Source organism: Protopterus annectens, chromosome 15.part0 (assembly GCF_019279795.1).
Source record: "Protopterus annectens isolate FY-2018-M chromosome 15.part0, PAN1.0, whole genome shotgun sequence".
Classification (NCBI taxonomy): domain Eukaryota; kingdom Metazoa; phylum Chordata; order Ceratodontiformes; family Protopteridae; genus Protopterus; species Protopterus annectens.
In genome coordinates, this window is record NC_056749.1 from 81,743,088 (window position 1) to 81,887,266 (window position 144,179).

Below are 144,179 nucleotides of genomic sequence, written 5' to 3' on the forward strand. Positions count from 1 at the left end.
GTTTTCTATCTTTTGCTGACATGAAGTTTATGACTGGTTACTAGTGAATACAGTTACTACAATTACAAGAAACAAATATGGAATAGTCAGTCTCAATATGAAAACAAACACTAGAAAGCTTAAAAATGCATATATTGTGATATGAGTAAACTTCTGAGCACTAGACTTGTGAGAATTTGTTACCAATTCAACAGAATTGAGAGACATTATCACCACAGATGTACATAGCAGCAAAATAATTGTAGAGAAGAGAAAGATAAGGTATGCATACTAAGTGATGGAGGCAGAGGTGGATAAAAATGTCATTCACCTGGCTGAAATGACAAAGTAGTAACACAGGCAGTCTGACTTATAAATATACTCCAGGGGTATGACACTTTCAGACTCACATTCAAAACAGGGAGCAAGCAGAAAAGCTATAAAATGGTTCAACTGAATTGAGGAGGAGGGTTTTGGGGAAGTTTATTATAGAAAACTGAACACACTATGTGGGTTTTGCTTTTTCCTCCTGTAGGTTTTCTTAAGACATTGTAAGAAACTTCTCTGTGTGGAAGATTTTCAGTCCATATATTTCTAGTTAATCACTGTATATTAATCAGATCAGACAATAGTAGTAGAAGTAGTGAATGTATACTTGTCAAGTCAAAAAGTAATAATAGAAAATATATAATTCTACAGCATTACTAAGTATTCGAAAGTAATCCAAGCAACTCAGGCAGTCTGTTTCCAGTCGAAAATCCTTTATTAAGTATTTTTATTAAGTACACAGACAAGCGATCCAAGTAAAGCAAAAATAGAGTAATAATTTCCTCACAAGCTTTCTAAATATATATATACTTTTTATCAGGCATGGGAGTGGTTTATTGTGCTGTAAAACAAAGTGTTATTGGTACACATGTTAAATTCACATCCCTTCCCCCATCAGTGTGACATTCAAGCTGGTCCTGCCCTACCTAGTAGCTGTCATAATAATATATAGCCCTAATGTACTTTAATGGTACATCTTATTTAACCAAATTATTAAGTCTGTGATTTTATACAAGGCAATATACTACATGGCTGGATATATATCAACCTTAGTTCATTTTGCGATCAAACATTATATATAAATATACACATATACATTTTGCATGTAAAAATCAGTTTCTATTTTCATAACCTATTGTTAACAAAGATCGCTTTCGTCCTTCTAGACTTCTTCAGGTCTGTGTACAAGAACCCTAAAAACCTATATAATTGTATAATTAGTTAGTATTGTTATTACCATCATTCTGATTTCCTCTCACCTGCCAAAACATGATGCTTTGTGACTACCCTAAATTTTCCCAGCATATAATCCTTACTGTTGCCCTTGTGATGTGGAACATGGCTGGAAAAATGCATGTATTAGTCCAGCTACCTAGCTTAATAAATAATTGAATAAATAAAAATAAACTTTCAGAAAAGGTTATAATTGGGGTAGTGTATAAGCAACACCACTTGTAAGGAGAGGCCTGAGATTATTCCTCTTATTATTGCTAAGAATTCTGAGGCAGTTCAAAGGTTTTGTGTGTTTTTTGGAAACACATTGACTGTAACAAAGTATGAGAATTACTGGGTGAGGAATTTTAACCATTCATGGCAAGTACAGGAGATGATTGAACCCCTGTGAAAGAGGAAACGGGTAATATGAAAAAGTCATCGATTTTTTGTGAAGTTGTTTACTCCCCAGTCTTCCCACAACCAGTAGGCATGGCACCCCTGACTTACATGTCTAGTATTTAGTGTCATCAATGGACATAGTGCATAGGAGGCAATAACTGAAGACCGCGATGTATCAGATGATTTTCCAGTGGTCGGGTTTGCTTGATATTATCTGCAGGACTTCCCAAATGCACTGGAGTATGAATTTATTTTGTGTACTTGAAGACAGATACCTAAGAAAGTGCCCTGATCCACCTAGACCATTTCCAGGCGCTACATGAAAGAACTACAACCAAGAAAACAATAAAGTTTAGTGAATATCATTGCAATGGTGGTAACGTAAGATCAGGCATGCAGAGAGGTATAGATCAGAATAAGTTGTAGCATATCTGAATATTATCATAAGAGAGGTATAGATCAGAATAAGTTGTAGCATATCTGAATATTATCATAAGAGAGGTATAGATCAGAATAAGTTGTAGCATATCTGAATATTATCATAAGAGAGGTATAGATCAGAATAAGTTGTAGCATATCTGAATATTATCATAAGAGAGGTATAGATCAGAATAAGTTGTAGCGTATCTGAATATTATCATAAGAGAGGTATAGATCAGAATAAGTTGTAGCATATCTGAATATTATCATAAGAGAGGTATAGATCAGAATAAGTTGTAGCGTATCTGAATATTATCATAAGAGAGGTATAGATCAGAATAAGTTGTAGCATATCTGAATATTATCATAAGAGAGGTATAGATCAGAATAAGTTGTAGCGTATCTGAATATTATCATAAGAGAGGTATAGATCAGAATAAGTTGTAGCATATCTGAATATTATCATAAGAGAGGTATAGATCAGAATAAGTTGTAGCGTATCTGAATATTATCATAAGAGAGGTATAGATCAGAATAAGTTGTAGCGTATCTGAATATTATCATAAGTAAGCATGATGCAAGAATTCGCTCAGTAAAACTGGCAAATAGTACAGTCATAACATCATATCGTATAAATGTTCTAATATTTACTTTGTAATTGTTGGGCGTGGGATGGGAAGGAAAGTACTGCATAGGTCAAATGAGGGGAAGAAAGGAAAGGGAAGAAAAAAAACTCACTACACAGCAATAAAAGAGACAAAAGAAAGTTAAATTGAAAACAAAATGGGGGAAAACAAAGGGGAAGTATTCAGCTCTCTCCTACTCAGGTTCAGGAGATCTGGGTACTGCTACAGGAGTCACAGAAAATGTTTTGCTGATAAGCCAGGATACACCCACCTAATGAAGCACCATGTCAACACAGTGCCTTCGTGGTCCATCAGACTGGAGCTACACAAGATGTTAGATCTGGGAAAAATCCAGGAGTCCAGTGATTTCTTCTGTTTTGGCATGTCTTATGACAAAATATAAGTTAATAAATAATCCTATTGTTTTATTTTTAATATGTTAGAATAGCATATGCATACATACATACAAATATTTCAATCATGGGCAGCAATGCTCTTCTAGCCTGACAATATACAAAAAACAGTTGTTCCCATATAATAAGTTTTCATGCTATTCTTAAAATATATAAATATGTTCCTGGTATCTAATTTGAAGTAGTCTTAAATCCAGGAAACCTGCAATTGGAGGGATGCTTGGAGTGGCAGGCGGTGGTCAGCTAAGGGGCCCTCCAAAATGGTCCAAATTGGGCCCTGTATTTTCAAAAGCTGTTCGAAACTGATGTAAAAGACTTGTTTTAGTTATTCTCCATCAGACTGGATGAGAACGGCTCAACAAGGCATTAGTTGTGGGTTTCTAGTTGAACCATAATAAAATTAATATTATTACCAAATTTATGGAAATAGTTTAAAGCATAATTTTATTTTCTTTGAGAGGGAGTAGTTTCATCAGGTGAGGGGTAAACCAACAAGGGCAGTATCAGCCCTTATTTTGTACACATAGTGGTATTTTGAGAGACCAGGCTCATTTGTACTTCGTTAAGTACATTAAAATGTATCAGAGATTTTTGGATGGCATCTTGATTTTATGGCAGGGTGGTATGACCTGTCTGAGGAATTTTTGTAGTATATTAATGCAATAGGTGATTTTTTCAGTTCACAGATTAATATTAATAATAACAGTATTGATTACTTAGACATAACTGTTTTTAAGGATGTTACCCTTGGGTCATTCCAATATACAGTTTATAGGAATCCCTGTTTTTCTAATGGGTATTTGCATTTTACTAGTGTTCATCCATACAGCTGGCAGAAGGCAAACCTCATTAAGGGCAGATGATTAGGGTTTCTTGAATGGTTCTGGCTTCAAAAGTTGAATGATATGTTTATAGAAAGATCCTGTCTTCAGGAATTGTTGGAAAAATAAGTGTGGAAGATAATGGAGAGAGGGAGCAAAGGGGAAATATAGTCCAGTTCTGAAAATGAAAGATGGTATGATATCTGTGGGTAAACAGAAGACTGAGGATTTTGGAAAAGCTGGGATTATCCCTTATCCCAGTCACAAGTAATTAAGGATGCTATATGTAAAAACTGGAAAGTAGTTTTTGGAGCTAGCATATATCTGAACCTCTTAATGCAAGAAATATGAACAAAGCCAAAAATAATGGGGGGCAATTATGTCATGTTTATCTTTCTTTGTAGAGAAAAACTATGCAGAGCTTGAGTTCCAGGATTTATCAATTTATTATGCCATTTGGAAAAAGGATTTTTCAAATGCATTATTTAAGCATTCTTGTGAGTGTTTACAGAAAAAAAATATTTTATATACTAGTAAGAGTGCCAATGGATATTAGAGTAGTAAAATATTACTTTAAGTCACTGCTTAAAAAACATGGAAAAAAGCTTTAATCCTTGTATCCCTACCGCATGTAACATGTTGTAAAGCACACGTTATCCCTCTGTGATATACAGATGCCATTACTTTTTAAGGTATTTCTAAATTATAAAAAATATCAAACTCTAATGTCTGATATGAATGACTGAGTGTAATGGCAATGAGTTACAAGGGATAAGGAGTTAGAAGGTAAAATTCTAGATGTTCTATAAAATCAAGGACAGTTGAAAGGAATGGGGGTGTTTCCATGTTTGGAGAGGAGTTCCATATCTCTCAAAGACCTTGCTCAAAACTTCCAGAAAAAAAACAGGAGGAACACTAGATACATTTTTTTAGATATTACTCTAAGTCACTTAAAAAAGTTAATTGAGCAAAAGGTCTGCCTTCATTATACACTTTGTGGACTATGAGAAATATAAAACGCTAATGTCTGGCCCTGTTGACTGTAATCATCCTTGATTTATGGGGGACAGGGAATAAGTATAAGGAATATATAGGGACATTCGACCAACTCAGGGACAGGCAAGATGTATGTCCATGTGTCATAATACAGGGACATTCAACCAACTCAGGGACAGGCAAGAGGTATGTCCATGTGTCATAATATAGGGACATTCGACCAACTCAGGGACAGGCAAGAGGTATGTCCGTGTGTCATAATATAGGGACATTCGACCAACTCAGGGACAGGCAAGAGGTATGTCCATGTATCATAATATAGGGACATTGTACCAACTTAAGGACAGGCAAAGGGTATGTCCATGAGTCTCATAAAAAAAAACTTGCTTGTTAATCTCTGTACTTAACTCCCAATTGTAGTAACTTTGATATTTTAATATCATGCAACATTCTTTAAATCTTTATATAGCAACTGTTGTTTTAAATCCACTGTAACAGGTTGGATGTTATTAATTATATCACACATTTTAAATCTTCCATTCCATGTCCTTATTTTGTAAAATGTCTTGCAATAAAAATTGTCATTCATTTGTTCCTGATATCACCTAACATTTGCTCCAGTACTCTTTTTCAACTGCACATTTAGTTCCACCTATATTGAGCTTTAAAAATAATCACACAAATGACATAAGTTCCTACTTCTGAGGCATATATTAGTTGCAACATTGTATATTTATTACCATTCTGCATGTAAATTTCATCCTCTTGTATGCAATTACTTGCCTCACTGTGACTCCTTAGGAAAACCACACCCACAGACTCAAAAAAATGCTTATTTTATCATGGTTTGGTGTTTCCTACATTTTAACACCACTCTGGGAATATTTTTATAAGTAATTTCTGAGTCTGACCCCATGGGGTCTAGCATCATGAAGTGATCCTGATTGTTTAGTCAGCCTCTAAGTATTCCACAATGCAATGCCTGTCTGTAAAAAATTACATCACACAGGACTCTTTCTTCCTAAAGCTCCTGTCACTGCATTGATTTTACATGCATACACTGCTGTCTTTCAGCCAGTTAAGAGTTTTAAGTAACATTTCATGCTGTTCAATGACTACTTAAAACACAAATAGTGCAAATGCCACAGAACAGACTTTCAAAGTGCTTTTTACTGCTGCTTTTTAGAATGGCTAAATTGCAGTCTTTTGTGAAGCCTGAATTGTACTACTTCGACTCATCTCCCGTCCCCCTTCACACCTAACTTCCCTAGCTGTCAAAGTGCTAAGGGTAGTTTGAGCTGTTACCTGCTCTGATTGACAGCTCACAGCAGGAGACTTGACTTATGTACTGTTTCCTTGTTTTAGCCTTTACCTTCTGTATGGGTAGGGGAAGGACCAAGGAACTGTGACATCACAGCATGGGTGAGTATTTAGGATGGTTGTGGTGGTCAATTTGGGGAGGGAATTGGCCAGAAACCTGCCTGTATTCATTCGCCTTGATGACATCAACAAATTGGAGACTGCAATAAGCTTTCCAGGGTGAGATAAAAGTTTTTTTGAAAGTAAAACCACCACAGTTCAGTAAGGTACTGTTCTAGTGCAGAGAAAATCAATTTAAAATATTTTAAATGCTGTATTGTTGTTTATTCATAACAGGTACAATAAGTAGGGAGAAAAAGGACAGCGAACTTGAACGTTTAATAATAGAATTCCTGTTGTTGACCATAAGGTATGTTACCTATAGTACTAAATCCTTTCCTATAAGCAGGTGTTGGATTTAATGGCAAAACATGTCTAACAATTATTCTGTTGGTATACGCCATCTTTTCCTATTTACTATCGTATATGAGAAAAAACTATGTCTAAGTAGACACACACACACACACACACACACACACACACACACACACACACACACACACACACACACACACACACACACACACACACTAAAAATATTATCAGAACTGACTGAATTAGTAGTTGAGAATGTAATGATTATAATAATATCTATTGTGTATTTTCTTAATTTTATACATAATTTCTTCCTCAGATGATAACATTTTTGATACAAACAATATTTAACTTTTAAATCCAAAATGTGAACCGGTAGATGAAAAACCGAACTACCAGAATACACTGGAACTGCTGTTCAGAAAGTGTCTTTAAACGCAAATTTCACCAGTAAACCACCACTGAGGGTAAAATAGAAAACACAGGTTTATTTGAAGCGCTTTTCGTTTGCCTCTTAGGCAAACTTCTTCAGAACTACTATCCAACAATACAATGTGCTTAAATAGTATCTACCGGTTCACATTTTGGATTTACTGGTTAATATTTAACTTTTGACCATTGTGGAGTGAGTCCAAAAGGGTTTGTTTTTTTTAGATGGTAAATCTGGACATGTGGAAAACTGGATAATGCTGTTTCTTTTCTGGTAATATATGCTAAAGACATTAAATATATTGTTAACATTAATGGACTACATAATGGCCAGGAACCTATAAACCTATAAACAAATAAAGTTGATTTTGCATTTATACAAGAAACATATATAACTGAAGAAGACAGAGATAGATTCACTAAAGGCCGATATGAAATCTGGATCTTAGCATAAATCCAAATGATGAGGTGCATTAATGTTTAGTTAAAAATAATAATGTAAGAGACAAATTCAGTTGCTATGATACATATGGAATGCTTTCCATGACAGTACTTATATAGCAAAATAGAATATATGCACTGGCAAATGCTTATTAGATACTGGAGCTTGGAGTTAAATATGCAAGAAAATATCTGAAATGTTATTGGTTCACAATTTTAGAGATTTTAATTGTGTACAAAGCAAGGATGACACCGTGCAATTAAACCCTCTTGAACCTCCACTACAGCTACAGTAAAAAAAAAATCAGTCGAATCAGTTAAATCAATAGACATGAACAAGTAAACTCTTTAAAATCTATTCATTATTCATGCATTATTCTCCTGTTCGGCAATACCAAAGAGCTCTCTCTGATTAAGTTTGAGATGACTGCAAGCTAGGAGCAGTCACCAAATCCCCAAGTGAAGTAAACATCCTGCAGGGAGGTTTGTCCAAAATACATAACTGGTGTCAAAATCATACATAACTGGTGCCAAAATCATACATAACTGGTGCCAAAATCATACATAACTGGTGCCAAAATCATGGACTGAAACTAAATGCCAAAAATGCATTATTGTATCCTTTGGGAAGTCAATAGCACAGGGAACTACCACATTAACAAAAGTGTTGATTCAGTGTTTGGGTTTTGGAAACTTATGCTGACAGTGACCTAACACTTGACCAACATGTGTCCATTATAGTAAGACAGTCCTTCTATATTTCACAGCTTATAAACAAAGTGGTTGTATCTACAACTAGGTATGTTATTGTCCCCTTTACTCACCCCTCACTAGACCAATCATTTGATGCAATGCCCCCTTTGGAATGTATCTGTCCAGAAACATGCATAATTTGGAATGCCCACTGAGACGGGTCTAGGTATAAGGATGATTCTAGGCTTCCAGTAGTTCTGTTTTTAATAATGATATCAGCAAAATGCAGTAGGGCAATAGTGGTGCTATGGTTGGGATGAAGAGTTCTGTGCGGGAGAGAAGACTGTTTATGGTAAGGTATTTCAGTAATTTGGAAAAGATGCATATTTCCAATATTTTACATAATGTTGACAGGGTGACAACTGGTCTGAAGTTGGAGTAGTCAGCAGAGGGCCCTCCTTTATGAAAAGGAAGTATGCATGCATTCTTCAGAACAGTTGAGACATGAGATTCTAGGGGATCTGTTTTTTTGTGCAGATACTTGGTATGACAGAGCCTCAGCTGCAATTTTTAAGAAGTTCAGGAGGAAGGTTGCCTGCAGCATGGCTTGTAGTTTTTCGTTTTAAGAGATATTTTCTATGGTGGTGGTAGAGACAGGTTTGACTGAGGTGAGCTTCTGCAGGGCTTTGGTGGTGGAGGGTTTGTTTGATGGTGGAGTTTTCTTTGATAAGTGAGGCTACAGCTTGATGGAACTATTTGTTAAAGCTATTAGTGATGTCTTCTGGGGAGGGAGTGGGTTGTTGACTTTGGTCTGGATTTAGTAGATTTTGGACTGATGACCAGAACTTTTTAGGATTATTTTGGTGTGCCTGTTGTATGTTAAAGTAGTAGAGTTTTTTATGCCTTATACTGCATTTGTTTTTATTTCTTATCTGTCTGTAGTGTAGAAGTTTTTTCTGGGATTTGTTGGTATGCCATACTTTTCAGGCCTTGTGTCTAAGCACCATTAGTTGCCTACTGTTTTTAGATAACCATGTTGCTGGATTAAGTTTAACTCTTATTCTCCTGATGAGAGCATGTTTGTCCACTATATTGGTAAAGGTTTCGTTAAATTCAAGGGTGGCGCTGTCTAAAGGAATTTTTTAAAAATATATTCCAATTGTATTGCTTGAGAGTGGAGATGAAATTGTCCACATTCAAATCAGATAGGTTACGCGCATTATTGTATGCATGATATTTTACTGGATTGTATACAAGACTGTTAGGAAAACTGGGCAGGCAGTCACTTTGGTGGTCAGATGGTGTGCCATAGTTGCAGATATTTATGGGTTTTGTTGAGAGAATCCAGTCTAGAGAAGAGGCTTTAGTTGTATCTTGGTGTATTGATGGGCTGAGAGAAACCAAATAGGTTAATACTGGTATTAACTGGTAGGGGTATCAGATACAGTTTGGACCCAGTTTGTGTAGGGGTATCAGATACGTTTGGGCCCAGTCTGTGTAGGGATATCAGATATGGTTTGAGCCCAGTCTATGTTAAGTTCCCTTGGGATGATGGTTTCTTGGGGTACATTGGTAGATGTCCATGATAGTATGTCCTGTGTTGTGCTGATGTTATTGACAGGGAAAATATATAATGCTATGGTACATATGGTCTTATAAGATTGCATCTTGAGAAAGGCAATAAGAATCTCTGCATCATTTAGTGAGGGATGCTTTTTTTGTTAAAGGGATATGGTCAAGTGTTTTCAGTATATCATAGCTACCTCACCTGCTTTATTTGGATATGTGGTCTGCTCAAAGAATTCTTCTGGTGGGAGGATTTCAGTGCCTTTGACTTTGGTTTTTAGCCATATTTCTGTGACACTGAGATATGAAAGTATGCAGTTCAGTTGCTTTGTTACAGATTAATACATCCCCTTCTGCCCTCAAGATGTTGCTACCTGAAAATTCTGTTTTGTCATCCTTAATGTATCTCTGAAGCTTCGTTTTCTAATAATTAATAAAGACTTTTTCCTTTTCTTGGCATTCATCAGATACTCAGTGGTCCATGTCCATGCATGCTGCATTACTCAGAAAAGCATGTAGGTCATTGTAGTTATATTTTATTTGGCAGTATCTTTACCAATAAGCATCTGAGGCCAAATGGGACTGAACAGAGATGCAGCCTCTGTCCAGTGCTCTTAATATATATACTGTCATCCAATAACTTATCCATCCTTAAACTTTCAGGTGTAATACCCATACTTAAATATTTCTTTAGTATTAGTACACTCCGAAATGTCATGTTCTTTTATTAATATAGTCTCCATATGGAAAGTGTTGCTGAGAAATAAAAAAGAAACCTTAATGGGACCTGATAAAATTACATCAATATTGATATATTGTTATATAATATTAAGGACCATATAGAATCCCATTTAAAATTTATTTTTGATAAACTTCTGTTTTCAGGTAAAGTACCAGATTTTTTTGAAATATTTTAAAATTTCTCATATTATACCAATCTATAAGAAACAAAGCTGTGATGAAATTAAAAACTATCACCTCTATTAGTTTAACATCACTTCTTGGCAAATGCTTTCAGCACTTTGTATTATACATACTGGCAATGAGTATTTATCCTTTTGGATATCTTTCAACATGGATTTATAAAAAGGAGATCACCCTAAGGCATTTAGTTGAGTTTTATGATCAGACCACATTGGCTTTAGATATGGACTTCTCATGAGGAATAATATATTTAGACGTGGACAAGACATCGATTCACTTCCTTATTCAGCCATTCATAGTGCATTGATAAGAGCTAGTATTACTCCATATGGTTTACATTTATATGGTCGAGCACACATTGCTCGACCATACATTTGAACAACTTTTCTCCACGAATCCTGTAACGCTGAACGGTCAGAATGTTGTAAAACCTCCAAATTCGACATTTCTGACTGCTCTACACCCTAAAACGAGTGCTAACATGGGTCAAAAAGGGGACAGGATTTTGCAATCGCAGTTTTGTGATGTTGCTGCACTCCTTTCGGCCATACCCAGTCGACCATTCACCGGTCGACCATATGCATGTACACCCTCTATGTAGCATGAAGCAAATTATGTCATGTTCAAAATGACACATACAGTCAATAGTGTTACGTAAAGTGAATTATGTCATAGTTAAAAAGATACATACAGTCGATAATGTTACCAGCTATCAGTCAGACTATTTCATAGCTAAAATTGGGACACCACTGAGTTTGTTTCTAGATCCAGTATTATTTAACATTTTTTTTTTACCTTTCTGATAAATAAACACTACAGGACAAGAAAATATGCCTATGACTTAAAGACTGGATTTTGATTACTTGTAAGAAAGATGCATATGCAGGTCTATATTACCTTGTCGAAAGACATTAACATCAAATGCCTTTTCATGGACACATAAACATCAAACTCCCAAAACTCCAAATGGCCACTTCAGCGAATTTTTTCCCAGGGGAAAAAATCACTTGGCCAACCAAAAATAAAAAAAAAACTGTCAGACCTTATGAAGTGGGGGGCTTTGCCCTCCACACCCCCCCCCCAACTAAATATACCAACTCTGAGACTGCACTACAGTGGAGAAAAGGGAAAATACCCAAGCGTTTTTTCCCCTGGAAAAAATTTGCAGGAGTAGCTGTTCAGAGTTTTGGCAGTTCGCTGTTTATGTGTCGATGAAAAGGCATTCGATGAAAACACTTTTTGATAACATAATATAGACCCACCATTAATGATAATGTGAATGGGAGATACATTTGGGCAGAGTGCATAGGTCTTAAATTCAGCAGAGACAAATGCTGTGTAATGTATTTTGGTAAACATAGCATGATTCTGCCTATAAATTTGTCATCCACAATATTACAAAAAAGTTAAGGTATTCAGGGAACTGGGCGTACTGTTATCTAACAGCTTTTCCTTTGTGAATGACTTTGATTCATTATGTTACTGTGTGATGATATAGTTGGACCTTACAATGAAACATGTTGTAACTAGGGATAGCAAACTGTGTGATTGCCTTGTACACAATCTATATGTAGGGCCTCTTCTTAGTATTTCAATGTATTCAGTGTTAATAATAAATCAGTTCAATGGTGATTCATGAAAAAATGACATCAAATCATGGCAAGTTATGCAAATAACTGCAAATTTCTTAATCTGTCCTCATTACAATATTTACTTAAGAAACCAATACTGACATATAAGTATTTCATGATACTATTTTACAAGCAATGTTTAGTATTGAATTATGTGAAGGAACTAATAGAAATAAAGTTATTTGTGAAGCGTTGCAGAACTGTACTGAGACAGTCTTTTACAGTGTCTAGAATTTCAGCTTTGTGGAGTAGACTTCCTATTTTTATTAGAAATTCTACCACATTAAGTATATTTAAATCCTATATTGACAATTAGTTGGGAAACTTAATTTATGACCATGAATTAATGGAATCAGTGCCCTTTAATAGTCTTTGATCTAAGCAGTCTGTACAAACTTATGAGCATATATGAATATACACCCACTTCTTGCCACAGCAGTTTAATGTGCTGTTTTACCTGTTGTTTCATCTTTGGGGAAAGATGTACATGTTGATAATGTAAAGTCCCAAATATATCCAGGTTTTATATATTTTTTTCATTCAGTTGTCCACCGCATGCTGTGCATCCAAGTTCACATTTTCTTCCATATCTATATCTAAGCCTCCACCCAAATCATCTTCATTATATATCAGTGTTGTAAAAGCATCTGCATCCTCTAAATATATTTTAACAGAAATTAATAATACTATCTTATCTTTCATTATCAGTAAGCATAAAGCAGCTACTATACTGCTTTAAAATACCAAGGGTTAGGAGGCTGGTGACGGAAAGGGAAGAAGTCTGCTTGCCCTCTTTATTGCCCAGTGATTTAAGTGTTAGTAGGCTAAATGTACAAGGAAGCTAAGAGATTGCTGGGGGTATATTATCAGAATAGTGTAAGTGGTGCAAACAGAGCGACATGCGGTGCAGCAACTGAGGCTTGGGGATACTATCAGAATAGTGTAAGTGGTGCAAACAGAGCGACATGCAGTGCAGCGACTGAGGTTTGGGGATGCTATCAGAATAGTGTAAGTGGTGCAAACAGAGTGACATGCAATGCAGCAACTGAGGCTTGGGGATGCTATCAGAATAGTGTAAGTGGTGCAAACAGAGCGACATGCAGTGCAGCGACTGAGGCTTGGTGATACTATCAGAATAGTGTAAGTGGTGCAAACAGAGCGACATGCAGTGCAGTGACTGAGGCTTGGGGATACTATCAGAATAGTGTATGTGGTGCCAACAGAGTGACATGCAGTGGAGCTACTGAGGCTTGGGGATACTATCAGAATAGTGTAAGTGGTGCAAACAGAGCAACATGCATGCAGTGACTGAGGCTTGGGGATACTATCAGAATAGTGTATGTGGTGCCAACAGAGTGACATGCACTGGAGCTACTGAGGCTTGGGGATACTATCAGAATAGTGTAAGTGGTGCAAACAGAGCGACATGCAGTGCAGCGACTGAGGTTTGGGGATGCTATCAGAATAGTGTAAGTGGTGCAAACAGAGTGACATGCAATGCAGCAACTGAGGCTTGGGGATGCTATCAGAATAGTGTAAGTGGTGCAAACAGAGCGACATGCAGTGCAGCGACTGAGGCTTGGTGATACTATCAGAATAGTGTAAGTGGTGCAAACAGAGCGACATGCAGTGCAGTGACTGAGGCTTGGGGATACTATCAGAATAGTGTATGTGGTGCCAACAGAGTGACATGCAGTGGAGCTACTGAGGCTTGGGGATACTATCAGAATAGAGTAAGTGGTGCAAACAGAGCAACATGCATGCAGTGACTGAGGCTTGGGGATACTATCAGAATAGTGTATGTGGTGCAAACAGAGTGACATGCAGTTCAGTGACTGAGGCTTGGGGATGCTATCAGAATAGTGTAAGTGGTGCAAACAGAGCGACATGCATGCAGTGACTGAGGCTTGGGGATACTATCAGAAGAGTGTATGTGGTGCCAACAGAGTGACATGCAGTGGAGCTACTGAGGCTTGGTGATACTATCAGAATAGTGTAAGTGGTGCAAACAGAGCGACATGCATGCAATGACTGAGGCTTGGGGATACTATCAGAATAGTGTATGTGGTGCCAACAGAGTGACATACAGTGGAGCTACTGAGGCTTGGGGATACTATTAGAATGGTTTATGTGGTGCAAACAGAGTGACATGCAGTGCAGTGACTGAGGCTTGGGGATGCTATCAGAATAGTGTAAGTGGTGCAAACAGAGTGACATGCAGTGGAGCGACTGGGGATTCTATCAAAATAGTGTAAGTGGTACAAACAGTGCGATATGCAGTGTAGCGACTGGGGTTTGGGGATACTATCAGGATAGTGTATGTGGTGCAAACAGAGCGATATGCAGTGCAGTGACTGAGACTTGGGGATACTATCAGAATAGTGTATGTGGTGCAAACAGAGTGACATGCAGTTCAGTGACTGAGGCTTGGGGATGCTATCAGAATAGTGTAAGTGGTGCAAACAGAGTGACATGCATGCAGTGACTGAGGCTTGGGGATACTATCAGAAGAGTGTATGTGGTGCCAACAGAGTGACATGCAGTGGAGCTACTGAGGCTTGGTGATACTATCAGAATAGTGTAAGTGGTGCAAACAGAGCGACATGCATGCAGTGACTGAGGCTTGGGGATACTATCAGAATAGTGTATGTGGTGCCAACAGAGCGACATACAGTGGAGCTACTGAGGCTTGGGGATACTATTAGAATGGTGTATGTGGTGCAAACAGAGTGACATGCAGTGCAGTGACTGAGGCTTGGGGATGCTATCAGAATAGTGTAAGTGGTGCAAACAGAGTGACATGCAGTGGAGTGACTGGGGATTCTATCAAAATAGTGTAAGTGGTACAAACAGTGCGATATGCAGTGTAGCGACTGGGGTTTGGGGATAATATCAGGATAGTGTATGTGGTGCAAACAGAGCAATATGCAGTGCAGTGACTGAGACCTGGGGATACTATCAGAATAGTGTAAGTGGTGCAAACAGAGCGACAGTGACTGAGGCTTGGGGATACTATCAGAATAGTAGTGATATAAAGAGCATTTATTAAGGCTGGGAGGATACTGTCTGAACAATATTGACATACAGAGTGAAGATTAAGGCTGGGAGAATACTGTCTGCATAGTAACAACATACAGAGCAGGAATTAAGGCTGTGAGGATACTATCTGAATAATAGTGACATACAGAGCAGGGATTAAAGCTGGGAGCAAACTGTCTGAATAGTAATGACACACAGAGCAGGGATTAAGGCTGGAAGGACACTGTCTTAATAGAAATGACATACAGAGCAGGGATTAAGGCTGGGAGGATGCTGTCTGAATATTAATGACACACAGAGCAGGGATTAAGGCTGGGAAGACACTGTCTGAATAGTTATAATGTACAGAGCAGGGATTAAGGCTGGGAGGACACTATCTGAATAGTAGCAACATGCAGATCACGGATTAAAGTTGGGAAGATACTGTCTGAATAGTAGCAGTGGTACGGCAGAGTGATAAGTACTGTGCTAATGCTCCCTGGGCAGCTAGAAACAAATTATAGTGGCTGTGGAAGCTGAGTGCAAGATAATACTGCCTTGGTCTGAACTTGATCAAGTGTAAACCAGGGAAACAAATGATGGTTTGGGAATACTGATTCAGAGGAAAAAATGGAAATGCATTCAGTACTCACTATTCTTCTACAACTGCAGTAGTAGTGCTGCACTGACCACAGCTCATCAAATGATCAGGTTCTAAATAGCAATTAGAGAAAACAAAAGAAACAAGAGAACCAATCAGCTCTGGGAAAGAGAATGGTGCTCAGGAACTTACAAAATGGTGGTTATTAACCTTCTCTCACAAGAATGACTGCTATTGTTTCTGCATACTCGCATGCGTGTGCGTGCACGAATGCACACACACACGCACATTCGTGTAAACACACACACACACACACACACACACACACACACACACACACACACACACACAAACAAACGCACAACCACACGCACAAGCATACACACACATGCACACGCGCGCGCGCACACACACACACACACACACACACACACACACACACACACACACACACACACACACACACACACACACACACACACACGCGCACACACACACACACACACACACACACACACACACACACACACACACACACAGCGCAATTTACCAACAGTTCACCTTCCCACATGGCACTGACTCAAGACACCTGGCTAAACAAGTTGCCTTTAGCAATAGAAACAATACTGCAGTTTCCTTTTAAATATTGTAGTTCAGTTTCAGCAGCTAAAATTAGTGAATACAATCAAGTGCAATAACATTTTTATTTACCTTATTTAGCGGGACTCAAAAATGATCAATTTGGTTGGAGGAATTCTCAATCCAGTGCACAGACTGAAGCTTTCTGAGAAGTCCAACAAAAAGGCATATGCTTGATAGGTGTTTTTTTATTAATATACTATAAAAATGCCACCATTGACAAAATAAAAAGGTACACTGTGCACATTGGCCTTATACCAGGTTACTAATCAGAGTCCACTCAATTACTGTTCATAGAAGAAATGCTGAAGACTCTTCTCTGAGATTAAATACTGACCAACTCAACAGGAAGCTTCTAGTGTTCCAATGGTTCAAAAATGAATCTGCTGTTGGCCAAATGAAATATTTTTTTTTTTCATTACTATAGGACGTGCTTTTATGCTCAACTCCTGGGAGACTTGCTTTGCTATAAACATCTGCATTAGAAGCTGAAGTTAAGTAAAACTTGCAGTAGTGTATTTTAGTCTTCTAAGTACAAACTTGCAGTTTTAAAAGTACTGTATTTTCATTTTTTCTGTTTCCTAATTGTGTGTTTCTGAACAGTGTGCTGTGTGTCTGTCTGCTATAAGAGGGGGTGGTGTTATCACTTCTTTATCTGATATTTAATAGCCTAGAGGGATTCCTCTGTACCTTAAGTGCTAGCCACAAAGTTTGAGAAATCATTTTATGCTCAACTCCTGAGAGACTTGCTTGGCTACAAACATCTGCATTAGAAGCTGAAATTAAGTAAAACTTGCAGTAGTGTATTTAGTCTTCTGTTAAGTACAAACTTGCAGTTTTAAAAGTACTGTATTTTCATTTTTTCGGTTTCTAAATTGTGTGTTTCTGAACAGTGTGCTGTGTGTCTCCCTGCAGTTAGGTCCCCACCCACCCTCCGTGTTCTTGTTTTGGTGTTAGTGTTGGTGGCTCTGGAATTGCCCACCCCTCCTGTAAGTCTGTATTAGAACACTCTTCCTGGGTCCATCTCATTTGCTCACTTAACCGAGTACAGTGAGATCATATTCTGAGTCTAGTGGTCACTCTAATTAATACAGAGAGAAGATTTGCGAAGGTCATCCCACTTAGGTTCTTCCCTCCTCTCTCCTTGCACTTAAAAAAATGCACTTTATTCATCGGCATTTACTGTATTTGTGTTTCCTCCTACTTTATTTTGCTTTTCTTAAAAATACTCAATTTTATTTATTCTGCTGCATTTATTGCTGCTTGGTAGTAGCCTGATTAAATTGTAACTGTTATTCTAAGTGTTTTGGTTTAAGCACTTGGGCTTCATACAGGCTGTTTTACATTAAGAAGGTTTGTGGTCTGCACTGTTGTGGCAGGACAGGCAGCTTACATCCTTCTAAGATGGGAATTGCTGACTGAAGGATCAGTGTCTGCTATTCTAAAAGCGTATTAGTTCTGGCTTAAGCACTTGGGCTTCAGGCCAGTTATTTTACATTAAGAAGGTTTGTGGCCTGCACTCTTGTGGGAGGAGAGGCTGGATTCTGCCCTTCTGAGCTGGGAATTTCTGGTCACAGGCTTATTGTGTCTGCTTATTTGAACTGTTTCCTTCTGAAATTGGTGCACCTTTGTTCCTGTAGCATAGACCAGATTCAGGCCTGCTGAATCTAGCTTTGTTTGTATAACTTGAGCACTGATCCAGGCCATCTTATTTTGGAGAAGGTTCCCCTGACCCTAGTAGCAGGAGTGTGCAGTTAGAACTTGTCTGATTGAAGACTGCTGGAACAGGGCTCGGTTTTGAGCTTTTTTCTGGTTAATTGGGTAACTTGTTTAAATCAGTTTGTTCATTTTCTATTGTGTTATATATATATATATATATATATATATATATATATATATATATATATATATAAATTGCACTTTATTCATCTGCTTTTACTGTGTTTTGCTTGTGTTTCTTCCTACTTTATTACTAGGGACATTGACTACAACTCTGATCTGCGATATATAACAATAAGTGTCCTTTTCTTTGCATTTAAAGTGTTTTTTGAGTATATCTGCTTTATTTTCTGAAAATAAAAACAAAACAAAAATATATATATATATATATATACTTGTTTCCCACCTTTCTAAGCTAGTATAGTCCAGTTTTCAAGTTAGTGCTGAATTCAGGGCTGTGTTACAAATTTCTGTGTTTGCCCATACCTTATTTGGATAGAAGGAAGTTTCTCTGTTCACCTGTGAGACAGGAGAGCTTTGAGCAGCCTATCTGTCCTTGGAGGAGTGGTTTCAGCCCAGAAATTAGTAGTTTATTGGCCATTTTGGGCTAATTTCTCTCTCTTTCATTTCCCTGCTATAAATACCGTATTTGCCCAGTTTTGTGTGCCGGGCAGCGCCGGTTAACTAGGGTAAAACTATTCCTGGCTCCACAAAGTCTCCTCTTTAATTTTTCCCTTGGAACTAGATAAACTTTCAACTTAAGCACTCAAGCCATTCATTTCTCAGCCCGGCACTTACTCAAAACTTATAGCAAGCACTTATAAACTCTATCACTAGACCCTCCTGTACTGTACAGGAGGACAAGTCTCTTTATTCGACCTTACCAGCCATCCAGTAAAGCAGTTCACTCTACCTATCCAGGCATGTCCAAAGGGCAGTTTCAGGTGTACTCTCCAGTCCAACTGGTGAATCTGAGCATTTTGAGGCAATGTTACAACTGCCTCATGTACACAGACAACCCTCTCCTCCTACCACCAAACACTAATACGTGCGAGAGATGCAATTATACAGCCAGACTGGAGGCTAAGCTCTCTCAACCCAAGGCTGGATCAGACAGTCAAGAGGAGAAGGGAAATACTTGCATCACACCACCAGTCTCACATAGACCCATTAAACCAGCACTGGCAAAAAACACACAAATACATGAAAATATCCTCGGAGGCTCTAAATAAAAATCTGCAAAACCAACAGAGACCTCCAAAGCAAACATCCAAGCAACCTCCACCCCAACACAAACCATAAAACACATAATTCACAAAATCAGTGTGCCATGCAATCATAGCCCTTATGGCAAAATAACATGCCAAACATAATAGGTGACTCTATAGTCAGGCACACTGACGTCCCACTCACTAGGCTAAATAAGGAAAAGGTTACTGTTAGCTGCTTGTTGGGTGCCAGGATCTGCCACATAACACAAACACTCAGGTCACTCCAGAACAAGTACAAATATGACTCTGTTATTGTCCATGTTGGTGTGAATGACCTGAGCCATACCTCCCTGGACTACATGAAAAGAGACATGGAAGAGCTCTCTGATCACGTAGCTCAGGCCGGTATGACCTTGACCCTGAGTAGCATCCTGCCCTCACCAAGAATGATACCACGGTATAAAGAAAAAATTCTCGATTTCAACAATTGGCTAAGTTTCTGGTGTCATTCAAATGTGATCCAGTGTCTGTCCACCTGGGATGACATGCTCGACAAGCCACGCTGCTTCACTAGAGATGGCTTGCACCTGTCACCCTTAGGCTTTCGAATACTGGCCAAGGCTCTTGCCACCCCCATAGTGCCTTTTTTAGGCAAGTCTCAAAAGACAAACCCACTGCCGTAAATAGCACAAGTAACAAAAAATTGAGGGTAATGCTACTCAATGCCAGAAGTCTAAACCTCAAAATGCATGCACTCAAGGCACTCCTCAGTATGGAGGAAATCGATATATGTGCAGTAACAGAAACCTGGTTTAAGGCTGCAGAGAGTACCCCAGCACTACCAGGCTACAACTCATACCATACATTTTGGCCACAGAAACTGAACCGAAATACAAAAGGCGGGGGCGTATCCATATTCATCAAGGATACCCACACCTCCAGGTTAGTGGCACAGCACGATGCTTTAGAGATCATCCACGTGCAACTAACAACGGGCAAATCTGCAATTCAAATTGTAGCTTGCTACAGATCACCCACCATGTCCCAGGACTTCCATTCCGTATTTCTAGAAACACCGGGAAACATAAAGGTCCTATCAAACACCCTAATATTGGGTGATTTCAATTACCCAAACATTAACTGGGAGAACTACTCAAGTACTAACTCCCTTGCTCAACATTTCCTAGAATTTATAAACTCAAATGCCCTGGTTCAACTGTTCAACACTCCCACCAGAGGTGACAACATATTGGACCTGGCCATCACCAACATGGGCGACTGGTGTTCCATACTGGAGGTCAACCCCTCGCTGGTTAGATCTGACCATAAACAAATCACTTTGGATATCCACATTCCGCCTCCACCCCGGACAAGAAAAGCACCATGAAAAACTTTTCAAAAGCAAACTTCACGTTACTTAAGACTGAGGTATAAAGTTTCAATGCCCCCATGCTGAAGGATAATGCTGTCCAAGCTGCAAAATCCTTTACTAATGCATTCTACAGGCACCTACAAGAATGCATGGATCATGCCATCTCAAGCAAAACCAAGAATCACTCCTCCAAGAAAAGGAAACCAGTCTGGTGGACTCCTGCCATAAACAAGCTATACAATAGGAGGAGGAAATTAGTATAGAAAAGAGTAAAATCCCAAGAAGGGAAGACATCCCTGATCAGTATCAGCAAGAAACTATGATCCCTCATATAATCATCCAAGGCGAGCTTTGAAAGAAAAATTGCCAAGGACTCCAAAGATAACCACAAGGCATTCTTTAGCTATGTCAAAAATCTAAGTGGCAATGCTCAGATCTGCTCGGAGTTAATGCAGAATGGCACAAAATACACTGAACGCGATATTGCCATCATCCTGGCAGACAGGTTCAGTGCAAACTTCACCCCCTTCTCACCCTCAAAAGGGCCCATAATCATACCAGAAGAATGTAGAGTCCCTGAAATCACAGAAACTCAGGTTAAAACAGCCCTCTCCAAAGTCAAAAACACAGCATCAATGGTGTCCCAGGCTGCATCCTACATGATCTCAAAGACGAACTAACCCCTCACCTAACCACACTGTTCAAACTCAGCCTCTCCACAGGCTACATACCCATAGAGTGGCGCACAGCAACGGTTATTCCGTTCTACAAAGGTGGAGCTACAACAGACCTCGGGAACTATCGCCATATAAGCCTGGCTAGCTTGGTCTTCAAGGCTACGGAGCGCATCATCATGGAACTCATTAACGAGACATTGGGAACCTCCAAACACTGGATCCTACCCAGTTCAGCTTTGTTAAGGGCAGATCATGCCTCCTAAATCTGGTGGATTTCTTTGAGACAGTTACCAAGGCTATAGATGAGGGAAGGCCTTCGACATCATTCCGCATTCTGGTATTATAGACAAGCTCACCAGCCTGAACATAAACCCCTACATCACAAGATGGGTTGCCAAGTGGCTCATGGACAGAACCCACATGGTGAGCATTGCAGGAGCTAGGTCCTACCCTAAACCGGTTACAAGTGGCATTCCCTGGAGCTCAATCCGAGGACCCCTCCTGTTCGGCATATACTTCTCAGAGGTACAGGCAAGTACAGGAGGACTATGGCTGACCAAGTTCACAGATGACTGCAAACTAGTGGCTATAACTGACTCTCCAGCTGACACAGACATCCTCTAAAAGGGTTTCACTGAGACGGATACCTGGTATCAAAATCATGGCCTCAAGCTAAATGCCAAAACGTGCATAGTCATCCCCTTTGGAAAAAACAAAGTACCCACAAACTACCACATAGGTGGTAGTCCCCTAAATATGGAAGATGTAATAAGGGATCTGGGGACTCAAGTAGATAGTAATCTCACCTTTGATAATCACATTGCCAAAGTGGTTAGAAAATCCTTCTTATGTGGCCCACCTAATCACAAAAGGGTTCGCATCTAGATCAAAAGTGGTCATTGTGCCCCTCTACTCATTACTTATCAGACCCATCATAGGGTACAATGCCCTATTTGGGACGTACCTTACAAGACACCTGCAACAGCTGGAAAGACCACATAAGTACCTTACCAAGAGGATCACTGGCCTCAAACAGATGCCCTATGCAGCTCGACTGAAGAAACTCCAGCGGTACTCGGTTGCATACTGCCTACTCAGAGGTGATCTCTGCCTGACATACAAGGCCATGTCCAACCCAGAATTGATGGAGATGCTCCTCCTAAAGAAAACCTTATCCCCTCGAGCCACACACTCTAGGGATCTAAACCTCACCACAACAATAAATAGGACGTGCTGGAGGGATAGATTCCTGTCCCAAAGATTCCCATGCTTTGGAACAAGATCCCAATCTACATTGGTCAGAGCTCCTCGCTAAGATTATTCAAAAGAAACCTTGACGAGTGGACATGAAACAGAAAGTTTACCCCAGGAATCACTTCAGTGGGTCTGCTGGACAGAGGCACAAAGGAACTAATCTAAGGGGGTGGCGAAAGCCAACACATTCTGGCTAGGCTTATAAATGCCTTCGGGCAGACAGCCTAGTACCTACCTATAAACCTATAATCTAGAGCTTTATTTCTACAGAAACTCAGGATAGATAGTTTTCAGAATGTAACTAGTTGGAGACTCATTGCCAAAACATAATATCCCCAGAAACAAATCTGTTCTGTTCAAAATTAAGAACTAGTGAAATTGACCGACCTATTAATCTGTTTGTAAAATAAGGTATTGTCATGCTTTAAAGCAATGCTATCTGCCTGACATAGTTTGGGAATAAACATTATTTTGCCTATTTAATATGTAGTAAAGAAGCACAACTAAGTTACTATAGCTTGAATTGTCCGTAATCGAGTTGGAATCTGTCTTAGCCTGGTAACTCAACCATGAACGGTTACCTTAATGCTGTTCCAAGCTCCCCAAACTTTAACTGACATGCATTCTTCTTTCCTTCCTTTCTTGTCTAAAGATGCACACAAATATTTTGCCATCTTTTTCTATCTTGAGCCCTTGTATTATTTTACAAAACCATTTTATATATTTTTTGAAGAGCTCATTTGCCATGTACACTAACATATGAAACAAGATTCATAGCTTCGCACTTTTAACCTGTGCCACCAAAAACATACCTGTCTTGTACACATTAAAATATTCTTTACAAAGGAAATTGCACTTTTCCTGTTTTCAATGTTCTTTGAAATACTTATCAACCTTGACCTGCATAAGAATTTTAAACATTTGAACTGTTTTCTTATTTTATTTTTCCTTGTTTCCTTTTAAGTTTATTGCAGATGAACATATTTCATCCAAAGTGTACAATTTAAATCCATCTAACTTCTTATTACATGTCAGTTACTCATATAGCCTCTCTTGTGAACTCCACAGCTCTTTCTTCTGTATGTTAAGCTCATTTGTTATATTTAGTAATGAAGCAGCTGGAAGCCATCTATACAACTTTATGATGATAAGTGTTTTCCTGGTGGAAAATAAAGTGTTGTCTTACCAAATTAATGACAGTTCACTACATCTGACACACTCCTTAATGAATCAAGTTAAAACAAAAATGAAGGCAGCTAAGAAAGGGCCTTTTTCAGATTTAAACAAGTGTATTCTTCAATTCTGCTGTAATTTCATCCTTTCATATATCTTTCAGGTTTTCATTACAAAGAACTAGCTAAAACAGCTTGGAGGAAGTTCTGTAATATTTTATAATATCATTGTTAGACATTTCGTGATTTGTATCCACGATAATGTTGACCTTTCCCATTAAGACTGTTTGGGATGAGACAAGGTCAATGGGCCTTTATTAACTGCTCTTAGAAACTCAGAATCATCTCCGAAACAATGTGTAAATACAAAATAGTTGTTATAATTTGAGTAAAATGTTTAATTTATAGTAGTAACATTTTGCTGGGAGTTCTTGTAAAATGTTCTGTGATTCTTATTTATCAACTAGTTGCAGTCTAAGGTATTAAGTGATTTATATTTCCTAATGTATACTGCCTTAGCAGGTACTGACTACATTTCTTGAAATGAAACACTTCCAGCATATTTTGTATCTGCTTCCTTTCATATTGTTCTATGCAAACTAAATAAACTTTTATCTGTAGTTTAGCTCACAGATGTTGAAGTCTCTTGTTGCTTTTCATAGGATACCATTTTAAGTGTGGAGGGTCACCAGCAGTAATTAATTTATTTTCATAGAATTCTGTTTTCTGTTCATATTGGTATGACCATGAAGCTGGTATATATATATATATATATATATATATATATATATATATATATATATATATAAATATATATATATATATATATATATATATAACTTTGGGAATATGAAGGAAGTGCCCCACATGTGGGTGTAGGCAAACAGTTCCTGTATTTATTTATTTATTGACAGCTGAATTCCCAGCTGTGCTTGGTGAGTTGCTTCCTCAGTGAGTTGTAATTTGATGACTCACTCATTGTGGATGCTTTAACTCAAACCATCTACATGGTTATTAGTTTCGATGAAAGTGCAGATACATTTAAGATTTAGCAAGAATATATGCAGTACAGTTATTTCCTAAAATTATCTCCAACCACAACTGATTTATTTACTTAGGTTCATAGGTTTATACTAGGCTATCTGCCCTAAGGCATTTATAAGCCTAGCCCAAATTTTTGTGGCTTACGCCACCCCTTATATGAAAAAATACTGTGCCCATTAGTTTGTTGGGCCTCTGTCCAGCAGTGACACCGAGATGATTCCCGGGATAAACCTACGATCTCCCATCCCCAGGTCAAGATTTCTCTTGAACAGAGCCAGCGAGGTGCTCTGCCTCACATGGATCGGGATTTTATTCCACAGCATAGGGAGTCTCTGAGTGATAAATCTATCCCTCAAGCACGTCCTATTTATATCCGTGCTAAGGTTTAAGTTGCTTGCTCTAGTGGTTTTGGTGGATTTGGATTTTTTGAGGTGGAGCATGTCCATTAATTCCGGGTTGGACATGGCCTTGTATGTCAGGCACATGTCACCTCTGAGCAGACGGTATGCAACTGAATAGAGCTGGAGTTTCTTCAATCTGGCAGCATATGACAGATTTTGGAGTCCCTTTATCCTTTTGGTGAGGAACTTTTGGGGTCTCTCCAATTGCTGCAGATGTCGGGTGAGATACATCCCGAATGGGGCATTGTACTCAATCATTGGTCTGATAAGTGAAGAGTACAGGGGGAACAATGACCTCACTAGATCTGGATGTGAATCCCTTCATGATCAGGTGGGCAATGTAGAAGGTCTTTCTTATTAATGTTTGATCACAGGGAAAGTCTGACTGGGTAGAAGCCCATTTTCAGAGGAGGCCCATGGAGAAAAGCTCCAAATTATTACAAAATATTTAAGAACAATGATTTTAAAATCTTCAAAAATAAAACAAAAACATCTGCAGTTTAAATAAATATAACAAATTAGACATAATATAAACACACTGGTTGAGAGTGTATATAAGTGATATGACAATCATTTAAAATTTAGACATTTTTGACAGTTTGTAGTGAAATTAAAGGTAAGTTAGTCAAACAAACAGGAATTGCAATATAGTGTGTGGGAAACAGGCTTATGGTATAGTTAAAAAGTCAGAGAAGAAAATATGATAGAAGTAAGTAAAGAAGGGAGATCAAGGCGGTATAAGGAATGAAACGGTACATATCCACATTTAGGGGGGTAGTTTATCCTGGTTTAAATGAAACGGTACATATCCACATTTAGGGGGATAGTTTATACTGGTTTAAATGAAACGGTACATATCCACATTTAGGGGGATAGTTTATACTGGTTTAAATGAAACGGTACATATCCACATTTAGGGGGATAGTTTATACTGGTTTAAATGAAACGGTACATATCCACATTTAGGGGGGTAGTTTATCCTGGTTTAAATGAAACGGTACATATCCACATTTAGGGGTGTAGTTTATCCTGGTTTAAATGAAACGGTACATATCCACATTTAGGGGGATAGTTTATCCTGGTTTAAATGAAACGGTACATATCCACATTTAGGGGGATAGTTTATCCTGGTTTAAATGAAACGGTACATATCCACATTTAGGGGGATAGTTTATTCTGGTTTAAATGAAACGGTGCATATCCACATTTAGGGGGATAGTTTATACTGGTTTAAATGAAACGGTACATATCCACATTTAGGGGGATAGTTTATCCTGGTTTAAATGAAACGGTACATATCCACATTTAGGGGGATAGTTTATCCTGGTTTAAATGAAACGGTACATATCCACATTTAGGGGGATAGTTTATACTGGTTTAAATGAAACGGTACATATCCACATTTAGGGGGATAGTTTATCCTGGTTTAAATGAAACGGTACATATCCACATTTAGGGGATAGTTTATCCTGGTTTAAATGAAATGGTACATATCCACATTTAGGGGATAGTTTATCCTGGTTTAAATGAAACGGTACATATCCACATTTAGGGGTAGTTTATCCTGGTTTACATGAAACGGTACATATCCACATTTAGGGGGATAGTTTATCCTGGTTTAAATGAAACGGTACATATCCACATTTAGGGGGATAGTTTATACTGGTTTAAATGAAACGGTACATATCCACATTTAGGGGGATAGTTTATCCTGGTTTATCTTGGCAAGAACAGAGCCACATTTTAGCCAGGACATCTTTCAGAGTTATTTTGAAAGATGAGAGGGAGGGTATAGACCTGATGGATACAGGTAAGGAGATCCAGGCCTTAGCAACCTTGTACAAATATAGACAATGCCCAGCACATGTGATAGGTTTGTAGACAGACAGGTGTTTTTGGTCACTGGATTGAAATGACCAACTGGGAACATAGTTGTGTAGAATGTTTTTAGTGCTGGATAGGCAGAAGGATACTGGATCATTTTATAGGTGGTAAGAAGTTGAGCATGTGTTAGTTGATGAGGCAGTTCTAACCAATTAAGGCTTTTTGGTGATATACAGTGGTAGGTTCTAAAAGGGTATTTGCTTCAAATTTAGCAACTTTGTTATAGCATTGTTTGAGTTTTAATTTTTGTGAAGTCTGGTGGTTATTAAGGATGGGAGCTCCATAAATAACTGTGAGGAGGAGATAAAAAGTGGCAAGTATTGTTTTAATTACATTGGTGAGAAAATTTTGGACTCTGTAAAGCATCCCTACTTTTTGATGAGTTTTTCTTATGCAATTTTGTATATGCAGGTTGAATATTACTCCTAATAATTTGATATGAGAAGCGACTTCAGTAGTCTTATTATCAAGAGAGAGGCCTTTAAATTTTGTTTTTTCATGAGAGAGGGATTTGGGGAAAAAAGCAGTAGTTTGGTCTTTTTTGGGTTGAGCATGAGATGTAAATTAGGAAGCCATGTTTTAGTAGCTATTAATGCTTCCTGAGTATTTTTATTTTGAGGTATACCATGTTGTCAGATTTGCAAATGAGAGTGGAATCAAATGTGTATTGTATTAGGGTATTGACTAATATACAGTAATAAATCTGGTTGAACACACTTTGTTCATTGATTAATTTTACAGCATTAAAATGCTTGCCCCAGAAACGGTTCCATCATTTTGTTGTGGTGTGACTTTCGGGATGACTATTTTATTGAAAAAAATATCACTTAGATGCCTGTGAATGACTCATACCTCTCAACTTCTTGTTGCAAGAAATCTGGGCAAAGGAAACAAAATGAGGGGACAAAGGCCCAAAATAGGCACAGGTTTTAAATTTTGCTCTTATAAACTACTAAACTTGCTAGAATAATAGGATTTGTGTTAGCATGAATTTCCTGAAAGATATGAAGTCTGAAACGCAAATGTTTGCCATTTTTAGTAACTTTAATATTCAGTAATTTCTCAGAAGACCACAAATGTTATGAATAATGGACCAAAACATGAAGCAAAAATCTGGACACTCTGTGAAAGTCTGGACAGTTGAGAGGTATAGAATTACTTGTTGCTAATAAATGAAAAAAAGAGAAACTTTTCGGTATTGGGCAAATTGAAGGCTTGCTTTTGTTTTGGGGATAAAACACATTTGGTTCAGGAATAGAACATTTTGTTGGAAATGCAACGTGTCTCACTATTTTTGGTTTCAATGTCTTGTGCTAGAAAAAGAACAGAAACATGAAAAAGAAACTGAATGGAAGGAAATACAATATACAAAAAATACTCAGGAAGAAAGTGAAATGGCTGATGTAAGTGACAAAGAACGTGAAAGAAATATAATGCAAGGAGTAGAAAAACTGCAAGGGAAAGACTAATGATAGCAGAAATTTAGATACAAATAGAAAAAAATGATGATGAGTTATTGAGTAAAGAAGAGGAAGATGCTGGCTTGGAAATAGGTGAACAAGTTAATGTATTAGGGGGTGGGGGAGAAGGAGAAAGTGGAAATAAAAAAAATAAGAACAAGAGGAAAAAGATGCTAAAAGGGGAAAACAGTGAATGTAGGTATTTTGGGAGTGAATGTGAACAGTATATTAAATTAATTAAAAGGTTTAATGGCTGTTGAAAGGAACAAAAATAGATAAGAATGGCTGTGTGATGAAAGGAAGTAGTGCCAGCATAGCTAGTTGGAATTTTGGAAATAATTATATCTCATTAATGAATATCAAAATGATTTATACAAGATGCTTGTGTTACAAATGTATTAGAACTGTATGTCATGTGTATATCAAACTGCTTTTTACAGATGTGTGTGTTGAAAAGGTATTTGTAAAGTGCTATGTTTGAAATGTAACCAGAGTGTGCCTACTACAGTATACAGAAATGTACATGCACTATTGCAACTGTTTAAATGAATATGTTTTAACTGGTCTACTTCTGTTTATCAAAAAAAAAACCCACTTTTTCGAAAAACCAAAAGTCGAACCCGCTTTAATGAAAGAGCACTTTCGCGAACACTGATTCACCAAAGCACGGTACAGTGGGGATAAGGAAATATATCCTTTTCCCCACTGTAGTGTGATCTTGGAGTTAGTATATAAAAGTACCAGGGTGTGGGGGGAGCAGGGGGTTTGCCCCCCTGCATAAATGTGTTTTTAGTATGTTTTTCCCCGATTCGGTCAATCGGTGTTCGCGAAAGTGCACTTTCGTTTAAGTGCACTTTTGGTAAATTGGGCTCGGCTTTCTGTTTTTAGAAAAAGTGTTTTTTCGATAAACAGAAGTAGACCTGTTTTAACAGAGGAAACTGGAGGGTTAACCTCAGTCCAGCAAACTTTAGAAAAGTATCTGAAATTTAATCAGTTTATAGGCTAGGCCATAAAGATGCTATCTCAAAGGTTTCAATGCAGCCAGTGACACACAAAGTCTGTACTAGGAAGCTTCCTGTATTGTCTTTGGGTTGCACTAACTACTCTCTGGAAGTGTGGAGGAATTCAATTTATTTATGACTTCCAACACTTGCTAAAGATCTGAGCAAAAGCCCTTGCATGTGTTCTTTTGCAGGTAGGTGCCAAGTCCTGCCAGCTGCCAACAATAGGGGTTTGCATGAAAACTAGAAGTCATATGACCAGAAATGATGTCATTCTGCAAGCTATCCCAGCAGTAATATTTTAGATATTATTTTGAGAATGCTCTTAGAGAGACAGAGCATTCTCTATTCTGTCTTGGACGTGAGAACAAGAATCACTCACCACATCATCTGCCGTGCTTTATTAAGTAAGTTACTAGGGAATAGTATAATTATCTTAGATTGAGTCAGAATTATAGTGAAGCTTAGTTTAGATATTTTTCTCGATTTGCCTGAGCCTGTCCTATAATGTTGTTTTAAATATTTCCTGTGATTTTAAACTCTGATGTCACTGTGAATATATATTTAGTATTGTGTTGTTCTTTTATTATATATTATTAAAGTTGTTTAAACCTCTCATTGTGGTTGATCTTTGTAGAGATTTGAGAGTACTCACATATTTACTTGGTGACACTGTGTGGGCCACTCCTAACAGCCTTGCTGTTGGTCAACTTACATTTGTATTCATATTAATATTACACATTAAGATTGGACACCCTTTGTTAAGGGCCTTAAAGTAGCTGTTAAGGGGTTCTAATGCCAATGGTAACTATGTTATATTATGTGCAAAAGGCAACATAGCTAGTAACCTGTGCCAGCCTTTCTCAAGTGTGTGTGTGTGTGTGTGTGTGTGTGTGTGTGTGTGTGTGTGTGTGTGTGTGTGTGTGTGTGTGTATGTGTGTGTGTGTGCAAATCAAATCTCCAAGAGTGTTTGTATAAGTTACTTGGGCAGGGACACAAAGTGCTTGTTGGACTGAAAATGCTGGAGGACTTGTTGTGGAACCCTGGCTAAGGACTCAACTCTGTAGCTGTGCCAGTGGAGAGTCTTATTGTGGATTTGGAGAAAGAGGAACCAGCCCTGGGCTCACTGCGGTCTTTATGTGTTTTAAGGAAAATTGCACTTGATGCAGCGAGCTGCATCTGGACATACTTTGTGTGTACTTGTATTCTTTCTTGGACCTGACAACAAGAACCACTCACTACATCATCTGCTTTGCTTTATTAAGTAAATTACTAGGGAATAGAATAATTCTCTTAGGTACCAATGGTGAGGATTAAGGTTCCTTAATTATTGGCCCAGAGGTGGGATAGCCATGTCACATATTGTAAACAAGAAAAAATATGGAGATAGTTGAAGCATTTGTAGAAACAATGTATAAGAAAAAAGAAATCAAAAGGGAATGGCGGAAAGTAAAGAAAACTTTGGGTAGACAATTGGAAGACATTGTAAAAGAAGAAAAGGAAGAATTATCACCAGACTTAGATGTGTTAAATGACTGATATTATAAGGAGATGAATGTACGGGAAAAGGTATTTGTGGAAATGAATAGTCAGAGAAGGGATAGAGATAGACTATACAAATATATGCGTTGAGGTGATTACATTCTTATGGAAGAAAGACTACAAAAAAGAATTGTAGGATGATAACATTTGGGAATACTGATTATAAAATCTTTATAAAAGTAATGCAAAAAAGAATGGAGGACATGTTCAATGAAATAATAAGGGGCGATGTATTTGGAGCAAAGGGATAACAAGTGAAGGAATTATTAGTAATAATAAAAGAAGAAATTTATGCTATTTTTTATGTGATATAGCAAAAATATTTTATTCATTAAATCATGAGGCAATGTAGGATTTTTTAGGGGATTACAGGTTTGGGAAAAAATAAGATCATGAAGGAAGTGTTATGAGATGTCATGGGTGAGGGTTATAATAAATGGTTGGTTAGTAAAGAAAATAAAAAATTGGAAAAGCAGTGAAATTGATGACCAGTGAGTATTTGTTTATTTCTGTTAGTAATGAATACAATAATAGAAACACACATTGATCAAATAAGAGAAAAGGATGAGAAATAGAAAAAGTTGTAGTAATATCTCTATATCTTTCAAACACAGACGGTTTAGTTATTGTGATAAAAATATTGTATGGATGAAGGAAACTGTGACAAGGATGAAAATAAAGCTGGATTAAAGTAACCCGTTCAAAAAGTAAAGACAAATGGAAGGTATTTTACTAGAAATTAAATAAATATGTTAGTAATCAGGTTTGGCAAAAGCAGAAAAACAATAGAACAATGGAGAAAAATGAAGTTAGTTGCTGGAAAAATTTATATCTATCCTTTAGAAAGATGATATATATATATATATATATATATATATATATATATATATATATATATATATGTGTGTGTGTGTGTGTGTGTGTGTGTGTGTGTGTGTGTGTGTGTGTGTGTGTGTGTGTGTGTGTGTGTGCGCGCGTGTGTGTGTGTGTATATGGTTACCTATTACAAAATCGAAGTTACAGAGCTTTGAGTACCATATGGTTGACACCATATGATTGAAGTTCTGTAACTTCAAAATTATAAAAAAAATACAACATAGAAAACATACCCTGATGGGTTAAAGCACAGGGGCAAGCACCCCTACACCCGCACACCCCCTGTTACTGAAATATACCTACTTCAAGATCGCACTTTCCCTTTCCTATACTGTAGCGCAATATTGGAGTTGGTATATTTAAGTAGCGAGGGTGTGTGGGGGGTGCAGGGTGGCTTGCCCCCCTGCCTACACCCTTTACTTTTTCTTTTATATTTTACTGTTAATTTTGACAAATTCGAATTTCCAACTGTTCGATCATTAAAAGTCGACCTTTAGTGATTTGAACAATTGGAAATTCGATGTTCCAATAGGAAGCCATATATATATATATATATATATATATATAGAGAGAGAGAGAGAGAGAGAGGTCTACTTCTAAATTTTGAACTTTCAAACATTAACTTTCTTATGGTTGAGATCATAACATCAAAGTTTTGAAACTTCGAAATTTAAATAAAAAAATATATTTTTTTGTTTTTGCATAGGGGCAATCGTCCCTGCACCCCCACCCCCCACTAATTAAATAGACCAACTCTGAGATCACACTACAGAGAAGAACATTGTAAATATACTGTACCACATTGTACAGCAATCTCCATTTAAATGGCATATAGGTATCTATATATAGAGAGAGATGGGATATTTGGGAGGAATATAATTTATTTGAGTATCAAGACTAAAGTCAGTTAGAGAAGGAATTGCATATAACAAGAAAGAAGAAAAAAATGGTTTGGATTAAAAAATCCAGTTGTTTTTTTGGCATCTATACACCTTTTCTGGGTATTAAAATATGAAAGAGGAAGAATGTATCTTGACAAGGAAAAAAAGGAAAGAAAAGAAACAAAAAGAAGGAGATGATTAAAAAAGAATATAATTACAAGATGATGTTATGGAAATGAATATAATGATGTTAGCAAAAGTTAGAAAGCAATGGTTTAACATGATATACAAAATATCCATGAAAATGTCATCAGGATTAGATTAAAAGCAATACAAATAGAAGGGAAAGATTTGAAGATTTTATGAGGCTGGAGATTTTTTTGTGGAAATCATTATTTGATAAGCTGTCTGTAAAAACTGTATGAATTTTAAAGCAATGGGGAGAGAAAATGCAAACATGAAGAGGAAATGACAAACAATGTTTTACTGTAAAATGAATGAGGACTTTTGGGGAAAAAATCAAAATCAGTCTATATTGTAAGTTTTTCAAAAAATCAACATGAATATAATATTGTATGAGGAATATGAAAAACAAAACATTATGTGATGTTGACAGACAGCTAGAATCGCATGGATGCTTTAGAAAACAAGATATAATTAGTTGCTGTATAGTAAAAATAGGAATGATGGAGACAGTTGAAATAAAAGAATGGTTGTTAGAAAAAGGAAGGGGATAAAATGAGAGGTGTTAACGTTTATGAAAATGAAGATGTAAAATATTGAAATTATTGTAAATATTGTTCTTAAGAATATATAACTCAATATGTCTTCATATAATTGTCATCCTTCGTTTTCTGTTTAGAAGAAATATTTACTAGGATTGTGCATTACCCTTAAATCCAAATTTATGTGTATATTTCTCTAGTAGATGTTTGAAAGTATTACATCTGACTTATTAATTGTAAAATATTTAAGCAGTCATCCTGTTTTATAAATGTTATTCAAATAATTAGCATTTAATATTAAAACTAATAATGTGGACATTCTTGATTTGAAATTAAATTTCTCTACTTCTTTGAGATACTCTGTAATGAATATTATAATCTATACATAAAGGAGCTGCTGAAGCTTTAATTTCTTTGTGAGATAAGTGAGTATATTAATTAACATTTTAATAGACACACATAAAGCTAAGCAAAATAATGATCATACACATGCACACACTCATGCATATATATGTGTGTGTGTGTGCGCGCGCGCGTGTGTGTGTGTGTGTGTGTGTGTGTGTGTGTGTGTGTGTGTGTGTGTGTGTGTGTGTGTGTAGGTTACTGGCACGTGGTCAACAGTTCATTTTGTTGAACAGAAAAATGCAGGTAAATCTGATTAAGCATCACCTTATTGCACATACCAGCTTTTTTCTGTGTGAGATCATGGTACAGCAGGGATTGAGGAAGTTGTTCTTTTCCCACTATATTGACATATATAAATAGCAAGGGGTGTGGGGGACTTGTTTCCAATGAAAAAAGTTTCACCTTTTTGTGACTTTCAATCAGGTGGTGATTGAACAATTATGTGCAATCACTTACCATTTCATATGCTGGTTATTTGACATTTTGACACAAAAACATACACGCATAGTGTAGAGTTCTAAAATAAATATAAAATGATTGAATAAAATAAAAAATACAAAATCATTTTTTTGTATGGGGCAAACCCCTACACCCCCACACCTCCTCCTAATTATATGTGCCAATATGCCCATCCTCCCTGCCAGATCTGTCAAATGTCTGTGCTGCTAACTGAACAATGGATGCTGGGAAGTCGTCAGGTCTTTAGCCTGGTATGGTATTGAGGTTGCTTAGAAGTTGCCTTTTTTGATCACATTTATCTCAAATAGTATATTCCTATTATAAAACTGAACAATGAACACTAAAGAAACTATAGACCAATATACAGACAGAATCAATTTATAAAGTTTTGTGCTTTTTATATTTGCATTATCACATTGTTATAATTTTGATTGTGAAATAAGGGCAAGAATACATTTACTAAATTACTATTTTTTTCTAAGTCTTTTATATTTCCATTTCTAAATTATATCAGTTCTTGTAAAGGTTCATATCAGAAAGTACACATTTTTTGCTTATAAGAATATTCATAGATGTATTTCTGTGTATTTAATTTAGTAACACTGCTAAAGTCTTTGGCATCAATAATAATATATTTAAAATATGAGGGTTAATTTAGGAATAAAGAGAGAAAGAAACTGTGCCCCTGTGTTGGGGGGTTTTGCCATCATACAGCCTGCTAATTATATATACCAACTATTAGATTGCACTACACTGGGGAAAGGGGCAAAACTCCAATCCCCACTGTACCACAGTCCAGGACAATGGTGGCCATACTATTTGAAATTTCATAATTTTGCATATCTGGGCTCGATGTTCTAAAATTCAGTGTTTTCAGCATTTCATCTTTCGTCAGGAACCCATATAATAAATATATCTATCTCTATAGCTTTCTCTCTCTCTCTATGTATATGTATTAATTAAATAGACCAACTCTGAGATAACACTACATAGAAGAATATATATATGGTTTCACTTCAGAATCTCGAGCTACTGAAATATCGAATTTCAGTAGCTCCAGATCGTGAAAGTGCAGAATACTGAGTGTGGAAATGAGGACTGCGGAAATGTCAAATCCGTGGTGTGCATGTAGCTGGAAATTCAGGTAAGTGATGTTTTACTAGGGGTTTTGGGTAGGGATTTTAGTGTGTGTGAGTGTGTTTGGAGTTTTGAGGTGTGGGTTGGGGTAAGTAGGTATGATTGTGAGTGAGTAAGTGTTGCGAGTGGTGGTATTTGTACGTATGTGATGTGTGATTGTGCAAGGGGAGTGTAGATTATGTAGTGCTGGTTTTTGTGTGTTTTTGTTTTTAGTGCAACCTCAGAGTTAGTATAAATAAGTGGGGGGGGTGTGGGGGTGCAGGTGGGCTTGCCACCCTTCTTTTATGTAGGGTTAGCGGTTGTGTTTGTTTTGTTGTGTTTGTGTGTGGGGTTGGTTTATAGTGTAGGGAGGAAGATGTATGTGTGCTTGTTTGTGTGCAGAGTGTGTATGTGGGTAGTCGCAAATCTGAAGTTTGCACTTTTGGGGTTTTGGGTTTTTCAGTTTACAGACCCAGCATACTGAATTTCGATATTTCAGTATTTTGGGATTGTAAAGTGAAACTATATGTGTATATATATATATATATATATATATATATATATATATATATATATATATATATATATATGTGTGTGTGTGTGTGTGTGTGTGTGTGTGTGTGTATTGATATCCACCCATCTACAACCCTTTTTGACATTTTTGCACATGGGGGTCAAGGTGTCACTTCAACAATGACAATCATGTAGAGCCAAGGTTCACAACACTGGGTGACTAGCTCTGCCACAGCTGTTCTTCCATTCAACACAGTCACATGCACATGCACACCTATGGCCAATTTAGTGTGTCAGATCCACCTAGATCATGTTTTATCAATATATCCATACCATTTACTGTAAAGATATAGGAGAAATGTATACTATGGAATGGGGAAAGGATAAAAAGATAATAAAAATTGTTTAATAATCGAAATATAGCTCTTCTTTGTTTCCCCAGTTGGCTTATATTACTCATAACATCTGCATTTCCTTCTGTAGTGTTCCTCTTCCTCCTTTTCCATTTCTTCCTTTTGATGTCTACTGTGTTCTAAAAATTATTTCATTTTTTCCTACCTTCTTCCCCATCTCCTTTTCTCTCCACTTCTTTTATTTATAAAGCATACAGTTAAATATTTAAATTTATAAGCAGCTTTGTTCTCACAAATATATTACTTCAGAGGTTTATGATAGGGTGTCTGATCATAACCAAATTATTATGTGTTCGAGACATGGATGCCAAGAAAAGTACCGCGAGAGTGAAGCTCAAGAGGTGACGCTTTGCGAAAATGTCTAGAACACGTAACAAAAGCATTTTGTTAAGTAAATATAGTGCAATCACACAATGTTTCAGGAAGAGAGTCACATAACCTATGCTAACACATTTCCTTCCATTACACTAAGAAAAGCATACTACCTTGGGTTTGTTTGCTGTAGTCATTTATACTGATGCTACTAAAGACTTTATTGTAAAGTAAAAACCAAAGAAAAAAATCAAGCTATCCTTATAGGTAAAGGTCATCACAGAACATCAAACCATAAAATCAAAACAAAAATGCTCGATCACCATGGTTATAGCAATATAAAAACTTTAATGAAACTGTAATAAAACTGTAATAAAATAAAAGGTAAGTGATTTTGTAGCCCAGAACAATGCAGCTTTTTCAGACCTAAAACACAAAAGAAAATACTTCCAATATAAGACAACTGCAACCAATCAAAATCAACGGGGGAGATCTAATAGCTTCAATACCGACTTTAAAGAGACCTGCTAATTTAAGCTAGGTGGCTTATTCCACCAGAGCCTCAAGATCCATCTCAGTTCAATATAATCCATTGCATTACATAAATCATCACTTCTGGTGCTCATATCCACAACCTGATGTACTAAAAACTTAAACCAATGTTCTTTCCCACAACTATTAATGTGTTTTGCCAAAGCATTGTTCAATCTCAAATTCCTAGTGTCTCTATGGTGTTCCAGCAGCCTCTCTTTTAGAGTTCTGTTAGTCTTCCCTGCATAAAAAGACTCACATACTACACATCATGCATAATACACAATATTCTTACTTTTGCAATCAGCATAACAGTGTATATGTACTATATGCCCGGTGGGGACATGTGCTACATCCCCTACACAGGTGAATGCCAATCTGACCAGTCACTCTGCACACAGGTGTAGAAGAATGTTTACAACAAAGTTGGTGTTTGAACAACTTATTATTCTTAAAGGTAAATATAGGTCTAGGACCCAATACATCTCTGAATCCATCATCAGCCATAAATATTGGCCAATTTTTGTGGATGATGTCACATACAATACCCACATTGCTGGAATAAGTCAGAATCACCCTCTGGTTATTCGTGATAAACTGTGTCACAAGGATGTTGCTACCAACAGCATCTGAAAAAAATGGTCTGGCCGAGGTACTTTTGTAGGATTGTACCTCTCTAATCACACCTTTGACCTCACTCAGGGAAGTCTGAATGGACAGATGATAAGTCAGCAAGGAAAAGAGAGTATTATTGCTTAAAATTCATCCTCAAGTCTTGGTGAGTACCTTCAAGAGGTGGACCCTGTTTTTCACAAAATCTCACAAATACATCACTGATATATAGACTGTATTTATTTAGCATATATCATGGACAGAAGTAGGTTAAAATGAAAAAATATAGCTGGGTGCACAAGACCCAGGATAAAAAAATGCCCAATCCTGTTAGGAACACTGGTGCCAGTACTGGAAAAGATAACAGTGTAGAATCTTCAAAATATGAAAACATTCCTATAATGGGTCCTGGACCAGGGAGAGGATGCCCCCCCGATGTAAAAGGAAGTAGTAGTCCACAAAAAATCACAAAAACTGATAGGTCAAAGAACAGCTATAAAGACAATAAAGTGGACCACTGAGGATAAGAAAGAAATGATGTATTGTTACTATTATCCAAAAAGCCCAGAATTTCCAGACACAACATATACAAAATGATTGAGAGAGAAATTAGATGAAAGAAAAATACTTCCACAGGAAAAACTGTCAGAAGCTTCAAATGAAAATGTGTGTTCATTAATACAACAGATTTGTGAAAAAAACAGTATATAGATCAAGAAATGTTGATCTGTTTGGAAAAAGAAGCATCTGAGGAAGTGTGAAAATATAAACAACAAAACCCAGAGATATTTGAAAAGTCTATAAAAAAATATGGACATGGAAAAGAAAGATACATTTGATATGGTGCAATATTTATGCAAAGAAGAAAGTCAAATTAATCAATGTAAAGAAGGCAGCTCTAAAGATATTTGAAGAGAAATACAGGCAAAGGCATCCAGATACGGAAAATTTCACAATAAAAACCGTCCTTTCATAATATTACTTGGAATGTGTCTGGGTGCATACTAGATTTATGAAATATGCTGTTCTTTTTGCAAGATTTCTTATAAAGAGAAGTGTTTACTACCCCAGACATGTTTGTATATATTTTTGAAATAAACAGTCTATATATTTTCACATCAAGAAAATCTATACTATCCTTTGAATAGTTACAAGTAAATTTAAAAAATGTAATAGTGCTATGTAAAAAATCCATAAAAGCTGCCAGATCCTCAAGTGTTGCTGACCAAGCAATAAAAATACTGTTAATGAAACATCTATAAAAAACAATCTTATTAACATAGGCATCACTGCTCAGGATCTTCTCTTGTTCCTAATCAGCCAGTATGATGGGAATTGTCGGATGCTCAATGGTAATAGTTATATGAGTGTCAAAGATCAAAAAATGAACCAATCTATAAGTCCTGTAATCTGGTATTTATGGAGGTGTATGTAAGTTGCATCATGACTGAGAATTTCTAGCATCTTATTAAATAAAAGCTCCTAGCCATAACGACCGGGTCCCATTCAGATTGTCAAACTTTTTCAAGTTCGAATGTCATATGGTCGAAACCATATGTTCGAACTTGTAAAACTTCGAATGTTTCATCAGAGATCTCCGTAAGGGAAGCTTTCCCTTTCCTGCAATGTAGTGCGATCTTGGAGTTGGTATATTTAAGTAGTGGGGGGTATTGGAGGCGCAGTCCCCCATGTGGAGGGTGCAGGGGGGCTTGCCCCCCTGCTTGCAACCTTCAGGTAAGTTTTTGGTGGGTTTTTCTTTTATTATGTTTTTGAACTTTTAAAGTTTGAACATATGGTGTCGACCATATGGTGTTCGAACTTTTAAAAGTTCGACAATGTGATATGGAGCCATAATGACTATACCATCCCCTTTATCAGTGGGGCATATCTATAGGAAAGACATCTCATTAAGTTCCTTAAGAGCTCTCTATTCCCTAGGAGTCAAGTTAAAATAAAACAACTTATGTCTATTGGATAGAGAGCGTCTAACCTCATCTTAACATAAATTGACAAAAGCTTCAGTTGATGGATTCAAAGCAGGTACAAAGGCGGTAGGTTTCTTATATATATTAACCAAGGTTACAGCATGTGGAAAAAGACACTAAAAACAAACATTCCTGGCAAAGAGCTTTAAATCATTCAGTGCATCCATAATACCAGCACACTGCACTGGAATAAAGGATAAACCATTATTCAGAAGTGATAGCTGATCATCTGTTAAAACAAACAAGGAAAAATTAAACATTAAACATTTTGATTCCTGTTCCTGGTTATCATACCTATCTCATTGCCTCTAATAATTTGTTCTTATTGTCGTTGTCGCCTCTTTCTGCTTCATGACCTCGCTCTCTCTCTATTGGCAGTGGCTCTGATAAAAAGGAGACATAATAAGAACGATGTCCAAAGTTGTTGGTTGTTCTTGCGTACTCATACTGTTCTCTTCTCTCTCCATCTTTGGTCTAACTAGCAGTCAGCATCAGCTCCCAGATCATCAGAAGCATTAGGGGCTCACTCAATGGATGGTTGTCAGTGACACAGTTTACACTGGAGATGTCTAGACCTAAGCTAGATGAGAACTATGGCAACATTATTGACTATGAGTTGAGATTGAGAGCAAGTAAATGGAAAAAACTGAATCATGACATCAATGATTTAAGAAAAGGGAATTTTTTTTCTTGGCTGTGTGAAGGCAGGACCCATAATGATGCTATTACGCCTCGACAGCTGTACAATGAGTGAGTCCCTAATGATTCTGATGATATGGGAGCTGCCGGGGTAAGGGGTGATCCCATGCAATGTAGACTTCTTCATTTTCTATGAAGCTTTGTGGATCATGTTTCCAGTGTTTTTCAACTACTTCAGTATTATATTTCCACAATCCCCAGTGCAACAGTCTTGGCACATTATTATGCCTTTCAGTATATAGTCCTTCTGCCATTAGTATATCACAACCAGCAACAAGGTGTGTGACTGTTTCCAGTCCTGTTTTACAAAACCTGCATGTGTCTGTTTCTCCCACATGTTTATTGGACTTTGTAAACCAACATGTATGTAGCCCGCTGTCTTGGGCCACCAATATTAACCTTTCATCTTTTGGTTTGAATTTGTCTCTCTTTAACCATTCCTGCATTTCTTCCTAATCAACATGAGGTTCTTCCAGAAGTTTTCTATACTTGCAACTATATTTATGCTTTTTCCACATTTCTTGCCTTCTCATCTGATCCTTCACCTTATATTCTTTCTTTTGTTTTTGGTATATTCAGTTGCTGCCTGATTTTTATCTACTTCTGGTTTGATTTCCATTCCTGCTTGATGCCGATATGCTTCTACTAGATTAAGCAGAGAAGTCATCTTAGATTTATTCTTCTCATGTTTCAAAACTTTCAGTATGTTTAGATCTTGTGAGATCAGCAGATATGTGTGGAGTCCCATGATTGCATATAATCAATTTCAAGGAGGCCCATCCCTCCTTCGGAACGGGGAATATATAATCTTGGTATGCACCGAGTTTTATAAATCATATGGTGAGCATAGAGCATCCTTCTTGTTTTTCTATCTAAACTATCCTACATATTTTGGGGCCAGTCAATCACTCCAAAACTGTAAGTTAGGAAAGGAAGAGCAAATTGGTTTATACCTTGGATTTTATTCCTAGATGTCAGTGCTGTTTTTAGTATTAATTAAAGCTTTATGAAGTATTCCTTATTAAGTTTTATTCACATTTGTTCGTGTTTTATTGCTCTTCCTTCATCAGTTCCCAAATATTTATATACTCCTTTTTGCTCAAGTTCTTTTATATCACATTTTTGTCTCAAACTGATGTTTTTCTGGTGTTGTAGTTTTCCTGCTTTTGCACATTTATCGTGGCCAAATGACATTCTTATATCATCTGAAAATGTTTTGACAACTTGCAGTTGTGCTTTCAGTTCCTTATCCGATGAGCTATACAGTTTTAAATCATCAACAAAGAGAAGATGAGTTGTCTTTATGCTTTGTTGTTTTCTAGGATCCAGATTATAGCCATGGCCTAAGCTGTTAAGTAAACAGAGTAATGGGTTAAGGGCAAAACAGAACAGCAGCGGTGACAAAGAGTCACCCTGGAATATTCCCCTTTGAATTTTTATCCAATAATTTGTCCTTTATCATACCTTAATTACAAAGTGGTCTGCCACTGTTTCCTGGTCACTGTAATGTAATTGATTAGTGTAGGGTGTATACATTTTTAAGCACTTTTTTATCCATGAATGTGGGATACTATCAAATGCTTTTTTGTAGTCAGTCCATGCCATACTTAGATTCTTCCCCTTTTTACAGTTCTCCACAATTTAACAACAAATGATCATTTGTTCCATATGACTTTCTCTTATTGCCCTTTTGTTCTAATGCCATAATTGAGTTTTCTTCTAAATGACTGTAAACTCTGTCGGCATCAATTCCCATGTATAGTTTATAAGTCATCAGAAGGCAAGTTATTGGTCTATAATTTTTAGGGAAGCTTGCAGTTTTACTCTTACGTAGGAGAATTGTTTTTCCTGTTATTAACCAGGTTGGTGTCTGCTTGGACAGTGCATATAAATTGTTCTTACTCATGGCTAAATCTTCGTGCAAAGATGTTAATACTTTAAGCCAAAAGTTAGGTACTGCATCTGGGCCTGGGGATTTCCAGTTAGATGCTTTACTTACCTTTGTTGTGTGTTAGACCTTTTACACCAAATCCTTCACTTCGCAGGCACTCCATAACTTCATCGTCTATTTTTTAACTTCTGCTTTACTAATTTTCTTTTCATCTTTGTAATATTATTTTTTATTGTGAAATTTTCCATATCTGGATGCCTTTGCCTGTATTTCTCTTCGAATATCTTTGGAGCTGACTTCTTTACATTGATTAATTTGACTTTCTCCTTTGCATAAATATTGCACCATATCAAATCTCTCTTTCTTTCCCATGTCCATATTTCTTTTTTATACTTTTCAAATATCTCTTGGTTTTGTTTATATTTTTGCACTTCCTCAGATGCTTCTTTTTCGAAACAGATCAAGGTTTCTTGATCTACATTCTGTTTTTCACAAAACTGTTGTATTAATGAGAACAAATTTTCATTTGAAGCTTGTGACAGTTTTTCTTGTGGAAGTATTTTTCTTTCCTCTAATTTCTCTCAATCATTTTGCATATCTTGTGTCTGGAAATTCTGGGCTTTTTGGATAATAGTAACAATACATAATTTCTTTTTAAGCTCAATAGTCTACTTTATCGCCTTTATAGCTCTTCTTTGGCCTATCAGTTTTTGTGGAGTACTACTTTGTTCTACAACAGGGGGGCTATCCTCCCCCTGGGCCTAGCCTAGCCCCATTGTAGTAATGTTTATGTATTTTAAGGATTCTACACTGTCATCTTTCCCAGTCCTGGCACCAATGAGCCTTCCAGGATTGGGCACTTTTTTGTCCTGGGTCTTGTGCACCCAGCTATCTTTTTAGTTTTTGACCTACTTCTGCCCAAGCTATATGCCATATAAATACAGTCTATATATCAGTGTTGCCATGGTGAGATTTTGTGAAAACAGGGTCCCTGAGTGAGGTCAATGATGTGATTAGAGATGTACGATCCTACAGAAGTACCTCGGCCAGACCATTTTCTTCAGATGCTGTTGGTAGCAACATCCCTGTGACTCAGGTTACCAGGAATAACCAGATGGTGATTTTGATTTATTCCAGTGATGTGGGTATTGTATGTGACATCATCCACAAAAATTGACCAATACTTAATGGCAGATGATGGACTCAGAGATGTATTGGGTCCTAGACCAATGTTTACATTTAAGAATAATAGGTCACTCAAGGGCCACTTTTGTTATAAACATTCTTCAACATCTGTGAGCAGAGTGACTGGTCGGATTGGGACCCACCCTTGTAGGGGATGTGGCACTTTTAAATACATTTGGAGTATATCACAGTTTCTACACCTTCCCACTGGGCAGATCGTACATATACACTGATATGCTGATTGCAAGATTAAGAATCTTGTGTATTATGCACGATGTGTAGTATACAAGTCTTTTTATGTAGGGAAGACTAATAGAACTTTGAAAGAGAGGGTGCTGGAACACCATAGAGACACTAGGAATTTGAGAATGAACAATGCTTTGGCAAAACACATTAATAGTTGTGGGAAAGATCATTGGTTTAAGTTTTTAGTACTTCAGGTTGTGGATATGAGCACCAGAAGTGATGATTTATGTAATGCAATGGAGTATATTGAACTGAGATTGATCTTGAGGCTGTGGGGGAATCAGCCACCTAGCTTAAATTAGCAGGTCTCTTTAAAGCTATGAGACCTCCCTCATTAATTTTGATTGGTTACAGTTGTCTTATATTGGAAGTATTTTCTTTTGTGTTTTAGGTCTGAAGAAGTGGCATTGCTCTCGGCTGAGGAAGTGCTTACCTTTTATTTTATTACAGTTTTATTACAGGTTCATTAAAGTTTTTATATTGTTACAACTGTGGTGTTTGACGAGCATTTTTGTTTAGAAAGTAAAAAGTAACCATTGCTTTTTTACTTACCTTTTGTAAAAACAACATGCCAGTTCTTGCATTGTAAAGCATCAGATTTCCACTAAGTAATAGTCCAGCCTAAGTAAAGTACATCTATAAACACTGGCTAGAACAGTAAGTTGTATGTGATGGTCAGCAAAAAAGAATGGGGTCACTTTGGAAGAAGTGATACGGGATTATACTCAACTAATATGCATGATAAAACCCCAGCTGTCCAAACTGTTCCACAGAAACTGACATGGCAAACTAGTTGGAACCTGACACTTATTTAAACATCTAGCACATTTCAAAACATATGTCGAAGCAGGAAAGTGATCAATATTTCAACTTATCAGTGCTACTGCTATGTATGTCTGCACACAAGTATTATTCCGGTTTATCAATACTCTCGTCTGTACAGATAGAGATTCCATTCTTTCGGTCATTTTCCACACAAAAAGATCACACTTTGTTTAAATTCATTAATTTAACTTTATATTAATACACCTAAAGATTATATTTTAAATGTGAAGAGATGGTTACCCATATTTACCATTATCTTCAGCATTCCACAAGGAAATTATACTGCTTGTTTTACAGCATATTCCACTATTTCCCATGATCCCATACTACTTCCTAGAGACAAAGAATAACCCAATGCACAGAGCAAGCTCCTTTTATTGAAAGAAGAAATGTATATACCATGCCTCACAGAAGTTCATATATAATTAAAAAATTCAGCAGCACTTAAAGCAATAGAGGTACTTGTGTTTTCATGAAACAATTTTTGCTCAGTCATATATTACTTCTAATACCTGTTCTAATACAACAACATTAATAAGTTATTTCCAGAAGCATAAACAAATCATTGCATTCTCTTTTTAACTTCGAAGCAGGTCTGCTCTCTTTTCCTTCTGCCTTTTACACACACACACACACACACACACACATATATATATATATATATATATATATATATATATATATATATATATATATATATGGATCACCTTTAAAACCTCGAAATCGCGTTTGCCCGACACACTAATGACCGACACCAAAAGACCGACAACAAAAAACGCCGACAACGCAAAACACGAAAACCATTACACCAACACACTACACGTAAACAACACAGTACACTACATAACATATGCACTATCCCTAACCCAAACCCTAACCCTAAGGTCCGACACTACCGCACTTACCCTACCTGCACCCTAACCCTAACTCACTTACCCACCCCTAAACCCACAGTCCCTCACTATCGCACACACACCCTACCTGCACTAACCCTAACTCACTTACCCACCCCTAAACCCACAGTCCCTCACTATCGCACACACACCCTACCTGCACCCTAAGCCTAACTCACTTACCCACCCCTAAACCCACAGTCCCTCACTATCGCCCACACCCTACCTGCACCCTAACCCAAACTCACTTAACCCACCCCTACCCCAGAGTTCCTCACTATCGCACACTTACCTGTCCGCTCCCTAACACTAAATCCCTCACTCGATCGCACACTTACCGAGTCCGTCAGGTTCTCACCTTGTCGGTCATCTGCGTTGTCGGTATTTTCGTCCCGTCAGATTCCGTGTCGGCCAAACGCGTTGTCGGGCATCTAAAGGTGACCCATATATATATATATATATATATATATATATATATATATATATACAGCCTCCCACATGCGATGTTTTGACTTTTTTTTTTTTTTTTGGGTTTCATTTTAGAAGTTCGAGTTTCCAAAACTCGATCTTTTGGTCTCGACCATATGAGGTTCGAGATTTTCGGAATTCGATCTTCTAAAGTGAATCCATATATATATATATATATATATATATATATATATATATATATATATATATATATAGCTTACAAAATGACTACATAGTCAAATAACAATAATAAAATAAAAATAAAAAATTTTCACATTTCAAACTTATAATGTTAATTTTCCACTCTAAACCCATTGCCATCCCAAAACCAAAATTAAATAAGCCAGTCATACATATGAGATTAGCAAGAGAATACCCAAGATGCAAACTGTTTTACAAGTTATGGAGAGAGCCAAAACTGTGAAATCAAAGTCGCATATACAACAGGCACGGTCAGTGAGTGGTACTCATTGTCCCAATGTTTGCACTTTTATAGTGGTTATTTGTGAAGAGCACTGCTATGCCTATACGCAAATACATTAATCATAAGTGACTCAAGCTGAACATTGCTGAAGTAATTCCTAAAGTACTATGTGAAAATGTAAATGCTCATTTAATTGTAGAGGTTTTTGGGGATTATGAACGAATGCAGCTATGCACAATTACGTTTGAAGCATTTAAGGAAAGCTCCTTTATAAGTATATATTATTTAAAATGATAAGTATGCAATGGGTATATTGAACTAAATTTTCTTGAGGCTGTGGGGATCAGCTGCTAGTATACAAGTCTTTTTATGTAGTGGGAAGACTAATAGAAGCTTTATGAAGAGAGAGGGGTGCTGGAACACCATAGAGGCACTAGGAATTTGAGAATGAACAGTGCTTTGGCATGTTGGCTACATTAATAGTTGTGGGAAAGATCATTGGTTTAAGTTTTTAGTACTTCAGGTTGTGGATATGAGCACCAGAAGTGATGATTTATGTAATGCAATGGAGTATATTGAACTGAGATTGATCTTGAGGCTGTGGGGGAATAAGCCACCTAGCATAAATTAGCAGGTCTCTTTAAAGCCGGTATTGACGCTATGAGACCTCCCTCATTAATTTTGATTGGTTACAGTTGTCTTATATTGGAAGTATTTTCTTTTGTGTTTTAGGTCTGAAGAAGTGGCATTGCTTATACCGGCTGAGGAGAGTAGCTGCTTACCTTTTATTTTATTACAGTTTTATTACAGGTTCATTAAAGTTTTTATATTGTTACAACTGTGGTGTTTGACGAGCATTTTTGTTTAGAAAGTAAAAAGTAACCATTGCTTTTTTACTTACCTTTGCTTAAAAAACAACATGCCAGTTCCTTTGCATTGTAAAGCATCAGATTTCCACTAAGTAATAGTCCAGCCTAAAGTAAAGTTACACATCTATAAACACTGGCTAGAACAGTAAGTTGTATGTGATGGTCAGCAAAAAGAATGGGGTCACTTTCGGGAAAAGAAGTGATTACGGGATTATACTCAACTAATATGCATGATAAAACCCCCAGCTGTCCAAACTGTTCCACAGAAACGCTGACATGGCAAACTAGTTGGAACCTGACACTTATTTAAACATCTAGCACATTTCAAAACATATGTCGAAGCTATAGGAAAGTGATCAATATTTCCAACTTATCCAGTGCTACTGCTATGTATGTCTGCACACAAGAGTATTATTCCGTTTTATCAATACTCTCGTCCTGTACAAGATAGAGATTCCATTCTTTTCGGGTCATTTTCCCGCGACACAAAAAGATCACACTTTGTTTAAATTCATTAATTTAACTTTATATTAATACACCTAAAGATTATATTTTTAAATGTGAAGAGATGGTTACCCATATTTACCATTATCTTCCAGCATTCCACAAGGAAATTATACTGCTTGTTTTACAGTTATTATTCCACTATTTCCCATGATTCCACATCATACTACTTCCTAGAGACAAGAAGAATAACCCAATGCACAGAGCAAAGCTCCTTTTTATTGAGCAGAAGAAATGTATATACCATGCCTCACAGAAGTTCATATATAATTAAAAAATTCAGCAGCACTTAAAGCAATAAGAGGTACTTGTGTGGCTTTCATGAAACAATTTTTGGCTCAGCTCATATATTACTTCTAATACCTGTTCTAATACAACAACATTAATAAGTTATTTCCCAGAAGCATAAACAAATCATTTGCATTCTCTCTTTTTTAACTTCGAGAAGCTAGGTCTGCTTCTCTTTTTCCTTCTGCCTTTTACACACACACACACACACACACACACATATATATATATATATATATATATATATAGCCTCCCACATGCAATGTTTGACTTTTTTTTTTGGGTTTCATTTTAGAAGTTCGAGTTTCCAAAACTTCGATCTTTTTGGTCTCGATTACATATGAGGGTTCGAGATTTTGGGAATTCGATCTTCTAAAGTGAATCCATATATATATATATATATATATATATATATATATATATATATATGTATACATATATCTTACAAAATGACTACATAGTCAAATAACAATAATAAAATAAAAATAAAAAATTTTCACATTTCAAATTTATAATGTTAATTTTCCACTCTAAACCCATTGCCATCCCAAAACCAAAATTAAACAAGCCAGTCATACATATGAGATTAGCAAGAGAATACCCAAGATGCAAACTGTTTTACAAGTTATGGAGAGAGCCAAAACTGTGAAATCAGGCATGGCTTAGTGGTAGGTCATACAGACTAGTGTTACCAAGGTCCTGGGTTCGAGACTGATAGTGGGAATTTATTTTATCAAGGGTGGATGGCCTAATGGTTAAGGTGTTTGCCTTACAAACACAAGGTGCAGGGTTTGAGCCTCACGGCGGGATAATTGGTAGCTTGTGGTACCAAGGGCTTGCAAGGGCAGTTAGCTTAGTAATTAATCTGTATCTATCAAAGTCGATATACAGCAGGCAACGGTCAGGTGAGTGGTACTCATTGTCCCAATGTTTGCACTTTTATGAGTGTGTGGTTATTTGTGAAGAGCACTGCTATGCCTATACGCAAATACATTAATCATAAGTGACTCAAGCTGAACATTGCTGAAGTAATTCCTAAAGTACTATGTGAAAATGTAAATGCTCATTTAATTGTAGAGGTTTTTGGGGATTATGAACGAATGCAGCTATGCACAATTACGTTTGAAGCATTTAAGGAAAGCAGCCCTCAGCACAGTTATTATTATTAACTTTAAAAAAGATAAAGGGGTTTATATGTTTTATATAATCCTTACATGGATACCCTGTTGGTTTCTTAAAAGAGTAGAAAGGAGAATATAGGAAAAATTGAAAAGAAGAGACATAACAATGATGGAAACATAGAAGGAATTCATCAAGAGGGTTGTGCTGGAGGAGGTGGCAAAGGAGGGTAGGGGGTGCTATGTTGTTGGTGAGGGATGGACTCCCTATCATGAGGGACGGACTCTCTATTTTTCAATCTCTTATGTAAGAGGATATTTTGTGTAAGAAGTAGGTTAGAGGGTATAGGACAGAGAGGATATTTTTGGGTAAGAAGTAGGTTAGAGGCATAGGACAGAGGAGTTGATATTTTGGGTAAGAAGTAGGTTAGGAGGGCAGGATGATATTTTGTGTAAGAAGTAGGTTAGAGGGTATAGGACAGAGGAGTTGGCAAGGAGAGGAATGAAGAGGAATTGGGCCCAGGAGGAGCCCCAGTCCACGGATCTCAAACATTTCCACGGTTTGATGGTGTTGCACTGGAGGACTGCAAATTTGGGGTTAATGGAGGCATGTGATGGTGCAGTTGTTGGCACAATCCAGGGCAGTGAGTCTTGAACCTGCCAAGGAGCACCCTGGAGTGTCTGAAGCTGTCTCTATACTACTTACTCCACCACATCTTAAACCAAATCCCTGAGCCCACGTCCAATGAGACCTGTTAGGCTGCCAGATGCCATGGTGCCTACTGGATCTGTGCCACTGTCCTGATCCCATAAACACATCTTTAGATGGTCAGAGGGTGAATGTTTCCTAACCTACGATGCCTGCAGTTTTGCTGCTCCTAAAGATTTTCTGGACTTGTACAAAATGAACAGAAATGAGAGAGAAATAAAATAAAGAATATGTAATGCATAATTAAAACAAGAAAATGAGAGAAGGAGGTAGAGAGAAAGAGACAAACAAGAAGAAAATAAAGAATATGTAATGCATAATTAAAACAAGAAAATGAGAGAAGGAGGTAGAGAGAAAGAGACAAACAAGAAATGGAGACAGCAGATGGTCTCATAATGTAATACAACAATGCCATGTTTACTAATCATTATTTTTTATTTTTATTAAATCTTTATTCAGATTAAAGTAAATTTTTGGAAATGTTTCTGGAAACCAGGGAAAAATCAGTATACTGCTTGAAGTGGTGATTTTTACATTTGCAATCTGACTGATATTGATTGTGTTGCACCTGTGCTCTGAAAGCACTTCACTTCCTTCATTATCTGTCTCTATAAATTATTTCTGTACTTATGTTTACAAAATAAGTAAAACATATAAAAAGCTGCATGTATTACTAAACAGTTTTTAAATGGAGATATTGTGTTTTATGTATTACTTAACAGTTTGTAAATGGAAATATTGTGTTTATTTTTTTGTTTTTTTGCATACTTTCAAAGACGCTCAGTTAGCTTCCTCATGCTCCTGTTCTCCTGCCCTGTGCTATATGAAGTCTCCTGTTCTCCTGCCCTATGCTATATGAAGTCTCCTGTTCTCCTGCCCTATGCTATATGACGTCTTCTGTTCTCCTGCCCTATGCTATATGACGTCTTCTGTTCTCCTGCCCTGTGCTATATGAAGTCTCCTGTTCTCCTGCCCTATGCTATATGAAGTCTCCTGTTCTCATGCCCTATGCTATATGAAGTCTCCTGTTCTCCTGCCCTGTGCTATATGAAGTATCCTGTTCTCCTGCCCTATTCTATATGAAGTCTCCTGTTCTCCTGCCCTATGCTATATGAAGTCTCCTGTTCTCCTGCCCTATGTTATATGAAGTCTCCTGTTCTCCTGCCCTATGCTATATGAAGTATCCTGCTCTCCTATCCTATGTGATATGAAGTCTCCTGTTCTGCTGTCCTATGCTATATGAAGTCTCCTGTTCTCCTGCCCTATGTTATATGAAGTCTCCTGTTCTCCTGCCCTATGCTATATGAAGTCTCCTGTTCTCCTGCCCTATGCTATATGAAGTCTTCTGTTCTCCTGCCCTATGCTATATGAAGTCTCCTGTTCTCCTGCCCTATGCTATATGAAGTCTCCTGTTCTTCTGCCCTATGCTATATGAAGTCCCCTGTTCTCCTGCCCTATGCTATATGAAGTCTCCTGTTCTTCTGCCCTATGCTATATGACGTCTCCTGTTCTCCTGCCCTATGCTATATGAAGTATCCTGTTCTATTCTATATGAAGTCTCCTGTTCTCCTGCCCTATGCTATATGAAGTCTCCTGTTCTCCTGCCCTATGCTATATGAAGTCTCCTGTTCTCCTGCCCTATGCTATATGAAGTTCTCCTGTTCTGCTGCATAGGAAACACAGAGAGGATGGTTGCGTAACTATCTCCGATGTGTGTTTTACTATATTTCTGACATGATTACAATTACTATTCAGTATATGCATATGTATTCTATACATATGTCTATTGAGTTTTGCTATTGGCTTTCATTTATTAAACAAGAAAACAGCAAAACACAGATTTCATACATTCATTGTACCTAATTCATATGTGCTAATAATTATTTCTTATTCACTGGAAATTGAACTAGGATTGCAAGACTTCCTTCCAATTGTTACACCTTGTCTCTTTGGAGGATGGATACTTCCTGCAAACCGTGTATACATTTCCAATATATTTTATGCTTCCCACACTGCTTTACATACTATACTATACTTGAAGTTTTACATTATATCATGTGGATTTGCTCAAAGCAAAGTAGTTTTACCTTCCCCTCAAAAAAAAAAAGAGAAAAAAGAACAAGCTGTACACATACACGTAAACTAAAAGGAAGTTTTGACATCCTTCCAGATTAGCTTGCATTAAACAAAACAGTTTTCCTGTTACAGATGCATACACTGCAAATATTTAATGACATGTATGCTTTGAAATCTAAGTATTTAAGAAGATTAAGTTGGAATGTGCCGGAAGTAAATATAAAGGGCATTGCTCAGTATCCTCTGTGCTGGTCACTCATTTGTTACTTTAATCCCTCTCCTCACCTCCACTCTGCCTGGGGTGTAGTGGCTAACTGACACCCTCCATCTTGCATGTGCAGTTAATATTTTGAAAAACAATGTATGTTTTATATGATTATATTAATAAATATTTTGTCTTGCACAAGCCAAACCATTTATAGAAATTGTCTGACTATAGTACAACTAATTGCTAAGCTAATACCTACAGTATATGAAATTAAGTGGCAATACAAATATGATATTTTCTATTTGTTATAAATGTGTGTGTGTGTGTGTGTGTACACACACACACACACACACACACACACACACACACACACACACACACACACACACACACACGCACACACACACACACTCACACACACTCACACACACACACACACACACACAATAAATATGTGTAAGTATACTTCTGCAAATGTACTTCTTATATCTGTCTTTTACAGTTTTATATATGCATTGTTATTAAGTTTGATAACTGGGGAAGTCCACTGGGCCATGAAGAGCCCATTTTCAGTGGAGGCCTGGGGAGAAAATCTCCAAAGAACAGTTACATAGAGATAGAATATACAATCATTTTTTGAGAAAATGCAGTATACCATAAAATAATGTCATGACATACAATACATTCACATAGAAAATACAGCTTACAATACAATAACATGACATTCCTGAATACAGGCATATGATAAGTATATGCAAATTCATTTTTTTAAGTAAGTAAGGGTAACAGTTTGAGTAAGAGAGAGGATTGGGTGCAATAGGTGAATGTCACAGTGGAGTGAATTATAGAAGTAGTTGTTGCAGAGAGAGTGGAGAGATTGATAGGTAGAGGGGGAATTATATTTATTTACTTATATTTCTTTACTCATGCATATATATTTGTATTTATATAAAAAGGCATTTTAGCAAATAAGTATGCCTCTGACATTTTTCTGTTAAAATATGCTTCTGACTGCTCCTAACTTTGGACTACATATAGATACATATTTGTATTTACACATACATGTCTTCTTGTATTTATGCAATATTTATATAGTATGCTTTTGATAAGGGTCTATGTGCCTGTGGTGGCACTGGGGACCAGAGTGGGTGATCCAAAGGATGGCAGGTGCTCACCCAACTCTTGCCAGATATCAATTACTTTCCACTCCATGTCATGTACGGATGACTCAGTTTTCTGCAGGTGTAACTCCTTAAGATTTGGTCTCCTTGTCAGACCAGCTTGGAGTGAAGGCTCATGCCTTGATAGGTACTGCCATGTTTCGAAAGGGCCGGTACCAGGATAAAGAATGTAAGTGAAAGTCTGAGGTTCACAGACCTGGAACCACACCGCCAGAGGAGTTACCAAATGCTATGTTACATAGATCTTTTTTTTTCTTTAAAGATACATTTCCTTGCCATTGTAATATAATTTTGTTATGAAATCATTATTTTTTAAGTCGCTTATATGTTTACATGTTTCTGCTTCTGTGCTTTAATGTTATCTTTATTTGACCAATAAATCTAAAGGCCATATATTAATCATTTTTTTCAGTTTTGCAGCAGTAAAATCCTTTTTTCATATATTTAACTTTACTGCATAAATAAATCTTCCTGTAGATGTCATTGTGTTCTTATATAAAATATTGAGTGATAGGAGGTGATGAGGCATCTCAGGTTATGCAGGATGGTCTTGGTTATGCATCATGATCATGCAGACTCAGCTGTATGTGACTCCATTTCCTACTGCTAAGCATAGGGACCTTTGAGATTTATTAGGTTTGTTCATGCATTCTAGAGGACATCTTGGCTCAGTGCCACTGTGTGCAGGTCATTCACAGATACCTGAGGCCTACTTATGCGGATTTGTTGAGTTACAAATTCACGATTTATTGCACTTCATAAGTGTAACTAAGCCTAATTTGCATGCAACACGCAGGGCCAGATCTAGCACTAGGCAACCTAGACTACTGTTTATAGGCCCATGCAGGCAGGGTAGGGGAGGGGACATCCACAAAATTAGTTTTCTGACTTTGCTGGGTGACAGCATACTGTTACTTTAAAAATTAAAGTTTTCCTGCAACCACATACTGTCACTTTAAAAACTAAAAAACGTTTCCTGCTTTGCTCATGTCCTACTGCTTTCTGCTTTCAGCCAATGAAGCAGAAGCAATTGTTGACATGAGATTTCAAGGTAGAGTGAGAGTGCAGCAAAAAGCTACGGCCGCTATTTAACTTTGGCAGGAGTCCATGTAGATACTTTGACAGGGGTTATGGGAGTCCTTCCTTGCAGCTATGACAAATAGTATGTATGTAATACCCCATTTACTTATGGGGCTTGGGGCTAACAGCCTTAATTCAAATGACAGTCCTAATTTTATCTGGTGTATTAAATATATGTTAATGCATAACCTGTTGTTCTGTTGACTTTTTAAGTCTCTTAGAGTAGTCTGCTAGTCTGACAGATGCGACATAGGAAGGTCAAAAATGAGATGAGATGTAGGTGCCCTACAAACATGCCCCCCCCCAAAAAAAAAAAAGCATGATAAATGCAGTAATATTTATGATTTGTGTATGACCTGTGGGCTGTTGATCAAAAGCTACTGCTACAGCATTTATATTGTCAGTAATTGTTTTAGTTTATTCATTACACTAAATAATAATTAGTTCATTAATAGGCTTGCATTATGTAAGAGAGTATAAACATGTTGCATTTTAGTAATATATTTTTGCAGTACGTTCTTTAGAACCTCCATATAGTCTGCATTATTTAGCGTGATGACCTTCAGCATACATTATGCATCTTTAGCATGCATTACGCATTAATTGTTGGATACTACTGTGGTACTTTTCTTTAAAGACTGGATTGTAAAGGATTTCAACATTTAGTTAAAAGCTTTTAGTCCTGCAGTTAGCAGAGAGGACTAAAGCTCCCACTTGTTAACAAACTGCTTCCTAGCTCAAGGGTGCAGGGTCTAAATCTTTCCACCCTCATTTACCTTCTGTGTGACAAGTCAAAGAACCAGACAGTGCTTTGGAGCAATTGGGAATTTGAGCTAAGCCCTTTAATGATCTCCAGGACTACATGCCTAGTAACTATGAACCTGCTGTCGTTGTTTGCCAGACAGGTTCTGATCTGTAGTTCATCTAAAGCTACCAATAAAGCACATGTAATTTATTTCTTCATTAGAGTAATGCGTGTACATGATCAACAAAGGTGTTACAAATACTGGTGGGGTGGGCGGCTCACTGTGAATGAAAGTACCTTATGATCTTATCATCTGATCATTTATAAATAGTCACTGTGGCTTTGCAGGACTAGTGTGTGTGTGTGTGTTTGTGTGTGTGTGTGTGTGTGTGTGTGTGTCAGACAGAGAGAGAATTAAGCTGGAATACTTTGGCTACTGTATGTAAACAAAATGTGAAACAAATTTGAAATATGTGATTTGGTCATTATTAGTAGTAATTTTTTGACACTGACATCTAAGAAGGATGTAGTTAACAATGCAACTGTAATCACTGGGTTTAGAATGTGTCTGGCTATAATGTGCACATAATCCATCACTGGCCAGAAGCATTTTCAATGAATGTGTGTTTCAAGGGAAGAGAACTTTCCTAAAACTGCTGGATAGTTTTGCCCCCATAAAAACCAAAAGAATAAGTAACAAAACCACCCCCTGGTTAACAAAAAACACAAAAACCGCTATGCGACTCAGAGACAAAACATGGTCGCGTTACCAAAGAAACAAAACTCCCACCACCCTTAATGAATTCAAAACACTTCACAATAGAGTTAAAAAGCTTATCACAATTGATAAACAGAATTATTTCTCCTTACTCCAAAACAACCACAAAACCAATCCACAAAAATTCTGGAAAGGCATCACTACCCTCTTAAAACCTGGCTCAACAGAAAACCCAAGCCCAGACCCAAATGCTCAAGATATAGATCTGGCTACCCAATTCAATTCATTTTTTATAGACTCTATTTCCAAACTAACCTCATCCTTCTCTAATAACACCTCACCCCTACTTCTGCATCTTCCCTATCGTCACCCCCTTCATCTCCAGCATCCCAACTCCCATCATTCTCCCTAAAACCTATTCCTACTTCTACCATAAGAAAACTCCTTCAAAAGCTAAAACCATGCTCCAATGCCCCCGATAACATTCCATCATCCTTCCTCAGCATAGCTGCCAAAGCCATTGCCTTCCCCATCAGCATCCTAATCAATCGCTCTATCCAAGAAGGTCTTGTACCCAAACTCTGGAAAAGGGCTTTCATCATTCCCCTGCACAAAGGAGGCAATGATAACAATATTACTAACTTTCGTCCCATCGCCATCCTCTCTCCTATATCAAAACTCCTAGAGAAATGTATCCATCTTCAACTCCTTCCCGATCTCTTAGATAATAACTTACTAACTTCCACGCAACACAGATTCAGACCCAGCCACAGCACCATGACCGCCCTCCTTTCCTTCCTGGAAACTGTAAATAAAGCCAGAGATTCTGGCTCCACTGTATCTACCCTCTTTCTTGACCTGTCTAAGGCCTTTGATACTATCTCTCACAACCTTCTCCTTACTAAGCTATCTCACCTAAACCTATCCCCTTCCTCTCTCAATTGGTTCACCAGCTATCTCTCTAACAGACAACAAGCTGTCAAGTGGAAAAAAGCCATCTCCTCTTTCCTTAACACACCCACTGGTGTCCCCCAAGGTTCCATTTTGGGTCCTCTCCTTTTCAATATATTCATAAACGATTTTTTCCATTCAATTCCCCATGCTAAACTTATTCAATATGCAGATGATTCTACAATTATCTGTGCAGCCAGATCCATCCCCACTCTTTTACATCTAACTCAAGACGCCTTCTCTACCACAGATCAGTGGATGAAGGACAATCATCTAGCACTCAATGCATCAAAAACCAAACTTATGGTATTTACCCCCTCAAAAACCACAACCTTTGATAGTACACTATTCTCCATCACTAGCCAGAATAATACACCTCTCGAACTAGTATCTGAAACCAAACTACTAGGAGTCCAGATTGATGACCAGCTTAAATTCAAAAGCCACCTACTACTAAACATAAAAAAACACTAAAAACTCGGCATGCTGTACCGTAGCAATCAATTCCTCACTACATCTACAAAGATCACTCTTGCTACTACATTTCTCATCCCCTCTCTCCTGTATGGTGCCCCTCTCCTAACAAACCTACAATCATCTCTCAAAACTAAACTGTCCTCCTGTTATAATAAGATTGCCAAATTTGCCACCAGCCACAAATCATCTACCCATCACTGTACATCTCTGCACAAACTCAATTGGCTAGAGCTTCCTCACTATCTCTCATATACTCAGCTCACTTTTGCTCACAAACTAATTTTTCAACCCTCCCTCTGTCCCTCTCTCAACTCTACCTTTAAAATGCACATGCCACAAAGACTCCTAAGATCTAATAACCAAAACCTAATAGAGCTGTACAAACCTCTTCACTCTCCAGGACAAAACCTCCTATCCTATGCCCTGGCACGCATATGGAACTCACTTCCTCCCTCTATCCGTATCACCACCAACCTCCCTGCCTTTAAAAAATCACTGCACTCACATTTAACATCCTCATGGGAATGCTCCTGCACCCACCCCTCATAGCCTATTCCCCACCTTCTACAAACAACTATATCATATATTACTAGACACCAATTTAGCCAACTGTAACAACATCTTATCATTTGACAATCCCTACAATTCCACTCAAGGAACTATATATTTACACAACAGCAATGCTTGCTCCTATACATAACTTAACCTAAGAATCTTTATTTCATCTGCTGATATCTTAGTTTTCTTACAAAATAAAACCCATAACTTATCACTGTAACTGCTTAACCTTTGTTTTGTTTTTTCTGTAACCCACAAATGACTGAAATTTTAAACTGCTGTAATCTTTTTGTTACCATTGTTTAAAGATTTGTCTCTAATCTACAAATGATTGAAATTGTAAACTAATGTAATCTTTTTGTAATCTTTGTTTTGGAGCTTTTCTCCCCAGAACTCCATTGAAAATGGGTTCTTTTTGGCCCAATGGACTATCCTGGTAAACCAACTGCAAATAAATAAATAAATAAATAAACAAATAAATAAATAAATAAGAAGTTTATTATTGCTCATGCTAAGTCTGTTTTCAATGTGAGTGTTTCTGCTATAAAATTTGAAATAAAGGTTTTAAATCAAATCTCTGTTAAGCATTGTAAAAGTAAAGAAGAAAACAGTATGCACACTGATAGGTTTGAGCAATGTTCATGGTAGTTAGGGAGAGACAACCAAGTAATGGAACACTGGAATGGTTGTCGGGGGTAGGTTCCTGGTCCAGTACACTGCCTTGGGCCCCATTTGACTGTGATCTGAAAACACACATAAATTAACTTGGATTTATGCAAATTATCTTAAGACCTCAATTTTAAGTTGTGATCACTTGAGATAGATGGCAAATGGTTTAGGAAACCACAAACTTATCAAGTAAAAACAATAGAAAAAAATGTACAAAATTATTGGGAAAGCAGCTCATATTGATGGCAGATGACAATGATTACTAGGATAATAATGCCTTTCACTGATCCGATGGTCAAATATTACAAGGATAATGGTGTCTTACACTGATCTGATGGTCAGATATTACAAGGATAATGGTGCCTTTCACTGATCTGATGGTCAGTTATTACAAGGATAATAGTGCCTTTCACTGATCTGATGGTTAGATACTACAAGGATAATAGTGCCTTTCACTGATCTGAGGGTCAGATATTACAAGGATAATGGTGCCTTTCACTGATCTGATGGTCAGTTATTACAAGGATAATAGTGCATTTCACTGATCTGATGGTTAGATACTACAAGGATAATGGTGCCTTTCACTGATCTGAGGGTCAGATATTACAAGGATAATAGTGCCTTTCATCTGATGGTCAGATATTACAAGGATAATAGTGCCTTTCATCTGATGGTCAGATATTACAAGGATAATAGTGCCTTTCATCTGATGGTCAGATATTACAAGGATAATAGTGCCTTTCATCTGATGGTCAGATATTACAAGGATAATAGTGCCTTTCACTGACCTGACAGTCAGTTATTACAAGGATAATGGTGCCTTTCACTGATCTGATGGTCAGATATTATAAGGATAATGGTGCCTTTCACTGATCTGACGGTCAGTTATTACTAGGATAATAGTGCCTTTCACTGATCAGATGGTCAGATATTACAAGGATAATAGTGCCTTTCACTGATCTGATGGTCAGATATTACAAGAATAACAGTGCCTTTCACTGATCTGATGGTCAGTTATTACTAGGATAACAGTGTCTTTCACTGATCTGATGGTCAGTTATTACAAGGATAATAGTGCCTTTTACTGAACTGATGGTCAAATATTACAAGGATAATAGTGCCTTTCACTGATCTGATGTTCAGATATTACAAGGATAATAGTGCCTTGCACTGATCTGATGGTCAGTTATTACAAGGATAATGGTGCCTTTCACTGATCTGATGGTCAGATATTGCAAGGATAATAGTGCCTTTCACTGATCTGATGGTCAGATATTACTAGGATAATAGTGCCTTTCACTGATCTGATGGTCAGTTATTACTAGGATAATAGTGCCTTTCACTGATCTGATGGTCAGATATTACAAGAATAACAGTGCCTTTCACTGATGGTCAGTTATTACTAGGATAACAGTGCCTTTCACTGATCTGAGGGTTAGTTATTACATGGATAATAGTGCCTTTTACTGATCTGAGGGTCAGATATTACAAAGATAATAGTGCCTTTCACTGATCTGATGGTCAGATATTACAAGGATAATAGTGCCTTTCACTGATCTGATGGTCAGATATTACAAGGATAACAGTGCCTTTCACTGATCTGATGGTCAGATATTACAAGGATAATAGTGCCTTTCACTGATCTGATGGTCAGATATTACAAGGATAGCAGTGCCTTTCACTGATCTGATGGTCAGATATTACAAGGATAGCAGTGCCTTTCACTGATCTGACAGTCAGTTATTACAAGGATAATGGTGCCTTTCACTGATCTGATGGTAAGTTATTACAAGGATAATAGTGCCTTTCACTGATCTGATGGTCAGTTATTACAAGGATAATGGTGCCTTTCACTGATCTGATGGCCAGTTATTACAAGGATAATGGTGCCTTTCACTGATCTGATGGTCAGATATTACAAGGATAACAGTGCCTTTCACTGATCTGATGGTCAGTTATTACTAGGATAACAGTGCCTTTCACTGATCTGATGGTCAGTTATTACTAGGATAATAGTGCCTTTCACTGATCTGATGGTCAGATATTACAAGGATAACAGTGCCTGTCACTGATCTGATGGTCAGATATTACAAGGATAATAGTGCATTTCTCTGATCTGATGGTCAGATATTACAAGGATAGCAGTGCCTTTCACTGATCTGATGGTCAGATATTACAAGGATAACAGTGCCTTTCACTGATCTGATGGTCAGTTATTACAAGGATAATGGTGTATTTCACTGATCTGATGGTCAGTTATTACTAGGATAATAGTGCCTTTCACTGATTTGATGGTCGGATATTACAAGGATAATAGTGCCTTTCACTGATCTGATGGTCAGTTATTACAGGGATAATGGTGCCTTTCACTGATCTGATGGTCAGATATTACAAGGATAATGGTGTATTTCACTGATCTGACGGTCAGTTATTACTAGGATAATAGTGCCTTTCACTGATCTGATGGTCACTTATTACAAGGATAATGGTGCCTTTCACTGATCTGATGGTCAGATATTACAAGGATAACAGTGCCTTTCACTGATCTGATGGTCACTTATTACTAGGATAATAGTGCCTTTCATTGATCTGATGGTCAGTTATTACTAGGATAATAGTGCCTTTCACTGATCTGATGGTCAGATATTACAAGGATAATAGTGCCTTTCACTGATCTGATGGTTAGATATTACAAGGATAATAGTGCCTTTCACTGATCTGACGTTCAGTTATTACAAGGATAATAGTGCCTTTCACTGATCTGATGGTCAGATATTACTAGGATAATAGTGCCTTTCACTGATCTGATGGTCAGATATTACAAGGATAACAGTGCCTTTCACTGATCTGATGGTCAGATATTACAAGGATAACAGTGCCTTTCACTGATCTGATGGTCAGTTATTACAAGGATAATAGTGCCTTTCACTGATCTGATGATCAGTTATTACTAGGATAATAGTGCCTTTCACTGAGCTGATGGTCAGATATTACAAGGATAATGGTGTCTTACACTGATCTGATGGTCAGTTATTGCAAGGATAATAGTGCTTTTCACTTATCTAATGGTCAGTTATTACTAGGATAATAGTGCCTTTCACTGATCCCATGGTCAGATGCAGATGATTTATGTATGTACTGATGAGAAAGTGTAATTTATAAATAGGACTTTATGACATCAGCACTGGAAATGTATGGGGAATTATTTATTTGATATTTGTTTAGCGGGAAAGTCCGACTGGGCACAAGCCCCTTTTCAGCAGAGGCCCAGAGAGAAAAGCTCGAAGGACAAAGTAATGATACATTATATACAACAGTAAACGTCGTTACAAGTTTCAAAGCAAACCATATATGCATAAAAGGTCAATTATACATAAACATAGATAGGTAACTGCACACAGTGGATAATACAAACTTGTTAAATGTTGCATGCGTTTAATTAGTATGAACTTGGTAAAGATAATAGTTATAGCATATAAAATGGTGTAAAACAGTTGATTGGGTAAGCTCAGTTGACAGAGTTATGCATGGAACATACAGAGAGGAGGAAGCAAAGAGACAACAGAAAGTTGTTGGGTAAGGCTAAGAAGGACGTAGTAAGAAAGAACGGTTAGGAGACTATATGATACAATGGAGTCGTTATGGTATGGTGAGTTATGGGTTATGGAGCATACAGATGAGAACATTTTATTTACTGTGGGTTAAAGGGAGAGAAAAGAGGTGAAGTAAATAGGTATGGCTGAGAAGAATAAGAAAATGAGATTATGTGGAGAAACTAGACTCTACAGTGAAGAAGTTGATGTGAAGGCTGCACTGCAGAAGAAATGGCATTTAGCCTGAAGATGAGCATGAACAAAGTGATGTCAGCTAAGTGAGACTTAAAAAGTTTTTGAACTGAGAGGTGTTAGTGACAGTTAAGATATGTTGAGTGATAAAGCTCCAGGTTTTGGAGACATGGTTGGAGTAGATAAAGTCTCCTAAACTGTTATTTTATTTTGTAACTTGTAGTAGAAATTTGTTGGAAAATATAGGGAGTCTTTTATTTGAGTAGGGTTGTAGTAGATTTTGAAGTGAGGGACATTTATCAGGTTGATAAATCATGGTGTGGGCAGTTGTAAGTTGGGTGTAAACTAAGAGATTAGGTAATTCTAACCAGTTAAGTTGTTGTAATTCATCACAATGGTGGGATCTGTATGGGAAGTATATGGCAAATCTGGCAAGCTTGTTGTAGCAGGCTTCTAGTTTTGTTAGTTTTTTTCAGGTTTGTGAGACAGGCATAAAGCAGGGTGGAGAGTAGGTGGGTTCTGGCAATGGATTGTTTGGTGGAATTAGTTAGGTATGATTTGATTCTGTATAGAGAACCTAATTTTATGTGTACCTTTTTAATGGTTAGAGATAGGTGTTTATCGAATTTCATGCTATTATCAATTGTAACGCCAAGCAGTTTTGCTTGAGCTACAGTATTTATCTTGGTGTTATTGCATGAGTAATGAGTAGAAAAGAAAGGAAGATAGGCAGTCTGAGGATTTACTACTTGAGAAGAGCATTGGTTTAGGATTAATTAGGATTAAGGATTAATGGTGAGTTAGGGAGCTAAGATTCTACTCAGAATGATTGTTGGGTTATTTCTTGAAGTTGAGGAAGGGTGGGTGCAGCACAGATGAGGGTAGAGTCATCTGCATACTTTATGATGGAGATAAGTAGGGTAGCACTGTGGAGTTTATTAGTAAAGATAATTAAGAGTAGAGGGCCCAGGATCAAGCCCTGTGGAACTCCATGGTGACAGGTAAAAGGGAGGAAAGGCCATGGTGCCGTTTAACTGCTTGTTGTTGGTCATTGGTTGGTAGTTATGAAATCATGCAAGGACAGAGTGGCTGCAGTTTAAGGTTGACAGCTAAGTGAGGAGTTTTTGATGGGAGATGTTACTGAATGTTTTGGAGATGTCTAGGAAGATAGAAGAAACCAGGTGACCTTTATTTTTGAATCGGTTGATTGTGTTGGTGAAACACAGAAGGGCAGTAGTGGTACTATGACTGGGTCGGAAGCTATGTTGGGTATTAGTTAGTAGATTAATGGATAGTAGTTAATTCATGGGCTGGGTGTGAATGCACCTTTCTAGAATTTTGGATAGTGGAGATAGAATTGTTATTGGCTTGTAGTCAGAGAGCTCTGTAGAGGTTCCGCCTTTAAGTAATGATATTTTCCAGAGTTTAGTAATATATTGTTCTGTGATAAAGTGATTAATAAATATAGAATGGGGAATTAGTCATAATGCCAGTGTGAAAGATATTTTTGAAATGTTATGGCATGTGTTGATTAAGCTATACAGGTTATAAGTTCATGATTTGAAGTGACTGAAGTGTGATGCACTGCATTTTCACTAATGTTTTGTTAGGATACACAGTGCTTTAATGTGGATTTCTGAGTGTCACTCATGAAAGAAAAATGGCAGTATAAATACAAAAAAGTAGTAGTAGGGGAAGGATACAAGTTTGTTAGCGCTGGCATAATGTGACAGCATAACGTTAAGTGCTTGCAGTACTACTATGCGTTGCTGATGATGCTTTGTGGGGTAATATAACACAACTGTAACTGCATGAAGTTGGACTTGCACTATGTGCATATGAATATGGATGCTGTGTCACCATGCATGATTTGATACTCAGACATTTAATTTATTGGTGATGAATGCAGGCATGCATGATTTGATACTCAGACATTTGATTTATTGGTGATGAATGCAGGCATGCTTTCATCACTGTGTTCTTTGCCTGATGAATGGATCAAAGGTTTCAGTCTATGACTTTGGCATCTTGTTAGGTAAACGAATGATGCAGCAGCACATGTCCAGACAGAGAAATGACAGTTTTAGCTGTGAGGAGAACTCCATCCTCACGGTAGCCTTTAGGACATATACCAAACACATTTTTGGAAAAACGGTACCCAACAGGCTGAGATGGCAAAGGCCTGGAGCCAAGTGGTTATGGATATAAATGCTGTTGCAGGAAGGAACCTGGCACAAACATAGTGTAAGAAGAGGGTAGTGATACAGTAGTGCAAGAAGAGGGTAGTGATACAGTAGGATGTGCAAGACTAAAACGAAAGCAGAATGCAAATGTCATGGAACACTACTGGGTGGGGGGGGGCACAAACACCTATTGTGTTAACACCTGAAGAAGAATACCTCCTGTCTATTTGGGGATTTGTGGAGATGATTATAAAACAAATGACAAGGCCAGTGGAAAAATCAGGGGTGGCATAGACACTGGTTATTACCCACATCTGCTATATCAACGGACATCTGCTCAGGAAGGTTGGCTTTACCACTGTACCACATTTCCATATTTACGTAGAGAAACGACTGCTTAAATGGAATGATTACATGTAAGACATGACAGTCATTATTAACATGAGAGCCATCCACTTCTGCACATAATGACATTGAACAGAGAGTGCCTGATAAGTCTCCTCCACACCTCATTACACAGCTTGCTGTATTACACTCCAGTATTTGAGTAGTAATATATTCAATTAATTCTTTACAGGGCAGCAACAAACAGTTCCACTATACCTATAAATTTAGAGGATATAATCAGCAGAACAGTGGCTGCTACTGAGGATGATAATGTAGTTATATCAATGAGGCAGCCTATCCTTGCAACATATAGGTCCCACTCCATGTCCCAGGAAACCCCTACAATCTATCTCAGTTTACTAGAATCCCTCACCGTTCAACTCAATATGATATTTGTAGGGGATCTCAACTACCCATCTATAGATTGGGAATTCTACACCAGTTCTAATGCACAAGCCCAGCAATTCCTAAACTTTGTTAATACCAACATTCTAGAACAGTTGGTCCATTCTCCTACCATGGGTACAAACACCCTTGGTATTGCACTCATGTACATGGGGGGAGGTCAATGTTCTTCACCTAATGTAATATCTTCACTCGTCAGATCTGACGATAAGGCAGTATCACTTGAAATAAAAATTAAATCCAGCAAAACCAAAAGCCTTTAAGAGCTATTTCAAGGCTAACCTCTCTCTACTAAGCAACATATTGGCTAAATTCCAAGCACCCCACCCCAGAAAACACCATAGGAAACACTTGACCTATTTACAAAAATCCCTAAACAGCCATATTGATAGCTCTATAGAGTGACCTGTGTCCACTCATATTAAGAATGGGGAAAACTCAAAAGACACTATCAATTGGTTATACAACAAAAGAAAAAAATCTTGGCCAAGGGTAAGAGGAAGAAAGCCATACATATTAAAAGTCCCCTGACCAATCCAAAAAGGCAGCTAAGAGGGTTAATTAATACTTCAAAGACTAAATCTGAAGGAATAAAATTGCTTCTCAGGCAAAGGACAACCACAGAGCTTTCTACAGCTATGTCCGTAACCTCAGAGGAAATACACAACAATATGCACAAATTATTGTAAATGGCATCATCCACACTGAACCAGAGGCCATTGCCAAGCATTTGTTTGACAGATTCATCTTAAATTTCTCCCCTAACTTCCCCTGGTAGTCCAAAGGAAATACCACATACCACAATTTCCGCCCACCATTACTAGAGAACAGATCATTAGTGGACTTTCCAAGGTCAAAAACACTGCATCGATGGGCCCTGATTACATCATGGTATGTTTAATAAACAGCATTAAATATATCTTCTCTGGTCCACTTGAATCACTTTTCAGCTGGAGCCTTCAGTCAAGTTTTGTGCCCAAGGAATGGAAGATGGCTACAGTCATTCCCCTGCACAAAGGAGTTCCAGCCACTGATCCAGGTAACTACAGTCCCATAAATAATACCAGCCTCATGTGTATGGCCATAAAAAGAATGATCATGCACATGATAAATGAAGACATATGGAACCTGCAAATGCTGGACCCATCACAGTTTGGCTTTGTTAAAGGAAGGTCATGCCTGTTAAATCCAGCGAACTTTTTTGAGAGGGTTACCAAAGCACTGGATGAAGGTAAGACTGTGCACACAGCTTACCTCGACCTGGCCAAGGCTTTTGATACAATACCTCACTCAGACATTATAGACAAGCTCACTAATTTAGATACTCACCTGATAGCCAGCTCTCTCACTGATAGGACCCAGGAGGTCAAAATAGCTGAGGCCACCTCCACCAAGAGGCCAGTCATTAGTGGAGTCCCCCAAGGCTCGGTACTAGGCCTGCTCCTTTTTGGCATCCAGCTCTCTGAAATGGAAGCAAATGTTGAAGGTTTATGGCTGACTATGTCTCCAGATGATTGCAAGCTGGGGATTATCATCAACTCCCCTGCAGACACTAACATTCTTCAAGTAGGTTTATCTCTGACTAATAAATGATGTCAAAGCTGTGGTCTTAAACTCAGTGCTAAGAAATGCATAATTGTACCTTTTGAGAAATGTACCATCCCAGTTAATTACCATGTTAAGAGTTGACCCAGTGGTCAGGGATCTGAATATGCACTTAGACAGTAGCTTTACCTTCGACCACCATGTGGCCACAGTGTTGAGGAAATCCTTTTATGTTGCACAACTTATAAGTAAGGGCATGGCATCTAGGTCCAAAGGGGTCATTATCCCACTGTACTCTGCTGTTATCAGACCAGTCATAGAGTATAATGCTCCTTTTGGTGTGTACCTGACCAGGCATGTATGGCAACTAGACTGATCTCAAATGTTCCTTACAAAAAGAATTTGAGATGTAACAAACCTGTCTTATGCAGAGCACCTTAAAGTCCTTTCCCTCTACTCAGTCTTCTATAGATTGCTGAGGGGTGATCTATGCCTGGTTTACAAGGCGTACACAAACACCACACGTATGAATCTCCTACATATTTGTAAATCAAAGAGTATGAGAAATACGTCTAAGGACCTGAATTTTGTCTGTGACATAAACAGAACATACTGGAGAGACAGATATGTGTCCCAGAGACTGCCCTTCATATGGAACAGGTTTCCCATCATTGGGAAGCTGAGTTCATCAATTACCCTAGTTTAAGCACAACCTAGACAAGTGGAACAGGACATTTACACTAGGCCCGGCACCCATGTCTCTTATGGACAGAGGTAGCTTATAAATGCCTGGCCCTCAATGTCCTATTTTGATGCAGGAAATCTGCATTCTTTTTGGGAAAATTTGGCTAAGCTTAGAAAGGCCCCTTGGGTCATTACCCTAGTAACAGTCTATGAATCTATAAAGAAAGTGGCACATAGTTGTCAATTTTAACAGCAGGATCTCACCCTTCACAGCATGCTAGTAACTCTGCTGGAAATGACAGTGAATCACAAAGTCGGGTACATGATGGCATTACACTAGAGGTTGTAGGGGGGAGCCCTGCACCTTTACACCAGTACCTCTATACCCATAGGTACACCTTCAGGACAATGGCATAAATTCAGAGGTAAGAGTATCCACAGTGATACCAATACAAAGGGGTGCAAGGTGCAGGCATATGTTACAGCTACCCCAGGAAACACATAACGCATTGGCTGCCCAGAGGCAAATGTGCCATGACATTGTTAGGGCTCAGAGCACTGCCATAGAGAGTCATATAGAAATGGTCAGAGTCATCCAGATTATAGTTGAGATTTTTGCAGCACTATATGGAAATGACAGAGGGTAGAGATAATGCCATGATCCACAGTATGTTGGTAGAGATAATGCCATGATCACAATGATCCACAATATGGTGGTAGAGAGAATGCCATGATCACAATGATCCACAGTATGGTGGTAGAGATAATGCCATGATCACAATGATCCACAGTAGGGTGGTAGAGATAATGCCATGATCACAATGATCCACAGTATGGTGGTAGAGATAATGCCATAATCACAATGATCTACAGTATGGTGGTAGAGATAATGTCATGATCACAATGATCCACAGTATGGTGATACACCAAACATTCATGGTTTTGCTCTTTAAACACAAGTGAGGACTAACCAGACTCAAATAGAAGTCAGGGTTGGAAGGGGAAGATGGCAGGGTACTGTCTAGTCACATGGGGCATATCACATCAGACTAAAAGTGCTTGTTAAGACGTTAGTGAGAATAATATAGGGGAACATTCACAAGGGCATTAATGCAGGCCACATCAGTGTTCATCTGCATGTAGCAGAACCTGTCATTCAAGGTCTCACTTCCACAGAGCAATGACATCAATGTCTGCAGGATTACCTGCATCAACTAGGTCATGAAATCACAGCAAATCACCATTCAGCTCACATGACAAGCCCTCCTCAAGATCACATACACCCTTCACCTACCCTATCTTTAGGAGATGTTGAACACGGTACATTCAACCTTAACCTTCTGTTATTCAGGCTAGACATTTCAGATACTTAAAATTTAATGTCTACACAAAGATGCCAATGTTTAACTTGAAATGCAATGAGTTATTTAAAACAAAATACTGCAGAATATGTGGGTGCACCAGTGTGGGACCATATATGCTAAGACCATTACACTATCCCTGTCCACTCTAAATCTATCAGATATTTCCTGTTTATTTGATGAGTTATTCTCTGCCTATATCTTCACCAGCTTCGTTGATTAGCACCACTGGATACAAGCGGTTTTGGATTGGCCAAGGCAAGCAGCTCACAGCAGAAAATAGCAATGCTAGCAGCAAGAGAAACCATCACCACTGACTGCAAAGCAGATAAAAAAAGACCGATTCTGCCTTTGATAATGAGTCAGTGCATGATGAGGAAACACAACACAATATGACTATTAGCATACAATGATTGACATAAATTCTCATTAACATCTCATTACTTTCTATTTGTTTAAGTGTTTTCCTAAACCTGATAGACTTCTTTGAAGTGGTCACCAAAGCTGTAGATGACGATAAGGTGGTACACACAGCCTATCTAGATCTCGCCAAGGCTTTCAACACCATCCCCCACTCTGGAATTATAGACAAACTCACTAAACTAGGTATAAATCCCTATGTCACAAGATGGGTTGCCAACTGGCTCACTGACTGAACCCACACTGTGAAAGTAGCAGACTATAAATCCAACTTCAGACCAGTGACAAGTGGAGTACCACAGGGCTCAGTCCTAGGTCCTGTTTGGTATCTACTTCTCTGAAGTACAGGCTAACACAGAAGGTCTTTGGCTAACAAAGTTCACAGATGACTGCAAACTAGGAGCCATAATCAAATCTCCTAATGATGTGGACATCCTACAAAAGGGCCGCACTGAGACAGATGCCTGGTGTCAAAGATATGGCCTCAAGCTCGATGCCAAAAAGTGCATTTTCATCCCTTTTGGTAAAAATTCTGTACCCATGAACTACCACATAGGCGGTAGTCTACTTAACACTGAAAGTGTGATAAGAGACCTTGGGACACAGGTGGATAGTAGTCTCTCCTTTGATAATCACATTGCCACAGTAGTCAGGAAATCCTTCTACTTGGCACACCTCATCACAAAATGTTTCTCATTCAAGAAACAAGAAGTCATTGTTCCCCTCTACTCATCACTCATTAGACCCATTATAGAGTACAACATCCCTTTTGGTATGCACCTCACAAGACATCTAAAATAACTGGAAAGGCCACAGAAATACCTCACAAAGAGGATTACCGACCTCAAACAGATGCCCTTTACAGACAGTATCAAAAAACTCCAGCTTTACTCTGTCGCATATCGCCTACTCAAAGGCAATCTCTGCCTAACATACAAAGCTATGTCACATCCAGAGCTGTTGGAAATGCTCCACGTAAATTAATCCCAATCCCTCCGAGCTACACGCTCTAGGGACCTAAACCTTGTCAGCACAATAAACAGAACATGCTGGAGGGATATATTCCTATCTCAGAGACTTCCCATACTCTGGAATAAACTACCTATCTATATCAAACAAAGCTCTTCATTAGCACTCTTCAAGAAAAATCTTGATGATTGGATGGGAGATAGTTAATTCACCCCGGGGATCACTTCTGTGGCTCTGCTTGACAGGGGCACAGGAAAATAATTTTCTTGCGTGGCAAAAGCCAGGGTACCATCTGTCTAGTCTTATATAGGCCCTAAGGCCAGTAGCCTAGTACCTACCTATGAATCTTGCTGTCAGAGTAAATGGCCTAAGTAATTGATTTTTATACAGTCACTTAACAACTTTGAATACCACCCAATAATTTTGAAAATTGCAGTTTAACATGGATATAAAGTGCTCCTGTGGCCAATATATTTTCCAAATGTTTGATCAAACAGAGTTATTGAAAACAGCAATAAAACAGATGCTTACACATTAAATTAAGCAAATAAGCACCTTAAAGACATCGCTGCCATTTAGTAGTATTACTGAAGCATATTGTTTACCATCTAGGATATAATTTCTTTTCTAACCATCAGATTTTACAGTAACAATTATGAGACACGCTACCTTTGTTTTTATACTGTGAGAACTTAAAAAGTGCATAAATATATATTGTTTAGATGTCATATCTTCCTTTCATCTTTAATATCACCCTGTGGTACATGGTGTTCGACTGTATTACTTATATGAAGTCTTTCATTACGGCTGAAACCCTACCTATCCTTTATTTTCTTTGGCCCAAAAACATTTTTCCATAGATCTTTTTTAACACGTTTCTTTAGAAATTAATACTTCCATTCAATATCTTTACAGTTAGTGAGTATTTTATGTTTTTCACATATTAAAGAGCTTCCTCAAGGGTATTAAAATTCTTGTATCATTAGGAAGAAATAACATAATTTATGCCTGATACAAAAACAGAATAGAGTTCTTCTTGAGAGCTCAAGCTAGCTTCAGCAGGCTTTCATTTTTCCATACTTTTACTAGAAAAGTCACAGTTAAATCTGACATTGCTATTGTTGCCAACTCTGCTGGGTGTAGACCAGGCTGTTTTATAATTAATTTTAAATTAGGTATCTTGAAGGAGCTCCTGGCTCTGTAGAGGATTTCAAAATTGACCTGTACACTCTGTCTCACGCCAAAAGAAATGTCCCTCTTAGAAGTTAAGAGTTTTTGGAGGCAATCTGGTTATGAAATTTACCATTCTGTTGCCCTCCAGTGTGTCCGGCATTACATATATTCCAAATTGTCCCTCATTTCCCCGTTTTCTAAGTCCTCTAGTTTATCCAAAAGCCATGTATTTTGTTTCAAGAGGCTCTTACTTAGTATCTACTCATCTTTTATTTGCCAGCTATGTCAGATGAAGAAATATGTATGCCCTTCATTTAACTCCTTGTTGGTTTATCATGGCTTTAAACGTTCACTTTACTTATTAAAGTTATTTATTTATTTATTTTCCATTTGTTTACCAGGTCAGTCCGACTGGACACAAGGTGACCATTTTCAGCAGAGGCCTGGGGAGAAAAGTTCCAGATAGATAGGAAAAAATTATAAAAAATACTAAAAATAATAAAAAATTATATAAACATAGCTATTTTGTACAAAGAGCATAGAACATATAAAAGGAGTAAAATCAGTTTTACAAATGATGCAGTATACAGTGGTTAGAATATTGAGAAACAAATTAAACAAAGATATTATGCAACAAATATACAATTGCTTGACCATAAATTCAAAAAAAAGTTTCCATAGACAAACAGGGTCATAAACTAGAAATCATAACTATAAAGGTGGCCTAAACACATGGTTCACAGTACTATGCACTAAGTGAAACTACACAGTACACCTGTGATCTAGGGATGTTGAAAGTCAGGAACAGGTGAAATTAGTCTGGTTCTGTACAGGAAATTATCCAAATTTTAAATAGATCATCTTTTAGTAGGGATTTGAAAGTATGTTTCCTATTTAGACATCTAATGTCAGTGGGTAGAGAGTTCCAGGCCTTAGCAACTGCACAGGAATAAAGAGATTGGCCTGAGCTATGTAAGCAATTGATAACAGTCAGTAGGGCAGTATTGGAAGATCTTAGTTGACGCACAGTATTATGGAAGGTGAGCAGACCAGAGAGGACAGGTATTTTATTTGGTTGGTATAGCAGTTGATGGGTCAGGAGAAGTTGATTGTATTTTAGTAGGTTAGGGAGTTCTAACCATCCTAGTTGCCTTACAGAGAGGCAATGCTGAGAATGAAACTTGGCATTGGTTGCAAATTTTGAGATTTTATTGTAGCAGGTAGATAGTTTCAGATGGTCAGGTTTGTTTAGGTTAGTTAGAACTGGGGAAGCATATGGTAAGGTGGAGAGTAGATGGGTACGTGAAATAGTGATTTGGGAGTCCTGTGTAAAGAAACTCTTGCAGCGGTAGAGTGAACCTAGTTTTTTATGAACTTTGACAATTGTTAGTGCTATATGTTTGTTGAAATTTAGGTTTTGGTCAATCGTTATACCTAGTAGTGTGGCTTGAGTTACTGGTGTGATAAGGGTATTGTTGGAGGATGTTATGAGAATGGTGAGGTAGGGGTGAAAGTTTTGGATGGATGGAATATCATGTGTTTGGTCTTAGATGAGTTTAGTATGAGATGGAAATAATTTAGCCATTTTTCTATAGTAGTGAAGGCTTTCTGGGTTCTATCTTGGAGTAAAACAAGTAAAAACACTCAGAGTTTGTGTAAATATGTATAAAACAAAATAAAAGTAACACAAAACGTCACTGCTAGCCGATATAACAGTCCAAGCTTTAATTAAACACTAAGCACTTTCACCCATTAACATCCTGGGCTTCCTTAGAGTGTATTACTTCCATCACTCAGCACATTTAAATACTAACAAATTATATGATTTCTCAATTTAACATGAAAATTAAAAATCACATGCAAAACTCCTTTCCCAGTCTTAAGATATTAAAATATGCAAATAAAACACAAAAAATAAACAATGGGGAGCTGCTTGTAGTATATATTAAACAATATATGTTACAATATATACAGTAGAAAACCTTTATGAAATTCATAGTTGGAGTGACTTTAATTTCCATACACTAGTCACAGTGTAACTGTCATTAATGCCTGGCTTGGTAGTAGCATTTAGTCTAAGCTGCCATTCCAACTTTAGTCTCTCAACATTAATTTGTACATCACCTCCTCTCTGGGAAGGAATGACACAGCCAATAATAAAAACTGTAAATTTCCTAAAGTTTTCACAACCTAAACTGTGCATGTATAAGGCAATTTCGGTCTTCTTGTTTTTTTTATGTCCCTTATATGTTCGGCTACTCTTTCTTTTAACTTTCTTGTAGTCTTACCTACATAGAAAGCCGAACATGAGGTGCACTAGAGGAAAATGAAACAAAGTTAATACTTCCATATAACCATGAAACAGAACATTTTAGAGAAATGCTGAACAGATACTGGGACTTGTTTTTTGATGAGAGCTTGAAACAAGTTTAGGGTGGATCCCCGAAAATTACTTACAGTAGGGGCCTTAACCTAAAAGGGTTTCTTGAAAAGGCAATAGTTACAAAGAGTCAAAACTATCATTCTAAGATGACAAAATGTAATGTGCAGATTATGTAAGTACATAAATGAAGGACCATATGTGGTGGCAGAAGGATACGGCCGAAGTATTTCATGCCCAGGGCATTGTAATTGTAACACCAACTTAGTTGTTATTGCAACATGCATCTCATGTTTGGCTTTCTATGTAGGTAAGACTACAATAAAGTTAAAAGAAACAGTAGCCAGACATACAAGGGACATAAAAACAAGAAGATGGAAAATGCCTTATACTTGCACAGTTTAGGTTGTGAAAACTTTAGGAAATTTACAGTTTTCAATGCTGAGAGACAAGAGTTGGAATGGCAGCTTAGACTAAATGCTATTACTAAGCCAGGCATTAATGACAGTTGCACTGTGACTAGTGTTTTGAAATTAAAGTCACTGCAACTATGAATTGCATAAAGGTTTTCTATTGTATATATTTTAATTTTAATATATACTACAAGCAGCTCTCCATTGTTTATTCTTTGTGTTTTATTTGCATATTTTAATATTTTAAAACTGGTAAAGGATTTTTGCATGTGATTTTTCATGTTGAATTGAGAAATCATGTGATTTGTTAGTATTTAAATGAGCTGAGTGATGGAAGTAATACACTCTGAGGAAGCCTAGGATGTCATTGGGTGAAAGTGCTTAGTGTTTAATTAAAGCTTGGACTGTTATATCGGCTGGCGGCGACGAGTTTTGTTATTTATATCTTGGAGTAATTGTAGAAAGGGGCTGAGCAAATAAGGCCTTTTTATCTTTTGTACAAATTTGTTGTACAGAATCCATTTGAATATGGCACTGAGCTATTTTCAAAGAGAATTCCTATTGAAAAGGCACTACCTGTTGTATATCTTTTCTCAAAGACAGTTGATGACAAAATCTATGAATGCTCAATTTTTTATGTTCATCCAGTTTGGCTAGTTTATGGAAAATCAATAAATCAATAACAGTGCTACAAATACATCTCATTTAAATATTGTGAAAATGATACAGAAGCTTCTGGACACAAGCGAGGCCGTGCAAGTATATGACATAAATCAAATGAAGATGTTTTGGTATAAACTGAAGTGCCATATCACTAGCTTATCACTCAGGTACAGATGTCATACTGCAGTAAAGGCAAGATTTGAAAACGAGGATATTTTCCTGACAATTGATTTTATTGACTTTACACTTTTGAAATAGTAATATAAAAGTGCTTGTAACAGATATACAATGATGTCTATACTCAGGTATATGATACAGAGCATTATGATCAGGGCACAGATCATAATCAGCATACTATGTGTTCGAGAGATGGATGCCATGAAATTCACCTGGAGAGTGAGGTTAGAGATGTGAATCTTGGCGATCATGTTGAGAATACAACTGGTTATAACAGATGACATCACCATATCCTTTGTGGTGCAGTCCTTCTATGTAGAACAAATTACAGAGAAAGACAGGTAGGAAAAGACAGTGTTTTACTGGCTTTTAAAACCTTTCAAAGCCAGTAAAACACATTGGCACTGTTAAGGAGATAGCGAGCAGAAACAAAGTGTCCCTCTGAAAAAAAATAAAGAACTTTGAAAGCTTTATGACACTTGTCTTTGCCACACGTTTTGGTTGTATGAGTGGTAGAGTTTTTAAAGGCTGTTTTATCTTCTGTTGCTGATTAATGGCTGACAATGTCCATAACAGGAGGCCCAGTTACAATGATGCTCAGCAGGACTTTATGGACTGACTGGTCTCCAGCTAAACAGTCATCATCGAAATATATGATGTTTCAGATATTTAGACTCAGCTACCTATAGAGGTGAGGCAGCAAAACATACTTCAATTATTTAGAAACAAACTAAAAGCACAAATGTTTAAGGAAACCAAATGGTCTTGTTTCTGTGACAATAACAAGTACTTACAGAACAAGCTATAGTCACAACAGTCTTGTAAAGACATGATTTTAACAAATGAGCCCTCATTAAATGCCTACCTTAATAGTGTATACTGTATATAATAATATAGCTTGCATTTATAATTGTAAATATACAAATCTATTTCTCCTACTTTGTTACTGCACTAAGTACAACTCCATGTATTCTTTAGTCTACTTAATAATGTTTTTCCAAACAAAATTGAATTATCACTTGTGACATAGGCACATTTACATTCTTATAAAAGTAATCACACTATAATTAACATGAACATTTTACTTCACACATATATTGCTACATATCATATAACCTAAGCAACATTACATAAATTATTTAATTCCTGACTTTTTTAAACAAAGAACATCTTCATTAAACCATCACTTACTACATAGGCAATCATACATTTATATAAATGAAAACAAACCGCACTGACACAATCCTAGTTGCAAGTATTTTACATCACTTATAAATCTACCCAATCTTTTTCAGTCAGACATTACGTAGCTTGTTTAATCCTGCTGCCTTTTAAACCTCATTCCTCCCCTTGTATGTATTGTTCCCACAATTTCCATTTTTCATATGTAGTTTGCTCCTACCCTTTTCTAAAGAGCTTAATTCCAGTTGTTTTATCTCTTTTAGTATATTCATTATTTCCAGTATAGGTGGTTTAGATTCTGATTTCCATTTTCTAGTAATTGCTTTTTTGGCAGCCCCCATTATTAGACACAACAAGGCCTTACCATAACCAGACAATTCTGATTCGGTATGTATGCTCAGAAAAATCACCTCCCTCATCAGACCAATCTGCCCACCCAGCATCTCCAACAGTGCATCCCTCCGGGAATCCTTAAAGTCTGACAATTCACTGCACTCCCAGAAAATATGCTCCCAATTACCTCTTTCTTCCCTGTCGCACATCCAACATTTGCTGTCTGCCTGAGGAAAAATTATTTGGAGTCTACTTGGGGTATAGAAATATCGATGCAAACATTTTCAGGCAAAAATCCTAAATCTTTTAGATTTTGTTGCATATTTGGGAGACATACATGTATCCTCCCATGATTTTTCTGTCTGTTACTAAGGTCTAAAAACCATATCATCATAGCAATGGTCAATTAGTGTTTTTAATGTATTGAGACTAGAGTCCTTCCTGACCTCTATAGGGAGATCATTCGACGATTTTCCAGCCATGTGATCAAAAGAGCTTTTCTCCAAAGAGTGCCACACTGACATTTTTACAAAAAACAATTATTTCTAATACCCTTAGTGAGATGAATGAATTTGAGACCCAAAGCATTATTTAAACATTTATATTCAAAAATCAGGTCTCTTCTAACCAATATATAATGCAAGGAATACAGAGACAGTTATTCAAGTCTATTTTTATAATTATAGTTCTTACAACCATCTCATCACAACCAACCTGTCTCATAAAATATGTGGGCACAGTTGTAAACAGAGTCAGCACCACAATATTCTATATGGGGTTTTACTACAGCCTTGTAAAGGGGTATAACAATTATTTTAGCATGACTAGCAATACGACAAAGAACATTTTATTATAAATATTAAATTGTTAGCATATTTCAGTCTGCAGTCCACCAGCAGACTTAAATCCCTGTTTTTTTTTCTGATATAATAATGCCAAGGCCCTTATAGTCTAAAATAACTAGAAGAAATGCATCAGCCATCTTAGGCTTAGGGTGATGTCTTCCATAATACCTTATCCCAAATTTATCAGGGTTAACTTTAAGCCATTTATCCTTCATCTATATCTGTTGAAGTTTTGAAGGTCTTCTTAATTCCTTTTTGTAGGTCTTCTTAATTCCTGATTGGGACAACTATCTTAGGAGCATATTTAGTAAACTAGAATGCATTAAACAAAGGAATACGAAATAAATACCATGTTAAATAATAGTGGACTCAGAATGGACCCTTAAGGTGCCCTAGAGCTATGGTTTATGACAGCAGTACACAACCCACCAAGCATAGCTGAAATATATTGCAACACAGCACTATCAGAGCTTCACAATGTCATAAAGCATGTGCTCCAACTAATGAAGGTCTGCTTCTGCTACCAAGGTTCTGGGACTGGCATGCTGCTGCCAAGGTTATGGGACTGGCATGCTACTGACAAGGTTCTGGTACTGGCATGCTGCAGTATACTCCAGAGACATGCAACAAAGGATTTCATGACAGAGCAATTCTGCAGAACATATACACATGTAAAGCATGGGATCGCCATCAGGGAACAAGATGGATCAGAGCCAGTGGCAGAAAGGTGCTGGTTGAGGAGTCAGTGGAGGAACCAGTTGCAGAAGGAGACCATATGAAGCAGTGGCAGTCTCAATAAGTTGAGAAAGTGGTAAAGAAGTGGTGTTTGGCCCGCAACTATAGGCCAAATTAACCACAAATACACCCAGGCTATACTGTACAGTGCATTGAACGGCCACATTGTGCATCAGACATCACCTATGTCATGGTGATGCCATCATATGCAGAGGAGGGGAGAAAAACAGTGACAGGAATCAGTAATGGGCTTAGTGTTGTGGGCTAATAAAGGCTATGAAAGGAAATGTGTGATATAGCCAGTACTGGGGGATCTGGGTATACTGTGTAAACTGTGGGAAGTGCTTCCTGAGATAGGCAGGTATCCATAAATACTGGTTACTTGGCTAGAGTGGACAACGGGGGGCACAATTCCTGAAGATGTGCTTTTACTGTGTATAACTGTGTGGGAGAGGTTTGTGTACCTTTATTTGGGAAGGATATGCACAGTGAATGTCTTTTACTCCCTGGTGTACCCCTCAAGGAATGGCAGTAGTACCAACATATTTCAACAAAGGCAAAGGTAAATCATGTAACCACAGCTGCCCAGCCATCCTATGTGCCTGACTGTCATGTATGTAATCCATGTCTGCTTGGGTAGCCACAGCTGGGTTATATGGAGAAGGTAACTGTGCATGAATGCGACCTACCTGTCTTGTTACAATGTGGGGTGTACACACAGAGGAGGCAAATGAGCAGTGGCCAGACAAATGGTATTTGTCTCTGCTGTGTGGAGGGAGATAGACCCATGAAGTCAGTTATGACACTGAGGTTCCTGTCCAATGATCAAATCAAGTGATTCAGACATGCACATTATAACACAGGATGTGTGTTATACATATCATTTCTGCTATGACAGTGGTGGCATCCATATCTGCCTGGATGACTGTCCTTATGTTGTGACACCTATGTCAGGCAATGACGAAAAAGCATGCTAATGATGACCATTGTCAGTGGCTGCTGCCCCTCATCTCTTTCCCCATGTTCTGTGGAAGTAAAAGTTCCCACTGCAGGTGCATAATCAGGAGATGATGGTGCTTCCTGAATAGGGATGCTGAGCATGGTCTGTCCTTCCATAGGCATTGAGCTGTGCCACTGGACAGGAGTGGTATTGGATGCTGAGCATGGTCTGTCCTTCCATAGGCATTGAGCTGTGCCACTGGACAGGAGTGGTATTGGATGCTGAGCATGGTCTGTCCTTCCATAGGCATTGAGCTGTGCCACTGGACAGGAGTGGTATTGGATGCTGAGCATGGTCTGTCCTTCCATAGGCATTGAGCTGTGCCACTGGACAGGAGTGGTATTGGATGCTGAGCATGGTCTGTCCTTCCATAGGCATTGAGCTGTGCCACTGGACAGGAGTGGTATTGGATGCTGAGCATGGTCTGTCCTTCCATAGGCATTGAGCTGTGCCACTGGACAGGAGTGGTATTGGATGCTGAGCATGGTCTGTCCTTCCATAGGCATTGAGCTGTGCCACTGGACAGGAGTGGTATTGGATGCTGAGCATGGTCTGTCCTTCCATAGGCATTGAGCTGTGCCACTGGACAGGAGTGGTATTGGATGCTGAGCATGGTCTGTCCTTCCATAGGCATTGAGCTGTGCCACTGGACAGGAGTGGTATTGGATGCTGAGCATGGTCTGTCCTTCCATAGGCATTGAGCTGTGCCACTGGACAGGAGTGGTATTGGATGCTGAGCATGGTCTGTCCTTCCAAAGGCATTGAGCTGTGCCACTGGACAGGAGTGGTATTGGATGCTGAGCATGGTCTGTCCTTCCATAGGCATTGAGCTGTGCCACTGGACAGGAGTGGTATTGGATGCTGAGCATGGTCTGTCCTTCCATAGGCATTGAGCTGTGCCACTGGACAGGAGTGGTATTGGATGCTGAGCATGGTCTGTCCTTCCATAGGCATTGAGCTGTGCCACTGGACAGGAGTGGTATTGGATGCTGAGCATGGTCTGTCCTTCCATAGGCATTGAGCTGTGCCACTGGACAGGAGTGGTATTGGATGCTGAGCATGGTCTGTCCTTCCATAGGCATTGAGCTGTGCCACTGGACAGGAGTGGTATTGGATGCTGAGCATGGTCTGTCCTTCCATAGGCATTGAGCTGTGCCACTGGACAGGAGTGGTATTGGATGCTGAGCATGGTCTGTCCTTCCATAGGCATTGAGCTGTGCCACTGGACAGGAGTGGTATTGGATGCTGAGCATGGTCTCCTTCCATAGGCATTGAGCTGTGCCACTGGACAGGAGTGGTATTGTGCTTTCCCCAGTCACAGCTGTTGATAATGGCATTGCACCCTTAGACTGTGCTACCATAAGGCCACCATCACTGTCAGTGTTCAGTGCCCAGTTCAGCAATAACACCAGGCATGCCATATTCATGATGGGGGACCCCAAAACTGTAGCACCCATGAAAACAAACACCCATATGAGCAGCACTAATAACCCCACAACCCTGTAATTCACCAACAGTACAGAAAGCAAGTATGCAAAGAATGTAAGCAAAGGTATGCTGCATGTCATGCCTTTGTATTTAAGTACGCTGCATGTCATGCCTTTGTACTTAAGTACGCTGCCTGTCATGCCTTTGTACTTAAGTATGCTGCATGTCAAGCCTTTGTACTTAAGTACTCTGCCTGTCATGCCTTTGTACTTAGGAACGCTGCATGTCATGCCTTTGTATTTAAGTATGCTGCATGTCATGCCTTTGTACTTAAGTACGCTGCCTGTCATGCCTTTGTACTTAAGTATGCTGCATGTCAAGCCTTTGTACTAGTACCTGCCTGTCATGCCTTTGTACTTAGGAACGCTGCATGTCATGCCTTTGTATTTAAGTATGCTGCATGTCATGCCTTTGTACTTAAGTACGCTGCCTGTCATGCCTTTGTACTTAAGTATGCTGCATGTCAAGCCTTTGTAATTAAGTACTCTGCCTGTCATGCCTTTGTACTTAGGAACGCTGCATGTCATGCCTTTGTATTTAAGTACGCTGCATGTCATGCCTTTGTACTTAAGTATGCTGCCTGTCATGCCTTTGTACTTAAGTATGCTGCATGTCAAGCCTTTGTACTTAAGTACTCTGCCTGTCATGCCTTTGTACTTAGGAACGCTGCATGTCATGCCTTTATATTTAAGTATACTGCATGTCATGCCTTTGTACTTAAGTACGCTGCCTGTCATGCCTTTGTACTTAAGTATGCTGCATGTCAAGCCTTTGTACTTAAGTACTCTGCCTGTCATGCCTTTGTACTTAGGAACGCTGCATGTCATGCCTTTGTATTTAAGTATGCTGCATGTCATGCCTTTGTACTTAGGAATGCTGCATGTCATGCCTTTGTACTTAAGTACGCTGCCTGTCATGCCTTTGTACTTAAGTACGCTGCATGTCATGCCTTTGTACTTAAGTACGCTGCCTGTCATGCCTTTGTACTACACTGCATGTCATGCCTTTGTACTTAAGTACGCTGCATGTCATGCCTTTTAACTTAAGTACGCTGCCTGTCATGCCTTTGTACTTAAGTACGCTGCCTGTCATGCCTTTGCACTTAAGTACGCTGCATGTCAAGCCTTTGTACTTAAGTACACTGCATGTCATGCCTATGTACTTAAGTACGCTGCATGTCATGCCTTTGTACTTACGTACGCTGCCCGTCATGCCTTTGTACTTAAGTACGCTGCATGTCATGCCTTTGTACTTAAGTACGCTGCATGACAAACCTTTGTACTTAAGTACGCTGCATGTCATGCCTTTGTACTCAAGTACGTTGCCTGTCATGCCTTTGTACTCACGTACGCTGCCTGTCATGCCTTTGTATTTAAGTACGCTGCATGTCATGCCTTTGTATTTAAGTACGCTGCCTGTCATGCCTTTGTACTTAAGTACGCTGCATGTCATGCCTTTGGACTTAAGTACGCTGCCTGTCATGCCTTTGTACTTAAGTATGCTGCATGTCATGCCTTTGTACTTAAGTACACTGCCTGTCATGCCTTTGTACTTAAGTACGCTGCATGTCATGCCTTTGTACTTAAGTACACTGCCTGTCATGCCTTTGTACTTAAGTACGCTGCATGTAATGCCTTTGTACTTAAGTACACTGCCTGTCATGCCTTTGTACTTAAGTACGCTGCCTGTCATGCCTTTGTATTTAAGTACACTGCATGTCATGCCTTTGTATTTAAGTACGCTGCATGTCATGCCTTTGTACTTAAGTACGCTGCATGTCATGATTTTGTACTTAAGTATGCTGCATGTCATGCCTTTGTACTTAAGTACGCTGCCTGTCATGCCTTTGTATTTAAGTACGCTGCATGTCATGCCTTTGTACTTAAGTACGCTGCATGTCAACCCTTTGTACTTAAGAACGCTGCATGTCATGCCTTTGTACTTAAGTACACTGCATGTCAAGCCTTTGTACTTAAGTACCCTACCTGTCATGCCTTTGTACTTCAGTACGCTGCATGTTAAGCCTTTGTACTTAAGTACGCTGCATGTCATGCCTTTGTACTTAAGTATGCTGCATGTCAAGCCTTTGTACTTAAGTACGGTGCATGTCAAGCCTTTGTACTTAAGTACGCTGCATGTCATAGCTTTGTACTTAAGTATGCTGCATGTCATGCCTTTGTATTTAAGTATGCTGCCTGTCATGCCTTTGTATTTAAGTATGCTACGTCATGCCTTTGTACTTAAGTACGCTGCCTGTCATACCTTTGTACTTAAGTACGCTGCATGTCATGCCTTTGTACTTAAGTACACTGCATGTCAAGCCTTTGTACTTAAGTACGCTGCCTGTCATGCCTTTGTACTTAGGTACGTTGCATGTCATGTCTTTGTACTGGTATCCCAGATGCAGTTGTAGAGGAGATATGTTGGTGGTGGGTATCCCTGAGCTCAGGACACAGACATAACCCTAACCCATGTTACTGACATAGTATTAATATGGTGCATCACAGGCACAAACATGAGATAGTGCACTCAAGTAAGATCTAACATCCAGGCTTCTGCCAGGTATCATGGCCTTTTCAGTCTGCCCAGACAGAGACAACAGGAAATCCTCCTTGATGGCCAGGCAGGTTTCTGACAGACCCCGACCTATGCCCATCCTCTTCTGTGTAATGGCATGGGCTTCTGGTGGGCATACATGTCAGTGACTCTCTGACAGACCTGAGGTGAAATAGAAATGCTGTTCCCATATCTCTTTGTCCATTACATTCCTATCTGGTCCCCAGATGTAGATGCTGTGCATCACAACACAGTCCTCTCTGTCTGAGCTGCATAGCAGTGGCTATATGTGTCTATGGAGTGCCCAGCACTACCCCATGGCAATGTTTTGATGGGCTGTTACTGCCTGCACCTGACCCTGTCCTCTCCCAGCTATCATTGCAATCCTCTCTGTGGTCCTTACACCCTTATTAGCAGGTGGCTATGCAGCACCCCCCTCAAAAACTACAGTACTTACAGTTATGCAGTGAGGCTTCCCATTTGCCTAGTGTATACTGTTATTCATCAAATGAGCCACACTCCTGTAATCTGTAGGTGACTGGGTTCCTTACAGCATAGCTTCATCATAATCTTCCCTGTGGCCCTTCCCCCAATCAGAAGGTCGCTGTGGAGCACCTTTCTCTCACAACAAGATAATAATACAACAATTACCCGGTCATTCTCCTCACTTGCTACTGGTTGCAGTAGAATGGTCCTTTCCTCTGTAAACCAACATTAATGTCCAAAAGTTTGTTTCACTCACTATTCCTGTAAAATGTTGTAGCACATTGAGCCCACAGTATGGCAGTTCTGCATAATGAGGCAGTTTAAAGTAAATGTGTAACTGAAGCACACATTTAAATGTGTTCCAGTCCAAGAGTCAAATCCAAAAGTAATGAACACTTCCCAAAGATAAGAATACATTTTTTAATAGCCTTCACACATCCTTCACAAATGATGCTTTAGCAGGTGTTAATATACAAATGAAATGATCCTCGTTTTTATCTAAAATATTGTGCTCAGTTGCATTTCCTTATGCTCTTCAACTTCAGAACTGGTTTTCTGCTGACCATCCCATTTGAACATTTTTTACAAGACCTAAGTTCATTTATATTCCAGTTCTTCCATCTTTGTTATAACAGCACCTCTTCTAACATTAGATGAAACTATATCAAACACAGCAAATTCAAAACAGTGATTTTCATCTGTCTCCATATATATTTAAAAAGAGCATTAGGACCCAGGTTTCTATTCATTTCCAAAATATGATCACTGATTCTATCTTTAAATTTTTTGTTTGGTTTACCTCTATGAAAAGCCTTGCATATTTTACATAGGACAATATGCATTATATTTTGCAAGTCACAGGTGGCAGAACTTTTCAAATAAAATTCTTACTTCACTAATGGATTAACTACATAATTCTTTTAGAAAATATGTTTACATTGCTGACAATTCCAACATAGACAAGTGGCATGCTTTACAATAGATAAAATATAATCAGATCCTGCAGATAGACTAGTGGTGGACCGTAGCTGGGATAGCTACTAAAGTTCAAAAAAATGACACGGATATATGAAACTTGAATTATGTCACTGATAAAACAGAACGAAAAAAAAGATGAAAAAACACTTCTTTTAAATCCACAGAAACCTCACTGCTTCGCCGAATTGGCAAGATGTTGAACTAAAGTGTAATAAAGATTGTTACACACTGATGTTTAGCAGTTAAGTAGGACTAAATCTGTTTATATCCCAGGCATATATACATTTCCTGTAACTCTTCCAAATGATAATATAGATCTTGAACCCAACTCACCACAGTCTGTGTGGCGGGACACAACGCAGCCTGTGGAAGACAGATGTCAATAAATCAAATGTTTAAGAGCAGAGCCCATGATGAGGTGCTCAGCCTTGCCTGACTGTGCCAGGTTCTTGTGGTGAGCTTAATAGAAATACATTGTAGAAGAAGACAACAGAAAGTTGGCAAACTCACAGTTCCAGACTTGCAGGAAGCAAATGAGCGCTAAACACTGCAACAAACTCAGAAGTTCCAACAAACTAGGAAGCAAAACTCATAGGAGTAGGAAAATAAAGAATCCTTTAAGCTTTAGCATTGCCCAAGCACCTTGTGCCACACTTTCATCTGCACCATCGCAGACTTCATCAGAACTCCTGATGAAGTCTGCGATGGTGCAGATGAAAGCGCTCAACTAGTGCTTAAGGAATGCTATCGTTGTAATAAAGGATTTATTTTCAGTCTACAGCTTTTTGCTTCCTATGAGTTTGGAACTTCTGAGTTTGTTTACATAGCAATTGTGCTAGTGCTTCATTTGCTTCCTGCAAGTCTGGAACTATTGAGTTTGCCAAGGGAAGCTTCTTGTGTTTTTCTAACTACAAAGTATTGGATTGGGTTTTCTCTACCACAAGCTAAACGGATAGTCAGGACTTCCTGAGCAACCAGGCATTTGCTCTACAACATTTCATCAGCTTTACAAACATTCTAAGGTACTTTTTATGGTTGTTGTGGTCTCCCACACAGACTGTTGTGAGTTGTGTTCAAGTTACTTTGCATCATTTGAAGAGTTACAGGAATGTATATGCCTGGGATATAAACAGATTTAGTCCATTTACTTATTTTTGAACTTCTAAACATCAGTGTATAACAGTGCATGAGTTTAGAACTTCTGAGTTTGTTTACATAGCAATTGTGCTAGTGCTTCTAGTGCTTCATTTGCTTCCTGCAAGTTTGGAACTATTGAGTTTACAAAGGGAAGCTTCTTGTGTTTTTCTAACTACCAAGTATTGGATTGGGTTTTCTCTACCACAAGCTAAACGGATAGTCAGGACTTCCTGAGCAACCAGGCATTTGCTTTACAACATTTCATCAGCTTTTACAAACATTCTAAGGTACTTTTTTATGGTTGTTGTGGTCTCCCCACACAGACTGTTGTGAGTTGTGTTCAAGTTACTTTGCATCATTTGGAAGAGTTATAGGAATGTATATGCCTGGGATATAAACAGATTTAGTCCTACTTAACTTTGAACTGCTAAACATCAGTGTGTAACAGTCTTTTGTTACACTTTAGTTCAACATCTTGCCAATTCGGCGAAGCAGTGAGGTTTCTGTGGATTTAAAAGAAGTGTTTTTTCATCTTTTTTTTCGTTCTGTTTTATCAGTGACATAATTCAAGTTTCATATATCCGTGTCATTTTTTTGAACTTTAGTAGCTATCCCAGCTACGGTCCACCACTAGTCTATCTGCAGGATCTGATTATATTTTATCAGTTGTTTGTTCTTGCACAACCTTATTAGATGCTTTACAATAGGTTCATAGCTGTGTACTAGACTAATGGCCCTGGAGCCTTTACAAGCCTAGCCCATAGGATTACCCTGGCATCGTGCCACCTGACCTTAGTTCCCAGTGCATCTATTGAGTAGAGCAACTGGAGTGATCCCCAGGGTGAATTTTCTATTTCCCATCCACTCATCAAGATTTCTCTTGAAGAGGGTCAGTGAGGTGCTCTGTTTGACATGTATGGGAAGTCTATTCCATAGCATGGGCAGTTATGAACCTGTCCCTCCAGCATGTTCTGTTGATTGTGGTAATGAGGTTGAGGTCTGTGGAGCGTGTGGTGTGGAGGGATTGGGATTTCTTTAGATGTAGCATTTCTAACAGAGCTGGGTCAGACATGGCTTTGTAAGTCAAGCAGATCGCCTCTAAGTAGGCGATATGAGACAGAGAATAGTTGGAGGTTTTTTTTAGTCTGTCCATATACGACAAGTGTTTAAGTCCTAGGATTCTCTTTGTGAAGTACTTTTGTGGATGCCCCAGTTGTTGCAGGTGTTTAGTGAGGTACATGCTAAATTGGAAAATGAGACATTGTACTCAATGACTAGTCTAATGAGGGAAGAGTAGAGGGAGACGACAATGACCTCTTTCTTCCTGGATGCAAACCCTTAGTAATGAGATGTACCACATAGAAGGACTTTCTGATCATAGTGGCAATGTGGTGGTCAAAATAGAGGTTGCTGTCAACCTGTGTTCCCGGATCTCATGACACCTTCTGTGTTCAGTGGACTAGCATCGATGTGGTAATTCATGGGAACCTGTTTTTTCCCAAAGGGGATGATGACACATTTTATTGGCATTGAGCTTACGGCCATGGTTCTGACACCAGTCGTTGGTCTCGGTGAGGCCTTTTTATAGAATGTCAACATCACTTGGGGAGTTAATAATAGTTCCCAACTTGTAATTGTCTGCGAACTTTGTAAGCCAGAGTCCCTTTGTGTTGGCCAGGACTTCAGAGAAGTAGATGCCAAACAAGAGAGGACCCAAGGCCGAAACCTGTGTGACTCCTCTCAGGACTGGTTGGCAGTCTGACTTGGAGTCAGCTACTGTCACATTGTGGGTTCTATCTGTGAGCCAGTTTGCAACCCATCTAGTGATATAGGGGTTGATGCATAGCTTAGTGAGTTTTTCTATGATTCCTGAGTGTGGAATGGTATCAAAGGCCTTGGCCAGATCAAGTATGTACCACCTGTTTTTATCCACAGCTCTGGTGACTGACTCAAAGAAGTTGACCAAGTTGAGCAGGCATGATCTACCTTTTACAAAACCAAATTGTGTGGGATCCAGATTTGGAGATTCCCTATATCCTTATTTATTAGGTCCATGATGATGCGTTCCATAGCTTTGCATATCAGACTTGTCAGGCTAATGGGGCAGTAGTTCCCAGGGTCTGTAGTCGCTCCTCCTTTGTGGAGAGGGATGACTGTAGCAGTGCACCATTCGGTAGGGACAAAGCCTGAGGTGAGGCTGTGACTGAACAGGGCACAAAGGCGAGGTGCCAGTTCACTCTGTAGTTCACGTAGAACACAGCCAAGGAAATTGTCAGGTCCCATAGAAGCTGTATTCTTGGCCTTGGACTATGCTGTTTTAACCTGTGCAGCAGTAATACTGGGTGCCTGGCAATCTACTGATATTGTGATTGGTCCTTTGGGGGAGAGACGGGTAAAGTTGGCACTGAATCTGTCGGCCAGTATATTGGCAATATCTGTTGGCTCGGTATAAGAGGTACCATTGTGCAGTAGCTCAGAGCAAATCTGGGTATTGCCATGGAGATTCTTTACATAACTATAGAAGGCCTTGTGGTTGTCTTTACTATCTGCTGCAATTCTGTTTTCATAGCTAGCTTTAGAGGATTTGATGAGGGATCTCAACATTTTTCTGAGGCTGACAAGGGAGTTTTTCCAGTCATGGGACTTCACCTTATTCTGCATCAGTTTCCTCTTTCTGTTGTAAAGTTTGTTTATGGCAGGGGACCACCAGATTGGCTTCCTTTTTTGGAGGAGAGTGTCTTGGTTCTATTGGGTATGGTGAGATCCATGCATTTGCGTACGTGTTCGTACAGTGCATTGCAAAGGCTTTGCAAACTACTGTGGAGACACGCTGGTCAAATGATAAGGAATTATCGACAAGAGTGCCTAAATCCATTACAACAGTGTCTGATTTGAGGAGTGCATTGACTCTATGGTAAGTGAAACTGTTTTTTTCCAAAATGAACTATGTGACATTTTTTTTACATTAATCTGAGACTATTGTCCTTACATAACTTGTTAACATGGTCTAACTCACATTGGAGCAATTGTGGGTCAGTTGAAGACTGAATACAAAACCGCTGCTTCAGTTACTTTTTCAAAGAAATTAATGAGGTTAAGGCAGGGCCTTCCTTTGACAAAGCCAAATTGATGAGGGTCCAGGGATAAGATATCTGGGCTGTTCCTCATAAATATGTTTTTTCTGCCAAATCACTGAGGACTGAAGTCCCTAAATAATGATAGATATTTGAGTTTCAGATTTCATATCTTTTAAAAAATATATTCTTACTTTATGAGAGCAGTATTTAAAATCTGTCACTACTTTTGGGCCTTTTCTTCCTCATTAATTTCCCTGTACAGATTTATTGTGCTATGAGGTTGAGAGGGGTCTTGGTTTCTTATGGTGCTGATACTGGGAGGACCATCACATGGTGCAGGAATGAAACTAAAATCTTCCTGTACTTCCTGCATAGGGAGAGTAGGAGGGCCTTTTTGGAGATTCCTCTGAGGGCCACCAGTTAAAAGTGGCATTAGTCACTCCATGGCCTTCTTAAGCAATAGCAAGAGAAAGTTAGAGACAGAGAACCAGATTTCTACAATAAGTAGCAATGACTGGTGGTTACATGCACATAGGCAAATATTATTGTTCATCTGTATCCTGCATGGACATATTGTGTTTTTGTTTTCTGTTTTTCTGCACTTGGTAAGATAGAAAACAGTAGGATGATTTTCCAGAGGCACTAAGCTAGACAGTCCAGGCATTTAAATACATATTTGGCATTGATGTTATAGTTGCGTAATTGTTAGACATGTTTTTTATGTCCATCTTTATAGTGTGGCTAATTATTTTTACCACTGGATACAGCTTTGCTTTGTGTCACATAACTTGTCAGTGTAGATTGCTGTGTTCTACTGCCCATACTGTTAACAGGGATTCCCACCTGCAGCATGGTGGTGTCAACTTGGCTGACCTTGACAGGGGGTGTTCTACCACCACCACCACCACGGTGTCTTCATTTGTTTTGGGCCTGATTGTTTGCCTTCCTTCAGTGACATATCCATTGCCTTACCCCTGCCATTAATACATGGTGCCCTGGTCAGTCTGCCATGCCTTACTCTTCCACTTCCATTTCTATCTCCCATGTCTGTGCCCATCGCACCTGGCATGCCATGGAAATGCATCTCTCAGACTGCTGATATTTCATGGTGGCTGCCCTATGTCATGGTACACTATTGCCATGGGGTGTGAGTCTCACACTTGTATTACATTTGAATGTCTATGATGGTGTCTCCATGGTGCCATGTAGGGCACTGTCTGACTTGCCCCTTATGGTAAACCCTTATGGACTATCCATGTCTTGCTCCTGGGGTTGTTAAGCTTAACTTTGCTGCCCTTTTTGGTTATACTCTGTGCAACACATGCACTGTTTACATGCCTTACATACACTGGGGGTATGGACATAGTAGGACTGGTTATATGGCATTTCATTTTCACTCTTATGACACACACACTGTTGTACTACCTTTTTTCTGGCCTGTATATCATCATATCAATGCTTATATCATACCTCAAATCATATTAACCTTTACATATTCTCACAGCTTATACAAGCTCCTACTAGGGTAGACAAAACCTCAAAAAAGAATCAATACTAAACTAGATACTCACCTATCACCCATATTTCACCCATAATTTTGGTACACTACCTGACACTCTAAGCAACCATCTCCCAACCTTCTTCATCAGAGACCAAACTAAACTCACTAAAACTATCTCTCTTAAACACATCAGATACACTAAAAACTTCAGGGTTGACAACCTTAATACAGCCCTTAAACATTCTAACTGGTCCCCTCTTTTAACACTTCCTTTAGATGAAGCAGATGAGTATTTCAACGCTATCTTCTTAGGCCTTCTCAGCCAACTTTCTCCACCATGACGGATCCACACTGAAACCATCTATGCCCCATGGCTTACCAAGAGACTAGACAACTTATGAAGCAAAGGGACAAAGCATGGGACACCTGGCACAAAAACAGAACTACTCCTAATAGGCAACGATTCTTACAACTGAGGAAAACTGTAAATAAACAAATCAGACTAGACAAAAAATACTAAAATGAAATTCAAACTAATTATAATACCAACCCGCAAAAGTTCTAGACTGCTATAAACAGTATTCTCCAACCAGATAAATCACTAACTCCTCATCCAAGCATAGACACCACATCTATAAACACAGGCACCCAATTCAATGAGTTCTTTACCAACTCTATATTAAAGATGTCAACAGACCCACACTCCTCAACCTCCACAATACTATATAACCCATCACATAACGTTAACTCCTTCACCCTTCAACCTGTACCAACTTAAACCATCTATAGACACCTAACCAAATTTAAACACACCACTTTAGCAGTAGACAAACTACCTGCCAAATTCGTAGAAATAGCTAACAAAGCCATTTTCTACCCAGTCTCTATAATCATTACAGATCAGTCTCAGAACAAAAGGTCCCACTTCTCTGGAAAATCTCCTACATTATACCAGTACACAGAAGGGGCAACTCCACTGACCTAACAAACTGCTACCCTATAGCTATACTTTCTCTACTGGCTAAAATACTGGAAAAATGTATCCACACCCAGGTCCTAACACATCTCTTCTCCAACAATCTCCTTGCTGAAACTCAACACAGATTCCTCCCCAACCATAGCACTACCACTGCACTCATCAATTTTAATAACCTAGTAAATATATGCAATGCAACAATGGCCAACTAGTGTCTGCAGTTTTCCTTGACTTATCAAAGGCATTTGATACAGTCTCCCATACAAAACTAATAACATCACTCTCAGAATTAAAACTAACTCCCCCCACTCTATTATGGTTTCAAGACCACCTCTCCCAATGCCAACAAGCTGTTCAGTGGAAAAGCTCCCTTTCCCCCTACTTCCTGTAAAACTAGGAGTACCCCAAGGATCAATCCTAGGACCCCTACTTTTCACTATATTTACAAATAATCTTCACAAAGCCACCCCTCTAGCAAACCTGGTTCAATAGCTGATGACTCCACCTTAATCTGCTCTGCCCCCACCCTCCAAAAACTTCAAATCAAGACCCAAGAAGCCTTTACATCCATCAAAACCTGGCTTACAAACTCCCAGCTAATACTAAATCCTAAAAAGACCCAACTTATACTATTTCATCCTTCCAAAGCAGCAGCATCTACTCCCCCATTCTCTATTTCTGCATTAGATAATACCCCTATCTCCCCCATCACACGAACCAAATTACTAGGGGTCATTATTGACAATAATATGAAATTTGACAAACAGACAGCTCATACAATAACCAAAACCAATAAAAAACGAGGTACTCTTTACAGATGTAAAACCTTCCTAACCAGCAACAGTAACATTACCCTAGCTCGTACCCATCTTCTCTCTACCTCACTGTATACTTCTATCCTAATTAATCTAAACAAGAGCGATTTAAACAAGCTGTGAGTATGCTACAACAAAATAGCAAAATTCACCACAAACTCCTCCTACCGCACCCACCACTGTCAGGCCCTAAAACAGCTTTCCTGTCTGGAACTCCTTAACACCATAGCTCTAAACCAACTTCTTTGAGCTCACAAATACTGTACCAATGTGACAAAACTCCAGCCTTACAAGACCTGATCACTGTCTACTCTAATAACCGAGAACTTAGATCCACTAACAAGGCACTAATCGCAATCTCCAAAAGCCATTACAGCTCTGGTGACTCCCTGTATTCTAGCAATATTGCCAAGACTTGGAACTCCTTACCCCTACAAATCAGGGTACAACTTAACAAAACCATCTTAAAAAAACAGCTTACATCCCACCTAAACAACTCCTGGACATGCAACCGCCTAGCACCTGGCTGACATATTTTAACTCCTTTCCCCTACCCACTATCCAACCTCTTTAAAACTCCAACAGTTGCACTATATATTACCACGTTACTTGTAACCACCTAGCACCTGGCTGACATATTCTAACTCCTTTCCCCTACCCACTATCCAACCTCCTCTTTAAAACTCCCACAGATGCACTATATATTATCACATGTTACTTACCAGCTCACTGCCTCCTGCTCCCCACTGTCCCATCAATACCCACTAACTCTCCCATAGACTAAGTTGAAAAGCTTTCCCTTAAAATGTCAATGTACCTCATATGAACTTGTCTATATTCTCCTCCTTTTTTAGTTTTTCCTTTCTTGTCTTATCTTCAGTGCATCTTCAAGATTATCTCTACTAAACGTACTGTATGAACAAACATTATATGTTACTACCTGCTATACTTTTAACTATCCCCCGGATTCATGAAGCCTACGCCAGGTGCAGGCGTAGCGTATGCGGGACAACGCCTGTCTGCCGAGCGATTCAGGTACGAACCAACTCCACGTGCACTACCGGCGTACGCCAGATTTATGCAGCCCTCGGCATAGGTATGCAAATCACCCCATGCGCAGTGTTGCACCATGCTAATGAAGGCATACAGTGATTCATGAAGTGGTGCAGGCGTAGCGCAAGCCCATGGAAATGTAAACCAAAAAACATGGTTTACATTTTCCCAAACAGAACATCGGAGTTATGGAAGCGGACCAGACTCATGTATTACAAAGTTAACATATGCCAATGGCGAAATACACAGCCAATGGCACAAGAAAAGATGTACAACACCTAAAAAACAACATTTAATGTCATGTCCACAGTAACGCACAGTACAACCGCAAGGCATGTGTGTGCAAACAGGAATACAAAGGAAATATATACAAATGTCATAAAATCGCAATGAAAGACAAATCAGGATTGCACCATAATATGCAATGGTAGGCATGGCACACCACAAGCAAGGCGCAAGGTTTGCCAGGGGCCCGCGACAGTGTCCGGCGCTGTAACTATGAATTAGTAGTCAATGCCATGCAAATGAGGGAGATAATACTGAATCGCAAACGTCCCGTCGGATTAAGGATGTACCTGACGGTGCAGCGCTATAACACTGAGGAGTGTATCAGAGGTGATACATGCCATCAGCAGAGGGGTGTGCCACCATATCAGTAAGCACATTAGAGCAATGCAAATCTGGCCTGGCCATTGCTAAGCAAAGCTGCAGGACAGGGATGGGGAGGAAGGTATAGAATTGTTTAGCTGAGAGCACACATGGTGCCCGAAAGCACATGTGTATGGGGATAAAATTGTGCCCGAAGCCCGGTAAGTGGATGCACGCGCCGTGACCAATAGCAGAAACAGGAAGGTCAGGGGAAGAAAAGAAGGAAATGCCGAAGCAGGGTAATTGGCGTACTAATGAGCAATTAACACCAATCAACTCACGGCGGCCAATTGACGGCAGTAGACATGCCTGCATGCAGAAACCTGTAAAACAGGATAAGGGAGGCATAGGATTGCAAAGAAAGGAGGGGAGGACTTGGAATGCAAAGATAGGAGAACTGTCATAGCAGAGCAAAACAAACCCACAGTAGATCCACAACAGCACACATTACACAAGATATGCCAGGTCTAGGAAAGTACAAATGAAAACAGGCAGCTGGATGCATGCCAGCAAATGGTAGGTGTAACGTGCACAAATGTAAATGGAAGGGCAGGAGGTAATTCACGGCACCCAAATGTAATGCAACACCAATGGCAGCACAATAGTGGTTCTGTTAATAAAACACAGAAGATACCCTGTAGCCACGATCGTACATACACACCCTATGACATCGTCAGTGTTCACAGCAAAACAGTATAAAGTGTGAAAGCACCCAACACACACATGTGTATTCCCAAACACCGCACCATAGGTGTAAACAGATGGGGAACTTTTAAAATGTACATGTTGGGAGCTGCCATAGCTGTGTTTCATCAGCATGTGTTACAGACCGATGGTGTTGTGGAGGATAATGCTGACAACCACCGTAGGCCTCGGAAGAGGAGAAGAGTGTTCAGACCAAGGGTAACTTACCAGGGGCTACATGATCTGGAGATAGTAGAGCATTACAGGATGGACAGGTACATCTTACAGCAAATAGCAGAGCTGTGCCAGCCACGCCTGAGAACCAGAAACAACAGAGGGGAACCCATCCCAGTGGACACGAAGGTATGTGTAAGGTTGCGAATATTAGCCACAGGTACCTTTCAAAGGCCAACTGGAGATATAATGGGGCTCTCACAGGCATCGGCATCCAGGGTACTACACTAGTTCCTGGATGCCATTTTACCACATGCCAATGAGCATATATACTTCCCCCGAACTCAGGAGGAGTTGGCCAGCAATATTTGTCACTTCCACCATGTGGCAAACTACCCGGAGGTACTGGGTGCGATAGACTGCATGCACATACAAATCAAGTCACCACCCGGTGAGTATGGAACCGCAAGGGATTCCACTCCATCAACTGCCAGGTCGTGTGCAATGCCCAGGGCATTATCATGGATGTGTGTGCTGGCAGCCCTGGAAGCAACCACGACTCCCATATCTGGCATGCCTCACAGCTGTATCAGGTATTTGTCAGGGGGAACATCCCACAAGGCCACCTTGTGGGGGATGCTGGCTATGCACTGGAGCCATGGATGATGACCCCCATCAGAAATGCACACACACCAATGCAAGAACGCCATAATGAGGCACACGCACATACCAGAATCATCATAGAGCATGTGTTCGGGATGCTGAAATCATGGTTCTGGTGCTTGGACACATCTGGTGGAGCCTTACAGTACTTTCCAGGCACGTGTGCCCACATCTTCAAAGTATGTGTCATGCTACATAATATGATCCTGCGGAAACAGCTGCAGCAGGGTCAAAATGGGGGAGGGTCTCACAGCCGACCACAATTGCCAAGACCAACACAGGCACAGAGGGATCCAGACCACGGACACACTGTGCCAGCCCCAGTAGGCAGACGGAGGTGTGCCCAATATGCCTACGCCTTGGCAAAGAGGGAACATATAGCACATACCTTGACAGTATAGGCTCCCATGGACTGACACCCCTCCCCACCTGCACACACAGTAACATGGATGGCACACAAACACGACTACCTGTAAATTGTGATGTATAGGTAGCCCACTGTGGAATCCTACATAGGCAGCCCTCAAACACTGTACACGCAACAGCCATTGGAACATGGAAATGTCAACACCTGAACAGTAGATGCACCTATCAGCATCTGTTGGTGCTGTGTGTATAGGTTCTCAGGTACATCGGTAGGTGCACGCCCGATTGTCAGAGGCAAAACACCAAACGGGGCAAACAGTGACTCCCGTCGCCACAACATCGAGTAAGCAACTGTCGCTTACTGGAGCATAGGCAATCACGGGAGCACATGTGTGTAAGCACTGTCCTACACAAACTCATCACGGATTACCCGCTGCATTACTGAGGGGCTCCACAAAATGTAATCATGGATGTTGTGTCAAGGCAGGGGATGTACCCATGACAGGCATTTGTCACCCCGGCATGCTGCATCCATGGTCGTATGAAGGTGTAGCAAATTATTGGGTGTAGCTAATTGTGATATACATACCCAATGCCGGAGTACAGCCAGTAAACATCACATGGACATACCATTAACTGGACCCATCAATATGTAAACTAACAGAGTTATCCATGTGACTGTAGTGTGGAGTAACTGCTGTAGTGTACTGCACATACAAAATGACATAATTAGTGTACAACCCCCAGATGTCCAAGTGGTACATGCAGTGACTGTCATGCATGTTCCCGGTCCCATGTCCCGCAAGGGATGTAACGTAATCCTGATGGCACTGGTAATGCATTCCAGATACAGGTCATCAGAATATGTGAAGCACACATTAGCGGGAATAAGCATTGCCCACAGCTGGTAAGCGATGTTTAAATACGACTATACTGATATGCACGAAACAGGGCTAAGCGTCACTGACCACTGTGCAGATCACGGTCAATGATGTACAGAACAGGTGACACCAGCATTAGTCACCCCTGAACAAATAGCGCCTGCTCTGAAGGATAAAATGACCACTGCCAGGAGTGGAACAGGCATTCATGTATACAATCGCCCAACACTATTGCTAGGCAAGATGTACGTACGGTAGGGTTGCCACAGTTCACATGACCAATGTGGGACATACGCCAGATGTCTGCAGGACGACACATACACTCGGCCAGTATGAAAACCAGAACGTCAGTGTTTTGCATAGATAAAAAGTTTATTCTAGTAATGGTCGCAGGTATGTGTTCCATAGGTGGGTCAGATACAGAATAAGTGTTTTATGCAACTATGACATAAACTATAGGGAATATGTTTGTCCCAAAGTCGCAGGACATTTGTATGTTCACAAATATTTCACAGGACACAAATGCACAAAGAGTGACTGCCCCTCCCAAAGTGGGATGAGAGGTAATCTTAACCTATGGCAGGTGTGTAATGTGACAGGTACAGACACAAATGTGCGAAGTCCAGGAAACACAGTATACACTGACAAACACACAATGAAAGGCATAGCATGCCTGTCACCACCCCTGTCCGAGATATGTATATATATATATATATATATATATATATATATATATATATATATACAGATATATATATATATATATATATATATATATATATATATATATATATATATATATATATATATGTATACACATATATAATACAGATAGAAAGGGCAATAGTGTGATATATGTCAATATATATATAGACAGGTCGACGACATTCAAAACACCTTTGAGGTACAAATAAACAGGATACCGCCAACTATGGAACGTGTCACACACCGACACGCATAACCAGGAGGCTGAAAGACAGAAAGTACCAAACAAAGTCCTATGCACGGGGAATTGCACGGTCCAAACCAAATGCACAAAAACAAAAAATAGACCAGCAAGGGCAGATCCAGATGTAAAGTATATATTCCAATCCTTTATTAACAGACCGGTTTTGGCATTAACTGCCTTCTTCAGTGTAGGACAAACAGAAAATGTCCTGTTAGCATACATAATATATATTAAATAAGAACCAATAGGCATTGATTAATCATGAATATTCATGAGAGATTGAAAAATGTGAAATACAACCAAAGCCTAAAAAGTTTCGTCATGCAAAACATGACAACAACTAACATATTTACTGTAACACCTACTATAATTCATAAATATAGAATACAATGAAAAGCCTAAAGCTTAATAAAGCTTAATAAAGCTTAATACAGTCACTCGCAGGAACTGATGTAAAAAACAATGTCAGGATACAAAATGAAAAAATAAAAATAAACATGTTATCTTAGAGAAATACCCTATAATCAAAACTATTGTCAATAATACCCTATTAAAAAATAAATGGGTATATGCACTACAAATAATCTGAAAATAATGGAGATGAATGGAAAACATCTCCATTTGACTCTAAATACTTAATTATGTATGATCAAAAATTGTCCTGAAAATCCTACATATGGTCAGCAATAACCTATGAGAAATGAAAAACATATGAATATATATATAACTAGACATACTATACTCATCCATGTAGTGTAACATCCAATGTGAAAACCAACTATGTGTAACCCTTGAACATGCAATGTAAAGAGACCCAAAGAAATATCATACTAAGAACATATTAATCAAAACATGAGAAAACATTCCCAAAAAGAGATGTAGTGTCTGTATAACAAACACTAAGACACTACCTACAATCTTATGAACAGAGAAATTCAATACATATAGTCAATTACAGGTGATCATTTAAACCAGGAGGGACAAATCCCCCAAAACTGGTAATCCAGTATTTTTCTTTATAATCCAAAAGACCATGCCATCCTTGTTTATGACTGCAATCACCTGTAATACAATCAATGATCATGAACCTGACTTATGCCTTATGATGTTTGAAAGTGTATTGATACAGAACACTGTTGGGTTTAGCAATATCATACTGAAAACATATTCATCAAAACATAAAGAGACAAAACTTGTTATATGCACATGCCCATAGACCCCACACCTCATTTCAAAGAAGAAATTGATTCCTTCTTGAAACTTGCTTTAGAGGAGGGGATTATTAATAAAAAAAGTTTTTCTTCCTTGACTGTCTCTGAGCCTCGTAAACAGATTTTATATATTTTGCCAAAGATTCATAAATCATTGAACAAACCCCCTGGTAGACCTATAGTTTCTGGAATGGGATCTCTCATTGAACCTTTATCAGCCTTTCTTATGAAATATCTCAAACCTCTGCTGGGTTTGATTAGGTCCAGGTTGCAGGACACAACCCAATTTTTACAGATCATTGCGGATACCCAGTTAGAACCAGGATGGTATTTATGCACCTTGGATGTCAAGGCATTATATACCAGTATTCCACATTGGGCAGGCCTACAATCTCTTGAATATTGGCTCAATAGGGCAAATTTGTACTCTCCCGGATTCAATACTCTACTAATTTGTTTGTCGGAACATGTACTCAACAAACATGTGTTATATTTTCAAGGCCAGTGCTATTGGCAATTGCAGGGTACAGCAATGGGGGCATCCTTTGCCCCCATTTATGCTGACCTGTTTATGGCTTACTTTGAAGAGTACATGATTTATGACAACCAGCATAACATCTACCAGGTTGAGATGGATATCTGGCGACGATATCTGGATGACTGCTGGCTAGTGTGGTGGGCGGATTTGGCTTACTTACATGAGTTTGTTGATTACCTTAATAGTAATGTTTGGGGACTGGAATTTTCATTAACATCTGATCAGAATACTATCAATTTCTTGGATGTTACTATTTCCAAAAACCAGGACCATACATTATCTTGTAAGGTTTTCCGTAAGTATCCGCAATACAACACTTTGCTACATGCCTCGAGCATGCATCCACGCCACACTATCAGGAGTATTCCAGTTTCACAATTCATGCGCATTAAGCGCCTCAGTTCTCAGGATGCTGAATATGAATCAGCTAGCATGGATTTATGTACCAGATTTGTCAACAGGGGTTATGATTATAAAGATATCAATCTAGCCAGATGTAGGGTTAATCATATGAACCGAGAAAATTTGTTGGAGTATAAATCTGAGACAAACACTACATTGAATACCACTATACGATTTATCACTACCTATGGCAGGAATATTAATATGCTCAGGAATATCATCAATAAACACTGGAATATTTTGCTTGCTAATGATCACTTGAGGTCACTTTTAGGGCAACAATGTAAATTTGCTTATAAACGTGGCAAAACATTGGGTTCTTATCTATCTCATTACAAACACATAGATAGTGGGAGTACCACCTATAAACAACTTACATTACAAGGGGATGAGTTATTTGGTTCCTTTCCTTGTGGCCATTGTGGGTCTTGTTCCTTGATGAATAAATCCAAGGAATTTTCTAGTCGTAATACCAGTAAGATATACAATATCAAAACCTTTGGCAACTGTAGTAGTGATTGGGTTGTGTACCTAGCAACCTGTTATTGCGGTGCGTTTTATGTGGGCCAAACTTCAAGTGCCCTCAGATCAAGAATGAATGAACATCGCAGTGATATTAAGAATCACAAACCCAGCAGTGCTCTGTATCAACACACTCTCAAACATCATCAGGCAAAATTCAGTTTTATGATTATTGATCGCATTACAGGTGATCGTAGTCATAAACAAGGTTGGCATGGTCTTTTGGACCATAAAGAAAAATACTGGATTACCAGTTTGGGGGGTCTTTTCCCTCCTGGTCTAAATGATCACCTATAATTGGTTGTATGTATCGAATTTCTCTGTACACAAGATTGCAGATGGTGTCTCAGTGTTTGATATATAGACATCACATCTCTTTTTGGGAATGTCTCTTTATGTTTTGATGAATATGTTTTCAGTATGATATTGCTAAACCCAACAGTGTTCTGTATCAATACACTTTCAAACATCATAAGGCATAAGTCAGGTTCATGATCATTGATTGTATTACAGGTGATCGCAGTCATAAACAAGGATGGCATGGTCTTTTGGATTATAAAGAAAAATACTGGATTACCAGTTTTGGGGGATTTGTCCCTCCTGGTTCAAATGATCACCTGTAATTGACTATATGTATTGAATTTCTCTGTTCATAAGATTGCAGGTAGTGTCTTAGTGTTTGTTATACAGACACTACATCTCTTTTTGGGAATGTTTTCTCATGTTTTGATGAATATGTTCTTAGTATGATATTTCTTTGGGTCTCTTTACATTGCATGTTCAAGGGTTACACATAGTTGGTTTTCATATTGGATGTTACACTACATGGATGAGTATAGTATGTCTAGTTATATATATATATATTCATATGTTTTTCATTTCTCATAGGTTATTGCTGACCATATGTAGGATTTTCAGGACAATTTTTGATCATACATAATTAAGTATTTAGAGTCAAATGGAGATGTTTTCCATTCATCTCCATTATTTTCAGATTATTTGTAGTGCATATACCCATTTATTTTTTAATAGGGTATTATTGACAATAGTTTTGATTATAGGGTATTTCTCTAAGATAACATGTTTATTTTTATTTTTTCATTTTGTATCCTGACATTGTTTTTTACATCAGTTCCTACGAGTGACTGTATTAAGCTTTATTAAGCTTTAGGCTTTTCATTGTATTCTATATTTATGAATTATAGTAGGTGTTACAGTAATTATGTTAGTTGTTGTCATGTTTTGCATGACGAAACTTTTTAGGCTTTGGTTGTATTTCACATTTTTCAATCTCTCATGAATATTCATGATTAATCAATGCCTATTGGTTCTTATTTAATATATATTATGTATGCTAACAGGACATTTTCTGTTTGTCCTACACTGAAGAAGGCAGTTAATGCTGAAACCGGTCTGTTAATAAAGGATTGGAATATATACTTTACATCTGGATCTGCCCTTGCTGGTCTATTTTTTGTTTTTGTGAAAGACAGAAAGAACACAGTACTGGAACAGTAGAACCACGAGCAATATGACAATAGTAAGGACATGTAGTCACCGCTGGCGGCAGTGCGGTCCACGTAGGTACCGTGTACAACTGTGGTTGTGAGTGATGTAGCCTGTGTATGTGTGTGTTGAGGGTGCCATGTGTGTTCCCGTGTGACTAAAGTGTGTGTGTGTGTCTGCATTGTGTGTCTGTAGGTGGCAACCTGGAGGTAGATGATTACGGTAGGTGTGGGTATAGATAGCCGTAGGCATGCGGTAAACACCTATCCCACATTGGGAGGGACAGCCCCCCCTGGGCAGGTGTGTCTTGACATGAAACATTACAAAGGGCAACTGTCCGAGAGTTTAGGACATTAGTATGTCCCAAATATTATGCAATAGTTGCAGGAAATACTCATGCCTGTATGTAAGAAACGGAAATGTTACATGCAAACCGATAAGTAGTGAAGGACCAAGAACAATTGGTATGTAATGAGGATAAAAGTATGTGCTATCCTGTGTACTGACCGTAGCCATATGTCAGCCTGCAAACACCACTGTGTGACCCGCAAGTGTCCAACTATGGCCATATGAAAAGGTGGCAAGCCATGTGACAGAGGGTCTGACACCAACACCACTGCAATGACTGCAAATATCTGGGACGGACATACACGGGATAGCGGTCATTTACAAATATCCCTGCACATATCGCCGTACATCCGGAGGTATGGAAGTATCAACCTCACCTGCATACCATAAAGAAACCAATTAACAATGGCCCAAAGTAAATTCCCATAACAGAAGTCTATTAAGTGATAGCACTGTAATTAGGGAAGGGGCCCACAAACATATATATGGACTACGTAGAAATGCAAGCCCCACAAAACCGTATATGCTACGCACACTCGCCTACATCCCCCACACTGGAAACAATAGCAATACAGAGACCGTAACCACAGCCCAAACATCTAGTTAGTCAATTACATCTGCTGAACCATTAACAAACCTTGTGAGAGGCACATTTAAAGGCACCATGCAAAATTGTATCTGTCTTATAATGGAACAAACGGCGATGTTACAGGTGTTTGCAATAGTCCTTTATCAGATGGGTGGGATGACAGGTACAGTCACAGGTAGAACCACATATTCAAGCCATCACACACAATCCACGGGGGACATGTCTCCAAAATAGACTTGGCTCTACACATAGCAGTTGCAATTACACACAACAAAACACAATACAGGCCGTCTCCCTGAAGGCAGGGCAAATGGTCAACGCCCAAGTGGAGAATTCAATTATACCCCACTGTTGCCGCGTAATTGGCGAATGGAGTAGCTGCACAGCTGAAGTGCGTGTAATTAGTCACAATGGACCACCAATTGGCGGCAGTAAACCACATGTTGCAGGTATAGACGTATATAAGGATGACTTGCCAGATATGCAAACTGTACGCTCATGCCGTAAAACAGTTGAAAGAGTGATACAGAAGAGCGAGATAGAGATGAAACGCCAGAACGATATCAAGGTATGTAGAACACTAACTGTATGTATAGTATGTTCTGTATCAAGTTATGTCAGTGTATGCATAGCCTGGTTTGCAGTAATTAAAAGTGTCCGCCATGCATAAAGTGGGGAATGGTATTTATGTAGTGATGTCTTGCTGATCGTACTAATGCTTGTAGAAGATGTGCGTCCAGCAGTGGGCCACATGGTAAACAGCACAGACACCACAAGGGATGCAACATGATGGCTTTAAACAGAACAATGTCATACAACCTGCCGTCAGTGGCAGGGTATGTCCAATAAGTACGTGCCATAGCAGGGGATAGTATATGTAGATATACTGTAACAGTACGCATGTGTATGGGCATATAACATCAATGACATGTCTAAGGTGGACCCTCTGTGCAAGTATGCTTTGAATTATAAGATACCATGTAAAACATGTGTAATGTATAGTACAGTAGATTGATATGTCAGATATGCTACACAGGAGAACAGGCATATGATGCAAAACAAAGGTATCGTATAGTGATGCGAGTAGTATGTAATTAATATATGTATAAACAGTTATGATGAAATAAATAATATGTAATCCACTCTGTGCATTTGCAAAGGACGCAAACATTACTCCCATACTAGAATAGCAGAAAAGATGTGACAGACAAACATGAACATGATTGGCATGTACAATAACAGTATACATATGGCCTGTAGTCATGGGACATTGTGATAGTGTGACAGCTAATCTAACTGGAAGGGCTATACCAGTAACCATGCACAAAGGACATGTAATAGCTCCACAGGTTCATAGTGGGGTACCATGCAGTCTGGCAAGTCTATGTGTAATAACAACTACAGTGTGCACATCAGTGGCACCTCTCTAGGGTAGTGTCCTGTGAACAGAAGAGCCATGTGTAACTTGCATCTCTGGACAGTACAGCCACTGCAGTGATCCCTGGTGTACATGTGTCCACCATCCACCAAGTGAGGTATCACATGAACACTGCTACTGACTGTCCATGCGTGATGTACATAGGAATCATGTCCCAAAGCATGGTGAGTGTCCGGTCTGGGAATGCAACCCCCAAGCACATGCCACACACTGTTGCGTGTGTGCACATATCCATGAGCGTCATGCTCATAGTGGCTATTGTGTATGTCGTGTATGCTGAGTATATCCATAAACATATTTGCAGACATGGTCCCTGTCTTTGCAGCAGACGTCACCCCTGAGTATGTAGTCCGCAAATGTGTACAGACGTGGTGTCTGTACATAAGCCGCAAACTTTAACAGTCGTAGCTCAATAAACGGCATGGTGTTTTAATGTTGAGTTATGTAAAGCTGTTGTGTAAGGTACACCCTAAGCAGGGTGTTGTACCCATGGATGTGTGTATAAGTCCGTTGTTCAGAGGTACAATGGGTGCCTATGTACCAGCTACACACCCAGTACAGACATGTGCGGATACGTAGAAGGAAATCCACGCTACAGTGGCAATGTGGTAATCACAGGAGAGTGTGCGACATACATGTGTCTTACAAACACATACAATGCGACATGTATGTAGGGGACTAACACCTATGTGATAACCAGTGGGTAGATGGTGTACTGCAAAGGTAATGTTCATACCAAGTGTCATGCAGGTAGAGGCCATGATGTTCATATCGGTATCCATCACAGTGACACCCATATGGATGGGGTCTGTATCAGCTGGTGGAGCAACAATGGTGCTGGGTATGGAGTGGTCTGTAAAGCTAGACAGGGAAGCCCCCTCAGTGGTAGCCTGTACCTCAGGGAAGCATATACCAAACATGAGGGCCCCATGACTGAGGACTGTGGTATGCCAAGTGTAACTGGAATGCAATATGTGATATGGCATGCCACCCTCAGTGTGTGTGTCTCGTCCATTAGCCACTTTGCATAACATCCGGAGACATATGTTGTGATGTGCAGGTGGATGTGTATGTTGTCAATACCAGAATGGAGAACGGTGCTGAATGGCAGCGAGAGGACAATGCAGGCCATGTGAACCCCCGTGTCATCATCAACTATTCTGGCGACTGTATGAAAGATGTTCAACAGGTGTAGGAGGCATGCTGTGGCCCCAACAAGACCAACCCAGCTGGCATCAAAGGACTGGAGCACAACAAAGACTCAGCGAATGATGTCCATGATGATGTGCCCTATAGCCGTGCACAACAGTCCAGTGAGGTGTGTAGGGCAATAGTCCCAGTCATGCATTGTGGTGCCACCTGTGTGGAATGTTACTGTCGCTGTGTGCCAGTCAGGGGCCACAATGTCTAGTACAAGGCTATTACTGAATATGGTGTCCCAGTGGGGAGACATGCTGTTCAGAGGTCTGTGGACATCACAGCCTGGGATATTGTAGGGTGACAAGGGGCCTGTGTCCTAGGACATATAGAGTGCAGGTCAGTACTGTGTAGGTGTGACTGCAGGTACACCGCAATGTTCCTACAAGGAATGTGGCCCTGCAGGGAGTGAGAGGGTGTAATGTTAGCATTGAAGCCATCAGACAGCATGTTGCCAACATCACCTGTTACTGTCATGTTCCAGAGTGACAGTTGTATGTGTGAGCAGATGTGGGTATTGCATACGACTACTGACATACCACCATAATGCCTTGTGGTACATCTCGGAATGTGTCGCAGTAATGTGGATGTAGCTAGTTATGGAGTATGTGATGAGGGATCCTGTGGCCCTACCGAGGCTGACCAGTGAGTTACCTCACCCATGGGAATGTACACCACTGTGTAACAGCCCCCACCTGTTGTTGTAAAGTATGTCCGTGGGACCGCACCCCCAGAATATCGTCTATAATCTGGTGTGTACCATCATGGCTCTGTGTGGAATAGCATGAACCATATTGTTGTGTACATGCTAATGAAGTGCACTGGGGTATGTCTCAGCATTTGCATGTGCATTGTCCACCTGCACATGTGTCATGACAACAACAACCGCTGTCATACAACATCTGTATTTGGTGTTGTAGTACTCATCTACTGTGTATGCCATGAAGTGTGTGGTGCCGGTATGTGGCTAACAAGGGTGAGTAGCATATTTTCGGATTCCACCAATGAGGGGATAACCCCAGGTGTGGAACAGCAGTCACATGTTGGTAGTGTCCATGTCAAGGATACTGTTGGTCTTGGAGGTGGTGTATGGGTCGAACCAGCCAAGCGGAGGTTATGACTCACGCACAGCATATGCCTAATGTGTCAGTGCATGTGCGGCTATCACAGTTATGTGTGGGTTACTGTCATTCTCACATTAGTAGCAGCAGTAGTTCCGGACACAGTTATATGCATGTGGAGCACCTGTGATGCATTGTGCTAAGTAACCAGCCGGGATGTGTGTACAACATAGTGGAATATGGGGACACCTCAGCCGTAGGTGTGCCAGTCCAGGTACGTGCCTGAGAGGTACGGTCCGTCTATAACCAGTCATTGCAGGTGTGCTCTGCAGAGCCAAGAGGCAGGTCCCAGTCACTGCTGAGATATTGAAGTGGTGCAGTATCAGGTGTGCCTTGCCTGTGTGCATCACAGAGGATGATGTCAAGCATTGTGTGACATGACCACGTGCTTTGCTAGCCAGTTCCTGTTTTGGTGGTGACTGTTATTGGACACTGTGCAAGACAGGCAGTATAAAAGCAGCAAGAGTCCAACATGTGATCCGTACTCCCAGGGCTGACAGGTGCAGGTCAACTGTGCCACAGCATCATGTTGTTTGACCGGGTCTGTCAAAGTGGACGTATACTAGACACCTGTGGAATGACAGCAGAAGCATGGACAACTGTTGGGAGTGACACAGTCATTCGTAGTACAGTGGTAAAAGGTCCAGATGACTGCAAAATGCTTCCCAGGGCTTGCACCACACCATCAGGGTTACAATACTGGTGGGCTATTAAATGTCCCTGCACATGTAGTCTGTGCCCTGAGATACAACTTCAGTCACACAAACATAGAAGATGAGTCACACCGTACCTGCTGACTTGTGGCATGTGTGCATAGGTTATGTTGCAGAACCAGTTACTTGATAGCAGGATGTAAGTGACTATCGCCTTGTGTAGCCTGCTGAGTGGAACAGCAGTGTGACTGCCGACAGTCACCTAAGACAGGTGTTTTGTGTATGTTATGACACCCTATTGGCTGTATGTGATGGGCACATGTGTCTGTGGGCTATAGGTTGGCGTGGTTGTGTTTGGCAATGTGGGCTGTCATTGGTGCCTACACAGAGTATGGTGGGGTACTGTACAAGGTGTCTCCGTATGTGTGGCCTGTGGTGGGTGTCATGTGGGACTATGTGATGTGTGGGGTGCGTTGCCAATGTTGTAAATCCCCACATGACTGTCAGGTGCAGTCAGGGTTGGTGACAGTATAACCCCCAGCAGGGCTGCATATATGCATCCCCCAAAGGCTGCACTGTTGTATGTTGGGAGGTGTGCATTGACTGTGTACATGAGAATATCTCTATTGCCACATGTACAACATAGTCATCATAGTGACAGGCAATAGCACTGGTACGTGACAGTTGGACATGCCTGTATATAAGTGGCATGTGCCAGGTGGACACGCCGTATAAACCACCATGTCTCATGAGGTATGTGAGTGATGTGTGTACGACAGCTGTTGTACAGTTATCAAGCTGGAAATGTATGGACAGACAGTGTACCTGTGAGGACTGGTGTGAAATGGGTGCTAAACTAAGCAGTAGCTCATAACGTGTCAAGAAGCTCTGAACAAGTGCCGAGCATGCCCATGCATTACAGATAGGGTGTTGGATAATATCAACCTACAAGTGTTGATAACAGTTATGATTGGAGGCACCGCATCAGAACACTGCCGGGTATGGTCTGCAAGTCCATGAACCATTATCAATGTAGATGTTAGCAGTACAGATGTACAAGACAGTACGGATGTTCGGCTACAAATGCCTTTGTATGTCACAGGAGTGTTCTACTAGTGGCCTGTTGACAGACTCACAACTACTAAAGGTGCTACAGTGACATGTGCATATCACATGGTGTCAGCTACAGTAAACTAGGGTTAATGTGTTGTACCCCACCCGCATTGTAGCCCATACCACACAGACAAATGTAAGCCATCTGTGTATGTGATGATGTCAATGGCCATGACCTATGGGCAATAGTTGTCACAGTGTTGTGAACAACATACAGAATGGGCTGTGTGTGTAATGTGTGTGACATATGTGCACATTCTGGTGGATGATATCAGCAATGACACCACTAGGGGAATACCCCCATACCCATTAAGAAACACCTATGATGTGGTCAACAGTATGGACATGTGTTAGGGATGGTGTAGTGTAGTACACCTCCCTGAGCTGGAGATGTCTCCCTGGCCCTTTAGGTAGTCATCCGTGGTATCCATGACATGACAGCGTGGTATCCATGAGCATGGAGATCATTGGAGAGGCATACACAGCACCCGTGTGACCACTATTGGAATACACATCACCCTCCAGGGGTAGGGCCCATGCATGGATGGCCGATACCAGCCTCCACAATATTCACCTCCAGTATGCAGCATGCTATCCACCTTGCATACAGACATATGCCACACTATGCAGTTAGACATGCTACATGTCCATAGCCTGATATGAAAGACATACGTCATGGACAACCACCATCCTACAACTAGGATGGCTACATGCTGGACAGATCCCTGTGCCATGCCTGTGACATACTCCTGCTATACCATGCAGCCCTGTCCACATAGCTGCACATATCATCCCTGTCATACATGGTGTGATGGCCGTATGGTAGATGTAGTATCATCTATCTGGATCAGTAATGTGTCACTGATGCCCCTCTCGGTGGCGTAATGGGTGTCGGATACAGCTAGGAAACCCAGCCCGTACATACTATAGCCGATAACCTTACCTGCGAATGACGTCCCATGTCCCATGTCTATCACATGTGCAACACAGGTGATCCATGGCAGGATGTTGAACAGCTGTACAGTGCAGTGTAGATGTCTATGGCAAAACAGATGCATGTACAGGTTTCCATGCGTACTTGGTGCATTGTCACTACCCAAGTCCAGTAAGGCTGTGTCTGTGTTGATATGTGATGTATCCATCAGCATCAAGGTCAACAGCATTATCGTAGATACATCAGGCATGTGTAGATAGGTAAGAACACCAGTGCAGGCAAACAGACATGCCCACATGGAGACAGACGTCACATGCAGTAAAAACACTAATGAGGTGACACACATATATGGGGTTGATATCCAATGCATACTGGGTGTTACATGTGTGTGACACATACATGCCAGTCGTTAGTGTCATGTTGATTTGCAAAGATAAATGTGCAGATGTACTAGAAATATATGTGCAGCAGTATCACTGTACAGGTCTGTAAATGTGACCTGTCACCTTCATCATGTCTTACAGATAATGCCGCATACATGCCTACCAGCATACAGCTGACAGGAGGATGATGTTGCAATCCTGTACCTCCATGAGAACTACGAGGTGTTATTTAGCCATGTGCCACAGCATACACAGCAGTGGGATGACCTGTGGCAGGATCTTCATAGGAGGGTCAATGAAGTGGGCGGCCGCAACCGCACCTAACAGCAGGTGCGCAGACACTGCACGGACTTGATATGTCATGCAAAACAGCATGCCACTGCAATCGCCAGGGAATAAGGTAGAACAGGTGGTGGGTCACCAACCCAGCCTCCACTCACACACACAGAGGAGCTACTGGCCAGTCTGGGAACACCCTTGGAACAGCCCCCACAAACACTAGCTGCCATCGTGGAGGTGGGTGTCTCCCAACCAATGAACCTGGAGTTGCCTGGTAAGTCAGTACTGAACATATGGCCAGTATATCCCACGTACGTGCATGTGTCAGTGTAGTGTCCATCATGTAATGTAACAACATATGCAAGGTATGTGGACACACATGCTTTATGCTACCCTGTGTATGCACCATACCTCTGAACTGTACAGGTATTTGCAGGATGTCCAGATGTCTGCCTCATATTGTCGGTGTGTTCCCCTTAATATCTGTCCCTTTCTGGCAAATAGCTGAGGAATGGAGTCATTAAATGATGACATACATTTGTGTTTACTACTGCACATTCCGTGTAAAACCCATGTGCATGCAAACCTATTAGTCTAACAAATTTCTAAGTTAGTAAGAGCAATATGTCACAGTTGTCCCTATATGTCCCCCATCATAGTAGGCTTTGTCCACATTTATTGTTCTAAGAGGTTGAGAGTTATGGTATGCACACATGTGCTGACTATATACTATTGTACAGGCGAATGGGTTAACTTGCACTGTGCACCCTGTGGCTGTCATACAGTCATGGATAATGTTCATACTGCTGTGTCACCCTATTCAGGTACCACTGGCATGCCGCACAGACAAGAGTCCGTTGCAGGTGAGACTGTCATTGGTATCAGGCATGTCAAAGTATAGATCTATTCGCCATGTGGCCAGTTAACATGGATATACAGGTCGCATCACTCATCATCCACACAGGCCACCCATGTGCAATATATACAACTGAAATGATACACAGTGATGAAACTACAGTATTTGTCATTACTACAGGTGTGTCCAGCTGTGAATACAATGGTGGAGGTGTTCTACAATGGAGGCATATGTACAACACAGTGGAACAAAACGTGTGGTACACAAACCAGTACCGCACAGTGAGCAGTGATACAGGCAGACCACAGGCATCACCATTGTGTTTTATGCCCCTGCAATGGTTTCACACATTGTGATGTTCCATCCGACATGTCTGAGACACGTAGCGTTTTGGTTGCAATATTGTCACAATTTCCCATAACCCATACCCCACATACCACACATACACCTGTTTTCTGCATACCCCTGTGGATGGTGACATATCCAACATCTATGGGTGTATGTCATATGGGACAACACAGACATGTGTGATAGATGGCCATCACATACATGACTAACACATGTGCACACATGGCCATAGGGGATGGCCAGAGACACATAGCCACACAGAAGATGGGATGTGGATACACCCTGTCCCACTTTGTCCACACATGGTCCAATTACAGCCGTACTAGACTGATTGTACAAGTGATGTGGTATGCTGCACATCCTAAATGCCTGTGCACAGCTAGTGGAGGTGTCAGTGATGTGTACCTCATAAGATGTGTTGAACATGACGTCTGTGTCATAGCATGACGGTAGTCACCTTCACAGATTCCACTGACAGTGACACCAGGCCACAGATACTGTATTTTTCCCTTCCCACCATAGGACATCACTGTTAGCTGTGTACCTTGTGTGCGTGGTACATCAATGTCATGTGTGAAATGGTGATGTGACAGGTCTGCTATGTGTGGACATGGTTGCCAGGCAGCTAACACTCTGTAGTCATCATGCAGGGGTGTCATCTGTATGTCCTCCAGTGACCTGTCACATGACACAGCATGGTTGGGTGTGTATACACCTCAGCATCATAGGTCACAATCCACAGGTATGTCATGGGTATGCATGCAGTTCTGGATATGCAATGCGTACATAACATGCACTGTTTAGCAATATAGATGCCTCATGATGCCATGCAATGGCACAGTGCCGGTACATCACACTCTACAGCAATGTAGACGGCTCACAGTTCCCTACCATGCCCATGCACATTTGCTCAACATGCATTCTATCTGTAGGGCATATGGACAACACCGCAATGTGATACCTAGTACGATGCTGTACATGTGTCAGGACACCATTGTGTCAGGCATACATGCATGTTAATGCACACGTCAGCAGATTACATGTCAAGGTCACGTCCGCCATGTGTACTGTTATCCTGTTCTGGTCCACATGGTGTATCACGGGGATGCATGCATACTACCATGATTGTGTGAATTGCATGGCTAATGATATGACACCTGCCTGCTATAGTGTGCATTCCAGGGGGTATGCTTACAAACACTATTGATGTCTGAACTGCATGCTGTCAGCTGGATCACAAGCATGCTGCATGCCATCTGTCATCTCACATGCATGGTGTGTCAGTGTGTGTCAGTGTGTGTGTGTGTGTGTGTGTGTGTGTGTGTGTGTGTGTCTATTGTAATTTTGAGTCTTTCCTTGCATTCACAGGTGATGTAGGTGTGTTACCATCCTGCGGTCCATCTGATAGTATCCCCACAGATGCTAGCAGTGATGAACATATGCACGAGGTACAGGCAGGGATGTCAGGGGTGGAATCTGTGCCAACGGTTGCCATCCCAGCTATGTCCCCCTCTTCCCTGCACACAGTTCAGCTGCCAACACATACCGCATCTACAGTGGTCATAGAGGAAGGACAGTCAGCGTTTGTTAGCGTTGAACAGGAACATGTGGTGACTACAGAAGGTGTGTCTCCACACCATGGTGGCAGTATACTGACTGCAGATGTGCCACACTGGCATGTGGCTGGTGCTGCTCGTAGGAGGACCTCTGGCAGACATGCACCTGCAGGACATAGCGCAGCAGCTGGGATCACCAGACGCATGTTCCAGACTGTAATGGCGGCACAGGCACGTGCTGAATGGCAGAACAGAGAAGGGCAGAGGCTGCAGAGGGCTGCTATCAATACCCTAAACAACAACATCCAGGCATTGGTAGGTGCTCAACAGCAGCTTGCTGATGTTCTGGACAGGCGATTGGGTGACATGGTCAGAATCCTTGACCATGGCATGGCAGTCTGCGAGCATGAGCTGTCTGTGCTGGAACATCTGGTAGGGGTGAGGCATAGGACACATGGACGTAGGCCAGCTACACCACCTAGAGCAGGTCAACATGAGCATGCCACCTCACATGGCCGCTCCCATAGTGCCGGTAGCATTAGCAGTGCAGCTGGTGCTGCACTGTCCACACCAGGTCACAGCAGGCCACGTGGACATGGCCCTGTACGTTCCCAGTGGGGACACAGTTCCAGTGGCCATGTGTCGTCAGACAGTAGCCATTCTGTACCTCTGCCTGGTAGTGCCCTTGCAACCCCTGGCAGGCACAGGACATGTGGCCGTGTCCGGTCGCAGTGAGCTGTACAATCTGGAGCTGTCCATAATACCCTTGTGTAGGCCTCACAAATGACAGAACTGTGTGCACACATACATGCACACAGCAAACACAACTGTAGGGCTCCACAACACCCACATGCATACGGAACAGACATGTCCATTCAAATCAACGGCCCTTACCCGCACACATGATGTCATCCATTGGTGCAGCCTATTCCCCTGGCAAACAGTATCACCCTGTGCATATGATGAAGCCTGTGCCGCATCCCTGTCATCCACACCATCGGTGCAGGGATATGCTCAAATGGTCTGATGCACAGGGTGAACAGAATAATGAGAGGTGTATCTAACATTACTTGTGTATGCATATTGAGGGATGTGTATGTTGCATTGGTTGTGTGTGAATACTGAGTGCAGGGATATGCTCAAATGGTCTGATGCACAGGGTGAACAGAATAGTGAGAGGTGTATCTAACATTACTTGTGTATGCATATTGAGGGATATGTATGTTGCATTGGTTGTGTGTGAATACTGAGAGATGTGTATGTGACATCAGTGATGTACTGTCGACATGCACCAGTCATACCATGTAGTCCAGGTGCAGCATTCATTGTGATATGTTCACAGTATGTGTCTCTGTTACAACAGTAACAGCATGTTGGTAATGATGCCCTGGTTCCCTCCTATGGTGTACTGGCATGTGCCTACAGGTAGCAGTGTTTGCAGTCCCCCATGTGTAACTGTGGAGTACTCACAGGCACGTATGGCAATATTAGTATGCTAAACATACCCTCAACCTGACTGTTGGAAAGTCAAACATGACACAGATGTCCAAACATGACACAGATGTCCGCACATATACTGCACCTGAAGCATGTGGTCAGTTGAACAGGCTACAGCAGACAGAGATGTGACATACATACTGGGAAACATTACAGGTATGTTGACATGGTGCAGGGGTTGTACACAGCGGTCTGGCCAATGATGATGTTAGAGGCCACCTGATAGCATGAGGCCACACTGCGTAGCAGTAGTACCCTGTCACAGTACAGGAACATGGCTACATTCATGGGGTCTACAGCACTATAATGCACATCCCATAGTGTTGAGGTGTGGACCCTTGCCTATGTGGTCATCACCCTTGCAGTAATTTGCACCCACACAACATGGAACAGGAAAGGGACATGCACAGGTAGCCAGTACGGCTGGGACCGATGGCATCAACAGGGTAGTAGACTGCATCACCATGAGGGATTAGTGATCCTGTTTCCATTGTATGGTAGCATACACCCTCACACCAAGCACCAGACAGCCATACATACATACATATACACACACACACACACACACACACACACACACACACACACACACACACACACACACACTGTGGTGACCAGATATGTGTGTATGGCTAGTCGATGTGTGTGATGCACCACACCTGCCGACATCATGCTTTCCACACTGCAGTATGTACAGATCTCTACAATGGTGTACAGGGATGTGTTACAACTGTGACGTAGTCCCCAACGTATGTGGCATGTATGGTCACACAAGCGGACACACATGGCAGTGCTGGGAATGATACACCTGCTATATGATGAGCCGTTTGATAGACATGAAGTGGTAATGTCCGCAGTATGTGTACCAATGCTATGTCTGGCAATTGTGTGACTTATATGCACATGGGAGGATGTCAGTGTTACAGGTGTCACGTGACATACAGTTGGTAACACCTGACCGCTGTGTATGCTTTATGTCATCACAGTCAAGTAACAGTGACATAGCGTACTGTTTGCACATGGCATGGTAGGATGGCATGTGACACACCTGTGAGCCATCCCCGGCACACATACATCTACACAGGTGGATCACCACTTTATGTACACACATCCCTCCATACGTGATGTACAACCAACCGTACTGTCTGTATGTCACCATATACAGGTGTCAATGATGGGGCTGCATTGCGACTGCATGTTGTAGTTAGGCACAGCTGTGTTACAAACATCGGCCACTGCACATGCATGGTTGCTGCATGCACAGTACAGATACATGTGCGTTGGTCCTACATGTGTCTCCTGTAGCCATGTTTGTATGCATTGCTATTGGTGGACATGTGTGTTGTCATACATAACACATGGACTGTGGTATGATATCACGGGTGTCATGGGCGACTACTACAGGGGAATGTATCCTCTGTCAACATTGCTACCTCCTGTACTGTGAGCATTCAACAGACATGGACCCACCTTCCATTTGCGTGCGTATGATTGCTTAGGCCACTGTTCTGCATGGGGGACAGCAAAGGCTTAGCTATGTACATATGTGTTGTGTGTGTGGTCCATGCACACATCCACTACAATCACATGTTTGACATATCCAAACATGTGTGTCCGTTGGTGTACAGCAACACTCATCTGTCACAGCTGTGTAAGACCCGGGGCCCCTGGCATGTCTTGAGCTGACTTGGTCATGTATAGTGGTATAATTGCAATGCATAACACCTGTTGGAACCCTGTCAGTACATGTGTACTCTGCACAGTTGCTGTAGACCTCTGTACAGTTCACTGGTCATGTGTCACGCTGTGTTGTGGTAATGTATGTCTGTGTATTGCTGCAGCAACGACATTGTGATGTCTCAATTGCTACAGTGTAGACTGTGGTGTGTACATCTGTGATCTGCACCTGTGACAGCTGTGATGGCAGCTGAGTGTGTACTGATCACTGCATGTGTGTGACCGCCCTGTGCATGGGGACAGTTATACCTAACTGTGCCCTTCCATGTTTAGACTCCATCTGCATGCAGGACGGCCCACCCTGTGTGTGGGGACAGTTATACCTTACTGTGCCCTTCCGTGTTTAGACTCCATCTGCATGCAAGATGGCCCTTTGCAACTGCTAAGTGTGTGAGCATGCCCAGTATGCTGTTGTGTAGATTGACACACAGTACAGCCCGAACGGACATGTATTACTAAGCGTGTGGCCATGGCTAGTGACACCTTGTGTCGGTGATGTCCCTCTGTGCATGGGCATGGCCGTTGAAATCCTGTATAGCCATGGTGGTCATCCAGGCAACATATGTCCATTTTCAACGTCACGATGGATGCCTACCGAGTACACACTGGTCAACAATCTTGAAGGGTGTACGGTCTGTGGTGTGTCCCGTGTCTATGTCTTGTTGTTGTGGTGCTCCATAAATCTTACGTTGGCCCGATCACACCACTGCCGTGTGTTTGTCTACGTCTACCGTGGGACAGTAATATGTCTGTATGCTTTCAGACTGATCACTCTCTATACAATCCCTGTCAGCGTCCTTGTCAGTGCGGATGATGACACGCACCTAGAAATATGCCTCTGGAACTGCTGTGTTTAGTAATCTTGGTAGCGCGTTCTGTAAATGCGTCATGCTGTAGTGTGATAGGGTAGTTAAGTGTATGTTCGACTCACAGCCCTGCCAAGTGTGTGTGAGAGTGTGTGTTTGCGCGCATGCTCCCATCCGCCTGGGGACTCAGTCTTGCTTTTAGATGCCTCACACCACAGATATTTCCTACCGACGTCTTTGCCTTTGCGAATGATGACACGAGCCTAGATGGCTGCCTCTGGGACTGCTGTGTTTATTAATCTCGGTAGTGCGTTCTGTAAATGTGTCATGCTGTAGTGTGATAGGGTAATTAGGTGTATGTTTGACTTCCAGCCCTGCCAAGTGTGTGTGTGTGTGTGTGTGTGTGTGTGTGTGTGTGTGTGTGTGTGTGTGTGTGTGTGTGTGTGTGTGTGTGTGTGTGTGTGTGTGTGTGTGTGTGTGTGTGTTTGCGTGCATGCTCCCATCTGCCTGGGCTTTTAGACGCCTCACACCACAGATATTTCCTACCGACGTCTTTGCCTTTGCGGATGATGACACGTGCCTAGATGTCTGCCTCTGGGACTGCTGTGTTTATTAATCTTGGTAGCGTGTTCTGTAAACACGTCATGCTGTAGTGTGATAGGGTAGTTAGGTGTATGTTCGACTCCCAGCCCTGCCAAGTGTGTGTGTTTGCGCGCATGCTTCCGTCTGCCTGGGGACTCAGTCTTGCTTTTAGACGCCTCACACTACAGATATTTCCTACCGACGTCTTTGCCTTTGCGGATGATGACACGCACCTAGATGTCTGCCTCTGGGACTGCTGTGTTTAGTAATCTCGGTAGCGCGTTCTGTAAATGCGTCATGCTGTAGTGTGATAGGGTAGTTAGGTGTATGTTCGACTTCCAGCCCTGCCAAGTGTGTGTGTGTTTCCAGCTGCATGACAACAGTACATTGCTTTTACAGTATTCACTCTCCATAACATCCGTGCGGTGTCTTTGCCTTTGATGCTGCTGTCTGCAGGCTAGATGTATGCCTGTGTAAATCCTGTGATCTACTAATCACGGTAGCGCGTTCTGTAACTGCGTAATGCTGTCGTGTGGTACAGTGGTTACGTTTGTGTTCTGCTCCCAACCCTGCCACATGTGTTGTGTGTGTGTGTGTGTGTGTGTGTGTGTGTGTGTGTATGTATGTATCTACATATATATATATATATATATATATATATATATATATATACAAATATATATATATTGTATATAGATATATATGTTGGGATTATCACTCTTGAATGTGCTGCATTATCTGTACGTGAACACCTTGGATGTATGTACATCTGCTATGGCTCTGTGATAGTGCACATACTGTGTGCTGTAGTGATCGTGGGTTATACTTGTGTAGTGACCAGTTATTGTGTTGCTGGGTATTATGCGGGCATTGGAAACAATGTTAGTACAGCACCTTTGAATGGTCGTATGCACATCTCGGCAACAGTCAGCAGTGGTTATTACACTGGAGTGTGAGTATGGCTCATATCCATATGTAGTAACTGACAATGCTATGCAACTCAGGTTAACATTACAGACTCACGTTTATCCACAGGTTGTGGTACAGATCCGAGGACTGTATGTGTATACATTGACAGGTGCAGGACTGGGTTGTGTTGGATGCATGGAGGGGTGTCCATGGCCAGTAATGGCGATCTCTACAGCCTGGCCGGTATGGTCTGTGACTGTCCCACAACCTCCTGTATATGGCTGACACATGCTGTACCTGTGTATATGCAGACACACACATTTACCACAAACAGCTACGACTATCACATACACAAACCCATTGCATCACCATTGAGCCATGCAATAACCATTGTCCCTCACACACACACACCCACATGTACATTGGATGGCTCAATGACAGCTCTGGAAATGTAACACCACACCCTGTGCATATGAGGTCACCTGTGCTACCACCTGTGATGTGTAACATTGATGCAGGATCAGACTAACCTGGTGTTGATGCACATGGTGGCTTTATTCCACTGTATTGATGTTAGCATGCTGTTAACACACAGTGTGTTACTTCCAGGTGTATATCAACAGGCATGATGCATTGCAGCTATGACCATCAATGTAGCATAGTTTACAGCACTGTTAATTCTGATGATGTATTCTCCATCCATGTGCCATTTCACTGATGTGTGTAGTATTGGCAACATGTGTGTCTGAGTGTGCAGTACGTGTGTGATGTGTGTAGTACACATGTATACATGCTTACAAATGCATACAATGTTATACATGACATTACACAGGCTTCACCTTTCATACACTAGCTTACTCATTCTTCCAAATGTGCACACGGGCTAACACGCGTGCACACATGCTTACTCGTGCTTACTGGCGTGCACGGGTGCAGACACACTGTGGGCAGGTTTGCAGGTCACATCAGTGGTATCCATGGTGTACACTGTTAGTCTCCTGATGTTCCCTAGGATAGCTCATAATACGCCTCTTCCACTGAGTACTGACAGCAAACATGTGACACTGCTCTGATGAGATTACAGTGTTTTATACATACACACTCATGTTGTCACCTATCTTCTACTTTAATAGTCCCCTTAACCTACACTACACTGTAGAGGCTTGGCTCATATGCTATAACATGTGATTCACTATCCTCAGCCTCACTTGCATCACATTGCCTACAAATGCTTCGTTACATCTCTGACAGAGCGCTTCCACACATAACAACCAGTACGCAGTAGCCATGTTGTCTCCAGCTTGCCATTCATCTGCATGGCATACTAACATCTAACTAAACCTGCATTTTGTATGTATATTATGCATATTTGACTTGTTTTGAAGCGCAGCGCATTCTCGTGGCACTGCACTATGCTTCCACACCGGAGATCGAGGGAGGACAACTACTGTTTTATTGATATCCAATGGACAAAGCTGCCACTGGCCTTGGACTTGGACATTGGCATGCTTCTTCGACTGTATTCATGCTGTATTTGCAGCTGTCATTGCTCCGTTTAGCAACGTGCAGAACATTAGTCGCCTAACATCCGGGTACATTTCTGCACATAACTCTGCTCTTGCATGGACAGCTTACTGTTTCATGTATCGCGTAATTACATCATTTGCATAGCTTTCACATACAAATGGGGTATGTTGCAAATCCCAACATTGTCCGTGCAATGTCCGTGTTACGGGCGGTCTTGCACGCCCCTACGGGTGTTTGCTGAATAGCCTGGTAGTCATCTTTCCTTGCTGTACTTGGAGGCTTCGTGTATCATGGCCTAGGCTTTGCTGTGTGCTATGTCTATTTGTGGTGTATGCATGGCTGTGGATATGTCCCACTGTCATCATTTGTACAGGTGACAGCCCTATAGGTACTTCATGTAGACTGCTGTGTCATTTGACATGTCAGCACTTACCTGCGGCCAATACTGAACTTCCTACTGCAGCGCTTTTCATACCTTCTGAGTTATCTTGCGGTCGATAAACATCTGTACAAAGCCTAACATGATGGGGGGACAAATAGGGGATGATTTTAAATATTGCTCTTACAAACATAGATAGTTGACAGTTAATATGTTTTGCATTAGTATGACTTTTCTGAAGGATTTGGGGTCTTAAACTCAAATGTCTGTCATTATTTAATGACTTCAGTTCTCAGGTATTTGCCAGACAGGTACAGATTGTAAGAGGAACACACCAAACATATTAGGCATGCATCTGCACATCCTGCGAGACTCTGTACAGTTGAGAGGTATGTTTCTGATAAAGGATATCAATTTTCATACACCAATACACACATTATATGGCGCCATCACAGGCCAGATGCCATTACATTCCTATTGCAGGACACACCCACCCAGAGGGTTATATTCCTCACACAGGCTAACAGGTGCTTATCCACACTAATTATTCTATCATGTACCTTATGTGTACGCCGGTATTTGCACTTTCTGTCAGTGGCAGAGCTCACGTATGAGTATGGGGGACTGGACACTGTATCGGTGACACTGCATGACACCCTGAGGGACACATGACTTTTGAGTCTATTAACCTTCTACACTGACTTTCACAGGGCATACGTTGTCATTCACATTTGTGGAAATACATGCTTCTGACTTGTACATGTTTTGTCATTTGTCCTGACATATTTCTTCTCACCTGTCCATCTAGTATCACTAGTTCTGTACATTTATTTAGGATGGGTTACCTTCATACCTCTCACCTGTACACATTATGGGTAAACACCCCGAGGTTTGACCTATGATTCTGTTACATTTGTCATAATAATGTGCCTTTCTGGTAGATTGCTGGCAAGGCATGACGGACTGTGCGGTTAGGTAATAATAACTGACATTTCTATTTCATGATTACTAACTCTCATAACATTCATATTCCTGACTACGCCATTATTCTATCAATGTTCTGACTTTGTCTGGGGTATGTTTAATATAGTCCCTATTTGTATTTCATGTACTATGCCTTAGTCCAGCTGTCTTATTCTGAAAGTTTGGCAGGTATGGTTACCATCTTGGTCATACGCATGTCCATCCATGATAATTGCCTACATGGCACTGATATAGGTCCCTATGTCTTCCCCCAATGGTTTACATGATATCCAGTAGATGGGTTGCACCTTTTTGGAGAATATAGGCATGTGCTATACCCACATAGGTATATTGATCACTCCCATGGGGTGTACCTAATAGATCTGTGCCAACCAACACCTAGGCCCATTTCTGCATACCCACGATTCCCATACCTGACACCCCTCCACAGTACCCATTAGACATGTTTAATGTGAGCGATAATAAAGTGTGAGGACACTTCTGAGCACTCCCCACTCTCCAGATATCAGGTCGTATGTCATACATTCTATTGACCCATATGTTATTACCCTTGCACCTGCTACTGTTGCATGTACAGCTATATCGTAGCTGCAGTTGTGATGTCTTTTGCATCAATGACAGTTCGCACTTCGTACGGGATCAATTTTTCGGGTCCCGCAAAGGACACCTATATTCATGTTTAACGTGTAGAACCTGCAGGCCCTGTCACACTGGTACTTTCCGGGCAATGGTTTGGAAAGCAGCAGTGTATCCATAATAGCTATACCGTGACCTATTTATGTACATGTGTTATATGTACAGGGACATATGTTTGTTGTGTATATATCTATTTATGTATTGTGTGTGTATATATATATATATATATATATATATATATATATATATATATATATATATATATGTACATATATACATATGTCTGTACATTCCTCATTTCATAATTTGCTTTAGTTTAAGTCTGTGGATAGATGTGTATCGTACCTTTCAACTGTACAGATTTTTGCTGCATGTATAGCTGTTTGCCTCTTATCTTTGGTCCATTTTACATAACCTTGTGTCTATCTGGCAATTTAGTGGCATATCATTAAAGACTGACATTGGTAAATAATGACAAACATTTCAGGTTACGACTTCATACCCTTCAGAGAATCCATGCTAGTGACACACCTGTTATTCTATCCACTTTCTGTGTTTGTTAGGGCAATATCTGGGGATTGTCCCTATTTGTACCAGTTGTTTTCATGTAATGTAATGTAATTTTACCCATGGATCGGGTGAAGGCACTCTGCAAATGTCTACAAGTGTAATGTAATGTAATGTTACCCAAATATCGGGTGAAGGCACTCTGCAAATGTCTACAAGTGTAACATAATGTAATGTTACCCATGGATCAGGTGAAGGCACTCTGCAAATGTTTACAAGTGTAATATAATGTTACCCATGGATCAGGTGAAGGCACTCTGCAAATGTTTACAAGTGTAATATAATGTTACCCATGTATCCGGTGAAGGCACTCTGCAAATGTCTACAAGTGTAATGTAATGTAATGTTACCCATGGATCGGGTGAAGGCACTCTGCTAATGTATATAAGTGTAATGTAATGTAATGTTACCCATGGATCAGGTGAAGGCACTCTGCAAATGTCTGCAAGTGTAACGTAATGTAATGTTACCCATGTATCCGGTGAAGGCACTCTGCAAATGTCTACAAGTGTAACGTAATGTAATGTTACCCATGGATCAGGTGAAGGCACTCTGCAAATGTTTACAAGTGAAATATAATGTTACCCATGGATCAGGTGAAGGCACTCTGCAAATGTTTACAAGTGTAATATAATGTTACCCATGTATCCGGTGAAGGCACTCTGCAAATGTCTACAAGTGTAATGTAATGTAATGTTACCCATGGATCTGGTGAAGGCACTCTGCAAATGTCTACACGTGTAACGTAATGTAATGTTACCCATGGATCAGGTGAAGACACTCTGCAAATGTCTACAAGTGTAATGTAATGTAATGTTGCCCATGGATCTGGTGAAGGCACTCTGCAAATGTCTACAAGTGTAACGTAATGTAATGTTACCCATGGATCAGGTGAAGGCACTCTGCAAATGTTTACAAGTGTAATATAATGTTACCCATGGATCAGGTGAAGGCACTCTGCAAATGTTTACAAGTGTAATATAATGTTACCCATGTATCCGGTGAAGGCACTCTGCAAATGTCTACAAGTGTAATGTAATGTAATGTTACCCATGGATCGGGTGAAGGCACTCTGCTAATGTATATAAGTGTAATGTAATGTAATGTTACCCATGGATCGGGTGAAGGCACTCTGCAAATGTCTACAAGTGTAATGTAATGTAATGTTACCCATGTATCGGGTGAAGGCACTCTGCATATGTCTACAAGTGTAATGTAATGTAATGTTACCCAAATATCGGGTGAAGGCAGTCTGCAAATGTCTACAAGTGTAATGCAAATGTTTACAAGTGTAATGTAATGTAATGTTACCCATGGATTAGGTATCGGTGTCCGGTTTCGTACTTTACGGGGTTAACAGGTATGAGCTATGTACATAGAACGTGGAGAAAACAGCATTAATTTGCTATACTGTGAGCGGATTACACACGCGCAGGCACACTTGCATATCCTTATTGTGGGTTACATATGTTTCATAGATATTAGACATCTTAGGGTTGCCACCTTTTCAAATGCCCAAAGTGGGACATGTTCTGTAGAAATGTCAGATTTTCCAGGACAAAATATACCTACAGCCATGCATAGTGCAGAACTTGACCTTTTTTGCACAAATAATAGCTTATTCTAGTAACATTTGAATTGCTTATGCTACTTCATATAACATATAGAAGTTTCATATATAAAATAACTGTTTTATGCAACTATTAAAGAAACTTAGGAAATAATTCTGTCCTAAATCTCAGAACATTTGCTATGTCTTGATTTTTTTCACAGGACACAACTGCCGAAAGAGGGACTGTTACTCACAAAGTGGGGCAGGTGGTAACCCTAGTCATTCTGCGAATATCTGGACAGTTGAGTGGTATGGTATGGACCTCTGTAATACACTGTTGTGTTCTGGCACAGCAGTAGCTCAGCATTAAAGGCTGCAGTTGGAACGTGCTGACAGACAGTTGGGTTTCAGACTTCATACTCCGGACATTAATGCCAATGTGCAAACTGTTATTCTATCATATTTCTATGTTTCGAAGAGCTATCTTTACAAATTGTCCCTGTTTTTGGACCTTTGTCTCACTTGTATTCATGGCTCTGTCCAGATAACTTGCTCACATAGGTTGACAGGTATGGTCGGTCATGCCTGCACACAGTCAGTATCCCTCACACTTGATCAGGGTTGACCTGTTTACGTAGTGTCTTCCTCGCCCTCATGCCATTTTCCACTTTGCAAATGTGTGCATTATATTCTCCCTCCTATTCATGTCTGGACCCGTGCATCACGGGAAGGTATTTTATCCTGGGTAGTAGGTTATGCATGCCCACTTAAGGCTGGACAGTGTCATGGACCTCCACTGCACGTTCTGACTTGTGTCCAGATATCTACAGGATTGGACATCATGTCGTCATACCCATTCTACTATTTACACAGGTTGGTTATCCCATGAGGGATATCCCAAAAATTGGACAAGACCAAAACAAGTCAGATAATGAAGATATTTATGGCTTTACAAAAACGTGCAGGGGGTTTTACATGCAGGGGATACATGGTTTGCAATCCTGACACTGCCTAGGGTGACAATACCTACTACATATGTGTAGGGGTCACTGTGTGTAGCTGTGTCTGCAACAAACCAGTGGACCAAGTATGGCTGGATTTGGTGGACATTTTGGTATGGAGGCAGGTTGTGTGGAGGGTATGCTGGGTAGGCCATTATGCATCCAGGTGTGTTGCGTTTGTTATGGCCAGTTCCATCAGGACCCATCTGTGGGTATGTGACGGTGACATATCTATACATTTGTCTCGCACATTTCCATATTCATATGTTTGTGGGATTGTGTTCTACACTATGGCCTGTCTGCTTGTCTTGCAGCTGTTTCTACATGTGGTTGTGTTTCTTTCCACTTCACCCGCTGCCCCCTCGTACACCTCCAGTTCACCTTTTCTGCATATGACACAGTATCGCCTTTGAGGATTTTACCATTAACCACCCACCCCTCACACGCAAATTCATCACACCCCATAGAGCACTACTTTGGTTGTTGGCCCATGACACAGCCAGAGTTACACATCGACTACCCTACATGTGTCGGGTACCTTTATGGTTGTATGGATTACCCTGCCATGTTTGCTTTCCACATGCTATAAGTCACACACATAGGTACACGCCCATACTTCACTTTCATTACTTGGTTGGTATATCCGGGTACTACCCGTTCGACTGTGTCACATACACATTCGGATTATACAGCTGAATTCCGGATTTTGCCAGCCTGTTGTACTCATTGGTAGGATGGCACCTTTTCCTATGTCCAAGCTATTCCTTACACATGTCCGACTGTTGTGGACAATGCCTCCCCACAGTCACGGTTGTGTTTCCACCTTTTCAATTGGCCACAGTGTGACATTTGTGGTGAACACAGCATATTTTACAGGCCGACACATACTCACGGTCAGTTTGGCAGATAGAACTTACAATTCTTGCCTATATCTAAGCTTATTCTTGTAGCATTTTGGTGTCTTATTCTGTTTCTTATGACATTTATGTAATATACGTTCAGTGAAAAATGTTTAATGCAACTATTACATGATGCCTGCGGAATAATTATGTCCTATATTCTCTGGACATTTGCCATTTTTACATGTTTGTGTCAGGACACATCTGCCCACAGAGGGACTGTCGCTCGCAAAGTGGGACAGGTGGTAATCTTAGTCGACGGTACGGATCATACTGTTCCTTTTGGCCTACATGTGTCCTTATTGTTATAGCTGTTTATATGCTCCTTCTGTTTCTTTTACATGCGTATGCTATTTCCTATCACATTTGGTATGTGAAATATGGACATACCTTTTGTATGTGACTATTACATGCCTTGAGGGATATGATTAGGACAAACGGTCACTACATATATCTACATTTCTCCTTGTGTATTCTGTTATGGACACATCTGCACAGCTATGTTCCCCTCCCTCACATTATGGGTCAGCTGGTGACCCTCTCCATTGGGCTGGACGTACCTACTGGCAGCACGCTAACATATGATACATTTCCCTTCCACATGGTATAGCTATCAACACTACGTTGGACTATGGGCACACAGTTTTCATGTCATTTGTTCAAGAGTAGGGACCCGTTATTCCCTACATGCATTTGTGTTTGATTCTTCATTTTCTGTTCGCAGGGACTATCTTGCATGCTTTGCATACGTTTCAGTATCCACGGACACTGATAGGTGCGATTACTATTGCAGGCGGAATATAATATTCATCAGTTTAGGTTGCTCATTGACAGCCGACATTGACACGCCTCCATGCGCAACTTTGTTATGCCCCACGCACTCGTGCATGTTTCCTATGCACGTGGCTGTGGCAGCTGTGCGCCTTCATTAATATGCATATGGCGCGACTACTCCATATATACGCCGCACGGCCGGTGCAAGCCTTATGCTGGCCTTGCGCTGAGCTTCATGAATCCCGGGGTATGTCTATACCTGTATGCTTATGTAAATATCTTATGCAATCATGTTATTATCTGCTATATTTTCATAACTGAATGTGTAAATATCTTATGTATAGTATGTTAGCAATTCTTCTGGAGACTTTCTCCCCGGGCCTCTGCTGAAAATGAACAGCTCTGTCTAGTTGGACCTCCCTAAAAAACAAATGTAAAATAAATAAATAAAATAAATAGAGAAGTGTATTGTTTTGTATTTGCCATTGCATATTTAACAGCATTTTACTACTTCAGGGACTGTACTGTAACTCATTGTAGTACACTTTACTGATAATTGGTCTTGTTTTTGTGTTTGTGTTTTTCTCTCTCTCTCTTTATCTGTATGTATTTTCAGAAATTTCACTTTCTTGTAATGTTTCTTTTCATTTATGTTCATATTCTACACAGTGTCCACCACAGTAGTGCATGTGATCTGACAGCAGCCACTACAATGCACATCAGCCTTGCCATTAAATGGTGGGTCATCAGTTGTCTCTAGGCTAGACACTCTGCAGGGGGATGTAAATCATCAAGCAGTGGGTGATCTGGATGGTTCCTAGGTGCCCGCTGATAATCTGTGTCTGAAGGGGATGTAGACTCCCCACTAGGGCACCACTAGTTGGCCAGTATATCATCTGACAGGAAGTGGAAGACCTGGTGACAGCTTTGGTGGACAAGTGGTCGAAAATCCGTAGTGTCAGACTAGGAGACATCCTTGTGTGAAAGGCACAACTGCAGAAATGCCTGGCCTCGACCAGCAGTGTGACAGTGACTGGGCCCAGCCATAAAGGCAGCCACAAAAGTGACTGACTTCGGGTGATGTGTAGCACCATTCAGTATGGCAGCCATCAAACACCCCGCACTATCTTGTATTATAGTTTTCCCTGTCCTTTTGTGCCATTCCCCTCCTCAGTTTGTACTCCAACCCTCCACATCAGCCATTATCCTCCCTCAGTCTGTGTTTGCCTCTTTCAAGTTCTCCATCCCAGTTGTAGCAACAATTATCTGTTGATCTTTGACTTTTGTGTTTGTTGATTTGTTTGTTTGTGTGTCCCCACTGCCATTGTTGATTTGTTTGTTTGTGTGTCCCTGATACCGTTGTTGATTTGTGTGTGTGCTCCTGCTGCCATTGTTGATTTGTTTGTGTGTCCCTGCTGCCATTGTTGATTTGTTTGTTTGTGTCCCTACTGCCATTGTTGATTTGTTTGTGTGTCCCTGCTGCCATTGTTTGTTTGTTTGTGTCCCTACTGCCATTGTTGATTTGTTTATGTGTCCCTGCTGCCATTGTTGATTTGTTTGTTTGTGTCCTTACTGCCATTGTTGATTTGTTTGTGTGTCCCTGCTGCCATTGTTGATTTGTTTGTGTGTCCCTGCTGCCATTGTTGATTTGTTTGTGTGCTCCTGCTGATATTGTTGATTTGTGTGTCCCTGCTGCCATAGTTGATTTGTTTGTGTGTCCCTGCTGCCATTGTTGATTTGTTTGTGTGCTCCTGCTGCCATTGTTGATTTGTTTGTTTGTGTGTCCCTGATGCTGTTGTTGATTTGTTTGTGTGTCCCTGCTGCCATTGTTGATTTGTTTGTGTCCTTGCTGCCATCCTTATATGCTCCTTTCCTGCCACAACTTCCACTTGCTTGCTTTGCTTTCTACCCTTTCTGAAAACATGACAAATAGACATTTCCCTTTCTGCCTGTTGTATGCAGCCTTTTTTCTAATGTAGCATAATCAAAGTAGGGAGTTTTCTATATAACCATTTCCTGGGATGTCAGCTCATCACTTCATATGGTTACAATTGTCAATGCACATCATTGTGAGCATGTTTCTTGCATTGGCTCATGAGGTCAAATTACTGCCATTGAAATGTGTAGGTGATTATATGACCTACTTAGTTTTTGCCACTTCATTTCCAACTTAGTATGACCCTGCTGTGCAATGATGCCACTACTGCATAGATAATTTCTGCCTGAATTATGATACTTTGTGTGCACTATTTGGCCCATATGTGGCCACATAAGCAATTTTTTTAAAATATGGTCCATTGTTTAACAAAAATAATTATTACTCATTTTCTTGGAAATATGACTACCAAGGCAGGCTTGAAACCTTATTTCTGTACTCAGTGTCTTACAGACTCTTACATGAAGATCTGTTTCTTGCATTACTTGCCATTAAGTACACAACCTTCCTTGATCTCATGCCTATCTGTAAGACAAAGAGCTCCTCAAATACTAGAACTAAGGATTTATATCTCCACAAACATATTAGTAAAACATGCAGGAGGAACAACTTCATTCAATATTACTTCAGACTTAGTTTGCCTATAGCTTGGGAAATGGTCGCTGTAACTTAGTTTGCCTATAGCTTAGGAAATGGTCGCTGTACATGATGCTGTCTCTGAGTTCAGCAAAGTCTTCCTGACTGCATCCAGCTTCTCATCTATTGTCTTATCTTTTGTGAAGTTTGCAAACCTGAAAATTTCTTAGCCTTCGGATCTGCATTGAAGGAGGTCAATGCTGTCTCTTATTCACATCTCAGACCTGCTTGTTATAATTATTGTTTTCTGACTCATCCTTGACTCCACATCTGGGGATAAATGGCCTTTACATATCGAACAATATATATATATATATATATATATATATATATATATTATATTATACTATATGTGTATATATATATATATATATATATATATATATATATATATATATATATATATATATATATATATATATATAGATATAGATATATCCTTCAAGCTATCCTTCAGAGTTGGATGTGCATCCAAAAATTCAACCCTGGTATGACCTGCTTTGCCCTTCTACAAGCAGAAGGTACATCTTGAGGATGTGTATCAGCAAACAACAAAGGGGCTCTGAATTTACTTGCCTTATATGCAGCTGTGGTGCCATACAAGGAAGTGGCATAGAGGGAAGGACTTTAGAGAAAATCCAGCAGCAAGATCTGTAAGGTAGTGCAGAAGAAATGCATCCAGAGCCTGGAGGAACTCAAGCTCTTCTTGACTAACACCAGCAGTGACTTTTAAGATGTGAAGCTGGCTCACAAGATCATGTCACAAAATGTGATGGGGTCATCTTGAGTAGGATGACAGAGGTGGAAGGAACAGCACAGACAACAGATTGTAGGGAGTAACTTCACCTTGTATCTGTGAAAATACTTCTTCATGCCAAGGTTTATAGGCCCATGGAACAGATAAGTTGACTGGATGGTGGAGTGGGACTTCACAAAGGCTTACAAGAGGGCATTGGACAGGTGGAGGAAGGGTAAGGGGGATAGAGGGGAATTAGAATATTAAAAGCACTTAAAAGTAGAGTAGATAAATTCTTTGTCCCCTTCTGCCATCAAACAAATAAAATGTAATGTAATTTTACCCATGTATCAGGCAAAGGCACTCTGCAAATGTCTACAAGTGTGATGTAATGTTACCCATGGATCAGGTGAAGGCACTCTGCAAATGTCTACAAGTGTAATGTAATGTAATATTACCCATGTATCAAGCGAAGACACTCTGCAAATGTCTACAAGTTTAATGTAATGTAATGTTACCCATGTATCGGGTGAAGGCACTCTGCAAATGTCTACAAGTGTAATATAATGTTACCCATGTATCCGGTGAAGGCACTCTGCAAATGTCTACAAGTGTAATGTAATGTAATGTTGCCCATGGATCAGGCGAAGGCACTCTGCAAATGTCTACAAGTGTAATGTAATGTAATGTTACCCATGGATCTGGTGAAGGCACTCTGCTAATGTATATAAGTGTAACGTAATGTAATGTTACCCATGTATCGGGTGAAGGCACTCTGCAAATGTCTACAAGTGTAATGTAATGTAATGTTACCCATGGATCAGGCGAAGGCACTCTGCAAATGTTTACAAGTGTAATGTAATGTAATGTTACCCAAGTATCGGGTGAAGGCATTCTGCAAATGTCTACATGTGTAATGTAATGTAATGTTACCCATGTATCGGGTGAAGGCACTCTGCAAATGTCTGCAGGTGTAATGTAATGTAATGTTACCCATGGATCAGGCGAAGGCACTCTGCAAATGTCTACATGTGCAATGTAATGTAATGTTACCCATGTATCGGGTGAAGGCACTCTGCAAATGTTTACAAGTGTAACGTAATGTAATGTTACCCATGGATCAGGTGAAGGCACTCTGCAAATGTCTACAAATGAAATGTAATGTTACTCATGGATCGGGTGAAAGCACTCTGCAAATGTTTACAAGTGTAATGTAATGTAATGTTACCCAAGTATCGGGTGAAGGCATTCTGCAAATGTTTACAAGTGTAATGTAATGTTACCCATGGATCGGGTGAAGGCACTCTGCAAATGTCTACAAGTGTAATGTAATGTAATGTTACCCAAGTATCGGGTGAAGGCACTCTGCAAATGTTTACAAGTGTAACGTAATGTAATGTTGCCCATGGATCGGGTGAAAGCACTCTGCAAATGTTTACAAGTGTAATGTAATGTAATGTTACCCAAGTATCGGGTGAAGGCAGTCTGCAAATGTCTACAAGTGTAATGTAATGTTACCCATGTGTTGGGTGAAGGCACTCTGCAAATGTTTACAAGTGTAATGTAATGTAATGTTACCCAAGTATCGGGTGAAGGCAGTCTGCAAATGTCCACAAGTGTAATGTAATGTTACCCATGTGTTGGGTGAAGGCACTCTGCAAATGCTTACAAGTGTAATGTAATGTAATGTTACCCAAGTATCGGGTGAAGGCATTCTGCAAATGTTTACAAGTGTAATGTAATGTAATGTTACCCATGGATCGGGTGAAGGCACTCTGCAAATGTCTACAAGTGTAATGTAATGTAATGCTACCCATGGATCGGGTGAAGGCACTCTGCTAATGTATATAAGTGTAATGTAATGTAATGTTACCCATGGATCAGGTGAAGGCACTCTGCAAATGTCTACAAGTGTAATGTAATGTAATGTTACCCATGTATCGGGTGAAGGCACTCTGCAAATGTCTACAAGTGTAATGTAATGTAATGTTACCCATGGATCGGGTGAAGGCACTCTGCAAATGTCTACAAGTGTAATGTAATGTAATGTTACCCATGTATCGGGTGAAGGCACTCTGCAAATGTCTACAAGTGTAATGTAATGTAATGTTACCCATAAATCAGGTGAAGGTTCTCTGCAAATGTTTACAAGTGTAATGTAATGTAATGTTACTCATGGATCAGGCGAAGGCACTCTGCAAATGTCTACAAGTGTAATGTAATGTAATGTTGCCCATGGATCAGGTGAAGGCACTCTGCTAATGTCTACAAGTGTAATGTAATGTAATGTTACCCATGGATCAGGTGAAGGCAGTCTGCAAATGTCTACAAGTGTAATGTAATGCAATGTTACCCATGGATCGGGTGAAGGCACTCTGCAAATGTCTACAAGTGTAATGTAATGTAATGTTACCCATGTATTGGGTGAAGGCACTCTGCAAATGTCTACAAGTGTAATGTAATGTAATGTTACCCATGGATCGGGTGAAGGCACTCTGCAAATGTCTACAAGTGTAATGTAATGTAATGTTACCCATGTATCGGGTGAAGGCACTCTGCAAATGTCTACAAGTGTAATGTAATGTAATGTTACCCATAAATCAGGTGAAGGTTCTCTGCAAATGTTTACAAGTGTAATGTAATGTAATGTTACTCATGGATCAGGCGAAGGCACTCTGCAAATGTCTACAAGTGTAATGAAATGTAATGTTGCCCATGGATCAGGTGAAGGCACTCTGCTAATGTCTACAAGTGTAATGTAATGTAATGTTACCCATGGATCAGGTGAAGGCAGTCTGCAAATGTCTACAAGTGTAATGTAATGCAATGTTACCCATGGATCGGGTGAAGGCACTCTGCAAATGTCTACAAGTTTAATGTAATGTAATGTTACCCATGTATCGGGTGAAGGCACTCTGCAAATGTCTACAAGTGTAATATAATGTTACCCATGTATCCGGTGAAGGCACTCTGCAAATGTCTACAAGTGTAATGTAATGTAATGTTACCCATGTATCAGGTGAAGACACTCTGCAAATGTCTACAAGTGTAATGTAATGTAATGTTGCCCATGGATCAGGTGAACGCACTCTGCAAATGTCTACAAGTGTAATGTAATGTAATGTTACCCATGGATCAGGCGAAGGCACTCTGCAAATGTCTACAAGTTTAATGTAATGTAATGTTACCCATGGATCGGGTGAAGGCACTCTGCTAATGTCTACAAGTGTAACGTAATGTAATGTTACCCATGGATCAGGTGAAGGCACTCTGCAAATGTCTACAAGTGTAATGTAATGTAATGTTACCCATGGATCAGGCGAAGGCACTCTGCAAATGTTTACAAGTGTAATGTAATGTAATGTTACCCATGGATCGGGTGAAGGCACTCTGCAAATGTTTACAAGTGTAATGTAATGTAATGTTACCCATGGATCGGGTGAAGGCACTCTGCAAATGTCTACAAATGAAATGCAATGTTACCCATGGATCGGGTGAAAGCACTCTGCAAATGTTTACAAGTGTAATGTAATGTAATGTTACCCAAGTATCGGGTGAAGGCAGTCTGCAAATGTCTACAAGTGTAATGTAATGTAATGTTGCCCATGTATCAGGTGAAGGCACTCTGCAAATGTATACAAGTGTAATGTAATGTAATGTTACCCATGTATCAGGTGAAGGCACTCTGCATATGTCTACAAGTGTAATGTAATGTAATGTTACTAATGTATTGGGTGAAGGCGCTCTGCAAAGGTCTACAAGTGTAATGTAATGAATGTTACCCATGTATTGGGTGAAGGCACTCTGCAAATGTCTACAAGTGTAATGTAATGTAATGTAATGTTACCCATGTATCGGGTGAAGGCACTCTGCAAATGTCTACAAGTGTAATGTAATGCAATGTTACCCACGGATCGGGTGAAGGCACTCTGCAAATGTCTACAAGTGTAATGTAATGTAATGTAATGTTACCCATGTTTCGGCTGAAGGCATTCTGCAAATGTCTACATGTGCAATGTAATGTAATGTTACTCATGTATCAGGTGAAGGCACTCTTCAAATGTATACAAGTGTAATGTAATGTAATGTTACCCATGGATCTGGTGAAGGCACTCTGCAAATGTCTACAAGTGTAATGTAATGTAATGTTACCCATGGATCAGGTGAAGACACTCTGCAAATGTTTACAAGTGTAATGTAATGTAATGTTACCCATGGATCAGGTAAAGGCACTCTGCAAATGTCTACAAGTGTAATGTAATGTAATGTTACCCATGGATCAGGCGAAGGCACTCTGCAAATGTCTACAAGTTTAATATAATGTAATGTTACCCATGTATCGGGTGAAGGCACTCTGCAAATGTCTACAAGTGTAATATAATGTTACCCATGTATCCGGTGAAGGCACTCTGCAAATGTCTACAAGTGTAACATAATGTTACCCATGTATCCGGTGAAGGCACTCTGCAAATGTCTACAAGTGTAATGTAATGTAATGTTACCCATGGATCAGGTGAAGGCACTCTGCAAATGTCTACAAGTGTAATGTAATGTAATGTTGCCCATGGATCAGGCGAAGGCACTCTGCAAATGTTTACAAGTGTAATGTAATGTAATGTTACCCATGGATCGGGTGAAGGCACTCTGCAAATGTCTACAAGTGTAACGTAATGTAATGTTACCCATGGATCAGGCGAAGGCACTCTGCAAATGTCTACAAGTGTAATGTAATGTAATGTTACCCATGGATCAGGTGAAAGCACTCTGCAAATGTTTACAAGTGTAATGTAATGTAATGTTACCCATGGATCGGGTGAAGGCACTCTGCAAATGTCTACAAATGAAATGTAATGTTACCCATGGATCGGGTGAAAGCACTCTGCAAATGTTTACAAGTGTAATGTAATGTAATGTTACCCAAGTATCGGGTGAAGGCAGTCTGCAAATGTCTACAAGTGTAATGTAATGTTACCCATGTGTTGGGTGAAGGCACTCTGCAAATGTTTACAAGTGTAATGTAATGTAATGTTACCCAAGTATCGGGTGAAGGCAGTCTGCAAATGTCTACAAGTGTAATGTAATGTTACCCATGTGTTGGGTGAAGGCACTCTGCAAATGTCTACAAGTGTAATGTAATGTAATGTTGCCCATGGATCAGGTGAAGGCAGTCTGCAAATGTCTACATGTGTAATGTAATGTAATGTTACCCATGGATCAGGTGAAGGCACTCTGCAAATGTATACAAGTGTAATGTAATGTAATGTTACTCATGTATCGGGTGAAGGCGCTCTGCAAATGTCTACAAGTGTAATGTAATGTAATGTAATGTTACCCATGTATCGGGTGAAGGCACTCTGCAAATGTCTGCAAGTGTAATGTAATGTAATGTTACCCAAGTATCAGGAGAAGGCACTCTGCAAATGTCTACAAGTGTAATGTAATGCAATGTTACCCATGTTTCGGCTGAAGGCATTCTGCAAATGTCTACATGTGCAATGTAATGTAATGTTACTCATGTATCGGGTGAAGGCACTCTTCAAATGTATACAAGTGTAATGTAATGTAATGTTACCCATGGATCAGGTAAAGGCACTCTGCATATGTCTACAAGTGTAATGTAATGTAATGTTACCCATGGATCAGGTAAAGGCACTCTGCATATGTCTACAAGTGTAATGTAATGTAATGTTACCCACGGATCTGGTGAAGGCACTCTGCAAATGTCTACAAATGAAATGTAATGTTACCCATGTATCAGGTGAAGGCACTCTGCAAATGTCTGCAAGTGTAATGTAATGTAATGTTACCCATGGATCGGGTGAAGGCACTCTGCTAATGTATATAAGTGTAATGTAATGTAATGTTACCCATGTATCGGGTGAAGGCACTCTGCAAATGTCTGCAAGTGTAATGTAATGTAATGTTACCCATGGATCAGGTGAAGACACTCTGCAAATGTTTACAAGTGTAATGTAATGTAATGTTACCCATGGATCGGGTGAAGGCACTCTGCTAATGTATATAAGTGTAATGTAATGTAATGTTACCCATGTATCGGGTGAAGGCACTCTGCAAATGTCTGCAAGTGTAATGTAATGTAATGTTACCCATGGATCAGGTGAAGACACTCTGCAAATGTCTACAAGTGTAATGTAATGTAATGTTACCCATGGATCAGGCGAAGGCACTCTGCAAATGTCTACAAGTTTAATGTAATGTAATGTTACCCATGGATCGGGTGAAGGCACTCTGCAAATGTCTACAAGTGTAATGTAATGTAATGTTACCCATGTATCAGGTGAAGGCACTCTGCAAATGTCTACAAGTGTAATGTAATGTAATGTTACCCATGGATCAGGCGAAGGCACTCTGCAAATGTTTACAAGTGTAATGTAATGTAATGTTACCCATGGATCGGGTGAAGGCACTCTGCAAATGTTTACAAGTGTAATGTAATGTAATGTTACCCATGGATCGGGTGAAGGCACTCTGCAAATGTCTACAATCGAAATGTAATGTTACCCATGGATCGGGTGAAAGCACTCTGCAAATGTTTACAAGTGTAATGTAATGTAATGTTACCCAAGTATCGGGTGAAGGCAGTCTGCAAATGTCTACAAGTGTAATGTAATGTTACCCATGTGTTGGGTGAAGGCACTCTGCAAATGTCTACAAGTGTAATGTAATGTAATGTTGCCAATGTATCAGGTGAAGGCACTCTGCAAATGTCTACAAGTGTAATGTAATGTAATGTTACCCATGGATCAGGCGAAGGCACTCTGCAAATGTTTACAAGTGTAATGTAATGTAATGTTACCCATGGATCAGGTGAAGGCACTCTGCATATGTCTACAAGTGTAATGTAATGTAATGTTACTCATGTATCGGGTGAAGGGGCTCTGCAAATGTCTACAAGTATAATGTAATGAATGTTACCCATGTATTGGGTGAAGGCACTCTGCAAATGTCTACAAGTGTAATGTAATGTAATGTAATGTTACCCATGTATCGGGTGAAGGCACTCTGCAAATGTCTACAAGTGTAATGTAATGCAATGTTACCCACGGATCGGGTGAAGGCACTCTGCAAATGTCTACAAGTGTAATGTAATGTAATGTAATGTTACCCATGTTTCGGCTGAAGGCATTCTGCAAATGTCTACATGTGCAATGTAATGTAATGTTACTCATGTATCGGGTGAAGGCACTCTTCAAATGTATACAAGTGTAATGTAATGTAATGTTACCCATGGATCTGGTGAAGGCACTCTGCAAATGTCTACAAGTGTAATGTAATGTAATGTTACCCATGGATCAGGTGAAGACACTCTGCAAATGTTTACAAGTGTAATGTAATGTAATGTTACCCATGGATCAGGTGAAGGCAGTCTGCAAATATCTACAAGTGTAATGTAATGTAATGTTACCCATGGATCAGGCGAAGGCACTCTGCAAATGTCTACAAGTTTAATGTAATGTAATGTTACCCATGTATCGGGTGAAGGCACTCTGCAAATGTCTACAAGTGTAATATAATGTTACCCATGTATCCGGTGAAGGCACTCTGCAAATGTCTACAAGTGTAATATAATGTTACCCATGTATCCGGTGAAGGCACTCTGCAAATGTCTACAAGTGTAATATAATGTTACCCATGTATCCGGTGAAGGCACTCTGCAAATGTCTACAAGTGTAATGTAATGTAATGTTACCCATGTATCGGGTGAAGGCACTCTGCAAATGTCTACAAGTGTAATGTAATGTAATGTTACCCATGGATCAGGTGAAGGCACTCTGCAAATGTTTACAAGTGTAATGTAATGTAATGTTACCCATGGATCGGGTGAAGGCACTCTGCAAATGTCTACAAATGAAATGTAATGTTACCCATGGATCGGGTGAAAGCACTCTGCAAATGTTTACAAGTGTAATGTAATGTAATGTTACCCAAGTATCGGGTGAAGGCAGTCTGCAAGTGTCTACAAGTGTAATGTAATGTTACCCATGTGTTGGATGAAGGCACGCTGCAAATGTTTACAAGTGTAATGTAATGTAATGTTACCCAAGTATCGGGTGAAGGCAGTCTGCAAATGTCTACAAGTGTAATGTAATGTAATGTTGCCCATGGATCAGGTGAAGGCACTCTGCAAATGTTTACAAGTGTAACGTAATGTAATGTTACCCATGGATCAGGTGAAGGCACTCTGCAAATGTATACAAGTGTAATGTAATGTAATGTTACTCATGTATCGGGTGAAGGCGCTCTGCAAATGTCTACAAGTGTAATGTAATGTAATGTAATGTTACCCATGTATCGGGTGAAGGCACTCTGCAAATGTCTGCAAGTGTAATGTAATGTAATGTTACCCAAGTATCGGGTGAAGGCACTCTGCAAATGTCTACAAGTGTAATGTAATGCAATGTTACCCACGGATCGGGTGAAGGCACTCTGCAAATGTCTACAAGTGTAATGTAATGTAATGTAATGTTACCCATGTTTCGGCTGAAGGCATTCTGCAAATGTCTACATGTGCAATGTAATGTAATGTTACTCATGTATCGGGTGAAGGCACTCTTCAAATGTATACAAGTGTAATGTAATGTAATGTTACCCATGGATCAGGTAAAGGCACTCTGCATATGTCTACAAGTGTAATGTAATGTAATGTTACCCATGGATCAGGTAAAGGCACTCTGCATATGTCTACAAGTGTAATGTATTGTAATGTTACCCATGGATCGGGTGAAGGCACTCTTCTTTCTTCTTCTTCTTCTTCTTTCGGCTTTTCCCGGTTAGGGGTCGCCACAGCGGATCACCTTGTCCGCACATTGAATGGCAGTGGAGTTTTACAGTGTCGAGTTGCCAGCCCGGCGCCCAACCTTCCACAGAAGGCACACTCACATGCACACCTAGGGCCAATTTAGAGTGTCCAATCCACCTGCAGCATGTCTTTGGGATGTGGGAGGAAACCGGAGCACCCGGAGGAAACCCACGCAACCACAGGGAGGACATGCAGACTCCGCACAGAAGGCACCCCAGCCGAGGATCGAACCGGAGAACCTCTTGCTGTGAGGCAGGGTGAAGGCACTCTGCTAATGTATATAAGTGTAATGTAATGTAATGTTACCCATGGATCAGGTGAAGGCACTCTGCAAATGTCTACAAGTGTAATGTAATGAATGTTACCCATGTATCAGGTGAAGGCACTCTGCAAATGTCTGCAAGTGTAATGTAATGTAATGTTACCCATGGATCGGGTGAAGGCACTCTGCTAATGTATATAAGTGTAATGTAATGTAATGTAATGTTACCCATGTATCGGGTGAAGGCACTCTGCAAATGTCTGCAAGTGTAATGTAATGTAATGTTACCCATGGATCAGGTGAAGACACTCTGCAAATGTCTACAAGTGTAATGTAATGTAATGTTACCCATGGATCTGGTGAAGGCACTCTGCAAATGTCTACAAGTGTAACGTAATGTAATGTTACCCACGGATCGGGTGAAGGCACTCTGCTAATGTATATAAGTGTAATGTAATGTAATGTTACCCATGGATCAGGTGAAGGCACTCTGCAAATGTCTACAAGTGTAACGTAATGTAATGTTACCCACGGATCGGGTGAAGGCAGTCTGCAAATGTTTACAAGTGTAATGTAATGTAATGTTACCCATGGATCAGGTGAAGGCACTCTGCAAATGTCTGCAAGTGTAATGTAATGTAATGTTACCCATGGATCAGGTGAAGGCACTCTGCAAATGTCTACAAGTGTAATGTAATGTAATGTTACCCATGTATCCGATGAAGGCACTCTGCAAATGTCTACAAGTGTAATGTAATGTAATGTTACCCATGGATCAGGTAAAGGCACTCTGCATATGTCTACAAGTGTAATGTAATGTAATGTTACCCATGGATCGGGTGAAGGCACTCTGCTAATGTATATAAGTGTAATGTAATGTAATGTTACCCATGGATCAGGTGAAGGCACTCTGCAAATGTCTACAAGTGTAATGTAATGTCACTGTCGCTGAATACTAATGTATTTTGTTGTTGGAAATGCAATGCTCATTGATAACACCTATATCAGAGCTGCATTTTGTTCAGGTTTATTTGACCTACTATGACGTATGTATTTTTTTTTTTTAACATACATTACCCTTTGGTATACTGCAATATTAGACCTAGATCCAAAACTGCTTAATGTTGTTTTACCCATATGTTTTATGGGAACTGGTTTGACTGCTTAGTGCCTATGCTTGCTATATTGATGGTATTCAATCTCTAGGATAGTTGCTGCCTGACTATGCATTTTGTCTAACTTGACTGCCAGATATCTATGCTTAGTATATTGTTGTACCAAGTTTATTAGGGAAATGCTGTTTTACCCAATGGTTTTTGTAGCTAACAACTACTGTTAGATTTGTTTGATTTGTTCTTTTGGGCCCTCACTGTATCTAGCTATCTAGCTACTCTGCTTCATACAGTGGGCCCTAGAGCATACCTCTATACTATTCTTTGTATTGCCTGGATTTAAAGCATTAGTGATTGTATTATTGTACTCATATTACTGATTAATATAGTATTTTTCCTTACTTGTTTTTTCTTTCTCTCTCTACCCTTAACCATTAACAGATTTTACACCTGGATTCCTGCCCTTCCCTATCCTAAGAGGCCCAGTGGACATCTTCTAAACTCCTGATATCCTGAATAGGATTAAAAATCCTCCTAACAGACTGTCCTCCCAGATTTTTCTTGTGGAAAGTATGTCCTATCATTGTACTGCTTAGCTTTACTCTCTAGGACATTTTCTACTTCCCTGCCAGGTTAACCAGCAGCCCCCCCCTTCTAGATTGGCCTTTTGTTGCTCCCCTCTCCTTCTCTCCTTATTGCCTTTAGTCCATTACAATCCTCTCTCTCTACCCTGTTTCTAGTTCTCTTATCTTGGTTAATCCCTGCTTGCTCTATCTGATATTTTTTCTATCTTGGCCCTTATATTTTTCCTAACTTTGCCTTGCTTGCTCTATCTGAGTTTTTCCTAACCTGGCCACTAGGTGGCGCCCTTCATACCATAACTTATCCTACTACATTTTCTGACTATCCCACTGCAAATCCTACTGTCCTTTCTTGTTCCTTAGTCTACCTTCACCAACTGTGCTTTCTTGTTCCTTATCTACCTTTACCAGCTTTACCCAGCACTTTTCTTTTACCCTCCACTTACCTTTCAATCTCCTCAAACTCCTAACTGCTGAACTTACCCTTACCATTACACCTGTTTCTCTCTTCTTGCCTGATTGTTTTCTGCAACTTTTGCTCTGTTCATCCCGCTCCACGCTCACTCCGCTCCCCACCCTACCCCCAATTCCCACCCACCCCCAGGGGTCCTACATTTATACATACTTTGACACACCCCCTATTATCATTAAACCTATCTCTACTTCCTACACACCCACCACTTAACCCCTTACTCACATAACCACACCCCCTCTCATCTAGCACATCCTACTAACACATCCTATTACTTTACACTGTGAAGTCCTATACTTACAAACTTTCACTCTATAATAATTATGCCTTTAACCCTTAACTCAATAATTCCTCTTCTCCTACTTAACATCCTGCTTTACTACTACACTCTAACCTCATATGAACATCTCAGGCTTAGCCAAACTCCTGCAGGATCCAAACATAGTACAACTACACTTCCTGGTCCTGACGAAACCCACATTAATATACTTTCAACCAGTCCCTACCTTCCCTCGCTTCCATAAATTACACCATTACAGACTCACAACCTCCAAACGATTCTATCTTATAGCCATCAAGTACACAAATATCTTTCAAACCACACAAGCACTTTTATTGATACATGGGGACATCCACCCCAACCCAGGTCCCAATACCATCCCCAATCCCACTCCTACAAGCCATATAGCTAACGCTAGCACACCCTTCTCCACTGACTCCTCTCCATTGCTCACTTAAATATTCGTAGCATTAATAATAAAATAACACAACTCCACGCCTTAATTGATTTCTATTCCTTTGATATCCTCTGTCTCACAGAAACCTGGCTTAAACCCAGCACCAAAGATAATGAATTTACTCCCCCAGGCTATAGCACCTTAAGGATAGATCGTCCTAATAAAAGGGTGGAGGAGTCGCCATCCTATACAAATCTCAACTTCAGGTAGCCTTAATCAACTCCTTGCCCTCCCCAGCAAATGCTGAAATACTTTGCACCAAACTCCAAGTAAATAAATCCAAATCTATTAACATTATATGTTCCTCCATCCTCCCAGGTAAAAACATCACTACCCTAGAAAATATCCTTAGCTGGGCCTCCTGTAGCTTTCCCCAAGAAACCATACTCCTAGGTGATTTTAACATTGACTGGAACTCCTGCATATCCCCCACACACTCCAACCACCTCAATCTCTTTAACTTTCATCAAACCATTAACTCACCCACCAATAAATAAATCCACCCACAAACAAACCATTCTAGACTGGATATTGACCAACAACAATCCCCTCTCCTACAAAACAGGAATACTCCCTGACAATATTAGTGACCACCTCCTTACCTTTATCACGAAACAAAAATTCAACAATCCCAAACCAACTACTTATCGCACCAAACACAGCAAAACAAATTTCAACCTAGCATCCTTTCAGAATGAACTCAGGGAATACAACTGGTCTTCTAAAACACCTCCCAATAGATGAGGCTGTAACCCATTTCAACAATACCTTCCTAAAAATTCTTAACCAACATGCTCCATCCCGCTTAGTCAGAGTCAAATCCAAAGCAGCCCTTGGCTCTCTAAAACAACTAGACAAACTATGAGAGCTAGAAATAAACTATGGTCTAAATGGAGGTCCACAAAAATCCAACTGACCATCTAAACTTCAAACAACTGAGAAATAAAACCAAGAGGCTTACCATTCAGGACAAGAAAAACTACCACCTTCAATACCAACAGAACCAACACCAAAACCCTAAACAATTTTGGTCAGGAATAAACAAACTACTCCACCCAGGCAACACCAAAACACCTACCCCAGATAGCCTAGCACAATCTGAACCGAACATAATAGCCGACAATTTCAACAACTTCTTCTCTCAGACAGTCACCTCACTTGCAAGTACCATGACTCCTCCCTCAACCCTCCAATCTACCCCCACTCTAAACAGCACACACATACTAAAGCTCAATACTGTCTCAACAACCTACATCCACAAGCTACTATCCAAACTCAAACCTTGCACCCTTCTGCAGATAAGCTTCCAGCTGAATATCTGCAACTAGCTGCAGCCGAGATTGCCTACCCAGTCTCCATCTTAATAAACCGAACCATAACTGAATCCAAAATACCATCCTGTTGGAAAATCTCCCATATTATCCCCCTCCATAAAGGAGGTAACTCCAACGAACTCTCCAATTTTCGCCTATTGCCCTCCTATCTCCACTTTCCAAAATAATGGAACGCTGCATTCACCATCAACTTCTTCACCACCTCTTAAATAACAATTTGCTTGTAGACTCACAACATGGTTTTAGACCCTACCACAGTACTTCAACTGCCCTTCTCTCCTTCACTGATTCTATCAATAGAAACCGCAACAACAACCTGTTCACCTCTGCAATATTCTTAGACCTCTCTAAAGCATTGATATGGTCAACCATAAACTTCTCCTCGATACCCTACAATCCCTCTCACTAGACTCACAAGCACTACAGTGGTTCAACTCTTACCTGACTAATAGAAAACAAGCAGTTCTCTGGGACAGCCATCTATCCTCTCAACTCCCAATTACTATTGGCGTTCCACAAGGATCCATCCTAGGTCCCCTACTTTTCTCTATTTTCATAAATAACCTGTCCACTTCCCTCCCTTCATCCACTTGTATTCAGTATGCAGATGATTCCACTCTCATCTGCTCTGCTTCAGCACCTGCACAACTCCACTCCGCTACCCAGGTGGTTTTCACTGCAGCAGAAAAATGGTTC